The 141,819-nt window shown below is 39.8% G+C and overlaps 14 protein-coding genes, 1 long non-coding RNA gene, 1 other non-coding gene and 2 pseudogenes across 22 annotated transcripts in view; 6 read left to right on the plus strand and 12 right to left on the minus strand.

The window, feature by feature from the left end:
- Nucleotides 1-18,434: 18,434 nt before the first annotated feature.
- Nucleotides 18,435-21,122, minus strand: LOC104431159 (annotated as a pseudogene).
- Nucleotides 21,123-23,048: 1,926 nt separating this feature from the next.
- On the minus strand, nt 23,049-23,152 carry LOC120292358. Its single transcript, XR_005550154.1, has one exon. It is a non-coding gene; the product is annotated as a small nucleolar RNA R71 (small nucleolar RNA).
- An 11,430-nt stretch (nt 23,153-34,582) lies between these two features.
- LOC104446410 (endoglucanase 14) lies at nt 34,583-37,932 on the minus strand. Its single transcript, XM_010060266.2, has 6 exons — nt 37,708-37,932; nt 36,982-37,395; nt 35,897-35,983; nt 35,646-35,798; nt 35,141-35,422; nt 34,583-34,900 (listed from the first exon to the last, which is right to left on the minus strand). The coding sequence occupies exons 1-6, from the start codon at nt 37,930-37,932 to the stop codon at nt 34,583-34,585; spliced, it is 1,479 nt and encodes a 492-aa protein (XP_010058568.2).
- Nucleotides 37,933-39,781: 1,849 nt separating this feature from the next.
- Nucleotides 39,782-40,389, plus strand: LOC120291964 (annotated as a pseudogene).
- A 3,272-nt stretch (nt 40,390-43,661) lies between these two features.
- Nucleotides 43,662-46,118, minus strand: LOC104444511 (cytochrome c oxidase assembly protein COX19). Its single transcript, XM_010058187.3, has 4 exons — nt 45,939-46,118; nt 45,144-45,232; nt 44,921-45,018; nt 43,662-44,059 (listed from the first exon to the last, which is right to left on the minus strand). The coding sequence occupies exons 1-4, from the start codon at nt 45,946-45,948 to the stop codon at nt 44,011-44,013; spliced, it is 246 nt and encodes an 81-aa protein (XP_010056489.2). The 5' UTR covers nt 45,949-46,118; the 3' UTR covers nt 43,662-44,010.
- Nucleotides 46,119-51,388: 5,270 nt separating this feature from the next.
- LOC104446409 (endoglucanase 13) lies at nt 51,389-54,036 on the minus strand. Its single transcript, XM_010060265.3, is given in 7 exon segments — nt 51,389-51,504; nt 51,507-51,708; nt 51,923-52,207; nt 52,314-52,466; nt 52,680-52,766; nt 53,081-53,494; nt 53,821-54,036. Coding segments are annotated over 7 exon segments (1,473 nt in total).
- Nucleotides 54,037-57,378: 3,342 nt separating this feature from the next.
- LOC104444510 (phosphatidylinositol N-acetylglucosaminyltransferase subunit P) lies at nt 57,379-60,822 on the plus strand. 3 transcript variants are annotated; one of them, XM_010058186.3, is made up of 6 exons: nt 57,388-57,487; nt 57,548-57,613; nt 58,606-58,840; nt 59,582-59,654; nt 60,016-60,134; nt 60,485-60,822. In XM_010058186.3, the coding sequence occupies exons 3-6, from the start codon at nt 58,627-58,629 to the stop codon at nt 60,607-60,609; spliced, it is 531 nt and encodes a 176-aa protein (XP_010056488.2). In that variant the 5' UTR covers nt 57,388-57,487; nt 57,548-57,613; nt 58,606-58,626; the 3' UTR covers nt 60,610-60,822. The 3 variants fall into 3 exon arrangements, with proteins under 3 accessions (XP_010056487.2, XP_010056488.2, XP_010056485.2); XM_010058185.3 differs by lacking the exon at nt 57,548-57,613 and having other exon boundaries at nt 57,379-57,487; XM_010058183.3 differs by lacking the exons at nt 57,388-57,487; nt 57,548-57,613 and adding an exon at nt 57,630-57,904.
- Nucleotides 60,823-61,660: 838 nt separating this feature from the next.
- LOC104444509 (NAD-dependent malic enzyme 62 kDa isoform, mitochondrial) lies at nt 61,661-81,083 on the minus strand. The gene is made up of 19 exons (XM_010058182.3): nt 80,820-81,083; nt 80,007-80,103; nt 77,800-77,918; nt 74,913-75,080; nt 74,032-74,160; nt 73,175-73,235; nt 71,474-71,577; nt 71,290-71,373; nt 69,876-69,982; nt 68,038-68,149; nt 66,770-66,883; nt 66,256-66,321; nt 64,729-64,801; nt 64,549-64,635; nt 63,511-63,565; nt 63,270-63,341; nt 62,887-62,949; nt 62,651-62,765; nt 61,661-62,159 (listed from the first exon to the last, which is right to left on the minus strand). The coding sequence occupies exons 1-19, from the start codon at nt 81,009-81,011 to the stop codon at nt 62,085-62,087; spliced, it is 1,893 nt and encodes a 630-aa protein (XP_010056484.2). The 5' UTR covers nt 81,012-81,083; the 3' UTR covers nt 61,661-62,084.
- A 4,171-nt stretch (nt 81,084-85,254) lies between these two features.
- On the minus strand, nt 85,255-86,945 carry LOC104446396 (ankyrin repeat-containing protein BDA1). Its single transcript, XM_039309778.1, has 2 exons — nt 86,439-86,945; nt 85,255-86,142 (listed from the first exon to the last, which is right to left on the minus strand). Exons 1-2 carry the CDS (start codon nt 86,943-86,945, stop codon nt 85,255-85,257), a joined length of 1,395 nt encoding a protein of 464 aa, XP_039165712.1.
- A 5,208-nt stretch (nt 86,946-92,153) lies between these two features.
- On the minus strand, nt 92,154-94,630 carry LOC108959436. Its single transcript, XR_001986987.2, has 2 exons — nt 92,527-94,630; nt 92,154-92,447 (listed from the first exon to the last, which is right to left on the minus strand). It is a non-coding gene; the product is annotated as an uncharacterized LOC108959436 (long non-coding RNA).
- Nucleotides 94,631-96,519: 1,889 nt separating this feature from the next.
- LOC104444486 (probable rRNA-processing protein EBP2 homolog) lies at nt 96,520-98,085 on the minus strand. 2 transcript variants are annotated; one of them, XM_010058157.3, is made up of 2 exons: nt 97,926-98,085; nt 96,520-97,795 (listed from the first exon to the last, which is right to left on the minus strand). In XM_010058157.3, exon 2 carries the CDS (start codon nt 97,723-97,725, stop codon nt 96,853-96,855), a length of 873 nt encoding a protein of 290 aa, XP_010056459.2. In that variant the 5' UTR covers nt 97,726-97,795; nt 97,926-98,085; the 3' UTR covers nt 96,520-96,852. The 2 variants fall into 2 exon arrangements, with proteins under 2 accessions (XP_010056459.2, XP_018730705.2); XM_018875160.2 differs by having other exon boundaries at nt 96,520-97,817; nt 97,926-98,064.
- Nucleotides 98,086-101,054: 2,969 nt separating this feature from the next.
- Nucleotides 101,055-102,611, plus strand: LOC104444506. The gene has a single exon (XM_010058179.3). The coding sequence runs from the start codon at nt 101,376-101,378 to the stop codon at nt 102,384-102,386; it is 1,011 nt and encodes a 336-aa protein (XP_010056481.2). The 5' UTR covers nt 101,055-101,375; the 3' UTR covers nt 102,387-102,611.
- Nucleotides 102,612-110,522: 7,911 nt separating this feature from the next.
- LOC104444505 (probable purine permease 11) lies at nt 110,523-115,281 on the minus strand. 4 transcript variants are annotated; one of them, XM_010058174.3, is made up of 4 exons: nt 115,048-115,281; nt 113,638-113,938; nt 113,074-113,154; nt 110,523-111,894 (listed from the first exon to the last, which is right to left on the minus strand). In XM_010058174.3, exons 2-4 carry the CDS (start codon nt 113,660-113,662, stop codon nt 110,801-110,803), a joined length of 1,200 nt encoding a protein of 399 aa, XP_010056476.2. In that variant the 5' UTR covers nt 113,663-113,938; nt 115,048-115,281; the 3' UTR covers nt 110,523-110,800. The 4 variants fall into 4 exon arrangements, with proteins under 4 accessions (XP_010056476.2, XP_010056477.2, XP_018730471.2 ...); XM_010058175.3 differs by lacking the exon at nt 113,638-113,938 and having other exon boundaries at nt 115,048-115,279; XM_018874926.2 differs by lacking the exon at nt 113,638-113,938 and having other exon boundaries at nt 113,039-113,154; nt 115,048-115,277.
- Nucleotides 115,282-116,486: 1,205 nt separating this feature from the next.
- LOC104444504 (acyl carrier protein 1, mitochondrial) lies at nt 116,487-120,093 on the plus strand. Its single transcript, XM_010058172.3, has 2 exons — nt 116,487-116,794; nt 119,664-120,093. Exons 1-2 carry the CDS (start codon nt 116,573-116,575, stop codon nt 119,838-119,840), a joined length of 399 nt encoding a protein of 132 aa, XP_010056474.2. The 5' UTR covers nt 116,487-116,572; the 3' UTR covers nt 119,841-120,093.
- Nucleotides 120,094-122,299: 2,206 nt separating this feature from the next.
- Nucleotides 122,300-125,022, plus strand: LOC104444487. Its single transcript, XM_010058158.3, has 2 exons — nt 122,300-122,656; nt 124,610-125,022. The coding sequence occupies exons 1-2, from the start codon at nt 122,566-122,568 to the stop codon at nt 124,834-124,836; spliced, it is 318 nt and encodes a 105-aa protein (XP_010056460.2). The 5' UTR covers nt 122,300-122,565; the 3' UTR covers nt 124,837-125,022.
- A 2,494-nt stretch (nt 125,023-127,516) lies between these two features.
- On the minus strand, nt 127,517-129,150 carry LOC104444488 (E3 ubiquitin-protein ligase ATL4). Its single transcript, XM_010058159.3, has 2 exons — nt 128,951-129,150; nt 127,517-128,851 (listed from the first exon to the last, which is right to left on the minus strand). The coding sequence occupies exon 2, from the start codon at nt 128,849-128,851 to the stop codon at nt 127,787-127,789; it is 1,065 nt and encodes a 354-aa protein (XP_010056461.2). The 5' UTR covers nt 128,951-129,150; the 3' UTR covers nt 127,517-127,786.
- A 6,527-nt stretch (nt 129,151-135,677) lies between these two features.
- On the minus strand, nt 135,678-140,039 carry LOC104444500 (probable dolichyl pyrophosphate Glc1Man9GlcNAc2 alpha-1,3-glucosyltransferase). The gene is given in 6 exon segments (XM_010058168.3): nt 135,678-136,126; nt 136,129-136,194; nt 137,156-137,393; nt 137,763-137,969; nt 139,222-139,298; nt 139,301-140,039. Coding segments are annotated over 6 exon segments (1,572 nt in total). The 5' UTR covers nt 139,947-140,039; the 3' UTR covers nt 135,678-135,788.
- Nucleotides 140,040-141,413: 1,374 nt separating this feature from the next.
- The window catches only part of LOC104444499 (ATP synthase subunit delta', mitochondrial), a 4,397-nt gene continuing 3,991 nt past the window's right edge, over nt 141,414-141,819 (plus strand). The window contains exon 1 of the mRNA XM_010058167.3: nt 141,414-141,819. This exon is cut by the window's right edge and continues 16 nt beyond it. Within this exon, the coding sequence (XP_010056469.2) occupies nt 141,542-141,819 (278 nt within the window). The 5' untranslated portion in view covers nt 141,414-141,541.

The raw sequence follows: 141,819 nt of genomic DNA on the forward strand, positions 1-141,819 counted from the left end.
CTTAGATTCGTCCTCACGCAAGCTATGATCGGTCTTAGCAAGGAGAAGTCGAATTGAAGTTCCTAAGCCAAATTTATTAGAGGACTTTCGGAATCTCTGTGATACTCATGTGTATCGATTCATTAAGTGAAATGCTGTGCTTTAAGGGATTTTTGAGCGTTTTACATTTTCTTTTTTGTCTTGTTATTCTCTCTCGAATTTGGGTAAATAATATGTCAAAGTTAGAGAGAGCAAATTTGTTTGTACATGCGTAGAACCAGAGTCATCCATTTTTTAGATTGAATGCTATGCTCTTTTTTTTTTTATTCGAATCAGTATCGGTGGTGAATATCTTCAATCATAAGTCGAAATGATTCAAGAACCTTTGTAGTGACTAGCATGCACTACACAATTGGACTCTCTTGAGAAGTCACATATTTCGCCCTCAATGCAAACTTTGTCTATGAACATTTTGTATATTCCAACCTAACCCAACAGAACATTCCCAAGAAACCTAGACTCAGAACATTTCTTAGAAATAGTGAGTGAAAGTTATCACGTACATAGCCAATTTCATTGTGGGGAGCACATGAACTACTTTAATCACCAAAATACATTCTTACGAGCAAAAGAATAAAAACAAAACCCATTTATCGATGTCTTGATTCTCAAGTTAATCATCATGCCGATTTTTGTGCGCCTAAAGCGGCTGTTCTACCGGTAGTTCTAGGTGTCCCAAGATTCCATTGTCGGAGAAGGTGACTAGTGGCAAATAACTCTAATACAAACTTCCTGTCAAATAGATGAGTCCCTATGCGAGGATGTGAAATTGCATAATCAGAAAGCACGCACTTTGAAGTTTGCTAGTGGGGAGGTTGCAAAACTAAAGTACGCAATTTGCAGTTTTGCAATACTACAAAACTTCTCGGATATCTTTCCATTTTCTTCTTTTCCTAAATTGTTCAAATTTTGCTGCAGTGAGGAATCTGATGCAATTGTGAAAAAGGAGGTGATGCCAGTGAAGAAGTAGGCGTAAGATAGAAAAGAAAAACTGTTGGAGAAATCTTCTTGAAGTGTTTTGAAGTTGACAAAACGTTTATCGCCTAGTCCAAGGCCTGCACTCGCCGTTTAAAGTCCGAAGACCTCCGGACAGCCGGACTCAAGACTCAAAGTCTATCCTCATTGACATGATCTTCAATCCATTGTAGGGTGAAAGGTTATCCAAAACTGATGTTCCGTGAGGATTTAACCTATCAACCTGGAGAAGATCTCGTGGGTCGAGAAGACATAACGGAGTCCTTTGATTGATCGAAGATTGACTCGATAAATTGAAGATCCTGGTGATTGCCTAAATATTATTGGAAGGTTCTCGCTTATGGAAACCGAGATCCGATTGTATGGGCGAACAGATTGATGGGCTATCAACACGTTCCTTTAATAGCTTGGACAATCTTCCTAATTGATTCCCGTCCAACGGGTAGATTGGAGGAATTTTGGTAAGTGCCAACGGGTATGATGGCATAAAGGAGTATATAAGGAAGACCGTCTTAGTTGTTCAAGGTGTGCGCGATAGAAGAATTCCAAAGTCCAAGCTCCTTTTTGTTTAGACAAATCCTTTGAGCGAATACTTGTATACGAAAGAGAGAGTCTATATTTGTGAGAAATCTTGAGGAGGTGTGGTAGAACATCTACACCGTGGAATCAAGGCAAAGTCATGTGTAACCTCTCTCTTGTTCATAGTGGAATCCAGCCAGGCCGTCGCTGAAGAAGAGTGGACGTAGGCTTGATATAAGCCGAACCACTATAAACCGCGTGTTCAATTTTCTCTTCTCTCGGTCTTACTTTGATTATCATTTCTCCAACCGGCCTAGTATTGTGCAATTGATTGAGAAAAATTCTTTATATACCTATTCACCCCTCTAGGTACTCATACTAGCAATATCAATTGGTATCGTAGCCTCAGGTACTTACTTTATTTGAAGTGTTTTACTTCGTAGTAAAAGATCCATGGCTAGTATGCTAGCACTGGGCTGATGGAAGGGCAAAAGCAATACAGACCCACCCTACTTTGATGGAAAGGATTACAACATCCTGGAAGAACAAGATGAAAGCTTTCCTTCGATCAAAGGATCCTCTGGAATGGGACGTTGTAGAAAAAGGAATTACTCCTACCACGCACCGCCCCGAAAGAGGAAAAGAAACCGATGAAACCAAATGGAATGTCTCAGAAGAAATAATCAAGAGACAAACACTCGATGCAAAAGCAATTTACTCCTTATATTGTGCTTTATCACCAACTCGAATATAATAGAATATCTTCTTGTGGTACAAAAAAAAGAAGTTTGGGACGAAAGGATTGCATATCACCTATGAAAGAGACAGATCATTTTACGAAAATGGTCTGAAGGAAACAAGAATCAACATTCTTCTCGGTCAATACGAAGCCTTCGTAATGAAAACCAGATGAGAATCTATATCGAGTGAAGAAATGCATGTTTAGTCGTTTTATATCGAGATATTGTGAATGGTCTTGAAAATCAAGGTCAACCAACTTCGATCCCATGAAGGTAAACAAGCATTGAATCACATAAAGCGTGGACTCTCCCGGATTGGAATTACCAAAAGGTAAAGACTTCGATAAGAGAATCAACATTCTTCTCGACGCAAAGAATTATGCCACTATCTCGTCCCATGAAGGTAAAACAAGAGCTAATTGGAACTCTTCCACTATCCGTCTTATGAAGTGGAACATCAATGAAGATGAAGATCCAAAAGGTAAGAAATCCATTGCGTTAAAATCAAATGATGATTCCTGGATACAGATTCGAAGATGATGTGGACGATGAGGAGCTTGCTCTCATGATAAGAAGATTCGAAAACTGAATAGAAAAGGAAGAAGGTTCAACTCAAAGAAACAAAGCTTTCAAAGACAGCAGACCAAGTCCGTTGATGATGAGGAACCAAACAAAGACGTAGTTTGCTTTGAATGTAAGAAAAGGGACACATCGTAATAACTGTCCTCTTCTCAAGAAGAAGAGAGGAAAAGCTGAAAAATTTCGAAAAGCTCTCAAAGCCGAAACCTGGAGTGATATAGAGTGAAGAAAGTGATAATGAATATGCCAATTTATATCTCGATGGCACAATCGACTCACTGGATCGACTCGCATTGAATTTGAGGCAAGTAATTTTAAAATTCCTATCAAAGTTTCTAAATATATTGATGAATTATGTTTTAGTCTTAAGACTTCTCTCAAAAGAATTTCCGAACTGAAAAAGGAAAACTCAGCTCTAAAACAAAAGGAAAATGTTTTAGTAGAAAGAGTTAAAAGTCTAGACTTGACTGTTTCCAATCTTAAAGAAAATGAAGATAATCTTTCAAAAGAAAATGTCTTTTTTAAAAACAGACTTATCAAATATATCAAAGAAATTTTCAATAGGGTCTGAAAACTTAAGAAAATTCTTTTTTTTCAAAGACAAAGACCTTACTTCAATAAGTCCGGTCTAGGTATGTCGAAGAAACAATTCCTCTGATTGATTTTCCTAAAGTAAAAGAAAGAATTAAGAAAAGACTCTCGAGAGAGGTTTACAAAATCACTTCAAGAAAGTTTTTGTAAAATCGAGGTAGAAATGCTCTAAAATGTTCAAAATGCAACAGTCCGGATCACTTTGAAAAGAGTGTCCTATGATTTGGAAACCGTTAGAGAATATGGGCTAATACTTGCTTATGTTACTAACACCAAAGGACCCAAGAAAGTTTGGGTACTGAAAGAAAGCTTGAGACTTTTTTTTTAAATGCAAGTCACCGTCAAGAAAAAGGTAAAGTAGTATCTTGACAAAGGGATGCTCAAGACACATGATAGAGACTCAAATTGTTTTATAAAGATTGCTCAAGTAAATGGTGGAAAAGTTTCATTTGGAGGAAACAGCAAAAGGGAGTATTGTGAGATTTGGAACTGAAAATTGGAAATCTCACAATAAGTAATGTTTCCTTAGTGGAATGACTCAATTACAATCTTCTCAAAGATTAGTCAATTGTGTGATACTTGTTTCAAGATCTTCTTTCAAGAAGGAATATGTTCGAATCGCAAAGACTCTACTCATCCTTCATGGTCGAGACATAGAAACATTTATCTTCTGGATGTGAAACCAAATGAATCGCAATGTTTTATCTCAATTCAAGACGAAGCAAGCTTATGGCACAAAAGCTTGGTCATGTCAACATGAAGCAATTAGCCAAAATCTCATCAAAGTAGCTTGTCTGAGGACTACCCAAATTACCTTATCAAAAGACTGATCCATGCACTCCATGTATTCGGGAAAGGTAAGAAATTCATTTAAGCCAATAAATCATGTCTCTACTAATCATGTACTACAATTGCTGCATATGGATCTCTTCGGACCAACCAACACGAGTATTGGAGGTAAGAAATATTGCCTAGTAATTGTGGACGATTACCCTGCTTTACTTGGGTATATTTCCTTGCAAGTAAGTCTGAAACCTTCGTATTTTGAAAAGTTTGCTAAAAAGGTTCAAAATGAAAAAGGATGTGTTATCTCAAGTATAAGAACATCATGGAGGTGAATTTGAAAATCAAGATTTTACAAAATTTGGTGATGAATCAAGCTTCAATCATGTGTTCTCCTCCTCCATATACTCATCAGCAAAATGGAGTTGTGGAAAGAAAGAAATCGATCTCTTCAGAAATGGCTAGAACTCTTTAATTGAAAGCAAGATTTCTTCACGATTTTGGGCTGAAGTCGTTTCAACAAAGCTTTGTTATATCATAAATAGAGTCTTCTTAAGACCTATTCTAGAGAAAACCCTTATGAATTGTTCAAAGATAAGAAGCCTATTGTTTCATACTTTCATGTATTCGGTTGCAAATGTTTTATATTGAAAATGCAAAAGATCGAGTTGGTAAGTTTGAAAAAGATCGATGAAGGTATCTTCCTTGGATATTCTACATCAAGCAAAGCCTTCGAGTCTATAACAAGAAGAGCTAAGTCCAGGAGGAGTCAATGAATGTCAAATTTCATGACTCAACGCAAGATGAATCAAGTCGACTCATCAAGAAGATTCCGAACCCGCCCGACCTTCCAAAGCTTACAACTCAAGAAGCATCTCGACTCACTGAAAACCAGCTTCAGGATGTTCGTGAAGATCCAAACAAAGAAAGAGATCATCAACTTATTGAGATCAACGAGTAACTGAAGCATAAGTCCACTATCCCAAAGATCTTATAATCGGCGAAATGAATGAAGGAATTCGCACCAGATCCAAAAGGCGAGAAGAGTCTAGTGCTGTGGCTCGTTTCTGAAATTGAACCAAAAGCATAGGAGAAGCTTTATCCGATGAAAGCTGGATTGAAGCTATGCAAGAAGAGCTCGCATACCAAAGATTAATGATGTCCTCGGGAATTGACATCCAAACCAAAAGGTAAAACCTATTGGAGCTAAATGGGTGTTCAGAAACAAGATGAATGAGAAAGGAAAAGTCGTGCGAAACAAAGCAAGACTCGTGGGCCAAGGGATATACGCAAGAAGAAGGAATAGACTATGATGAGACTTACGCTCCCGTAGCAAGGTTAGAAGCTATTCGACTGCTACTTGCGTTTGCTTGTTATAAGAATTTCAAAGTTATTCCAAATGGACGTCAAAAGCGCCTTCCTAAATGGATTTATCCAAGAGGAAGTTTATGTGGAACAACCACCGTGGTTTGAAGACCCAAAGAAACCAAACTCGCCTTTAGACCGAAAAGGCTTTGTATGGTTTAAAGCAAGCACCTCGAGCTTGGTACGACGAGATTAAGTAAGTTTTTAATACAAAATGGTTTTGTCAAAGGTAAAGTAGATACGACTTTATTTATTAAAAAGGAGAACAAAAGTTTCTTACTTGTTCAAATATATGTGGATAACATTATTTTCGAATCTTCTAATGAAAATCTGTGCAAGAAATTTTCTAAGTCTATGTAGGATGAATTTGAAATGAGTATGATGGGAGAGTTAACATTCTTTCTTGGTCTTCAAATAAAACAATTGAAGGAAGGAACTTTTATTTATCAAGAAAAATATGTTAATGATCTTGTCAAAAGATTTGACTGAAAAGTGCAAAAAGACCGACATACCGATGTCAAGTTCTTTGAAGATGACAAAGATGAAGAAGGGAAGAAAGTTGATCAAAAGCTGTACAGAGCATCATTGGTTCACTTCTTTATCTTACTGCTTCTAGACCTGACATTTTGTTGAGTGTTTGCATCTCAGGCAAGGTTTCAATTAGATCCTAGAGAATCCCATCTCGGTGCTTTAAAACGCATCATTAAATACGTTGCTTCATCATCAAGCATCGGTCTTTGGTATCCTAAGAAGGAGACTTTAATCTTCCTGATATTCATACGCGATTTGGCCGGTTGCGAGTTGATAGAAAGAGCACTTCGGAACCGCGCCATTGTTGCTTGAAGCAGGACAGGTCTTGGTTTTCAAGGAAACAAAGCACCGTGTCTCTTTCAACAATAGAAGCGTAGTATGTAGCCCTGGAAACTGCTGCTCAAGTAAATTCTATGGATAAAACAACAACTAAGAGACTTTGAAATTGAAGACTCATGCACGGAGATTAATTGCGACAACACCAGCGCTATCAACCTCACCAAAAATCCAATTCTCCACTCAAGAGCAAAGCATATAGAGATTCGACATCACTTTATTAGAGACCATGTTCAAAATGGAGATGTTTCAATTCAATTTGTTGACTCAAAGAATCAACTCGGATATATTCACAAAGCCTTTGGAGAAAATCAATTTGAGTCTATACGCTCCCGACTCAACATTTTGAGGTATGAGGATATCAAAGTCTAAAGACTTTCGGACTCGAGACTTACAAGACTTTATCCGAAAGATAGTCTTAGTACGTCCGTCGGTACCGTAAGTCTTTCTCTCTCTGGAATCTCATCTTGAAAAGGTACGATCGTCAAACCGTGTTTAAATTGTTGCTATATTTAATTGACGTAAATATTGAATCGTTTCATTTTCAAAAGGGAAGTTATTTTTGAAATGGCTATTTTGTGGAAAAAGACAAAGCTTATTTTGAAAATGCATATTTTTATTTCCTTTATGACGGTTCATTTATCCCTCTTTTAACCGATCGTGAACTGTCGATTCCTCTTCACTTTTCTCTCAAAAACCTAGAAAGCATCAATCCTCCATTCCCGTTTGTCTTCTTCGTTTAATCTTCAAAAGTTGTCATCTTTCCTGAAAGTCAAGCGGAATCTTCCAAAACTGAAAGATGTCATCTTCAAGAAAGTCTTCGAGAATTGCAAGCGAGGACCACGGCGGATGAGTGAGGGGCCTACGCACTTCGATCTTACAAGATGAAGTGACTCCCAGAACAGCAAGCGAGCCCACAACATTCTCAACAGCCATTCTCCTCAATCTAGTCCTCAAGGCGTTGATCATCAACAACGGGAAGAAATCATCGAGATGCGAGACCGTAAGAGTTCAAAAGCCCGCTTATATTTACGCATTATATCGTGCCCTAAAAGGAATTCGCACTTTGAACTACATTGATGATTTTTTCTTAAAGACAAAGGACATGGGAATGAATATATCTTTCGAAAAAAAAATGGAAAGTTTGGGAATTGCTCGAAAAGGGGTGGCCGAGGAAACCCTTGCAAATATCCCAAGTGATCTCGTGATCAAAAATCTTGTAGATGGGAATGATGATGATAATTATACCAATCAATTCAACCGAAAATGGGTGTTACGGTTGATAATCAAGGAAAAATGGGAGATTTGTTCGGATCAAAGGAGCAAAAGGATCTCGTACTCGAAATTGCTGAAGCGTGGGGTAATAAACCCTAGAAGTGTAGATTTTGATTTTCTGGATCTTTGTGAATATGAACTTGAGGGAAAAGTTCAATTATCTTCAACTTGAAAAGTTATGCTCGACTCTACAGAGCCTATGCTTTGAATTAACCGCATATTTCTATTCAAATCTAAGCTTTTGGATGCGAATAGATTCTCGTTCAGCCGTTAAAGACCAAGATTATGTTGTGGATATGAATATGATGGCAGATGTGTTAGAAGTCGAAAGAGGAAGATATCAACCAATCAAAGTTTCCATTGCTCGGGCCACTTTTTGAACCGGTGAAGGACATGAGAACAGATGAAAAGATCACCTACTTAAGGATGGGTGCATTCAACATCTTGCTTCACAAGATTGTGATTAATTGCCTCCGACCGAAATCAACTTCCAAGACTCGATGTTTCAAGTTGGAGAGGCCAAGCCGATGTATGCCATTCTCTTTGGAAAAAGGTTTTCTCTCCCTCACACCGTGATGTTTCACATGTATAGAGCAATGATGAAGGACAGAGGTCAACTACCTTACCCAAGCCTTGTTACGAAGTTATTCGGACATCTGAATATTCAGCCTCCACAAATCTTTTGTGTTCGACCATGTGATCATATGGTGGTAGGGACTGAAAATGGTGACCAAAATGCGTCAAGGAACCGAAAGCAAGGAGTTGGAGAAATTCAAGGAGAAGACTCTGGGACAAATCTCATCAAATCTCTTCGCAGCTAAAAGAAAAGGGAAGGAGCCCATGGTTGCTCCATCCAAGAGAAGAAGAGCTCTCCTCGTTGAGGATGAAGATGATGAGGAAGACATCACCATCTCTGCATTGGCTTTGAAGAATTTAAGTCGTCCTGTTCCACAAAATCGGATCAAATGACGAAAGAAGCAGAGGAGAAGGAAGAAGAAGAAATAGAAGCTGAAAAAGAAACAGAGGAGGAAAGACCAAGAAGAAAGAAGAGAAGAAGAAGAACCCGAGGAACACTCTTTCTCCACCCATAAGCATGGAAACAGGGGGAGATCGGGGAAAGGAGGAAGTCTTCATGTCCCGATGCAAGTGAAGGAGTCGGCTCACTGCCAGGACCCGAGAGGATGTTTATGCATCTCGCCCGTAAGAAGGTCATGAAGTTTCATCGCCAAACCCGCGCGATTATGCTGATCTACCATCATCTCGCATTCACTCCATCGATCGAGCCGAAGGTACTCGACCGATAATGGAGCAGATTTTCGCAGAATCATGGATATTCTCTTGGAGATGCGAGGTCAAATTTATGCCTTGGGATGCGAAGTTCAAAGCTTGAAGAATGAAGGTCAAGCTTCTTCCTATTCATTGAATGATAAAATGCAAGCCCTCTCGCTATTCAGAATCAGGCCAATGCCAAGAGTGAGGAGATTGCACATCTAAAGGAAGACTTTAAAAGGCCGGAAGGCATCGTCGCTATGGAAGATTTCCAGCTTGTCCGCGTTCCTAAGCAATTTTAACTTCATCTCATCCTTTTTAATGATGACAAAAAGGGGAGAGATGCAAGATTTGATCAAAAACTTTTCATTCATTAAACTTTTAATTGTTTGTTGTTTGTGGTGGTTTGTGGTTTGAAACTGTTTGACTTTGTTTTGTGTCCGGATGAGAACCGAACTAGACTTGGACTTGACTCGCTTCTATTAACTAATATTGATATCTTATGGATGGCTTCATCATATACTCGGACTAACCTATTTTCTGTGGTTGCAGATTCTAGTGTTATTCTGTTAGCTATTTATCTCTATAAGATATGCATATGTGTTTGAGAAATGTTTTGTAGGTCAAAGATATCCAAATCTGCAGGAAAGTTTTGTCACTATCAAAAAGGGGGAGATTGTTGGAGAAATCTTCTGAAGTGTTTTGAAGTTGACAAAAACGTTTCTATCGCCTAGTCTGAAAGCTTGCATACTCCGCTTTAAAGTCCTAAGACCTCCGGGCAGCCGGACTCAAGACTCAAAGTTTATCCTCATTGGCCTTCCTAATCCGCTGTAGAAAGGTTATCCGAACTGGATGTTCCGTTGAGGATTTAACCTTATCAACTGAGAAGATCTCGTGGCTGGAGAAGACATAACGGAGTCCTTTGATTGATTGAAGATTGACTCGATAAATTGAAGATCCGGTGATTGCCTAAATATTATTGGAAGGTTCTCGCTTATGGAAACCGAGATCCCGATTGTATGGGCGAACAGATTGATGGGCTATCAACACGTTCCTTTAATAGCTTGGACAATCTTCCTAATTGATTCCGTCCAACGGGTAGATTGGAGGAATTCCTTTGGTAAGTGCCAACGGGTATGATGGCATAAAAGAGTATATAAGGAAGACTGTCTTAGTTGTTCAAGGTGTGCGCGATAGAAGAATTCCAAAGTCTGAAGCTCCTTTTGTTTAGACAAACTTTGAGCGAATACTTGTATACGAAAGAGAGAGTCTATATTTGTGAGAAATCTTGAGGAGGTGTGGTAGAACATCTACACCGTGGAATCAAGGCAAAGCTGTGTTGTAACATCTCTCTTGTTCATAGTGGAATCCAGCCAATAGGCTATCAAAGGTGAAGAAGAGTGGACGTAGGCTTGATATAAGCCGAACCACTATAAACCGCGTGTTCAATTTTTTTTCTCGCCTTACTTTGATTATCGTTTCCTCCAACCGTCTAGTATTGTGCAATTGATTGAGAAAAATTCTTATATACCTATTCACCCCCCTCTAGGTACTCATACTAGCAATATCAAAAACAAGGAAGAGTAAAAAGGAAAAAAAAAAAAATCCTTGGACTAAAATAACCCTAGCCGCAAATAAGATTTGGCTGCTTTTAAGTTAATGCCCTTATCTGAGATTAAAAAAAAATATCTTGAAGCCTTTATTTGAGATAATGTTCACTTTATGTCTTTTTAAAAAAAAATAATAATTTCACTTTGGGATCTTATTTGAAATTTTCTCTTAAAGCTTTATTTAGGAGAGAGGAGAGGGATATGAATTTGGAGTTGGTGGAACAAAATTTCAGTTTTCCTTCATTTTTCTCACAAAAAAGTTAAATCTTTGTAAATTTTCTACATCCACTTCTCATTTCTCACTTTACCTTCTCTCCCAAACAAGAGATAAATGTGGATACATACAAGCTTACTTAAGTTCTTTGTGAACAAAATCTAATGAATCAAAGATGGTCTGCCTCTTTTCTCACTGGGATAACATTGCGTGACGCATTAATCATGAAAATTCTAGTCATTTTTTATGTTCTTATATTCCAATTATATATGGGTGAATGTTACTATTCGTGTGTAAATTTCGAATTCATTTCCTTTAAAGGTTAAATTTCTAAATTTGACACTTATGACCTTGGCACAAAACTTATTTTCTACCTTTTCTATTTGGGAAAGTTCATTTGTTGTAATCAATCATATCATGCGTCACTTCTGAAAATCATCCTGATTGCATAAGTTTTATGTAACTTAGCTAGGTTCTCATTTTACAAAATTAAATTTCTATTCGTTTTATGAAAATGAATGATTTGAAAAATATAAATTTATGTTTAAATATTTTCATATACAATAAAAAAAATTTCGCTTATTCATATTTACAACGATACAAGCAATCATTTCTAGAAAAATATATTTTAAATAATTCATTTCTTACCAAACAAATGGAACTTAAGTGGTATGAAATTTATAACATATTAACTATTGGAAGCCGTAGGACGTCTAATAATGTGCAGCAGGTTTCAAGATGTGCAGCTTATCTGACCGTGTGTAGATTTCAAGAAAGTGAAAGTTGAATGGTCATTTAGACTTATCGAATTCAAGGTTCAATCTTTAGCCCTCGAAAGGAAGGACGAAACCCTAATGCCAAGAGTTTCATTATGGCTTTTTAGTGATATATCCGTCGTTCCCGAAGAAGGTGAAACTTGGGTTTTAATCGTCTCTTCCTATATTGGATATATTGAAAGCAGAACTGACTCCACAATATATCCAATCAATAGGACAAAATTAGGCACAAATCATATAGATCCTCTTCCTATATTGGATATATTGAAAGCAGAACGACTCCACAATATACCCAATCAATAGGAAAAAATTAGGCACAAATCATATTCATATAGATCCTCTACCGAAGAAATTTTGACTAAATGGCTACGATCGTGTCGATTTACGTGGACTGAGTTTATGCAATGTTTTTCCGATCGCTCCATGTCGTACCTAATTGTGCAGAAAAAGAAATCTAAATCTCCTTGGCCGCTCGCTTTGCTAGACGCCAAAATTGGACTAGGTGGGAGGAGATAATAGCGACAAAAAATAAAAGGAGGGATGGAGGGGATTGAACATCGACTAAAAGTTGAATGAAAATAAAGAGGATAACTTTTAGACGAAAATAAAGGGGATTGAACCTTGACTAAAAGTTGGACGAAAAAAATAAGACATTGACTAAAGACTTAAAAATCAGTACGTTTTATCATGATGCATTCCATTCAGTGAATGGCATTCACAAGGCTGGCGTCCTCGTACTAACTATGAAGACAAAGTCGATCTCGATGGCCAAACTTTATCCGCAAGCCTTAATTACTTCCAAATATAACTGAGCTGCGACTTCATTTATTTCATGGATAACAAACGGTTTAAAAAATGATTTCTTGAAATTTCTTGAAATGATTAGTTAATGAAAAATATTTTCATTATTAATAACAATTTTTATAGAAATATTTTTCGTAAATAATAAAAATATGTTTTGTTCATTCATTTTTGTAAGCTTTCTAAACAATTTGTTTTAGGAAAATATTTTTCGAATTAATCATTTCCTGCAAAATAAATAAGGCGTTAATTTTTTTACAAGGAATAATAAAAACACATAGGGGTGATCGGTTCCCGGTTCGGTCCGGTTCCACCCAAGAACCGGGAACCGGACCAGGAGGACCGGTTCCCACTTTTCTGGACCGTGGACCGGACCGGCTAGTCTTGGAACCAAGAACCGGACCAACCAACCGCTCTTGTCCGGTCCGGTCCGATTCCAATGAACCATCACTTGTTTCATTTTATAAACCTCAGAGGATTGCCCCCGAATCAATGAATCAATTGGCAATTAAAATTTGCACAACTTGTGGAGAAAGAGAAAATGTACCAATTTTGACGATGGAAAGGCATTTGAGTGTTGAGCAAAGCCGAAGGCAAGGTTGTGAGAGGGGAAGGTGTCGACGTCAAGGCTTAAGCAACTTGATCGAAGCTAGGCATGAGGCGAGGCTGCGACTACGGGAGGCTACGACTTCATCGCTACATGCTTCGCACGACCTATCGCCAGACCCATTTAGAGACTAAACAACCAAGCAAACTCCAATGAGACCACCACACCTATATCAAGTGAGATCATACAAAACAAACGCTACAAAAGACAAGAATCTAAAACCGACGAAAGTGAAGCCGAGAAACGCACCTATGTCACTCGGAGGCAAAAGTCACTCCAAAGAGCAGGAATGCACAGATCTCGAGCAAAGCATAAGAGGAAGAGAGCCAAGCGTAAATGCGCGAGATCTCGTGCGAAGCAAAGGAGGAAGTGAGCCAAGCGTCGAGCAAGCAAGGCATCAAGGAGAGGCACTCGCCAAGCATTAGAGCGAGCGAGGCGTCGGGGCGAGGAGCTCGAAGAAGGAAGAGAGCGAGTGTCCGAGCAAGCGCGGTATGAGGCGAGACCTCGTGGATAGGCGCTCGGAGGAGGAAGAGAGCCGAGCGTCGAGCGAGCGAGGAGTGAAGCGAGGCATCGGGGGCAAGGAGCTCGGAGGAGGGAGAGAGACGAGCATCCGAGGGAGCGAGGTGTGAGGCGAGACGTTGCGGCGAGGCACTCGGAGGAGGAAGAGAGCCGAGCGTCCGAGGAGCGAGGTGTGAGGCGAGACGTTGCGACGAAGCACTCGGAAGACGAGAGCCAAGCATCGGCACGACCGAGGCGTGAGGTGGCGAGGCGTCGAGCGAGCAAGAGGAGAGGGGTTACGGTTTTGAGAGGGAAAGGCAAAGTGAGAATTGCCGCCGAATTGGATTGCAAAATTTGGGAAAATGGAAGTTGATGTGATGGCTACTGTAGATTAGAGTAGAAACTAAATAAAAAGAAAGAGAGGGGTTAGGCTTACGAGAGGGAAAGGGAAAGTAAGAGTTGCAAAATTTGGAAAAGAAAATATGATGTGATGGTTACTGTAGATAGGTTCGAAACTAAAAAAGGGGGAGGAATTAGCTTAAGAGTTACGAGAGGAAAAATGAATATGGTGATGAGTACTGCAAATTAGTTTAGAAACTAAAAATAAATAAATATATATAAATGGTCGGTCCGGTCCGGGTCGGTCCGGTCGGTCCAGTTCCGACCCCAAAACCGGGAATCGAACCAACCGGTCACCGGTTCCATAAATAGGAACCTGAGACCGGATCGAGACCCTCTAGAACCGCCCGAAACCGACCGGTCCGGTCCGGTCCGGCCGTTCCCGGTTGGCGGTTTCCGTTGCACACCCCTAAAAACACACACCTTCTTCGCACGTATAACGCCCACGCTAATTTCGTGCTTCCAATCTCTCAAGATAAAAGCTTTTTTCTACATGGTGTTCATTTTCTTCATCTCATTCTCGAAGTTCAATTCCTTTTCTACTTCTTTTTCTATGATTCGTAAACTCCGCCCCGCTGGTCCGAGGCTAGTGTTGGGTTCAATTCTTTAATTCCTTTGTCTCCTTTTTTTTTTTTTTTTCTCGTAATTTTTTGAGGAAAAGAAAACGAGATTATATGGAAGAAAACCGAAGAGGGAAATTTTCCTATATTGGTAGACAGCATGAGAACTAAAGCGGTTGGTTCTGGGACTGCCAAGACCAAGTTTGGTTTTAATATCTACGAAGAAGTTGATCTTTTTTTTTGTTTTTTTGGGTGTTCGTGTGAAATATCAACTTCTTTTCTCAAATGTAAACGTTGCACAATTTCACTACAAAAAAGATATGTTAATCAAGTGGTTATATAATTTTTTTTAGGACAAAAAAAAGTGGATATGTTATTGTTTGCTCAATTTGATACTCATGTTTTGATTCTCGATGGTTGTAAATGCATCTTTTTATTTTCAGAAGAGGTTTTAGAACCTGTTTAAAGTCGGTTCAATCCGAGAATTGGACTGATTTTTGGATATAAAATTGATCTTGGAACTTGGAACCAAAGAGATTTTATGGCAGTTTTAGATTCACAGAATTGGGAACCAGACATAATTTTCTCGGAATTGACGTTGAACTGGTTGGCCCAGGCCAATTTGGTTTAGTATTTGAGTTAAATTATACCTGGTGCTCACCCCTAGTTAATTGTATTTAAGTATGAGTTTCTGCAACTTATTGGCCCAAACTTTAAAGTTTGGACCTTTGGTCACACCGATTAAGAAACCATCCTTTTTCCCAACAAACACTTGGGTTGTAACTTTGTGCCGCTTACGGTGTCAGCTCCCGCCCTCCCTCCTTCAAGGGGTCATTTATTTTAGCGTAAATAGCAACATCAAAATCAATTCCGCAACAAAATATCAACTCTCTATGACTAAGTCGAAGGGAAATGGCTTATGAAACATTGGTTAGCTTCCATGATATTTGATTATAATTAACCATTGAATGGCAAGAAAGATCATAGTGAAAATAGTATGCCCAAGCAAGACTGGCTAATACACCAATAAAAGGTGGTGTTAATGGTTGCGGGCTTGGCCATCTGATTGTTTGACCTTGCATCCTATACCCATCTTGCCCATCTGGGCCCTAAATCAGTGCTGCATCCAATACGCTTGAGTTCAATGTGTTCTTTTTTAAATACAAGTTGGAGCCTTAGCTGCACGAGACGGGCGTCAAGTTCTTCTTGATAGATATGATGGAGGCTCTCCTGTGGTGCATTTCATTCGGATTTTTTGACCTGTAGCCAACCATATAGCTCATTCGGGTTAGCTCCGAGGATATAGTTTGTCTTGAATTGGATCACCAACAAAAGAGAATGATAATTAAAATGATGTATGCTGAAAAAGAGATTAACTAAGTTACTAAACTATCATCCTTAAATGGTGCTATTTAGTATTTGATACACTGGAGCACTCACTCTTATGATACTCAATTGTTAAATTAGCCTATGAATTTACCTCAATCATACTAAAAAACACTGAACCGAAAAGCGATTTGCTCTTAGGAAATGTGTGATCATATGTACCTGTGATTAGGCAAGCATGATCAGGTCGGAGGACGACGTGATACTGTTGGGGCACTGGATTGAGGCATGATTGGGGGCAAGATAGTTGGCATACAATGTGACGACAATGCTAAGAAATACTGAGAGCGCTGAGTGATTTCGAATGTAGTTATAATCTTTATTGTATTGCTTAATTTAGAGCGAAATTTTTATTACTCTTTTGCTTGTGCAACATCTTCAAATGTCCAGAAGCACTCCCTTCTTAGCTTTGGCAAAACTTGCACTGCAACGAGTGCTAGTCCAGCTCGAAGTTGTGCTGCATTTTACATCGGTACTCCTAGCTTGTTTGCAGGCGGGCTAATATTAATCCATCACCTAGCATCATCAGTACTATAGTGTTGCAGTGCGGCCGCGTAGCGAAGCCCCAGCGTGTTGTAGTGTCGTGTCGCAGCCACGAGCATCCAAGCACCGCCTGCAACCCTAATGACGTTTCTGTTCTTTGTCCATTGCCGTCCAACCCCAACCTTGCTCTCTATAGGCCACCACAACAACCTCCAGTCTACTTATAGCAATCAAATACTCTCGTATTTTGCCCAAGTGAATCCCCGCCTTCCCTCATGAAGCACCTGCTCGGTGGTCTTGGGCCAAGTCACCCCAAAATCTAATTCAAAGAGAGAGACTTTCTCTCACATTTATAAATCGATTACCAGCCCATTTTCAAGGAATGCAAGACAACTTCACAACCTCCCCCTCACACATTGGGCTTGGGTCAAAACCGCAATAACCCATAACTCTCTCATGTAAGTGTTGAGTTCAAATTTGTAGGTAACCTAAGCTTTGATACTACTTTTGGAAGCTCTTCAGCCTCTCCCATCTCAAAACTAGTTGAAATTGTGAGATTTTCCCTCACATTTATAAACCAACCACTAACCTTTTTCATAATCGATGTGAGACAATTTCAGCAATTTTTCCCAAACACATCGGGTTTGAGTCAAAGCTGTATTAATCCATAACTCTCCTGTGTGACTATGGAGTTCAAAATAGCACCCCTGTTGCTTCACATCGCGTCGACGCAGACCTACGCTTGCGAAGATCCCGGCAGCCTCCTTGGCGACCAGCTCCTGCTGTTGCGTCCTCAGCGACACTGAGGCCAACGCCCTTCCTTGCGGCCAGCAACTCTCGCGTTCGTCAAGTCAACTCCGTGCCTCACCCTCGAGCCCGATGGAGCGGCCAATATCACGCCGTCATCGCTGCACAATTACCAGGTCGTTTCTTCTCCGATAAAACTCTAACATCCATCTCAATTTGTTCTGGATTCGTCCTTTAGTCTCCTCCTTGCTGCCTCTGATGAACTACGTATAAACTGCATGTGTCGTCTGCATGTCATAAAGGAAATAAAAGCCTTTCATGAATGTTTTTATCTTAGCATTATATATAAGTTTTGGAATTTTATGTCATGATCTTATATTAACAAAATAATAATAAAACAAAACTCGTACTTTAGATTTGTCATAATTAAGTCATCCAGACATTGCATCGTTTTTTTATGTTCAAATATGTTTTACACAAACTTCGTTGCCTTGGACGATAATGGTTTGTAGCTTTTGATCAGCTTAGCACAATAATATTTTTCTCCTTTTTGAGTAATTTATTTTGTCATGCTGATTATTAAGTGTTATCTTATTGATTGCGTATCTACATGCAACTATTTTTAAGATACAAAGAAAAGATATTGAAATTGATATAAGATTAATTTAGAATAATCAAAATTCCCGTATCCATGAACCTCTTGATTGGATTAATTAAAACCCAAAAGTTGCGATTAGTATTGGCTTGGACAAGTCTGCACGAAATCTTCAGGCTTTGTATTCCATTAACTTTTTTAACTAGTGGTTCACCATTGGGAAGATCACCACAAGTACCGGGGTCAAGTTAGTATTCTTGGAGGCCTTTAGTTGCTGATAAAAGAGAAAGGATCATTGGTCGTGCCATTTTACGTAATTTGACCGGCATCTTGATTGCAGATCGTCGACCAACTCACTGGCAATCTGCACGTGCTGCTGATGAGTTTGGGATCGTGTTGAGATATCATTTTTCTTTGTTCTCTCTTTTCTCTCGATGACCTGCACGTTCTAGAACCTTCTCAATTGTCCTTGAGCCCCCCTTCTTAAAGGAGGCCTTTTCTGCGGGCCTTACTTTCCTCAAAGGCTCACATCTGAACCGGGCCGAATTAATGGGCAAGAGGGCTCCGGTGGAGCTTTCGGATGAGTAGTCACGCGAAAATAGGCTCCAATTTTTGACTCGTGAGGACGTTTATCTGATTAAAAGAAAATCTTATTAACTATTATATTTATGTATACATACATATTTTGTTGCATCGTACTTTTATAAGGACGATGGCTTGAATTGGCGATAAAAATTCAGATGTCGACAAGTATGCTCAAGCGAGACTAGCTAATAGACCAACAAATGGTGCTGTGTTAATGGTTGCGGGCTCGGCCTGCTGATAGTTCATCCTTGCGTCCGCGTACCCGTCTTGCCGGTCTGGGCCATCCGACGATTGCTCCATGCAATACATTCGGGTCGGGGGCATCCTTGTTAAGCCACAAGCCGTATCCTTGGCTGCACGGGACGGGTGCCGAGCCATTCTTGATCAAGACGATGGAGGCCCCCCTGTGGTGCACATGGGTCGGATATCTTGACCCATAGGCAACCGTGTAGCTTATGTTATTTGGGTTCGCTCCGAGAATATAACCCGTCTTGAATTGGATCACCAATAAAAGGGAATGATGATTAAAATGATGTATGCTAAAAAAGAAATCAGTTAATTTACTGAACTCATAATACTACTCGAGCTCTCACTCGTAGGATACCTATTTGTTAGATTAGTCTATGAATGTTGCCAGAGTCATAATAGAAACACTAAACCAAAAGCCGATTCTCACTTAGGATATATGTGATCATATGTACCTGTGACCGCGCGAACGCGATCAATTCGGAGGGCTCCACCTGACCGCCGGGGCAACCGACTTTTTCTTGCGATTTTTCAATGTACTTGGCGTTCACCGCCGAGACAAAGGCAGCAGTCGAGGTGTACTAGAGATTGTTCCAGGGCTGGAACCGCAGCAGTCCACCAGGGGTCTTGTGGAAATTGCCGTCGCCTTTCTGGAGGCAATTGCATATAAACTGCTCTGCTTGCTTCTGGTATTGGGCTGCCGTTGCATAAAAGTCCCCGAATTTGTCCTCCATCAATAGCTGCAAATTTCATTTCGTGCATAAGATCAAAACATGGGCCCCGTTTCTTTTTGTCTTTTCTGAAATTTCCTTTAGGGCACATTGGATACGTAATTAACCATTTGGCAAAATGATGGAAACAAATATAGCTTGTGCATCCAAATTTAAGTTTGAGTCCTCCACATTGTACTTTGTTAACGAAAACAATCTGACATACAAGCTGTGATATACCTTGGCAAAGAGGATTTGGGCGCCAATGAACTTGTCGTCCCATGAGAACTGGGTCCTAACGCCGCCAGTGTCGATCTTGACTAGGGCAAGCAAGTACTGTCTTTCCCTGGTCGCACGGTAAAGCCATGCAGCTGCCCACCGTAGTTCATCCCGTGTCATACATGCTTGATAATACGATTTTAAACAGAACCAATCTCGAAATATATTAGCATATACTACATATTTTGAAAGATGTGTATTAAATTAATTGTTTATATATAACATATATAGGGACAAGTATTTGCTTAGTACCTCATATCCAGAGCTAAAATAGAACTTTTGTGCTCCAGGGATGCTGTTCTGATATTGACCACGATGAAGCGAAGCGAAATCATAGACCTGTGCATGCAATAATTTAACACAAAAAATAGCCGAAATAATTACATCAGTTAATTAATAATAATAACTTTTTGGTAGGTAACAAAGTTACAACCAAATCATCGTACAAGAATAGATCAATTTAGGAAGGAAGCAAACGTCCTTAGATTGTGTCCCAATGTTGTAAATTGAAGAGGGTCAAACATTGGACACATCTAATGTTCGAAACCGCAAAGTGAGAGTAAAATAGCCGGAGCCAATAAGCTAAAGGCTTGCATGCGACGCATGCACGATTCTTGGACCCTGTAATGAGGATACTAAGAAGACCTGTCTTGCATGAGTTAGAAGTTAAGCCGAGTCGTTAGAATCCGTTGGGGCGAAGGCAATGGAAGCTGCTGCGAATGCTGCCGCAGTTTCCCCGGTGAGATTGGCCCCCCGGGTGCTGCTCGTCGATCTTGTAGGCGGTGCGGGGGGTGGTCATGTCCTCGGGCCTTTGCTAGCACGCGTGGTCGGAGTCACCGTCGCCAACTTCGCCGTAGAGGACGTTGGGCTGAGGGTGGGCTTTCATCAGGTCATCTGTGCACCACTGTGTGGCGTCCAGCGCATTCAAGAGCTCATTCTTCTCTTGCAGCTTGTCCCTGAACTCCAGAACGCTCCACGAGAGCATCGAGATCGTGAAGGCCATCGGGAACCCGAACTTGACGTTGTCGCCGGCGTCATAGTATCCTCCCGTCAGATCGATCTATTCGTCAAAAAGAGAGATTAAATGCATCATGGATATAACCCTAAGAGGATATCAGATATTAGCACATAGCAAAAATCAGGTTCATTCGGAACATTCGAGTAACATGTGAAGAAGCAAGTAAAAAGATATATGCATGGAATTTACATTGAAAATTATTGGGAGATGCGTGCATGTTTTACATTCATGTTTTCGTGATTTTATATATACACCTAAATTGCGATGGCAATATTTTCTCCGAATGAAATTTCTATATGTAATAGTTTCTCATCTTTTTCAACATGTAAAAATTAAGAAAATAAACATAAATCAAATGCAGAAAAGTTGATAAAATATTCATACTCCGGCATCACCACCATCTTGAAGCCCAGAATCGCCACGCCATTGGACTCTCTGATTAGGAGGCAGTTTGCCTGACCTCTGAGCCTTAAAGTACAACAATGACTTGGTGAGGGCAGTCCCATAATCACTCAACCCTTCACTTTGAATCACAAATTCAGATGGCATAATCATGAAACTCAACGAAAAGATCAAGATAACATTCATGGTGCTTGGTTTAGCCATGATCTATCTCTCTCAAGAGCCCAATATGAGGAAGAAGAACACATGCTTGTTGAATATATATAGATGGAACTTCTCACATATCTACGGAAGGTTTATGACTATGACAAGAGAGTTATTTCACCTATTTTAGATAACAGATAATGCAATATATGTGAGAAAAGATTTAGATTTCCTTCTATGTATTCAAAATTTCTTTATTTATGCATCATAATGAGATACGGAGAAAATAAGAAAAAAAAAATGGCAAAAAGAAGGAAATGAAGATTCTTTGATTCAGGAAGTTAAATTAGAAATGTTGGAAGATAGATATCAAATCAGAGATTCTGCAATTTATTCCATGATCTTGTGTACCCCCCCCCAAAAAAGCAATTGTCTTATGTTAGTATTCTTAAATATTATGTCCTATGTCCTATAAATAAGAGAACATCGAGAGCTTCGAGAGACAAAAAGGTTTTTATTTTTTAGATTGGTTTTTATTGTTTAGGGATAATTTTTTCTCTTTTTAAATTTTGAAGATAAGACAAAAGTAATAACAAAATTTTTATTCTTTGATTCAAGGTGTTGGGTTTAATTTATATTTTCATCTTTTTCTATTATGTTCTAATTTTCTTTTGTTAGGGCTATGTCTAGTCTAATTATGATTATATGAATTTCATGATTTTTATATTTTGCAAGTGGTATCATTAATGTGAGGTATATACTATTATGCTTAATGCTTTTAAATGACCGGTTCTGATGTATATATTTGAGACTAAGAAGTGATAACATGTAATTACTCCCTATAATATATAACTATGAATTAAATGTGAATAAAGGTATATCATGTTATTTGTGCCGTTTTCAGTGATAAGGTGTCAATAAGATTTATTGTAAATCAAGAATATTTTATAGATTTTAATGCACTTATATTTATCTAAATTCATATAGAAATATGGTGGATTAATAAGTTGAGTAAGTTTGCTATATTTAGAGATAGGATAGTAGATGGAGTAGGAAATTCCGCTATCACATGTTTGATATAAATCTTGTGTACATAATAATCTAAAATTCATATATAGTGGTTATAATGAAATCAAATTCTCTAACATATTTATTTGAGTGATTTACTACATTTACTTCCTAATTTTTGCTTATAAGATTGTCAATTTTAAATTATTCTCAATTCTATTTTGATTTGTTAGATGAATTTTAGAATTAGTCCATTCTTAATATTTATTTGGTTTATTAGTCATCAATCTCTATGGGATGATATCTTTTCTTATCATTACATTACTTATTTAACACATTCATTCAAAATTTAGAATTTTACTAACAAGCTTTTGGCACTGTTATGGAGGATTGTTTGTTTGATACTAATTAATATTGACTTAGGATAATTTTATGCTTAATCTAACTTTCATGTTTTTCTCCACGGTGTAGATTGGTGTATGACACGTAGCCAACAAGGAAAAATTTATGAGTTTGATCTAGAAATCGAATTTACATTTAAAATGCAACTAAGAGAATAAGAAATCACACTAAGAAAATGGTGGAAGATGGCGAGAATGAAAATTCACGTAAACTCTTAAGAGATTATGTTGCACCAATAGTTCAAGGCACCACATCAAGCATCAAGAGATCTGCAATTCAAGCAAACAACTTTGAGATCCAACTATCACTCATTTAGATATTTCAACAATCAATGTAATTTAGTAGGCTAGCAAGCAATGACCCAAACGCTCACATCGATGCTTTTCCTGAAATCTGTGACACAATTAAATATAATAGATTTACAAATGATGTTATTAGATTAAGATTATTTCAATTCTCCCTTAGAGACAAAGCTAAGGGTTGTCTCTATTCTCTTCATGCAAGGTCGATCACAACATGGAATGGCATGGTTTAACAATTTCTTTGTAAGTTCTTTCCACCTGCAAAATCTGCAAAAATGTGTAACAATGTTACTAATTTTATATAGATGGATAATGAATCAATGTTTGAATAATGAGAAAGATTCAAGGAGTATCTTAAAGATGCCCACATCATAGATTACCCGTATGGATGTAGGTACAAACTTTTTGTAATGGGTCTAATACAAATCTTTGTTATTGATGCGATTGCATGAGGAACTCTAAAATAATATAACACTAAAAGAAGCCTACAATTTATTAGAGGAAATGGCATACAATAGTTATTAGTGGACTATTGAGTGGCTACCAATGTGAGTGAAGTTCATGAAGTACACACTTTTGCTGCAATTGCTGCAGAATTTGAAACACTCGATAAAAAAAACTAGATAACATGAGTGTTCCAGTTATGAAAATTCATATTTTGACATGTGATTTTGTGTTGGAGAATATGTTAGCATAAAGTGTTAGGTAGGTAATACTTTTACACAACCTAGTGAAAATGCTAACTTTGTTGGAAATTTTAATAGGCCATAAAATAATTCCTATTCCAACACATACAATTTGGGATGGTGCAATCATTCAAAATTTTCAGGGAATAATTGAAATGTGAAGAGACCACCATCGAGGTTCAAAGAACTTGAGAGACAAAGTCTAATCTAGAAGATATAATCTCTAAACTTGCTAACACTACTTAGAACTTCATCAAGAGCAAGGATGTGAGATTTTAGAACCAAGAGACTTCAATCAGAAATCTAGATATGCAAGTGCCTCGATTAACAAACATGATGTCGGGAAACAATACGGTTCTTTGCTTAGCAACATAGAGAAAAATCCCATTGAAAAGGTAGAAGCTATGACCCTGATAAATGGTAAATAAGTGGAGAAGAATATGCCAAACAAGAGATTTCCAGAGACAAAGAAGTTTTGACACTTGAGTGTCCACTCATGCTAAGTTTTGATACTTTGGGTGTCCAGCACATCTTAATTCTCATAACGATTATGACATTCACGCTATCCAAGAATTCTAAACATAGGATAAGATCATATTCATCAAGTGAAATTACCTCAAAAGAGAATTTGACTTTCCAATCACCAATGCGTAATTCCATGTTCCAAGCAATGCCAATGGCCAATACACCATCTGAGTTTACCGTCTTGAACCAATATTCAGTCAATTTTAGTCGAAATCCCAAACTCTTGACGGCTTCACTCGACAAGAACATGTGTGATGCACTCGTGTCAACCACGGCATAGAGTTTTGTATTACTAACCTTGACCTCCACAAATGACAAATTGTAATTGGAGACTTCTTGGGTAGAGCTTGAATCTTTGCAAAAATGAGAATCTTTAGGGTTCCGAGTCACATTTCCCTCTTTTCTTGCTTTTCTTCTTCCTCTTCCCCTATGGCGAGCAATGTCGTGAGTTTGGTCTTCTTTCTGCAATCTTGGTCAGATGGAGACCCTCACAAATGAAACATGGGGATCATAGTGGCTTTTTCTCCCTTTCTTTGTGAGAGTCACCTTGGCATTGATTCCACCTTTAATTATGTTGTTTGGAAGGCCTTCTCCCTATGATCTTTCCCTTCAATCTTTGCGACCACGGGTAACTTCATCTTCTTTATCTTTGTCATGGTGGTGATCTAATTTCCACCAATTTCCTTTGGACTTGGAAGATTCAGGTTTGGTCAAATTGGCAAGAGACATGATCACAGTGAGTACCTTTGATATACTTCGAACATCCCATCTTTTAAGCTCAAGTTGGCCCAAGACTTCAAACTATCTATGAACGTCCTAAGAGCTTCCTCCCCCTAGTAGGGAATTTGGAGTCTGGGTTCAATAAACTCCATGTACTTCCAAACATGTGCTTTTGTTCAAGGCAATAAAGTTTGCTACAAGCCTCTTGTTGTGCGAACTCGAGGAAAAATTATCTCAAAATGCTTTGAGAAAATCATCCCACGTGTTGATGGGATCGGCATCTTGCTTGATCTGCTCATACCTATTTTAACAACAAAACATTGCATTATCTGTTGGATACATATATATGTTACTTACCTTGATCATCTTGTTATGAAAATGCCAAAATGTTGTTCCATGCTCCAAATGAAATTGTCCACCACTTTAGTAGATTGGTTGCTTTTCAACTCCTTGGGATTTGACACATCCACCTTGTGTGCCATTTGAATGGGTATGGCAACATTTGTAATACTAGCCTTGCACAAGACTAGCTTGGTCTTGAGCTCTTGGACATCCAACTTAAAAGCTTTGGCCTCAGCTTTATGGGAGCTGTCCTCTTTGAGCCCTAAGACTTCTATCTTCAATGCCTTGATCATGTATTTGGCTTATGATTGAGATTAACAGGGTATGGGAGCACTTCGAGATTTTTTTATTTATTTAAAGTTGATGGTTTTATTTATTAATATGATGATGGGCTTAAGGCCCGTCCCCCCATGTTGGGCCTAAAAGCCCGGCCCGCAAGATTAGGGCCTATGGATGAAAAAGTGCGTTAAAGGGTTGTGTCTTTTGGATGAAATGTTACGTTGAGGGGTTGCGTCTCTTGGAGGAGACGCTTTGAGGGAAATGAATAAAAGGCACGTACCTTTTGGATGTACATAAGTGAAGACACTCTCTCTCCCTCCAAACAACGTACGTGAGTCTCTCTCTCCCTCAAAAAGAAAAAGAAGAAAACAAAAAAGAAGAATACGCTCTTTTCTCCCCCTAATAGCAACAACACGCTCCTTGATAGAACGAGATTAGAATTTCTTACTCGATCTTCGGCATTGGTGTTTAATCTGTGGCTAACAAGTTACGTTCGATTATGTGATGTGTCTTAGGATCGGTGATGCATGTGTTTATCTCGGGTTCGTCTTCTGCACAAGTTTAGGGGTTCGATTTAGTATAAAATCCGGTTTTTGGGAATTCGACAATCCCAACATTGGTATCAGAGCCCTAGTTCATGTTTTCCCGACCCCTTTCATGTTTATGAATGATTTTTTAATTGAATTTTCGTGAAAAATCAGCCGACACCAATAAGAGGCGAAAAAATCCCAACACCCGATTCTATTCGCCCCGTTTTTTAGTTTTCTGTAAGTCGAAATTTTTTTTCTAAAAGCATAGGATCGAAGCCCTCGTCGAGACGAGAAAAATGAGTGATGTCAGCCTACGCACACGCGCGGCACGTGCCGGTCGGTTTACTCGACCAGCCCGTTGACCGTTGACCCAAAAAAAGAGAGGAAAAGAATGTGTTTCTTTTTCCAATTAAGCCTATGTGGATTATATGTAATCCCTTATTTGTTCTGCATTTGTTGCAAGAACAATGCCTCCCCTTAGGTTGCACACACATGTTCGCGTGATTACCGATGAACAAAATGAAAGGCTTTCTAAGTTGATAGCTGAGCTGACTGATCATCGATGGGAAAGTGGTGACTTAATTGATCACATTCTTTAAGTCAATGGGAAAATTCAAAAGGTCATATGGAATGATCGTCCTATGCCACAGTCTGAGATGGTGCGATTTTTCATGAACACTCTTCTACTAGAATGGCAAGAAGTGTTGATCGCATATAGGATGTCAACAAAGCCGCTTCATATAGGAAAATTGTAATGAATTTTATAGATGATTATTACTGGATTGTTACAAGGGAAAAGATTAAGAAATTGAACAAAAGAGGATCTTTCCTAGTTCGTGTATTGACTTGGTGTTAGATGTATTGACTGGTCTTTATTTAGTGTGCTTTGTGGACATTTTATGTAATGTTTACTACATGATTGTTGTTGATGTAGCAACTGATATATAAGTTGTATTATGTGAAATCATTATTATTCTATTGTATGTCAAATATTATTTGATTTCTGTTATTGTTGATTGCTGTGGGTAGTTCATAGAAGTTTTTGTAGCTTTATAGAATTTATTTTGCATAAGACAATTATATTAATGATAGTTTTAAATTAGGATTTTTTGGAGGATGATTGGAAACATAGTGACTTTTTGATTCTGAAACTTTACTTGAAATTGTTCATTAATATGATGGGTTTGTGCAAAATGGATGCATAAATGATAGACATTAATAATTCGTGCATATATGTCTGATATGTTCAGATCAATTGCTTCAGCCACAAGGAGCATAGTTGCTGAACTGAACAAAGGTGAGAAGCTCAATGGTGATAACTATGAAATATGGCTCATGAAAATTCAATATGTGTTGGAAGAGCAAGAGACACTAGAAACTCTTAACCTGACCATGGTAGAACCTGAAGAAGGAAACACTACACATCACAAGAGAGATAAGGAAGCATTTGCTGCATGGAAAAGAAAGAACTCTCTTGCTCGCATTACGTTGCTGAGTAGCATGGAAAATGACGTCATGCGAGAGTTTAGGCGTTTTGAGAATGCCAAGGAAATGTGGGAAATATTGGCAGCAAGATTTGGTCATACTTCATGACAGGGACCGAGGTAGCTCACTATTAGGTTTGACTCTTATAAGAAGCCTCATGGTCAGACCATGAAACATCTTAGAAAGATGCCAAACATGATTAATGAGCTGAAAGATGCTGGCTATGTCCTAACTAATGAATAGCAAGTGCAAGCAGTGATTCGTTCCTTGCCTCAGAGTTGGGAGCATATGAAGGTGCACCTGACCCATAATGAAAATATCAAAACCTTTGAGGATGCAGTGCGTCATCTTGAGTTGAAAGAGGACCGCCTCTTGGTGGCTAAGCCGGAAGCTGAAATCTATCATGCTGGTTCTAGCTCACATGGAGCTTCAAGCTCCAAGCGCAAACGTTCTAACTGGTTTGATAAAGGGAAATGCAAGGAAGCAGGTCCTTCAAGGAAAAAACCTAAGTTTAACCAACATGAAAAAGAAAAGCGTCCTCAAATGAAGAAGCTTACAAGGGTAAAGTGTTACAATTGTGACAAGAAGGGTCATTATACTCGTGATTATCGTGAGCCAAAGAAGGTATACACCCCTTGTGTTTTTAAGAACTCTGTCTATGTATCAAATTCTGTATTCTTGACTGAGTCTAATCCTTTGTGGATTGTAGATTCATGAGCGACAAACCATGTAGCGAAGGATAGAAGATCCCTCGTGGAATTCCAACGAGTACAAACTGGAACTAAGTGGATCTATGTGGGAAACAACTCCAGAGCTGAAGTAAAAGGAATTGGCACCTGCCAACTGAATATGCATGGTGGACGCACTTTGTTTCTACATGATGTTTTGTATGCTCCGGAGATTCGTCGGAATTTAGTGTATGTTTTAGTGTTGGTCAAGCTAAGTTTTAATATGAACTTCCATAATAGAGGTGTGGATTTGTTTTTGGATACAAATTACTATGGTTATGGTTTTTTTCTGGATGGTTTCATTATATTAGATATTGACTATGTTAATGCAAATATTTGTTATTCCCTTCTCACATCTCCTAATTCATATGATAATGATGTGAATGTGTGACATGTTAGACTTGGTCATATTGGCCAATAACGTATGAATAGACTAGCCAAAGAGGGCTTGTTGGGCAACATTGAAAAAGTCGATTTGCCTATATGTGAGCATTGCCTAGTAGGGAAAACGACAAGGAAACCATTTGGAAAAAGGTAAAAGTGCTGAATTTCCTCTATACTTAATCCATTCTAACGTCTATAGTCCAATGAATGTGAGAGGAAGGCATGGAGCTGTTTATTTCATCACTTTTATAGATGATTATACTCGATTCGAATATGTCTATTTGATTTCTCATAAATCTAAAGCATTAAATTGTTTCAAAAAGTTTATAAACTTGGTAGAAAATTAGTTAGACAAGAAAATAAAAGTATGAAGATCCGATCGAGGTCGAAAATATTTATCTGATGAGTTCAGAAAATTATATGATGAAAAAGGAATAGAAAGACAGTTGTCTATTCCATATACTCCTCAACAAAATGGTGTTGCGGAAAGAAAAAACAGAACCCTACTGGAAATGGTTAGGTCCATGATGGCGCATGCTAACTTACCTATCATTTTTTGGAGTGATGCGTTGTTAACTGCTGCCTATAGACTTAACCGAGTGCTTTCCAAATCAGTTACTTCCACTCCATATAAGTTATGGACAGGTAGAAAACCGGACTTAAGTTTTCTTAAGCCGTTGGGTTGTGCTGCCTATACTCATGAACCATCTCACAAGTTTGGGAAATTGGGTCCTAGAGGAAAGAAGAGTATTTTCATAAGATACTCCGAACACTCGAAATGGTATGTGTTCATAGGTGAGCAGGAAAGTGAGAGTATAACTGAATTTGAATCACGGGATGCCACATTCTTAGAGAATGAATTTTCTAATAAGGGCGAAATAGGTGAAGATTACTCCCTATTTGAAACCTTGGATCAAGATAATGATTTAGTAGAGTTCGTCCAAGTAGGAGTAATATGAGAAGTGATGAATTGAACTCAACTCATTCTCAATTACAACCACATGATGAGACGACATTATCATTATCTAATCCCAGTGGAAGCATAATGGGGAATGATGTGCAAAGTATACAATCTCTCATATGGCGAACAAGTCGCAAAAGTATTCCCCGTCGACGTTTTGACATTGAAGGGGAAACTTTTATGATTGCTTCGCAAAATGTGGATGAGCCAAGAAATATTAATGAGGCTCTAAATTGCCCTAATAAGGAAAAATGAATTCATGCAATGGAAGAGGAGATTGAGTCAATGAAGTCAAACCAAGTTTGGGAACTGGTTGATCTTCCAAAGGGACGCAAAGCTATTAGGAACAAGTGGGTTCTCAAAATAAAGCGAAAAGCTGATGGCTCGATAGAAAGGCATAAGGCTCGTCTTGTGGCGAAATGGTATAACCAACATGAATGAATTGATTATGAAGAAACATTTTCTCCTGTAGTGAGATTTACCTCGATTCGCATTATTCTGGTAATAGTGGCTAGTATGAATCTTGAGTTACATCAAATGGATGTAAAGACTGCTTTCCTCAATGGAAAATTAGAGGAAGAAATATATATGAAACAACTTGCTGATTTCATAATGAAAGGCCAAGAAAAAATGTATGTCGACTTTTGAGGTCGATATATGGCCTTAAGTAGTCGTCAAAACAATGGTATATACATTTTCATAATGCCATAATGGCATATGATTTTACAATGATCATTATGTATATATCAAAAGATCCAAAAATCAATTTGTGATCATATCATTATATATTGATGATATACTAATTGCCGGAAGCAATGTGGAGTTTGTAAATACTGTGAAGAGTTGGTTATCTTCCAACTTTGATATGAAAGATATGGGTGAGGCTGCATACATTCTTGGAGTTAAGATTTCAAGAGATCGTTCGAAGATATCGTTATCTCTTTCGCAAGAAACATATATAAATAAAGTTCTTGAATGATTTTGTATGCAAGATTGTAAACCCATAGACACTCCTATTGCAAAAGATGAAGGATTGAGCCATAGACTGTGTCCAAGGACTCCACAAGAGAAGGAAAAAATGAAACACATTCCTTATGCTAGTGCTGTTGGGAGCTTGATGTACGCTATGATGTGTACAAGACGTATCTGAAGGGAACTGCTGATTACAAGCTGAATTACCAAGGAAATGATCTGCAACTTGAAGGCTATTCCGATGCTGATTGGGGAGGAGATTTAGATGAAAGAAAATCTACCTCTGGATTTGCTTTCTTATTGAACAATGGCGTCATATCATGGAGCAGTAAGAAACAAACGTGTATAGCCTTGTCCACGATGGAAGCTGAGTTCATGGCATTATCAGCAGCGGTACAAGAAGGAGTTTGGCTTAAGAGATTTTTGGATCATTTAGATGTTATTGAGAAAGCTACAAATCAATTATTGGTTAACTGTGATAACCAAGCAGCTATAGCGTACACCAAAGATCCAAAATATTATGGCAAGACCAAACATATAGATACAAAGTATAACTTTGTCAAAGATATGGTTGCACGAAAGAATGTGAACTTACAGTACATATCTACACGTAGAATGGTAGCAGATCCTATGACAAAGCCAATACCTAGAGATGTGTTTTGTGATAATGTAAAATCTCTAGGATTGCGTAGAGGCTGATGTACTGAATATTGTAATTTCCCTTAAGCGTTCACATTTAATGAACTTGTGTTTTTTTTTTTTCATTATTAATGCTTATGAATCCTTGTTTGATCTTTATGCATCTTAATGCTCAGTGCATTATATTAAGTTGAGAAAGTATGTCGGACAGATAAAAGATTAGCCCACTCACACAGGTAATCAACTCTATTTATTGTGTGATAAATAGAGATGGGACTGTTTTTAAGCTTATTATCTAGGTAATAATCAAAAGCTCAAACTTAAAATATATTTGTCGCCTTAACTGGGTGTTAAGATGATGACATAATATTTACTATGTCCGAAAGTAAAATAACCCACATATTTTTACTTTATCTGTCTATGATGCCAAATGTGAGTTTTGATGAATTTTGTAAATGAGTAGATACGTGAACTCAAGTTAGACATTGAGTATGTCTGAACTATCGTCTATACGGTATTGAAGGTGTAGACATACGCTCCATGGGAAAAAAGTTAATACCATAATACGTATTTCATATTACGTATGCATAAGACAACCAATAAGTGTGGCAAAAGTTTGATCTCAACTTTTATGCCATGTGAGACTCTTGAGGAAAAGAGTTCCTCAATTTTAGTGCTCTCATGACTTTTGTTTATTCTTAAGATTTCTATTTATTGTTTGCTATCTTAGGATGTTGCCAATGGTCATGAGTTGATTCGATCTAATGGGACATTTCTAGAAAAGCAAGCTGAACTGAAATTGAGAGTTTGAAGGAAAGAGTAAGATCGAATATGGAGAATCACATTCTTAGTTTTGTATTCACTAGTCGACCAATTATGACTGTCTTTGAAATAATCATAATTGTGAATACAATATATCATTGTTTAAAAGAGATCAAGAGAGATATAAATGTGATCGATCGATCTAGGGTACTGTATACTAAATCTACTCAAAGTGTGATGCCCATTATGAGCTGCTATATATTCCTAACAAATGTATGGCAACGAGCTCTCAAAGTATGCTAGTCGCATGGATTATTCACCGGTATGAATGTTGAAGAAAGGTAAAGAGGATCCTGTTCGGCCCACCATGTGCGAGTGGGAAATGATTGTTTTATTGATTAATATGATGATGGGCTTAAGGCCCGTCCGCTTATGTTGGGGCTAAAAGCCCGGCCCGCAAGATTATGGTTCATGAATGAAAGAGTGCATTAAGGGGTTGCGTCTTTGGATGAGATGTTACGTTGAGGGATTGCGTCCCTTAGAGGAGACACTTTGAGGGAAAGGAATAAAAGGCACGTACCTTTTGGATGTACGTAAGTGAAGACACTCTCTCTCCCTCCAAACAACGTACGTGAGTCTCTCTCTCCCTCAAAAAGAAAAAGAAGAAAACATAAAAGAAGAATACGCTCTTTTCTCCCCCTAATAGCAACGACACGTCCTTGATAGAACGGAATCAGAATTTCTTACTCGATCTTCAGCATTGGTGTTTAATCTGTGGCTAACAAGGTACGTTCGATTCTGTGATGTGTCTTAGGATCGGTGATGCATGTCTTTATCCCAGGCTCGTCTTCCGCACAAGTTTAGGGGTTCGATTTAGTGTCGAATCTGGTTTTTGGGAATTCGACAATCCCAACAAAAGTCCCCTTCAAGGGATGTTCTTGGCGTCAATTAAAAGGAAGATGGACAACAGTTATGCAAAGGGAGTAATCATTGAAGTACCAACATTAATCAAATCGAAAATTGAGAATGTTGTGGAACTAACAAATAACAAAGGACGAGTCATATATTGATCACAAATTGCATAACTCTCCTTTCTCCTTTTGTCATCTTCCATGACTAAAATCAAGAGGCCAATCAAAGTAAGTCACGGGCTGTCTATGCCTGCTCGCAAATGCGATGCGATGCCAAATTGCGTTCTTTATTTTTACATGCTGATGTCCCCACACTTTGCTCCCTTTTGTTGGTATATTATATTTTTTCGAGTTCTATACCTGACTTTATCCTTGATTATTTTACATTGGAAAGATCCCAAGATCTAAATGTAACCTCATATGTAACATTTTAACGTCACGCTTGGGACGAAATCTTTTGAGAAAAGCCAGAGAGATGGTAATCACATTGGCCAAAAGCACTGCGTTAAGAAATACCAAGTTTATTTTTTGTGGGAAAAGATGGAGGATTTGAGGCAGCTCTAACTCCCATAAAAGCCCTCGTCTTTCCATGTGGAGCTTTCGTACACGAATTTGCGTGTGGAGTTAAAAGGGCAAACGTGAAGTGCTCTAAAGTGTTCGTTTATTATAATTTGTATTGAAATATGAGAATATAATGAGGTGAGAAAAAAAAAAAAACTCTGCATAAATGCTGGGAATAATGATGTAGGAGAATTGCACCAATTTTCGTCTCTCTTCCTGTTCCCCCGAAGAAAAGTGAAATGAGTTCTCGGTTGCCTGGGCCGATCGATTTCAAAGTGGATCGATTTTGAGTTCGACCCTGTAACTCTCGGTTCTCAAATATTGAAATCGAAAAAGAAATCGGTGAGTTTTGGAATTGCCGGATCCTATTAGTTGTCCAATTTTATTCGAAAACTTAACTCTTATTGTGTAAAGAACCATATTATTTTTCTCGAGTGTAAAAGCTGCACAATTTTATTACAAATGATACGTTAACCAAGTGTTTATGTTATTGTTTTTACAGCAACAACAAAAATGTGGACATGTTATTGTTTGCTCAAGTTGATACCCATGTATTGGTTCTCAAAAGTTGTGAATGCACCTTATATTTCTAAAAGAAGCTTCAAAATTTATTTAGAGTCGGTTCAACACAAGGATTGAACTAATTGTTTTCAAGGTAAAACCTACCTTGGAACTCAAAACTGTTCCTACATGACTGATCAATTCAATCAAGCATTCGCCATCTATTTTCATTGTTCAACTCCTTGCCAACATGAAAAAATCAAAAGCTTTGCCCTCCCTCTCTATCTATCCAAGGGATGGAAGGGCAGAGGCATTTGGTGTCCCCTCCAATCAAAAATTGGGGCATTCCAATCACTAGTTAATATACTTTTCTCTCATGCGTTTCTTCGTTCATGGTTGTAGAGGTTCACGAAAGTGGGAACCAATCGGAAATAAACTTGAACCAATCGATCCAGACTGATTCGGTTTGGTATTTGAGTTGAACTAGACCCGGTGCTTACCTTTATTATTTTCATTTAAGTATGGGCTTATGCAATTTATTGCCCCAACTTTAGAGTTTGGTCCTTTGGTGCTTACCCCCAGTAATCTTAGTTATCACTTTGCGCAGCTCACAGAATATCAACTCACGCCCTCCCTTACTTCAACGGCCCATTTTGCTTAGTGTAAATGGCAACACTTAAATCAATCCCGTACAAAACATCAACTTTCGATGACTAATTCGATTGGAATTGACTCATCAAACATTTATTTGGCATGCATGATATTTAAATATAATTATACAATATACGGCAGGAAAGATCAGACTGAACCTAGTAATTATGCTCAAGCAAGCCTAGCTAAAACACCAACAAAAGGTGCTGTGTTGGCGGTTGCTGGCTCGGCCATCTGATAGTTCGACCTCGAGTCTGAGTACCCGTCTTGCTGGTCCGGGCCCCCGACGAGCGCTCCGTCCAATACGTTCGGGTTCGGGGCGTTCTTGTTAAACCACAAGTCAAATCCTTGGCTGCATGAGACAGGCGTCGGGTCCTTCTTGATCGAGACAATGGAGGCTCCCCTGTGGTGCACTTGGGTCGGATAGTTCGATCCATAGCCGACCATATAGCTCAGTTTATTCGGGTTCTCTCCGAGGATATAGTCCGCCTTGAATTGGATCGACAACAAAAAGGAATGATAATCAAAGCAAAGCATATGTTGTAAAAGAAATCAGCTAAATAAGTGAACTTATCGTCCTAAAATGGTGTTATCAAGTTTTTGATACCCTTGACCTCTCACACACATGATACTGGATTGGTAGTTAATCTAGGAATTCACCTTAATTGCACTAAAAAACACCGAACCAAAAAAGCGCTTCGCACTAAGGATATATGTGGTCATATGTACCTGTGACTGGGCAAGCTCGATCAGATCGGAGGAAGATGCAATACCGCCGGGGCACTGGATTGAGGCTTTCTTGGAGTCGAGGTAGTCAGCGTACACCGCGGCGATGAACGCGGCGGTGGAGGTGTACTGGAGGTTGTTCCAGGGTTGAAACCACAGCAGTCCACCAGGGGTCTTTTTGAAATTGCCGCTGCCTTTCTGGAGGCAATTGCATATGAATTGCTCTGCTTGGCTTTTGTATTGTGCCCATGGTCCTGAGTTCTCAACTTGGCCTTCCAACACTAGCTGTGCATTTCATTTCATGCATAAAATCAAACCGTAGGTCTTGTTTTTATTTTATTTTATTTTTGGAGATTTTCTTCAGAGCGGATCTGATGTTTAATCATCCATTGGCAAAATGTTGGGAATTAGAATAGTGACGAAGCAGCGTGCATCCAAAATATAAGTTCAAGGCCTACACAATGTACTTTGTTAATGGAACCAATCTGGCATACAAGATGAGATATACCTTCGCAACGAGCACTTGGGCGCCGACGTACTTGTCGTTCCACGAGAACTCAGTCCGACCGCCACCGGTGTCGCCCGAGCTACTGAGGTAATCGAGGTATTCTTTGTCCCCAGTTGCACGGTGAAGCCACGCAGCTGCCCACAGTAGTTCGTCCTGTGTCATCAGGTGATTACGGTAGTTTAGACATTTCACGCTTGATAATAGGATTGAATACACATTCTTACCGAATTCTATGTGATTTTAAGCAATACCTGATATCCAGAGCTGGAATAGAACTGCCCTGCTACAGAGATGCTACTCGTGTACACGCCAGGATGATTCCGAGCGAAATCAAAGAGCTGTCAAACGCAAAAATTAGTCGAAATAAACACATCAATTGATTAATTATAGTATCTTTTTGTTAGGTAAAAAAGTTACAACCAAATCATCGGACAACAATATATCAATTTAGGAAGGACGCAAAATTCGTAGGTAGGTTGTTTTCTTACCTTTACCAAAAAAATTCGTAGGTTGTATCCAATGTTACTGATTGAAGAAGGTCGACACATTTAGGTTGCGTTTGGTAGTCGGGATAAAATTCGGGATATGATATGATTTATCATATCCTACATTTGGTGTTCGCTTAGGACGGGATAAAGTTGGATATAAGAGGGATATAGACATAATAAAATTATCCCGTGGGGAAGGTGGGATAAAGGTGGATATGATTTGTAATATTCATAATAGGAAAGTTATTTTTCTTGAATAAAAACTTATTAAATTAACAAAATTGAAATTATATTTCAATATAAATAATATATTAATTCTAATTTAAGAAATAAAAAATAAATATTTATTTTTAATTAATCTTATTTTAATTTATATATTCAACTTTAATTCTATCTTATATTAAATATTCAATCTATAAATTAAATATTTATATTTATTATATATTTTAGGTATTTTTGTATAAAATAAATAATAATGAAAATAATATAAAAAAGAGGAAAAATAAAATAAAAATAAATTAAGTAATAATGTTACGAGAGATTTTCACTATCTCTGTTTATGAACATTTAGTTCATTTATAATTATATGCCGTTTATATATAATTAAAAAAAAAAATGTACATCTTAATATTATGATTCACCAAACAATGGACGGGATATAAAAAAAAATCCGAGGATTTCATATCATATCCTATCCAGTCCTATCCGATTAGAAATTCAGACGGCCAAACGTAGATATTCAAATCCATGAATTGATAATAAAAGAGGAAGCTAATTAGCTAAAGGCTTGCGTGCGACGCATGCATGATTCTTGCAAACTGGTCGTGTAACAATGAAACAAAGAAGACCTGTTTTGCATGAGTTAGAAGCTGAGATGAATATTCAGAATCCGTCTTGGCAAAGGCGATGGAAGCAGCCGCAAATGCAGCTGCAGTTTCCCCGGCGAGATCGGCCCCTGGGTTCTGGTCGTCGATCTTGTAGGCAGTGCGGGCGGTGGTCATGTCCTCGGGCCTCTGCCAGCACGAGTGGTCGGAGTTGCCCTCGCCGACCTCGCCGTAGAGGACGTTGGGCTGAGGGTGGGCTTTGATCAGGTAGTCCGTGCCCCATTTTACGGCAGCAAGCGCGTTCGAGAGCTCGTGCTTGGCTTTCAAATTGTCTTTGAACTCCACAACGCTCCACGAGAGCAACGAGATTGTGAAGGCCATCGGGAACCCGAACTTGACGTTGTCGCCGGCGTCGTAGTATCCTCCGGTCAGTTTGATCTATTAGCCAAAAAGAGAGATTAAATGTATTCCGGAAATAAGCCTAAAAGGAAATCAAATATTAACATTAACCAAAAATCAGATTACTTCAGAATACTCTTGTGACATGTAGCAAAAAGATTGGCACACGGGATTCTGCATGCAAAATCATAGCAAGATACGTTTTTTGCAATTTTGCGCATATGTCAAAATTGAAACGGCGCGAACGAAATTTCTATATGCAATAATTTCCTATCTTTCTTTCGCGACATGTGAAAATTAAGGGAATAAATATAGATAAAACTGCAGAAAAGTAAATAAAAAAATCCGTACTCCGGCATCGCTCCCATCTTCAAGCGCCGAATCGCCACGCCATTGGACTCTCTGATCACTTGGCAGTTTGCCTGATCGCTGAGCCTCGAAGTACAGCAACGACTTGGTGAGCGCAGTCCCATAATCACTTGAAGACCCTTCACTTTGAATCACTAATTCAGATGACAAAACCATGAAACTCAACGAAAAGACCAAGACAAGGTTCATGGAACTTAGTCTAGCCATGATAACTCTCTCAAGAAACAATGCGAGGAAGAACACGAGGTTGTTGAATATATATAGATGGAACTTATGACATAATCTACGGAAGGATCTGGTATATATGTATAAAACAGGTAAATATGCATATAGGGAAATACATATATGTCGATTAGTTTCCATAAGCTTCGAGCCATTTTTAGTGTGAAATCCCATATTGTTAATAGCTCGCATGTTTTTTTTTTTTTTGGTAAAGGTTAATGGCTTATATGGTTATATCCAAATCTGTGGAGATTCTTTCGAGGCTCTTTTCCCATCCTAAATATGGCTGCCAATGTGATATTATTCTTAAAAATACCATTAGGCTATGTTGGGAAGCTTTTGTAATTTCCAAACTAATGGATTGTCTTTTAATTTTACTCAAGGAAGAGCTACCCTTGCTCGCTGCAAATAACATTCTTTTCACCCTTGCACCGCTTCTTTCACAGGCATTATATTTCAATGTTTCCCCCATGTTTGTTCTCTTCTGAACTTGCTATCCGCTGTCCACTTGCATGAGTTTAAGCACTTTTTGTAACCTCAGCAAACATTCATCGTAAACCGAAGCAACGAAAGGATTGTTTGCACATTGTTCACTTCATTTCCCCTAGAATCTCCTAATGGCGGTGAATTTTTCGACATTGATATCCAATGCAAATCTAGGACATTATACTCAAAGAGTGAATATTATAGTTGATGTATACATTACATTTCATATTCGATTTGTTAAAAGAGACTTTGGTCCTTGCAACTATACATATAAGTAGGAAATAGTCTGAACACGGCATGATAAGACCAATCAATTCAATATTTTGAATTCTTAATGGCTAAATTTTTCATTTCAATCTGGAATTTTACTCATCTTTCGTTGTCTCATCTTTTGTCATGCAATTGCTATGGAAGCCAATATTCAAGAGAGCCCAAAGCGCTTAAAGGTATCTATTGATGATGACAATGAGAATGGAAATATAATAGACACAGAGGGGCTCAAGCATGGAGTCTAGAAGACGATTAAGTGGGATCAACCATCTTTCCATAACCGTTTGAAGACATTAGTGCGAGATTCGAATCTAGGAGACGATTAAGGTTTAGGAAATTAGATAATTGGGTCTTCTGGGTATGGAGAATATCGGATCTCTTGAATCTTGCCTATAATAGATAAACGGAAAACTAAGTTCCTGAGCATGCATCTAAGTAGCATCAACATCAATACGCGACATGACACAATACGCCAACATGTTATTTCTCAAAAGAATAGAAAATTTCGACAAGTTGGAAAACATTGAATATTAAATGTATATTTTTATATATACATAATAAATTATCATTTTTATGATTATTTTAATCAATTTAATTTGATTCAAATTCACAAATAATTATGTACTAAAAAAGAGCCTAAAATAAATTTTCAGTAAAAACATTAATCCACCCTTTGTTAATATTATTCATTGTTTTAATTTGATGAATTCAACTCCATTTCAATAATCCATAAAACTTAGAAAAAAAAAACAAGCAATCCACATTATGAACTTGCGTATCAGAGCATTTCGAAAGAGAAGACAAAAAATATATTGGGGAGCAGATTGTGTGTCACAAGAAGTAAGAGTCTAAAAAGAAGAAGATATTAGGTTTTTCTTCTTTCCCTCTTTATTATTTTTATTTTTTTACATATTTACATTTTAACTCCTCATTTATTGAAAACTTTTAAAATTGACCATGTGCATGTTAGAATCATGCGTCAAAATTCTAGACTTGTGTGTCGAAAAGTGTCGAGAGAGTTGATCAAGTATCGGATTTTCTTACACTTATTGACCGAATGTTGGAAAGAGTCGGGCAAATGTTGGAGTGTTTTCAGATAGTGTCAATGCTTCCAAGATTGGTGGTGGCTGCAATGTCAAAACTTGGTGTTGTCATTGCTCATAAAGGCAATTGGTGTGAGAGGGGGCAGTAGGAGCGGTGGCGGCAGTACTAGTTTTTGGTAACAAGGGAAGGAGCAGCGGCTTTAGTATCGCACTCACACGGCCATCTTCATCTGTAATTGGCAATCATCGCGGGCAGGGCATTTGGAGGGAATAGGGGATTGCGACCAGTACCTCCAGAAAAAAAGGTGTCTTCCCCTTGGACCGCACGCATGAATGCGACCAGGTATTGGTTTTGTGCCTTTTAAAGTATAGAGTCCCAGAATCAGCCGTCACCAGGAAAAATTTGATTGTGGCGTTCTTGGATTTTAGTACTTAGCTAATGATATTCTGGCTACCTTTTCGCTTCAGGAGAAGAAGGATTACCTTAATTGTCTCAAATCTTCGAGTCATCAATCTGAAAAATGTAGAAGATTCTCAAAGAAGTATTTGGAGTGTCGTACGGCAAAGTGAGTGACCCTAGTGGCTCTCATATAGATCAATTTTCTATTGTTGTAAATGCGTCATGGGCAAAGTAATAGGACTGTTTGCTGGGGATATCGTAGTTTGGACATGTTGCTTGTCCGTGGGGTTAGGAGGGAAAAATTAAACCAATTTGATAGACTGAATAGACATGGCGCTTCATTTACTTAAAGAGATGCAAAAATAGGGGGTTTTGTGGGTTTTTCTTTTCTTTTCTTTTTTTCACGCTACATAATGAACTCCTATCAAACAATTTCCTTTATTCAAAATTCCTATGTGAACGAGGCACTTTTGTCAATTTAATGTGGTTTGAACAATTCAATGTATCCATATGAATATGCGGATGAGAAAAAAGATTCATATGGTTGTCATGAGCTGCTCCATCTGTGGATTGAGCTAACTTTATTTTCCAATTTTGTGATAGAAAGAGAGTTTGAGGAAGGGATTATTGTGATGCTACTTGAATATCGTGCTGATTCATATGTGTTTTGGGTTTTGGAAGCCACTTGAAGTGCTTCAAGAATGAGTCAAATTGTCCAGACTAGTAGGCAAGTGTCTCCCCAGACGATGGCAGATGTTATTGCACGCAAGCTTTCTGATTAATTGCAGCAAAATTCAAGCATTCTGTGTGGTACGTTTTACTATTTATCGGTTGAGGATTCAAACATGAGCTGCATAATGACTGATTCGATATCTATTTCGGCTGCAAAAATAATCGTTCCACATGGAGTGCAACGATTACATAATTTGATTGCGTCTCCTCTACTTTCTGCCCTTGACAGTCTTAATCTTAGAGGGTTTGAGGACGATTTGTTCTAAACCCGTCCAAAAGTACAGTCTTCTCCGTCAATCTTTTTACAATGCTATTCCGTCAAATCCTTTTGACCAATTAAGGACGTTGTGTTCTAAACTCCTTTGATCTAGTCATGTTAAGCTCACCAGTGATGGCATGTGCACTCTCCCGGAGCTTGATGGCGACGCAAGACATGTCGGAACTTGGATTCGAAAAGGAACCCAAAGCCAAAGCTCCAGGAGCGAATGAATCTAAGAGGACCACATTCTTCAATTGCCGATAGAAGAGTCCAAGTTGCTGATAGAAAATTCTCCCTTTGTCCCTCCTCCGATCAATTCGGCCTAAGGGGGAAATCGACTCGAGGTGCTTGTGAACTCACCTATCAAGAGATCAAATGGAATGTGAACATTAGGTTCATGATAGCTTCAAAGTATATATATAAACAGGTTTAGATGCAATTAAGGAAAGATAGACCTAATAAAATAAAATGGATAAGTGTACTGAAAGTCTTAAAATTTATCATGAAAATGCAATTGAATCCTAAAATGTGCAATCAAGTCTTAAAACTTATCACGAAAGTACAATCAGATTCTAAAATTTATCACGAAAGTGCAATCACACCATAAAACTTTTAAAAAGTGCAATTAATGAAAGGACTTGATTAGATTAATTTGACATATTTTAGGACGTGATTACTCTTTTGAAAATTTTAGGACCCAATTGTATTTTCGTGACAAGTTTTAGGATTTAGTTGTATATTTTGAAAATTTTAAGACTTAATTGCACTCTTGTAACAAATTCTAGGACTTCCAACGCACCTATCCAAAAAGAAAAAAAAACACACACACACACACAAAGCTGTGACCTAGATAGTAAGTGAGTTTGCTCCTCTACTTTTGAGTCTTGTTGGGAACATTTCCCAAGTAAAATTTCGAATGCATTGAGCCGATATAAGAAAGTGTGCCTTCAAATTTGTTAAGTTGTAGATTTGTCAAAGAACGCAAACACTGGCCTAGACACCACTTGATCTCTGAGCTAGAACAATGAGATTAACTAAAGATAGACCCAATCAATTCGTGGACTCTACCGAGTATCCAGCCCATACATGATTTGCAATTATTAAGATTTCATATTAGATGTCGAATGGATTTGGGCAGGCCAGGAGAAAGAAAAGGATTTGCTTGACTAAACCTTAATGACAAGCATTTCTCCCCGTGCGCATGTTAGGAATAGGAAAATATTATCATGAAATTATCTTAAATCTGAGTGATTTTACATGTCAACATTTACGGATTTCAAAAGTTTCACGTGCTTGACATTGTATGAGTATCAAAACATGGGAATCTCAATATTCAAAGTACTTACAAAGGAGTTTTACCAAATTCGCCTACTTTTTTCTGATCTTCTCAAATCATTTCAAATCTATAGAGATTTGGAGGGATCGCAAGAGATAGCACGTATATTTATGTCTCTTTTCGACTTATGCCCGTTATGTTGTCTATAAAATAAGTTGTCTATTAAACGGAAAAGATAATGGTATCGTTATTAATTAGATTCATTTCCGATCTTTTCTCTTCTTCAACGATACGTGAAGTACCCGAAATTCTTGATTTCCTTTATTTACTTGTATAAGTATCTTAACAGCGATAAAAAATCAAATCGTTCCCTCTCCTTTCTTTTCTCTTGTGAGGTCATGTTTCTTTCCATTCCCTTCTAATCATGTCATCCCATGTCAAAGGGAGGCGAGATGTTCGAGTGACTTATAACTGGATTTGGGTCCATAACCATGGGTTTCAATGTGCAAAATCTTCCAGAGAAGCATGTATGCAGGAAGAAAGGCTCTGTAAGATCCAGTATAATAAGTATTTCCACCAGTGATAGGAGATGTAAGGATTAATAAGAGTAAATAAAAGAAGAAAGAATCGGAAGCTACTTATTAGTAGTGATGGAACGCCATAAATGAGATTTCAAGAGAAATAAACGCTTTAAGGATTCGATCAAATAATATTATTATGGTTCATGGCGATCTCATTGTTCCTGCCAGGTGGAGAGGACCAGAAGGCAGTTGTGAGAGCTAGACAAGAAGTCAGGGAAACACGTGAGAAACAAGAGGGCGTGGAGGTTGTCGAGAAGGTGGTCAACGAGCAAGCCGGAATTGGGATGCAGAGCTTTGACATAATGCAATGGCGATACCGAAGGTAGCCGAGCTGCACATTCAGAAGATCGATAGGAAAACGAATTCGAGGAATGAGAAAACGACCTTACCGACCCTACAAAGCTTTGCCTTTGCCTCATTCATGGTGCTTCAGAATGCAGATTTAGAAGTCTGGAAAGATGGCTTATCATGTTTGCAGATTGTTAATCATAAGAAATTATATGATGATCACGACGCAGTTTACGTTCCTGTTTTCATATGCTGGGGTTACGTAATTTGCTTAATGGTATTCAATGTCGCGGCTGTTAACTTTCATTGAGAAGAGAATTTTCCTGCATTAACGATTCAACACGGACACGTGTGGATGAAGATGAACATGAAAAAATAATTTAGTGCAAAAGGATTGACGTTTGGATTATTTTTGGGAACACAAATTCGGATTACTTGCAATGTAATGGTGATTCAACTTCTATTTAGACTATCTCAAAGAGTATACTCCATCATCCAAGAAAACTGTGGATGCTAGAATGCTTTTTGAAGGACACTCGGGCTCCTATTTGATCTGTTAATAGATGAGTCCACATGCACCTAGAGTTGCTTCTGACCTTAGGCAGATTTGGTCGGAGGAGGGAAAAAGGAAGAATTTTCTAGCAGTAACTAGGACCCTTATATCGGCAATTGAAGAATCACTTGTCAGTCCTCTTAGATTCATTCGCTCCTGGAGCTTCGGCTTCTGCTTAATTTCCAAATCCAAGTTCTGACATGTCTTGCCTTGCCATCAAGTTCCTGAAGAATGCAAATGCAATCGCTCATGAGCTCGATATGACTAGATCAAAGTTTAGAACACAACGTCCTTGAACAGTTAAAAGGATTTGACAGAATAGCATTGTAAAAAGATTTGACTGAGAGAAGTGTACTTTTGGACAGGTTCCCAACAAATCATCCCTCAAACCCTCTAAGATTAAGACTGTAAAGGGCAGAAAGTAGAGAGGAGATGCAATCAAATTTTATAATTGTTTCACTCCATGTGGAATGATTCTTTTTGCAGCCGAAATACATATCGAATTACTCATATTATGCAGCTCATCCTTGAGTCCTCAAGGTGCATAAGCACAACCAAGAAATAGTATAATCTACCACACAGAATGATTGAACTTTGCTGCAATCAATCAGAAAGCTTGAGTGCAATCACATCCTCTATCTTCTCGGGGAGACACTTGCCTACTAGTCTGGACAAGTTAACTTATTCTTGAAGCACTTCAAGTGACTTCCAAAATCTAAAACATGAATCAGCATACCATTTAAGCAGCATCACAATAATCCCTTCCTCAAACTCTCTTTCTATCACACAATTGGAAAATAAAGTAAGTTCAATCCAGATGGAGCAGCTCATGACAACCATATGAATCTGTTTTGTCGTCCGCCTTTTCATATGCATACATTGAGATTGTTCAAACTACATTAAATTAGAAATTTTGAAGAAGGATATTGTGTGATAGGAGATCATATGTTGTGTGAAAAAAAAAATCTACAAAACCCCCTATTTTTGCAGCTCTTTAAGTAAATGGAGCAGTCCTATTACTTTGCCCATGACGCACATACAAGAATAGAAAATTGATCTATCTGAGAGCCACTAGGGTCACTTACTTTGCCATACGACACTCCAAATACTTCTTTGAGAATCTTCTACATGTTTCAGATTGATGACTCGAAGATTTGAGACAATCAAGATAATCCTTCTTCTCCTGAAGCGAAAAGTTAGCCAGAATATCATTAGCTAAGTACTAAAATCCAAAAAGGCCACAATCAAAATTTTGCAGGGGACAGCTGATTCTGGGAATCTATACCATAAAAGGCACGAAACGAGTACCTGGTCGCATTCGTGCATGTGATCCAAGGGGAAGATACCTTTTTCTGGAGGTACCGGTCGCAATCCCCTATTCCCTCCAAATGCCCCACCTGCGATGATTGCCAATTACAGATGAAGATGGTCATGTAAGCGAGATACTAAAGCCGCTACTCCTAAACTTGTTACCAAAAACTAGTACTGCCGCCACCGCTCCTACTGCCCCCTTTAACACCATTCGCCTTGACGAGCAATGACACCACCAAGTTCTGAAATCGCAGCCGCCACCACTACTACTAGTTCCCAAAAGAGAATGGTCAATCTTAAATTGTGGGAAACACAAGTGTAGACCAGAACTACTTCACTAGCATATATGCCGAATACCCAGCTCAAAAATGTTATTGGAGAATGAAAAACTACTGATCTGTTACCTGTGCAATCTCTACAGTGGATGTTATGACTCCCTCAAACAAAGCATTGCTGCGCTTCTCAGTACCCTCATGTGTCACTATCGATATAATTTTCAGAGAAAAAAAAAAATACCATCATTTTGATCTGTTATTTTCTCATGCCAAGAGGAAATAACTTGAATATATGACACTCTATGGTCAAACCTGGGTCAAATTCAAGAACACCCATCCGCTAGAAGAAATCAAAACGCCGACTCCAGCCTTCGAGAACGAAAACCCTTTGAAAGATTGCTTTCGAAAAGATGGACGCGAGTTCTCATCACCCTCCTCCCTTCGCGGTCTCTCCCGACAGAATCGTTGAGCAAAACGGGGAATTGGAAAATAGAGAGAAGAAGAAGATGATGTTTACCAGCACTCATCACGAGCTGAAACGCAAATCGGGCATCCGTTGGAGACTCCGCAGATCAATTCCCTCCGCCCCCTCTCGACGCTTAATGGAGGCGCCGGCCAGGAACCGCCGAGAGAATCGTCTCTTCCATGGCCGTCATGCGAGAGCCGCCGTCGACCAGAGAGAGAGAGAGAGAGAGAGAGAGAGTTCAAAGCTGCGCTGTGCATGGTCCGTTTCCGAAATTTGGGCCTGGTTCGGGTCGGTTCCATGGGCCCGGTTCGGGTCGGGTCCATGGGCCCCAATACTTACACGTGTCGTCCACCCTCTATCTCCCTCTCTCTCATCTCTCTCCGGTTCACCCCTCCACCATCGGCCCCGCCGCGTGGCCGTGGCCGCGCTCACCGGGAGGCAGTCGCGCGGCCCGCTCCACGGCGGCGGCGCCACCAAACCAAGAGCAAGTTCCCATAATTTGGGCCATTCTGTAGTTCAACCGCAAGCTCAGCTCAATTTCACGATTCAATCTCTTAATTTTTTTCACATCACCTATTGTTGTGACCGAAGCCGATTGTCTACTTTTCAATTGACCTGAGTAATCCTATTCAGTACCGGAACTTCGGGTACTGTCGGGCAAACGAGTGACCTGGCAATGGGCTACATTGTGCTGGAGTGTACGCGTGTACCGTGACAATGGGTAATTTGCGGTCCTAGAACAACGACGCGTGAGGGCTGAAGTAGGTCCGCCTGAAAATCACTGCCGAAAAGATGCGATTAAGCTTGAATAGAATGTCTGGAGCTTGACAAGAAAGCCATGGGAGTCAATCTGTTGATAGAGCCAAGAAAGCGAGTACATTTAGTTGTTGATTTTAGTCAGGGTGTTTGGGCAGATGATTGGTGTGCTGATGGTTAGCAGGACAGAAGGAGAAAATATTATGTACCCTAATAGCATCACGTCATTTTTACTCTGAATCATTCAGAATGTGACACCTGTCCTCAAGCGGTCCATGTTGTTCTACTTCAAACCTTCAAACCGTCATCAGGAGGGAGTGTTGCCATCATCGGAGAATGAGCGTTATTTGGGAGAGTCGTTAGGTCAAAAAAGAGAGGCTAGAGTGAGAAGAGAGAGAGAGAGAAAGAAGCGCTGAGTTGAGGACTAGAAGATGGAGAGAAGAGAGAGCAAACATGGCGGGCCCCAAGGACAAGTGTCACACTCTGAATGATTTAAAGTAAAAATGACATGGTACTGTTAGAGTACATAATGTTTTCTCGGACGAAGAAGAACAGAAGACAGAGGTCGAAGTGGTCAGAACTTAGATCCAATTCGTTTCCTAGTTCTCATGTTGTTGTGAATGTGTCATGGGAAAAGATGTGATGCACTTTTGTCTCCCTTTCCCCTGGATTTCGCACATTTTCCTCTGTTTTTTTCTTCTTCTTTTTTTCTGAATTTGCTGCCTTCTATTCCTTCTTCTATATCTTTCGAACATATAAAACTATATCATGCCGATGTCATCAGTACTGAACTGGATGCAACCCATCAAAAGTTTGGGTACAGTTTAAAAACATTGGTGGCCGCTCACCTTATAGTACAATGACATTCAACATGTGTGATGGGGGGAAAAGTAGAAACGCCTTTTCAGTTCGCATTTCCGTCATTTTGCATTATAACGTGTTAGGGATTTATAATTAGCACTTCATATTAAGGCACTTTTTGCATTTCTGTTTCTTCTTGCACATGTCAGAGTTTACATGTCCATTTTATCATCTTTTTGTTGATACATATCCAGAGTATAGGCACTCTTTGTTGCATGAAGAATGAAACTGTAAAAGAAGACATGGAAGAACCTCATTCAGTTAGCAGTCCAAGTAGAATTCTCAGTCTATCGAAGAAGAAACAAGCAAGTTGTTTCCTTTCAGATTCAGATGATAAAGCTTATGGCTTTGGATTGTCTGGAGAACGTGGGGCCAAACTTCAAAGGTCTATGGATTTGTAGGATCTATCACGACCGGTGTGGCTACAGGTCCACCTCTCGTGCTTCACAAATACACTGCGGCGCTTTGGTTTTATTTCCATGTTGATCTATTAATATGCCAGCGTGATTAATTCTTTGGAACATGGATGAGTAGAATTTTATTTCGGGTTTCTTCGTGCGCTCTTTGGGTCATCCTCCACTAGTCTTTAGACTATAACGGCCTATTGCATTGCTTGGACCTCTCTTGAGCCTAGTGATTTAAAGATTTCTTTCAGCTTGTCATGGCTTGTTGTCCCCCCAATATTTGCTAGATCAATGAATTATCTTCCTATTTAATCAATGATGATATATGACTTGCTAGGTATGACAACGTGCATCAAATTTCTGTTGCTTTGAAATTCTTTAACAACCCTTTCCCTTCCTTATGTCGCCAAATATTACACTAGATAACCCTTAACCAGAGATCCACAATGAAAGCTAGAAAATTACTAGAAAATCAGTTGATGATTGGTGAGCAATTTAAGACGAACGAACATATCGAGAATAGTGAAAGTTTATTTACAAAGAGGCAACAATTATTGATTACCAACAAAAACCGAACTCGAATGATTGAGTAGGATAGTACAATGTTCGAAAATCACGTCATTTTTTTTCCATGGAAGAATTGACATTGGGGAATTCTTATTGAATCTCTAGAACTATAAGTTAGATGACAGAATTAACATAATCCCAAGGACTAAATATAGCCATCCTCCAATTCATTCCCTTCGTAACTTTTCAAATGTCCCCGTATCATGATTCTCCAATTCTATCTCCCCATCAAGCACAGTTTGTTTATTGATGAAGTTTGCAACCGTTTATAAATGATCTTTTCAAGCTGACGCTTCGGTCATCATATAACTAAGTATATATTTAAACTACGGACAGCTATTTCAAGTACCATATAATATAAAGAGTCAAATGAATGATCGATTGATTAAGCTACGCAAGAAGTGGAAGGAAGGACCAGGAGTATTAAATGGAGTCCCCGAAAATCATGTTTACTCCGAAGGGCAAAGTAGCACCTATAGCCCACTAGTAGAACCAGAAATGGAGTGCCCCATTTTACTATTTTCCTTTATCCATTTTTCCTCTTTTCTTGTATCTTTTATTTTATTTTTCTTTTACTCTCGTCATCTTCCTCTGGTGGACGAATCTGCCCTGAACTTCTCATAACCTCCATTAACGATCCCCATTAGATGAATTAAACCAAACTTGCTACGAGCCCGTTTGGTTCAGCTTTGGGGAAATGCTCTTGGGAGAATGCAAATACCTTTGAGGTAAAAGGGTTTTTCGAAATACTAGACTGTTTAGTAAATTATAACTGAAAAGTGCTTTAGGGAAATGTAAGACTGTTTGGTAAACATATATTTAAAAAGCTTTTTAGTGTGACCAAATTAAGTTTTTAGTTTTAGTATTTTTAAAATTGCAAAAAAAAAAAAAAACAATGACTATATAACCTTTTACATTTTCATATTGAAAGTAATGTAAAAGACATATATTAGTAAATTTATTTAAAAATTATATTAAAAAGAATTTGATTATAGATTAGATACAAAACTCAAAAAATTAAGTTTTTTTTTAGTATTTTTAAAATTGCAAAAAGAAACAATGAATATATAACCTTTTACATTTTCATGTTGAAAGTAATGTAAAATATATATATATTAGTAAATTTATTTAAAAATTATATTAAAAGAATTTGATTATAGATTAGATGCAAAGCTCAAAAAAATTAAGTTTTTTAGTTTTAGTATTTTTTAAATTGCAAAAAGAAACAATGATTATCTAACATTTTACATTTTCATGTTAAGAGTAATGTAAAATATATATATTAGTAAATTTATTTAAAAATTATATTAAAAGAATTTGATTATAAATTAGATGCAAAGCTCAACTTTTGGCCTAGGGTTCTTTTAAGTTTGTTTTCAACTTTGAATAATTTTTTTAATTATTGCAGTATTAATCATCTTCGTTAATTAATGATCATTCTAGTGTATTGATAAAAAATTGGGATATTAGTTGTCAAAAGATAAAAATGACAAAAAAAAAAAAAAAGGTGAACCCAACATTTGCAAACGGTTTTTATTATTATTTTTAAATAAAAATAAAATCCGATGAAACTCCGTCGCCGATCAACAAATTGAGGTGTGGGGGAAGATGATCGTTTAAAAACAAAAAAAAAAAAAAAAAAGAAGTCAACGGATGAACAAAGAGAGGTTGATTTGCATTTCCAAATATCAAAGCCCAAAGCAAGTCTCCCCGCTTTGGGCTTTCAAAGATTTCAAATACCGTATTTGGCTAAAGGGCCTACCACAAATGTTGTCTCTCACAGCCGCTGCTCACCTCCGGTCGCCGAACCAATTGTCGTTGCTGGACCGTCACCATCAACCGCTCCCAGCCCCCGAATCAATGTCAACATTCACTAATTATTACTCCATGGACCATCGTCGCTCGTTGCCAGACCACCATTGTTGCCACCGACCATCGGCCATCATCTTGACTCGTCGGCCACATCACAGATCATCGCCAGAACATATGACAACAATGAATAGTTGAGGCAAACTTTAGTAACCACGGTCCACCTCAACTGATAGCTATTGGCACCAAATCTATTCTTCTTAAATATTATCAGCACATGTGCTCAAATGAAACAAACACAGGAGTTATTTCACCAGGAAAACGTCTTAGAAACTTTTTGTTGAACAGATTATGGTGTCCATCACAAGAAGAGAGCTAAACACGGGAGTCATCCGGTTTCTTTTCTTCTTCTTCTTTTACGGGAAATTCCTTTTCTTTTTTTCCGGAATAAGTTACTAAATATCCCAAAACTTGTCATGAAATTGCAATTAATTCCTAAGACTTTCAAAAAGCAATTAAATCATAAAACTTGTCAAATAAATATAATCAAGTCATTCTGTAAATTCCATTCAACTTGACTAACGGAAATCATTGGCTTGACTCTTTCTAAATAATTTTCTCCTACTATGTGACATCAACATGGTAACATAGGAAGGACAAGACCACTTGTTCTGGTCCAAATCTAATTTTTAATCTAAATATTATTTGAACTTTCTTAAAGAAAAGAGACTAATTTTTTTTTTAATAAAAGGCAAAAGATTGCGAGGGCCTACGTCGCCGGAAAGAGCGGTGTCGTGCTCATCCTACAGCCTTCTCTAATGTCCTTACACCCTTCCTAACCCGTGTCTGTGTTCAGCCGCGAGAGATCAGTCTGGCCCAAAAAAAAGGGCCTCAAAGTAGGCCTTTTTATATGGGCCTTGCTTTCCTCAAAGGCCCATACATGGACACCTCACCGGGCCGAATTAATAAGCAAATGGGCTGTGGTAAAGCTTTGGATTAACGGTCATCCGACAATGGGCTCCATATTGTACTCATGAAAACATTTCAACTAATTAAAAAGAGATTTCATTAATTTTTTTTTATTTTTTTGGATTGGCGATATTGTTAGTTACCAAAATTAGCCAGTAATCCAACAAGAGGTGCTGTGTTAATGGTTGCAGGCTCAGCCATCTCAAAATTCGACCTTATGTCCAAGTAGTTGTCTTGCGCGTTCGGCCCCCAACGACTGCTCCATCCAACACATTCGGGTCGGAGGCATTCTTCTTATACCACACGTCATATCCTTGGCTGCACGAGACAGGCGTCGAGTCATTCTTGATCGAGACGATGGAGGCTCCCCTGTGGTGCACCTGGGTCGGATACTTTGACCCGTAGCCAACCATGTAGCTCATGCTATTTGGGTTCGCTCCAAGGATATAGTCCACCTCGAATCGGATCGCAAACAAAAGGTAATCATAATTAAAATGACATGTGTTGAAAGGAAAGAAGTTAAGCTAATTTAGTGAACTATGTGTCATCAAGTATTCGATACACTTGAATGCTCATTCATGCGATACTTAAATGTTAGATTAATCTATGAATTCATCTTCAGTCATATTGAAGGCAATTCGCACTTAAGATATGTGTGATCGAATGTACCTGTGACTGGGCGAACACGAGCAATTCGTCGGGCGCTTGGGTCCCACGATAGCAAGGGACCTCGACATAATCATGGCTGATGAGGTAGGTAGCGTACACCGCGGCGACGAACACAGCGTTCGAGGTGTAGTGGAGATTATTCCAGGGCTGAAACCACAGCAATCCACCAGGGGTCTTTTTGAAATTGGTGGTGGCTTGCTGGATGCAGCGGCACATGAACTCAACTGCGTTGCTCTTGTATTGTGCCCATGGCCCTGCGTCCTTAACTTGGCCTTCCAACACTAGCTGTGCATTTCATTTCATGCATGAAATCAAAACATAAGTGATAATGCAGTGTGCTGTCCAAATATAAGTGCAAGAACGACATGCAGTACTTTGTGATGCGGTATACCTTGGCAACGAGGACTTGGGCACCGACGTACTTGTCGTCCCACGAGAACTGGGTCCGAACGCCGCCGCTGTCGCCGGAGTTGCCGAGGTAATCGAGGTACACTTTGTTCCCGGTCGCACGATGAAGCCATGCAGCTGCCCACAGTAGCTCGTCCTATGTCATCATGTGATTACAGTAGTTTAGAGATTACAAGCTTGATAATACGATTAAATCCACATCTTTTTCCCAAATTCAATGTGAATTTAAACAGAATCGATCTCAAAATATACATGCATATAATATATATTTTGAAAGACGTGTATTGAATTGTATTGTCCACGCATGAATGCATACATCCATACATACATACAAGTATTTGTTTGGTACCTGATATCCAGAGCTAGAATAGAACTTCCCTGCTACGGGGATGCTATTTTGGTACTGGCCGGGGTGGCTCCGAGCGAAACCATAGAGCTGTGCATGCAATAATTTTACAGAAAAATTAGTCGATATAAATACATCAATGCATCAATAATAATAAAAATTTGTTTGGTAATAGAATCACAACCAATTCATCAGAAAAGAATAGATCGATTTAGGAAGGAAGCAACATTCTTAGATCGTGGCCAATGTTGTCAACTGAAGAAAGTGTAACAATCGACACATTTAATGTTCGAATCCACAAATTGAGAATAAAAGAGCGTGAGCCAATAAACTAAAGGCTTGCATGCGACCGCCTGCATGATTCTTGGAAACTGATTGTGGGACGATGAAACTGAGAAGAAGACCTGTTCTGCATGAGTTAGAAGCTGAGCCGAGTAATTAGAATCCGTCGGGGCAAAGGCGACCGAAGCCGCCGCGAATGCCGCCGCAGTTTCCCCGGCAAGATCGGCCCCCGGGTGCTGGTCGTCGATCTTGTAGACTGTTCGGGGGGTGGTCATGTCCTCAGGCCTCTGCCAGCACGAGTGGTCGGAGTCGCCGTCACCAACCTCGCCGTAGAGGACATCAGGCAGAGGGTGGGCTTTGATCAGGTAGTCCGTGCCCCACCTTATCGCGGCGAGCGCATTCGGGAGCTCATTTTTGGATTGCAGCTTGTCTTTGAACTCCACGACGCTCCACGAGAGCATCGAGATCGTGAAGGCCATTGGGAAACCGAACTTGACATTGTCGCCGGCGTCATAGTATCCTCCGGCCAGATCGATCTGTTCGTCAAAAAGAGATATTAAATGCGTTGCGCAAATAATCCTAGCATTCGGCAACAATCAGATTTATTTGAAATATTCTCGCATCATGTGAAGAAGCAAGCAAAAAGATGTACGCACAGATTTTGCATCCAAAACTGTAGCAAGATATGTGCATGTTTTACACTCAGAATTTTGCGATTATACTCGGGCGTCAAATTTGCGGCGGCAACATTTTCCCAGACGAAATTTCTATATGCAGTAATTTCTCGCCTTTTGGAATGTAAACATTAAGAAAATGAACATTAATGAAATGCAAAAAAGTAAATAAAAAAATAAAATCATACTCCAGCCTCGCCACCATCTTTAAGCGCAGAATCGCCACGCCATTGGACTCTCTGATTAGGAGGCAGTTTGCCCGACCGTTGAGCCTCGAAGTACAACAATGACTTGGTGAGCGCAGTCCCATAATCATGCCCTTGACTTTGAGCTAATTCGGATGACATAATCATGAAACTCAATAAAAATATCAAGACAAAGTTCATGGAGCTTAGTCTAGCCATGATCACTCTCTCAAGAAACAATACGAGGAAGAAGAACACATGTTTGTTGAATACATATAGATGGAACTTATGTTATGGGTGTATAAAATAGGCAAATATGCACATAGGGCAACATGTGAAAATTCTTTTAAGGCTCGCGCTGTCTCAATTCCAAATATGGAATGGTCGAAAAAAGAGAGTATGTACATCAATCAATTTCCATAAGTTTGGAGCCATTTGTAGTGCAACATCTCATTTGGTTAATCCATCTATGTTTAATTCCAAATATGTGGAAATTCTTTTGAAGCTCGTGTTGTCTCAATTCCAATATGAATGGATGAAAAAAAAAAAGTATGTATATCAATCAATTTCCATAAGTTTGGAGCCATTTCTAGTGCAACATCTCATTTGGTTAATCCATCTATGTTTAATTCCAAATATGTGGAAATTCCTTTAATTATACAGTCTCCATTTCAAATATGAAATGAACAAAAACAGTATGTAAATCAATTAATTTCCATAAGTTTGGAACTATTCTAGTGCAACATCCCAATTAGCTAAACCCTATGGTTGCATGTGGCAATCAAGATATGGTTGCATTTGGTAGTCAAGATAAAATTCAAAATATGATAAAATTTATCTTATTAATATTTGTTGCCAACTCAATATAAGAAACAATCGAATATAAGAAAAATATAGATCAGATAAAATTATCTCTTGGGAAAGAGGGGATAAAAGTAAATGAGATTTCTAATATCCATACTAGAAAAGGTATTTTGCTCAAGTAATAAATTTCTTCAATTAACAAAATTAAAATTATATTTCAATATAACATTTGAATTCTAATATAAGAAATTCAAAATAATAAAAATATCATTTTGTATTTAATCTTATTTTCATTTATATGTTCGAATTTAATTTTATCTTATAATATAAATTCAATATATAATTGATTGCATATTCTAGTATTTTAGGTATATTAGTATAGTTTACTATTTAATAAATTTTATTAAAGAATGATGAAAGTGGAAAAAAGAAATTAGAAAATAATTCTAAAAAGGAAAATTAAATTAAAATAAGCAAATAAAAATAAAGTAGGCAAGAGTGGTGCTAGAAATTTTTACATTCTTTGTTTGTGAACTTTTACGTTTATTTATATTAATATATCTTTTATACCAAATAATGTACATGATATAATATGAATATATCTAACTTTATTAATATAATTTACTAAACAACCGATAGAATACAAGAAAAATCCTTGAATTTCTTATCATATCTAGTATTATCCTACTTAGAAATCCAAACAATCAAACGTAGTCTATATGTTTAATTCCAAATTTGTGGAAATTCGTTTGAGGCTTGCATTGTCTCCATTCCAAATATGGATTGGACGAAAAACATATGTATAATCAATAAATTTCCGATTTATCAATGCTTGGAACAGACACTGAGTTCGTTGTTTACATATTGATTTACAAGATATTTTGATAACTCAACAAAATATCTATTTTGGAGACCACATAAGTGAGACATTTGTCCCTCTTTAATATATACCATATTTCTTCATTTTCCATCAATAGTTTTAACCTATATGCTCTTAGTGACATTGAACTTAGTCTAGTCTTAATATCATGCATTAAATCATCTACTTCAACTTTAGTCAATTAATGTCCTTGATGACTCATTCATTGTACTTGACTAAGAAGTTTTCTCTCAAAATATCTCATTTTTAGTTACTCTAATTAGGTCACTTCTAAGCCCACTTGTATCCTTTGTAGTAAAGCACAATTCCTCTCTTTACACCTAGCATTTTAACCAAGGTCATGGTCTTGTGTGTGTGTGTGTGTGTGTGTGTGTGTGTGTGTGTGTGGGGGGGGGGGGGGGGGTGGCTGGCTCTCCAAAGCCCATACCATACCTCGCGTGACGTTGGGATATTTTTAAGAATTTTGCAAAAATGAGTCACCACTAGCCTATTAGGGTCGATTAGAAAGCAAGTGAGATTTGAGAGTGTATCTCAATTCTACACAATCAAAGAATTTAAAGTTGGAGACTTGATTATATTAATTAATCAATTAGTACCATTTTGGTACCTATTCTTGTTCATTTTAGGAATAAGGGGGGAGGAGAAACAATGGGTGATGGAGGGGAAAGAAGAAACGAGGGGGATTGGGAGTTGTTGGCGTTGGGGTGAGGAGGGAGAGAGAAACAACAAGCTGAGGTGACTGATGGGGGGGGGGGGGAGGTAGAGAGAAATGATGACAAGTGGGGAGGGGAGGGGAGGGAACGAGGGAAAATTCAGAGGAGTGGCGTGAGGTGGGAGAGAAAATCTAGGGAGATGATAGCACAGCAATCTGAAAAGCTCAATGCACTGTAAAAGTGAGGCGTGTTCTCAACACAACCTCCATCCCACAGTATACTGCAAGAGACGAGAGGAAAACCTCTTTGTCTTCTTTTTATTGAGAACAAACGTGGAGGCCAGGATCGGGAAGTTCTTGATGCGCTCCAAGAGAGAATCTCTCTCTCCTTCCTCTTACTAAAGTGGGTCCACTTGTCTCCTTAAATTCTATCTTGAATTCAAGAAATAGCATTGAAGCCTCTCTCTCAACTTGTCTTTCATCGTCACTCTCTCACCATCCATGGCAAAACGACAAAACTGCACATGAAAGGAAATAGGGCAAGCCGCCATTCCGATGTGCTCCTTCGGGGGTAGAGAGGAACGAGGGAGGGAAATAAATTTTGGGGAACAAGGGTTTAGGAAAAAAAAAAGGAAAATAATTTTTGGATGACAATGTTATATTTGTTAAAAAAATAAATAAATAAGCTAAAAGTAATTTTCAACAATGAAAATATTAAAAGTTAAATAATGATAAGTTTTAATTATTATAGAAGATCATAAACTTTTTTTAAATAAGTTAATTATAATTTTTTGCTAGTCATTAGTTTAATCTATAATTTTTGTTAAAGCTAGCAAATTCATTGTAAGGTCTTTTTTTATTATTTATTTATTTGTGAATTTGAATCAAATTAATTAAAAATAAAAATATTCATTTAATATATAATATATTCTAACGTGTCGGAATTTTATTTTTGAAAATGATTCAGGCGTGACGTAGAAATGTGTCGTGTCGTGTCGTATCGCGTGTCCGTGCTACTTAGTCGACGACTACATAGAGAAGAACGAGAGAGTTCAAAGTTGCGCCGAGCGCAGGTGTGAGGCCAACGGGCCGGGCTGGCCTGGGGAGGTCACGTCCCATTTCTGGCGGGCCAAATTCTGGGCCTAGTTCGGGTCAGGTCCATGGGCCTTAATGGGCCCGCTCCTCACCTTTCCCAAGTCGGAAATTTAACGGCTGTCACGTCTCGTCATCTCTCTTTCTCTCTCTCCGCGATCTGCTCCTCCACGCGACGGCGACGCTCACCGGCAGGCAGTCGCGAGGTCCGCTCGACGGCGGCGCCACCCAACCACGAGCAGGTTCCCCTTCACTCTCTCTCTCTCTCTCATCATGATGCCAGAATTCGAGCCATTTTGCAGCTCTACTGTAAGCTCGGATCGGGGAGTTCCGATCGCGAACTGGGTCATTGCCAGCGTGATTCCACGGTTCGATTCCTTAATTTCTTCGCTCCCATGTCGTCGCGACTGAAGCTTCTTGTTTTCCTACTTCTCGGGTAACCTGGGTAATCCTAGTTGATCAGCGTTTCGGCCGGAAGGCGAAGTCAGTACTGAAACTTCCCTTACTATTAGGCAAACGAGTGACCCTGAAGGAGAAAAGTGCATGTTTGCGGGTATTGTGAAAAGGGTAATTTGCGACACTAGAACAGCGACGCGTGAGTGCTGGAGTAGGCCCGTGCGAAAATTACTTCCGAAAAAGATGTCCTTTTTACGATGCGGGTAAGGCTTGAATGGAGTATCTGGACCTCGACAAGAATGCTGTTGGAGTCGATTTGTTGATAGACAGTCGAGAAATCGAGTACATTTAGTTGTTGATGCTAGCTAAAGTGTTTGGGTGGATAGTCGGTGCACCGAGGGTTAGCAGCATGGAAGATGGAGAATGTCAAAGTGGTCGGAATGTAGATTCAATTCATTTCCTAGTTCTGTTGTCATTGTGAATCTGTCTAAGGAAACGATGCGATACGCCTTTGTCTCTTTTTCCTCTGAGTTCTCCGCATTTTCCTCTCTTTTTCTTCTCTGAATTTGCTGCCTTATATACAGCTTTTGTTTTTATACTTTTCAAACATCAAAAAACTAAAACATGCTGATGGCATCAGCACTGAACCGTTGGTGGCACCCATCAAAAAGCTTTTGGTCTTCAGGACAGTTTGAAAAACATCTGCGGCTCATTTTATACTAGAATTTTGATGGCATTCAACATATGTAGCAAGGGGAAAAGGTAGAAATGCCTTTTTCAGTTCCCATTTCCTTTATTTTGCATTATCTCATGTCGAAGGATTTATAATGAGTGCTTTAAATCGAGACCAGTCTCTTTTTTTAGTGAGTTTCGGTTTCCTCATTGACAAAATTTTCCCAAGTTCACCCGATCTTATGACAGAGTTTACATCCATTTTAGCATGTTTTTATTCTTACTTGGCCAGAGTATCGGCACTCTTCGATGCATGAAGAACGAAACTCTGAAAGAAGCCATGGAAGAACCTCATTCAGTTAGCAGTCCAAGGAGAATTCTCAGTCTATCAAAGAAGAAACGAGCAAGCGTTTCCTTTTCAGATCCAGATGATAAAGCTTCTGGCTTTGGATTGTCCGGAGAACATGGTCCCAAACCTTCAGAGGTCTATGGCTTTGTAGGATCTATCACAACTGTTGTGGCTACAGGTCCTCCACTCATGCTTCACAAATATACCATGGCACTTTGGTTTTATTTTCATGTTAATCTATGAGTATGTGAATGTGATCAATTCTTTGGAACACAGAGGAGTAGGTTATTTCATGTTGCTTTTGTGCTCATTGGGGCATCCTCCACTAGTCTTAAGATTTTTGGATTTAAGGATGTCATCAATCATCATCTGGTCGATCCAGTAAATTTTCCATTTAAATACTTTTGGCTTTTAAAAGAACAGTTCTTAAGAATTCCTCAATTTGCAAACAGAGGACTCATGAATTTAACATATGGACATTTTTGCTGGATAATTTTGGTGATTCTTTTGGGTGAATACTTGCATGGAACATCAATTTGCCTATGACAGACCTGGTAGTATTATTATATAGTTTGGCTTCACACAACAACATGAAGGCAAATTTGAGAAGTGGTTGTGGCTAATCTGTTTGATAGGTTGACAAAGGTACTTATAGATGCCTGTGACATGTTTGTCAAGATTATAGGATGTGATCTAGACTGGTTTTGTAATATGGGATTGACTATTGAAATACTGAGAATTCCTTACGAAAAGTCCCAGAAAATTCCAATTCTGACTGCTAGAATTAGTACTGTAATTTTTTAGAGTGGTCTTTTCCATATTAATTTGAGACACGAGATGCCTCTCTGAATGGATTAGAAGAATTTGTTATGAGAAATTCCACCCTTACTTGGAGAGCTCCATAATTTATCTCGTGCAGTTATTTTCTTTACATGGGCATATGTTCCTGAGCATTGGCTACATGCTGTTGGGATCTATTACTATCCTAGCAGGTAAGTAAGCCAATCCTTGTGCCTAGTTTATATTTCTTGAACTTCATTGTTTCTTGAATGTGAGATGAGGTTCTCCACATGAGTTATTTGGCAAGACTGGTGTTCAGCACAATTTCAATTCCTATTTCTACGAATGCGATGAAGGTTGACCTATTTCAACCAGTAATTATGTTTGAATGTACAAATAAAGGGAAAACAGTGAGCATAGTTTTTCTTTTTAATTCAAATACATGATAGTTTGGAATATCTTTGGGTAATTTGAGCAAATCTGTGCTTGTGTTAGTGTTCTTTAACAACTTCATGTGGATGGTTCAAGTGATATGCTTTCCCCTTTAGATCTCACTGCATTGGCCCCTTGCAGATATTGGGCTCTGGCTGTGCCAACTTATATTGTCGTGACAGTTGCATTGGCTTTGGCATTTTATATTGGCCTCAACTTCCTCTCAACCCCTCCTCCAACATCCTTAAATACACTCTTTGGTAAGCCTTGCATTGTCCTTTTGGCTGTTTTTGGTTCCACCAGATGTTTCTGGACTGAAGTCGCTTCCTCTAGAGAATGCTATCAGCCTATCACTGACTCAATTAGAATTAGTAGAGACCAGAATATGTAACGGTGTATCTGGTGACTTTGTGATGTGATGATGGTATAAACATCTGGTTTTTCCTTAAACGGTTCCACCAAATCCGCACTTTGCATAGCTGAAATGTTTTCTCCTGCCTTTTAAAACTGGGTTTAAAAAGAATATGGAATGTGTTATCGATCCCTTCATAGAGTACATATGAGAAAGATCAAGCAGTGTATGCTAATGTTTTTGCTCCCGTTTTTGCAGATGAATTTACTAGAGATCCATCAATATTCGGTCCTTTGGGAGAGGGAGACGAATTGCCCATAGAACCCCTATCTGATATTCCCATCAACGAAATTAATAGACTAATGTTTGATGATGTAAATTGACTACTAGCATGACTCTGCCTAGGGTGTAATGCTGTTTGTTCATTTTGCTTGTCAGAACAGAGCAGTCAAATCAAGAGAATGGAAGATCATTGTGAACCAATGGTAGTATTATTTGGAAAGATCAAGCATATAGCTTGGGCAATATCTGACGGTTTTGTACTGCCACGAACGGCAGAGATCATCTTACCATAACGGCATATTGCATTGCTTAGACCTCGCTTGAGCCTAGTGATTTATTGATTCTTTTAGTTTATTATTGCTTGTTATCCCACCAACATTGCGATCAATGAATTCTCCTCCCACTCAATCAATGATAATATATAATCTGCTAGGTATGACAATATGCATCAAATTGCTGTTGCTCTGACCCTTGGAATCAACCTCTTCCCTTCCTTGCGTTGCGGAATGTCTCATTTTCAATGTTCGACGAGGTAACCCTTGACTTGAGATCCACGTGGAAGGCTAGAAAACTACTGGGAAAGTGATCGATAATTGATGAACTATCTAAGGCGAACTAACATGTCATGGCTAGTGAGAATTTATTTACGAAGAGGTATACAATTGTCAATTACCATTATATAACGAACTCAAAACGGCTAAATAGAATATGTCTGAAAATCACGTTACTTTTTCCCATGGAAGAATTGACAATGCGAAAGTTCTACTTGAGTCTCTAGAACTAAAAGTTAGACTACAGAATGAACATAAGCAAAAGGACTGAATATGGATACACTACCCAATTCCCTCCATGACTTTTCAAATAGCCTCGATTCGTGGTTCTCCAGTTCACTCTCTCCCTCGATCGCAGCTAGTTTATTGATGACGGTCTGACTGTTCATTAATTTCAGGCCATCGCTTCTGTCGCTGTATAACTAAGTATACAAGTAGAGAGAGCAAATGAATGACCGATTGACCTCCGCAAAGGTGGTAGGGAGGAACAGAAGTAATAAAGGGAGTGCCCGCAAATCATGTTAATCTGTGGGAGTAAAAAGTATCAGCAGCACATAAGTAATGCTTGGTTGTATGCCAAGGAGTTGGAACAAATTAAGAGGGAACGTCTCCAGTAAACGCAAGATAGCGATGGAGATGACTAGCTTGGAAAGAAGGAAGCATTCCACATACTTCTCCATCTGGACATATAATTTGTTGAAGCAGCATCAACATATCTTCTCATATTAATTTCACGTGGTCTATGCTTTAACTCACTTCTCTACAATTAAGTGCATACACAGTTACAATTTCAACGCACCAACAGGATATTATTACTATCATGGAATGGCGAGACTTGGCTGGGGGTAATCAGCCAAACAGCAAGACATTTGAATTGGTACTATTGATACTTAGCAAGGTGATCCTTAGAGTTGACCTGCCCTGCGACTCGTTCACCCCGATGCCAAAAAAAATGTACTACACACTTCACAGCATGTCGGTCATCAGCTTTGATTGTATGTCTTTATGTGTGAGAAGGATACGAATCAATTATCCTTAAAGACCAAACATGGGTAGTCTGGGCTCCACATGTTGTTCTGCACAAACTCTGCAATTTCCTCCTGCGGATAGAAAATGTTTCATTGCGTGAGAACGTAAAAATGCCCCAAAAGAAATTCAATAGTAGGCAATAACGATAAAAGCTGAAGAAGAGTGATAATATCGTTCTAGGACTGCTAAGCACTAGGGTTTTGGGACAGGAAAGGGGCACCCCAGTGCTTTCTATTTTGATCTTTCTTTTTAGCAGGAAACTACCACCAGCAAACCCTAGGTACCTTTTCTACCTCGCAAGAATCAATACCAAGTGATCTCATCTCAGGACACTTAACAGTCATTCAAACTCAAATCATCTAACTCTACATATCACACTTCTTCTAGATTCTTGCTACAAATAAAATCCATACACACAGTACATTAAATGCTTGGTAACACAAACTGTCAGCACAAGGCAAATTAGCTGCAAACACTGTAGATGAATCTTTTGACAACAGATACTCAGCAATATGAAGTATGTAAATCCATTTTCATAATAAGGTATGGAAAGAGATCATGCCTGACTGAGTTTTTTAAGTTCTCGTGCATCCATGCCACGGTATCCTTCTGCTAGATCTTCTTCTATAGCTTCCTTTAACACGGCAGTGGCGACATCTTTTGTTATATCTCTAATGCTGCATTCAGAGTCAAATAAGAAGAGACAGAAAGTGTTAATGAAGCATTCTCATAGATTCTCAACATGGAGTACTAGTTAAGCATCAAGAAGGAAGTATCCAGATAAGAAATCATGACAACCTAGATATTGATGGATATATCACCCCTCCAAGGACCTCCTCTTCAGTCATGTAAGCGGCCAAGCTGCAATTACATTGGAAACACCATAAAAAAGCAAAAGAAAAATAAAAGATCAGCTTTTCCAACATCCAAGTCATATTATTAAATATTCCTTAATTAATAAATATGAAAGAGAATTTCTTGTTTCCAAAAGAATGCACTCAGGGTGCAGAGGGTGGGGCTTCGTCCTATCTTTTCCCAAGACCATCATGACCAGACATAATGTAGCTTCTCTTAGGTCTTAAGCAAACATCCGTTGATATCTACACTAATAAGTCAATGGAAAGATGCCCTGATATATTTTTTGGCTGCTGAACCTATTATAGGGAAAGTATGGGATATACCATTCTGCAGCAGCCTGTAGCATGCCATCAGAGACAATCCTTGATCCAGAGAGAACTGTGCCAAGCCCAATGCTGCATATATGGCAAATAGATAGAGTAAGAAAACAGTGTGTCAACATAACAAATAGTAAGCCAAAAGAAGGAAGGAAAATAAAAACTGAAAAATAATATACACCATCAGAAAAATTTTCAAACCCAAGGAGTCAGAATTTCTTGAAGAGATCATGACTGAAAAGCTTACCCCGGAAAAAGATACATGTTATTTCCCTGGTTACAGTGCCCAATGTGACCATTGCCTGGGTAAACAGAAGTAATCTGAAAGATCAATTGAACAAGATTCTAATACAAACTGTAAATCCAGGTTACATATGCATCTTGCATTCTAAAAACTGAAATGAAGGAGCATTCGGAGAACTCAGGCAGCAAATTAAACTCAGGGAGTTGGCCTCATGATCCAGGAACAAACTTGTAGATATGATTAGGCACATAAGGCAAGTTTGATCCTCGCACCACCAAGTGTAGACAATTTCATGTTTAGGCCACTCACCCAACAGTCAAGTCTATGTCTGACCTGGCCCATTATTTTAATTGCAGGTATTCCAAGAACCCAAGTTTATTCAGAGTTCCACGCCATAAAGAAGACGAAGCAGCCAGAAGCAAGCAAGCAAATTGTAACATCATAGGAAAGCAAAACATAAAACAATTTGAGATTTCCCGTATATCAATTCGGCCAAAATGTGGATCACAAATGCTTGCCTTTTTAGTTTCTTCTCCCAAAACATTTCTTCCCTTTCTTTAACTATTCCCGAGAATACCTCCTTGAGTAAGAAAGTTCTAATGTGCTCAACTTTGTATATATATGAGTTGTAGCCAAATTCAAAAGTGTGAAGCATGTGGCAGAAACCCATAAGGATTCATGTCAAATTCATTGAAAACCATTAGCAGAAACTATGAATATTGCAACAGCTCATACTCAGTAAATATTATTCTACATGAAAGAATACCAGAGAAGCATGATGAAACATGTATGTCTCCGTGATGAAGCAACCCCCCCCCCAAAAAAAAAAATAAATAAATAAAAAAGAAAGAAATCCTCCTTCCAAGGAATAAAAAATGGGAACCATCTGACATTACCTAAAAGAAAAACAGGAAAAAGCTTCTATCCATAAAACATGGTGCGAATTAGAGGCAGGTCTGTGGAAAATTTGATGTAGAGAAAGCATGAAATAGAGTGCTAGAAGTAAATATAAATGATAAATCAGTATCATTTAGTACCCACCGAGATCTACATCTTTGAAGGGACTTCCACTTGCAAATATAACATTCTCCCCAATGATAGAGAATGCTTCTTCAGGAGTACACTCGGCTAAGAGAAAGAGAGAGGAATTAAAGTCTTGAAAAGCAATGGTGGCACAACTTTATCATGCAAGAGAATATGGAAACACAGAAAAATCCATACCATTTTTGGTAGGGTTTGACATAGCAAAAACAGCTGGTCTTGTGGATGTTGACCCTTTCATAGCCTCTAATACCTGATGAAAGGTCAATGCATCATGACATTGATGTCATTTAAAATATAAAGCAATTCAATATCTTAACTCCTGTAATAGAATTCTTTGAAAAATAGGCAGTTGCCTAACAGCAGCTTGACAACATTAAAATTGCTGAGTGACCTTCTTTTATAGACAAATGATTTTCCTCATATTTTTGCACCACATACAATGGTGCAACACAATAGCAGTATGGTTCCTCCACCATAGAGGGCCATGGGTTAAAACCATGTCAACAAGCAAACTCCAGTGAAAGGAAAGATTGTGTAAACCAAATATGTCCAAGGACAGTGTTTTCTAGTGATCGCTGTGAGGAGAACGATCCGACATTCCCTCAATAAAAAATAAAATAAAATAAAATAAAGTGCGGGGACAACAGTGTTGATGGTACTGATTCAACAAGATATCAAACTTCACACGCAAACTGATTTTTTGTTTTGATTATATCCATGTGAACTTGTAGACGAGATACTTTGGTCATATATCCAGAATAGACTTAAAAGCCAGAAAGAAGCAACGTGTATCAGGCCAATTTCCACTCCTGAAAGATAACCAATGTTTTGGATAGTTGATTTGAATCTTGTATAAGAAATAAAGGTCAGCCTTAAAATGCTGATAAACTGAATCTAAGAGACTGTCCATTCAAATTCTAGAGTGGTCAAATGAACCTTTTAGGTACTGAGAAATCATATGATGCACTAATTTATTTTTCATCTTCAACTAAAATGCTACAGACAGCTCCAGCATCACAAGAAAGACCGTGCATCTGGTTAGATGTACTTTTACAAGTTCACCCATGTGAAAGACATCCTGACTTCTTTATACACGGTCCATCAAGAAGACTACAATCTTCTTGGCCATTCTCTTTGAAAAATGAAGAAGACAACTTGATACAGCCAAATTTATCTGATAGAAGTGTTAGAAACTCAGTCAACAATCTCTAATTTTGTTGAATATTATATCCCAACATTGTACCAACAGAAGCAGAATTTAGCATGAGCAGCAGGTTAATCAAGTCATTGATGGTATAAATTTTTACGTGACCTTTTTAGCTCAAAGTATCATCATTTTCTTTTAATTAATAAAGTTCTAGCCTACCGATTCTAGAGAGTATTTTCATCTGCTGGAAGAGAAAAACCCACATGTTTGCAATGGCAGGCCTAGAATTTTAGGTCCAGGGATTGTATTTGAAATTTTCACACAATAAGAAAAACAGATACACAAACTAAACTTCAAGGGAACACCCAGTGACTATGAGGTATGGGCCCACCATAATTGCACCCCACCACCTTGCAGTCAGCCAGTGCATGTTTGTAAAAACTAACAGCTTCTTCATTGGTTTAAAAGTTTTTATCTTAGGATGTTCTAGTCGAACTGCCCTAGGTACCAAACACATAAACTTAGGAAACTAATCTATAAGGCAAAAAGTTACATACCTCTTTCGAGAAAAGGCCCCCAACTGCAGATAATCCAAGTAGCACATCGGGCTTGACTTCTCGCACCTGGCAAGATCATGAGAAGAACAGTCGCCATAATCAAAGTCAATTGTCCGAAGATAGATATTTTCATGAAGGGAAAATCCCTATGTATGAAAATCAGATTTGCAATCTTTATGATGAAAATCTTCAGCAATGTTAAAGGACAACGTTGACATAGAACTTTGGCAGGAAGTAGGAAATCTCCAACAGGAAAGCAGAATTGGCCCTAAAAGATACAACAAGGGTGGTCATGCTCAATACCCTCCATTGCTCAATCGCAATCATTTTCCAGGCATGTTGAAGCTAGGAAGAAGTACCAGAACAAAAGGATATTTTCAACAAATGATAAAGGACAAAGGACGAACTTTTGAATGGAGAAAAATCTGACATCATTGTGAGGATATAAATAGCAGATAAACTCAACACAGCCTATCATGCTTGTTGCACAATTATACAGAGTAATGATACAAACCACTTCTACAAGGGATGCGCCTTCCTTCAAACCTTGACGATGAGCTTCTTTAACCTTTCTTGCAAATGGCCGAGCCTCTGGATCAATATCATCACGATCCTCCGTGATTAGACCCTACATGCACATAGAAGAGAAAAGTCATAAATGTATCTTACCCTGAAATGTGGAATGAGAAAGTCAAATCGAAGAAAAAGATGCATTAACTAATAATGCTATAACAACTACCACAGAAGCAGTCATTCTGCCATGACTAATTCATGGATATAAAAAGACTACAAAAACCAGAAGTAAAGAGACCAAAAGTTGAGAAAGTAAATACACAACAGAAAAATTCTTAGATCAGCAAAGATATGTCTAGTCAGATTAAATAGGTCAACATTTCTCCGGTTAGAAAATTAAGCAGGCATTCTTCAGTCTTGTTATCTAGAGCAAGAACATCCGTGTGAGCTTACACTTCACAACTTTATGATGTATACTAAAAAAGAAGCCATGGACAAGAGAAGGGGGAACTTAGCAGGGCCAGTTTCCAGGCACAGCAAAAAGCCTAGACACTTTATAAGTAAACTGAAAATTTTGATCCATATTGTTAATACTAAATGATGTGAGTACATGCTTCACTTTCAACGTTCACATACCAGGTTAGAAAATGGTGAGAAAGCTCCTTAAATTTCTCAATTTACAAGGTACCATCAGCAATAACATGTACTTCACAATTCAGTCTACAATGCAACTAAATTTTAAGACAACACCTTAAGAGGTTTCGTAGCCATTAGGGTAAATAGATTCCATTCTCCATGATCAAATGCTCCTATGATGAATGGACAACAGGATTAAACTAAGCGCATATAAAGCACATATGCATGGCATTGATGCCTAATACAGTCCATTTCTCAGAGGCTATTCTTTTGATCTTGCAACAGGATCTTGATAAGGATAAATGCAATGCACACACCTATTTATCCCTTTTCACAGTTTCTTGCAATTTGATCTTCACTAAACCAAAAGATTTTTCTACAGAAAGTGTAAATAACTATAAAAAATTTATTTCTCCCCACATAATAGAATGACTATCGCAGAAGTAATCTATCATATGCTAAATAGTGCGCAGACTCTGCCAAACGAGACCCGTCAAACTATCATTTACTTGTTGCCGTAGAATTCTAGGCCCCTTTTTTTCATTTGTCAATTTCTACATCAAGAAATGCAACTGTAGCCTTGTCCAGAACTATCAAACTCCAAAAATTACAAAAATAAATGCCACTGCTAACCTTGGCATCAACCACCCAAAATTGACTACTTGCACTGGCAAAAGCAGTTTCAGTATTTCCCAACATCCTTGCCATGGTTTTTCTAGCAGCATTAAGAACACCTATTCCAGCGCTGCACCAGCATGAAGATTTGATAACTTGTGTTAAACATGCAGCAAATGAGTCCTTTTTAATAATCCATATATGTATATATCTTGAAGAAGCGTTTGTATTCACATTGAGCAATGATCTGCCCACAATGACCATGAATACAAAAAGATAACTGCCTAAAAAGGGTTTGCAGCTAAATGAGTGCAAAAGATTTTATGTCACCAGAAAGGTTGGCAAATTATTTAGCTCTTGAAAAAGAATCATGTCCAGAATGTAACTAAAATGTTCAACATAGTACCTATGCAAAAGGAAAATAGTACCAGAATCCTACAATTTAACACTCTCCTTAAGCTTTTCTTTAATGGGATAAGTGCATTTGATGTCCAAAAACTTACATGTGAAGTGCAATGAATTGCTAAAACTTTCAAATAATTTATTACTAATTTGAAAGAGGGTGAGGGGTTGCATAACAGCGGCAGCCATCCAGACACTGGCATAGGTCCATTGGAAGAACATGGCTCTGGGCTCAGCAGCAGTTTATCATTGCTCAACCCCTCTACCTGTCCGTCTGTTTTCTCCCTTCCTCTTTCTCTCAAAGCTTTTCAATTAGGAACTTTCAAAATATTGAAATGCCAGTGAGACTAATTCCAAGAGAACATGGATTTCCCATCTCTCTCTCTCTCTCTCTCTCTCTCTCTCTCTCTCTCTCTCTCTCTACACTAATTACAGTTATCTGAAAAACGTCATCTTTTTTTCTGTCAAATCTGTTATTAGCCAGTCCTGGGAATGGGTTACCAAAGGATTTTCTGGGTGCATACTTAACGTTTAAGATACTCAAGAAGTAAAAGACATCAGCAAAATAGATTCACAAGAGTAGTGAACCCCTTCAATAGAAGAGAATATGAGGAGATGATTCAAGTGAAATCTGGTCCTTTTTCTTAGCTTTTCACCTGAAAGAGAGAGCAATAAGACTCCCAATTTTACAAACTTGATAACAAAAGAGCATTGAATACTAAAACAAGAAACATGTCCTCAAAACTAGACCACAGCATAGTGAAAATAAAAAAAAAAATTCACATCAGGTTTTTTGGTCATCTAAAAACTAATGGACCAAATGGAGATACTTGATTCCACAATTTATGCAAGCTTTAGGACTTAATGCACTTGGGGAATCAGTTTTAGGACTTATGATGCACCTGTCCCTTTCTTAAATTCGATTGTATATCCCAGGGTTGCTGAGTGCTTTGAAAGCCATTCATTGGAAGTCCATATACTAACGTAAGCTTGTAAATTGGCTGCTGGCCCCAGTAATTATAGCCACTTCACCATTAATACACTAGAAAACTCGCTTCTGCACAAAGCTACAGAAGTTACTAGCCCCTACTGGATTTTCCAAGCGTCAAGACGAAGGTAAGTTTTTTTCATCAAAAAGGTGATGGAAAAGAAAACTTCAGAATTTTAGCAGTTTGCAGAATGGCGATATAAACTGCCACTGAAATACACAGGACAATGTCAACAAGAGCCCTCATGGCACTTACAGAGCAACATTTCATGAACCACGAAAATGTATTCCAAATGCCTTAGTTTCTTGTTATTCAAGACATTACTGAACTTATGAGTGATACTTTGAAAAAGAAAATTATGAGTGAATGCTCAACAGAACCCAAATATATACTGTTGCATCCAAGGTCAGACAGACCTTATGAGTGAATGCTATTTACAAAACTCAGAAAAGGGGTGAGACTGACCTTCCAGCACCAGCAACAACAATTTTCATTTTTGGAAAGTCAATCATTGGCTTTCCTTGAGCTCTAACTGCTCCTAAAAGACCAGCAAGTGCAACTCCTGCTGTTCCCTGCCATTACATTTTTCTTGAGACTATAAGCAAGGGTGGAAGTGGGTCCCAACAGCAAAGCAGAACAAATGCCCAGGTACAAGAATCAATGCATATTTTCTCTAACTTTGTATAGGAGCAGGTTGCAAATGTGAATCACAATAATTGGGAATAGGTACAAAGAAAATGTCAAATAGAAATTCATTGAGTCTACATTTTACTGTACTTGAACTGAACCTATTGGCCTGTCAACCGAAGTTTTTCATAGGACAAAGTACTGGTGCTTTTCTTAAGGTTTTACCTAACTGAGCTTGTTTCTCATGACAGAGGTCATATTTCCTTATTTCCTTTCTCTAAGCACTACCTTAAAACCCACAGACATCACCTGACCTGCAACTCCATTTCAATAATATCTTGCAACCGTTTAATGCTTCAAAGTGAAATTTTCTCTGGAAAACAGAGCTCGTCAAATTTAATCCAGGGACGAACTTACTGGAGTCTAATAGACTATGCAATCAATCGCAACCTTTTGTGTAGTGTAAGAATTAGTATCTCGATTCCCAGAAACAAATCATTATAAAGATTAGCATCTCATTCACAGAACCAAATCATTCTTAACTGAAACATCGGCCTTTCTTGTGGTTAACTCATTGGCTTAAAGCATGTGACCAATATGATAAGTTACACTCTTTGACCTGCTTGATATCAGTGCATGAACTTCCCAAGCTTTCTTGAGTCCCTTCCTCTTTAAACTCGCGCTTCACAAAATTATGAGAACCAGTATCTCTTTCTCAAAAATAAGACTGTCCCATACAGACCAGAAAATGCATTGTGCAACAAAACTTGATAGAGTGGGAGCACTGCCAAAGTACAAAAACTTTTTAATTGTTAAGTACCGTATATTTCACGAGAAGGAAGGGAAAGATCAGGAAAAATGATCAGAAACTATTCCCCAACTCCAAAATTGTGCCATCTTTAGATAGACATCGAATTTGTGCTCTCTAAATCCTTCTGGAAGCTCCTCACCAATCGGTGGTATAAAGGATAATTAATTAAAATTCAACTGAAGTAAAAAGTCTCCACCAAGCACAAGGAATAGTAAAAAGAGGAACCAGAGTAAATGCTTGTCCGCACAAGCTTTTGCAGACCATGCACAAGCTTGAATCAGCCTCCACATTGCCCAGCGCTATTTTAATTTGGAGTTTGTGATATAATGAGCACATATATTAACAGAAATGGATTGCAATCCAATATTCAATATCCATTTTGAAATATGGAGCAAGGTGATGTGAGCACCACGACTATACAGATAAGGAGTGGTGAATTACCTGGACATCATCGTTGAACATTCTGTAGGAGTTTCGGTAGCGCTGCAATAACTTGAAAGCCCACTTGCTTTGAAAATCTTCAAACTACATGGAGAGTTATTTCTTCAGAAAGAAATTATAATGAGGCTGTTTCTTTCACTAGCTATAATATGTTTGGATAAGTACGGATAAGTACAGATAGTACCTGCACAACCACATTGGGCCAGCGAGTAAACACTGCTTCCATAAATTCATCAATTACCGCGATATATTCATCACCATCAAGACGATGCTGTTGGAGTCCCAAGTCTATTTTGATAAAACAAAAGTGTCCACGTTGGTTCTTCACATGAAAACTGAACCAAATGTACATGTACTTGAATACAGAAGCAGAAATCCAAAATGGGGTGACAAATAGCATTTGACACAAAAACAATTGAAGATAATATTAAATAAGACGAAGTGGCTATACACCATGTGACCATGCATATGGACAGACTTGGAAACCTCATACAAAATGCATACAAGTTTTTTTCTTGGCCAATTAAATGTATCAATTTGCTCAACTTGTTTTTAGCAAGCTTCAGAATTTGTAACACAAAAAAAAAAACAAAAAAAAAAAAAACAAAACAAAAAAAACAAAACAAAAAAAACAAAACAAAACAAAACAAAAAAAAAACAAAAAAAAAAAAAACAAAAAGTACAAAAAAAAAAAAATTAGAAATCAAATTCTAGTAAGCTTCAAAAAGAAAAGAGCGCATAGTTTCAGAAAAAATGCACCTTCAGCCAGAGCTTCAGCAACAACCATTACAATACATGGAGCCTCCTAGATAGGTCAATATTGACTATCATGCATAATTTCCTGAAAACTATCTTCTTAGCAAAAACCATGACCATAGCTCATAAAAATGCATTGCATGATTTAATGCTTTTGGAGGAATTAAGTGTCCAAGTACAGTTAATAATTAAAATTCAAGGCTGAAATGCAAGGGTCTTCGATTTTTTTTTCTTTTTCCTTTTGTGGTCAGAGAAATTGGATGCCTTTGGGACTCACGTTGTAACATGCATTCTATATGCACCTTATAGCAAAGACTGAGATGGTCTCTTTGCTCCTAATTTTTTGTACAAGGGACTTCCCCTCGAAAGCTGTTTTGGGTAGGGGCAAAACCCACCTCAGTACCCTTTATTTATAGAATTTTGTTTAACCTTGAAAAGTTTAAAAATAAAAATAAAAAAAGAAGGCAGCTTAGAGAAAATTTGCTGCAAGAACTTATTTTCATCGTCTCATATCTACTTGCTTCATCCTGATATATGTTGTCATTCTTCAAAAGTGCAACCACAGCAGTAAAATAAATATTAACTCAGAAACTAAAAGCAGCATATCTTACCAAAAGATTAAACAAGCCAATGTCAGCTTTTCTCTCAAATTACTAGGAAAACAAGTCTGAATCATAGTTACCCAAGAAAATAGATGCTGCAGACAAATTATGCTCACTCGCTGTCTCAACAACAGCATTAGAATTCACATGGGAGCTCTCTTCATCTCAACAGTAAAAAGTGAGTTTGCTCAATCTAAAATCTTTTATTACATTGAATGCTTATCTAGCAAAGGAGCCTCACGCCACTTATTTATCTACATGAAATATGATAGGGACACAACCGCGCATGCAATCGATCTCCCACACTAACAAAGCATGACAATAAAACATGAAAGCATAATCAAACTCAAGGAATGACAAGACAGTGAATAATTTAGGATTAGTCTAGTGGAGCAGCTGTATATTCTCGTTTGGAAAGAGATAAGATTTTTGTTTAGCACTTGCAACATCTTGCAGTGTGAATTAATAATATTTTAATTTATCAATGATATTCTGTAAAGATCCAGTGAAGTGACAACAGAACTTACAGATTGAATCTTCAAGAAGCTTTTCATTATTAGTTCCAACATCAATCATTACAGGAAGTACCTGCAGTCAGAAAAGAATGTCTTCAAGCATGGAATTTCCACCAAGTTTATCATGTAAAGCAGTCAGTTAAAATGTTAACTGAGAATGACAAGGTGATGAAAAGTAAATCTTGAAAACTACATTAGAGTAAAAAGATGGCGATTTGAGACTCATCAGCAACTGAGCAAGTACTAGCATATATTATCAGAAGTACTACTTTAACAACAAGAATTATGATTAGTATAACAAGATGGATACGAGAATTGAGAAGAATTTATGCCAACAGGATTATCAAGCTCTCCAAATGAATGCCATGACTTTGACTGGAGTCATCAATTTTTGATTCCTTGAAAGAATACCTAAATTAACTCATACATCTCACATTCTAAGAGAGAACATTTGCATCACACTAACAAGAGGGTCATTAATCTTTTCTCAAGAAAAATCAGAGTTAAGAGAGATTCTCTAAGGATGAACATTGGATCTCGAAGATCCAATGCTCTGCAGAAAGGACCTTTTTAGCACTTGTAGTAGTGATATTACCCTATTCAACCTGATAAAATCAAGAGTCTCAAAAACCTAACAATGATATTTTGAAGGACGACCCAATATTATGCTCCACAAAGGACCTGAAGCAGTGATATTTCCCTATTTAACCTCATAAAAACCAAGAGTCTCAAAAGCCTAACCAGAATATTTTTTTAAGGATGAAAAGTCTTTCCAAATTCCAGATTTTTCTCTTTGGTTAGGTGAATAGTGCTAATTTATTGTCAGACATAATATTTTTTATCTTGGCATGGAAGCAATATGCACGTACCCTTTGAGGGTTTATTCCAGCAGCAGCAACATACAGATCTAGCTTCCCTATTGCAATTCCAATTCCCTGAACTCCAAGATCTCCAAGACCCAATATTCTGCTCCCATCGGTGACAACAATCATGTCAACCTGCATAAAGGACCTTTTTAGCACTCACACTGGTGACGTTACCCCTATTTGACCTGATAAGAGACAAGCGGCTTAAAAAACTAACATGAAAGAAAACTAAATACTGATCTATGCCACCAAATTACAGCATGAAGGGAGGGGAAAAAAAGGCTTTATGTACATCTGAGATTCATTTTTAACTTCATTCTTCGATTCTTGATCACAAGAAAAACCGACAAAGGTCAACAAATTTTGCAAAAACATCCTAGAAGTGATACAGGGATTGATCAAGTGGAGGTCCAGCTCTAATACCAATGCAGCTACTCACTCGAATCCATGTGGACCTACAAATAAGAGAAGGAAATACCATGTGGTAGTGGGACCTGGGGTGTCCTAATAAAATTTCTATCTTCTCATGATTATTTCTCAGTCCCAAGGTCTCTTCTATACAGCTTATGAAGAGGAAGAGAGAGAGAAGAGAAAGAAAAGAGAGGGGGGGGGACAGAGCACATGTGTAAAAAATACATTCAGGAAAAGTATAGTAGATCATATTATAACTTTAATAAACCTACTTGTGCAGATTACTCCATGATAGAGTAAATTCCATATGGCAACAGCAAGAGAACCATAAAACGAATAGGGCAAAGAAAAGGTGACACTCTTCAAAGAGATGGGCTGAGACATGACTATGAGCAACTGATCGCAAGGCACATTGACTTATAAAATTGAATAACAAGAATATTCAGAGAGAATGATTAGAAAATGCCACAGACCTGCTCAGCTGGCCAGTTATACACCATCGACATCATTTCACCACGATCCGCAGCACTGAAGTACATTCCCCTTGGTCGTCTAAACAAGCCACCATAATTTTGGCACACAAGACCAACAGTGGGTGTATACACGATAGGTGCATATTCCTTAATATTTGCAATTAAAACCTGTTTGAAGGGTATGTTGCAAGATCATCAGTCTAAGTGCAGCTTCACATGAGCATCTTCACCCATGATAAGTGACAAAATAGCTTGAATGGAGTATTTCATAAGAGAATGATATAATTTAAAGTACTAGACCAAGTTAGACCAGGACCATTATACTGGATGCTCTAATCCAAAGCAGTGAGATGCATAGAAAACTTATTTGCGGTGGAGTACCTTGACAAGAAGTCAAGAAACTGTGCTAACGACACCAGGCCTTTTCATGAAGGCATAGAAATCAACTATAAAGAGGGTGCTCGTTTGAAACTCTTGTTTGACAGAAGAGATCAATTAACACCAGTTGTCAATTCATTGAATGTTCTTAACCCCAGAATTAATTTAAGATCCAGTTAAGCCATGAATGGACGCCAAACATACACAATCGCATTAATTTGCCATACTTGCAATGATCTGTACAGTGGAGCTTGTCCCTACTATCAGTTCCAGCTCTTCAAGCAGAAAGGAAAGAACAATGTGCATCAACTAATTACAGAAAGTTCCAGTAAAAATTTTCAGCAGCTTTATACACAATTAAAACCAGGTTTTCCATGCTCCACATCAATTACCTCAGTCGTTTTTTCCGCAGTAGGGTGTAGGAAATCTCCAATCTATTTATTGGTATGCCATTGCAAAGCACAATCTCATTTTCAACAATGCAGGACAATCATTAATTACAATGATTCAAACAATGCCAAAGAGCCAGGTCATGAGAGATGCTACCTTTTGAACACCCTACGTGATTAAATGTGTTATTGTCTAAGTGCTATAATACTGCACAATTTCCTCCATTTGATTTCAGTAAATCAATAACTTCCAATGGGTTTCAGATCTAAAAAACTCAAATCTTATCGAACCGTTTGTCACGCTCAAGGTCAACAGAATGAATGGAGGGGACAAAAGGAAAGTAGCTTAATACATGTAAGAAGTGATAGAAAGTGCACAGTTGAAAGTGCCGAACACAGTCTTAGATAAATGGAAAGAGCCCTAAGCTTTTAAAGGAATAAGATAGACCTTGAACTGAGAACCTGATATTCTCAGCACTGTAATGTGATAGCAGATATATGGTCCATAAAAATAAAAAATAAATAAAATAAAATTCATATCATTACCTAAATACATACTCTGAAAATCTTTATGGAGTCCATCTATATGGTGCAAGAGAATACTTGCTACCACCAGTATATTACTAAAAAAGGCAAAACTGACTAATTTAAAGATTCAACTGGCTAAATCAGCAGATAATGATATTTTGGCCAACAACATGCAAGTGAATACATTTGTCTTCACACCACCATATGAAGAATGTATCATCTTAGATATTGTTGTCTACATGGACACCATTTCCAAACAGAACAAATTGGTCACAGTGCTCAACTTGATTGATCCCTTAAGGCTTAGACAAAGAGTATCAACAATTTCCTGGAACATAGACAATGCTTACACAATGATAAGAGAGAATTTTCTCATGAATGGATGTTAGCCAGCATTTTGATGACTACCTGAATGCTTAAATTATCTTTGCTCAATGGTGGGAAGAAAGACCACAAACAAGGTATATCTAGAAACAGTCTCTAGCATTATAACCAAAATCTATTACACATTCAACTGTAGCAAATAGATCATTTCAACCATTAACAGGCCAAATTCCAGATAGAAACCTTATCCAGATGATAGATCCATAAGCCATGTTACTAGATGCGAAAACCAAGTTGAAGACGTGGACAAAGACTTAAAAGCTAAAGGCATGTCTGGATAGATAGCTTTTTACTTTTAGCTTTTTGCTTAATCTAAATCTTGCGACACACACAATTAAACTTTTCTAATCCTAAACACTTCAAACTTTCATAATATAAAGTATTGACACGTACATTTCACATATATCATTTTCATAATTTTTCTGATTTTGGATAGTATTTTATATGTTGCCAGGAAAGAAATATAACAATGTTCACCTACGACAAGTACTATTGCTAATTTGCTTTTCATTAGCAAAGTCCATGGAAGGGAAATTTGGCAGAAAGTTACAGTTCTAATCAAGAAAAATGAATTTGGCCAAATGTTGAATCAAGAATAATGAAGGCTCACTTTAATACCTTGGTCACTTGAGCACTGCACCATAATCTCAATAATGTATGATTCAGGTTGGATGCAATACCTTGGACAATGCCATGATAAAGACTACCAATATCTATGGTTAAATAACTCTTTTTGGAGGCTAAAGAGCGCCAATCAAGTTATACTCTACATACCAGATGGGCCTTCAATCTAACAGGGTCAAGATCCAAAGTGAGACAAAAAGGCTTAAGCTCAGTGATCTATAAGGAACAGCTTAGTTCGTGCTTAAGATTTCACAATGTCTTTTCAGATCCTTATTGTACAAACCCAGTAACATAAAAGCACTAAACTTCATCACAGTGACCTCTCCAATAATTAATGTACAATGACCCAGTAACTCCACAATACAAAGTCATGATCAGATTTGACTTTCCTTCCCACACAATGCCTGGCATAGTTGGCTATTCCACCTTCATCTACCACTAACCATCTAAACATTTAGTGAAATAGCAGGTGCAATATCTACTAGGCAGGAAGAAGGCAAAATTATGTCATATTAAACTTCAATTGCTAGTAAAATATGCAACATCAACACAAGTGCACATAGACAATCCAGTTATTAAATCACCTTATAGTACATTGTCTCATTTCTGTCGTGCAGTCTGTTAAGAATGCGCCATTTTGCCAGAGCATTTGGATCTGACGGTCCATCTCTTGCTTGCTCTTCAAGCCTCTTCAAATCGGCCACTGTTGACATACAGTTCTCAGTTAATGTGGCACTATAATATAAGCAAACCAATGTGCTGGAAAAATGTAACATCCAGTTACAGTTAGGAACTTAAGCTATATGTTAGGTGGTTTACATGGTTATTCATCCATCTTATCAACCCAGCTACATTAATGGGGATGCCAAACTAATGAAGAGCCTCTCCAATACCCAACTCCCATTTTCCATAACTCAAGCTATGGAATTTTCACCAAGATACTGGACTTGTAAGGTAGGATTATTACATAGCACTTAGAACGTCCAAGGAGTTCAAGTTTATGTTCACCACTTTTAATAACAGGAAATGAATGAATAGCCATCTCAATGTACCGCCATGGAATACAAGCAATGTTGTCAAACAATGTATCAGAGAATTTAATCCACCCAACAACCAATTTCTAAAGATAGCAGACATTTTCTAGCTTTGCAATCTCTATGACACTGCAAATGTCTCTTAGACAAGCCCACAAGCAAAGTAAAATATACATAGCCATCATGCCTGAAACCCAAGCTGTACAGCCAAAATATTTTGCCACTTTTGTGCCATCCACATTTCAAACCGTTGAACTCTCATCATTCCACTCAAACAATTCTCTATGCTTGAAGCGCTGGTAGAACCAACTTGAGAATATACAGTCTGGATTTCGGGGGAAGAGTAATCCAGTCAGAAATATTAATATTACGGAGAAAAATCATCAGCGCACATTCAAGATTATAATCAATGCTCAGATATGGCTGATTTTCATTATCCTCCAATCAATAATATCTTCATTTTTAAGTAGTCAATAAAGTTTCCTTTCTCGAGAATTCAATAAGAACATGTAATGCAACTGCTTTCCACAAGGAGATTCCAGTATTAACAAAATTAATAGTTATTAAAGCAAACTTCATGTCTTTCATGAAGTCAAAAGGCCAAGAACTCAGTGCTGAAGTGGAACTCTTGTGCTTTAATAGTGGATAGTGAATGAAGTAAAATCTAAAAAAATGTTCCCGAAAACTCTTCATTTCGTTTTCTCAGACAAACAGGTAATCTTCCCATGTGGATATTTTATCCACAACAGGAGCTGCTTGGAGAAAATAGCCTTAGTAAATCTTTTGTGAAGTCAGCAAACCAAGAACACAGTGTTGAAGTGGACTTCTTGTGCTTTTATAGTGGATGGCGAATGAAGCAGAATCTAAAAGGATGTGCACAAAAGCTCTTTTATTAGAGTTTCTCAGACAAATAGGTGATTCCAAATAAGTTCCACGAAACAGCTGCTAGGAGCAAACAGCCTTGTTGGGAAGCTATATGCATTGTTTCACATATAGAGGTGCCTAGCCACTCCATTCCTTAAGCATCGCCTTCATGTACATGCAATGTAATATAACACCCATCTAAAGTGAACATCTTAAGCTTCCATATAGACGGTTACTTTGCCTTTGAGGATCATTACACCTGAGAAGATTCCTCAATTGCATAAGCATTAATAACCCTGAACTCTGGAGGTGAGCAGCAAGCTTTTTACATGATCCATTTGTAGTATAACAGATTTTGAGATCAGATAAATAAGCCCTATCTTAAAATGTAGGAAAAACCACAAGAAACTACAGATTGATTGTATATTCCCCTAGAGAACAGATTACTTCGATCCTAGTAGCATCGGAAGCTAAAATTAACCACAATCCCAACTAATTGCACTAACAACAAGGAGAAGCATTCAGTAAGGTGCTCGAAATCATAATCAAGTAGAATATGTTCCAATAGCCTTGTTATACTTTTGTATCATGTACATTCTACAGATAATCTTGATAAAACTGACAGGAAGCTAATATGTAATGTAGCTTTCATTAGGTCAGATACAACAGTGCCCATCAGGCATAATTCATTAGATCATCAGATTCTACTGAAGATGGCCTTCTCATTTAACTTGCATAATTTAGTGTGAAAAACCCATCAGAAAACTTAAATATCAAAGTAACTTGAGAAATGAAAATATGGTTCTACAAGAATAGGTACAGCGACAAATGTTTACAAAACTATATGAGTCAAAGCAGTTTTCTGAAAGGGAAGCCTAAGTGAAAGAACATACTAAAGCGATCAATTTGCTGCTCGGAAGACATGACATTGGGAGGGAGAAGACCCCGAAGATCAAGACGGTCTCGTTCTGTCATAGAGAATGCTGTTCCCTAGAAATGCAAAAGGGGTCAGTCACATACACATCGAAATACCAACTCTAATAACTGAATCAACCTAAGATCCTAAATGACAAAAATTTAATCCTTCCAAAGATTTATTATCTACAAACAGAAAATTTGCGTAATTGCCACTCCAGCCGACCATCTGATCAACAGTGCCACAGTATATCGGTGTGTCGGTTTACTCAAAAACAGAAAACGACTAGAACTTTTAACCCTTGGACGGTAAACCTTAAAATCGTAAGAGAATGAAATCCTCATCCAAATGAAAATTCGAGTTACCACAGCTCCCTCCCAGACCATCCAGCTAACAAATCCGTGTTCAGTTGCTGAATTCCAGCAGTCGCCCACACCATGCTCCTTCCCAATGGAAAAAGAGATCCAACCTCACTAGAAAACCTTACACGATCCTAAAACCAACCAAACGAAGGAAAAAAAAAAGGCCATGAGAAAGGGCCAAAAACGAAGTGATCGGCCGAACATTCCTTCACGAACGAGGACAGTAGCCGGAGCAACTTCGGCGAAAACAAACGGACAGAACATTAAGACGCCGCCCACACTACATTCCGAGGCGACACCGAGCTCCCTCCACACAATCCGCCTTCGCTACCGACGACTCCCCCCCGGCGCGACCGTCTCGGGCCGCAGGCGCTCTCAGGCACCGGAAGCCGAACGAACGAACTCAACTCGACGAGGAGATTGATTACCTTGTTGAACCAGGGATCGTGGAGGATGTCGAGGCTGCGCTTGTGCACCATGGTGGGGCGGTGCCCCTCGGTCGTGGTGAAGCATCGCCTGGCGGCCGGCGGCTGCAGCGGCGGCGGCGGCGGAGGAGGGGGCGTGGCGGGCCGGCGGCGGAGCAGCAGCAGCCGCCCGATCTGGCCCGACGGGTTCGGCATCGCGCGGGGCCGAGAGAAGAGACGGGGAGAGATCGGGAGCGATCGGGAGGGGATCGGGAGAGATCGAGAGAGTTCAGCTCAGCAGGAGAGAAGGAGTGAAGTGGGGACGGAGCGAGAAGGAAAGGTCGTCCGTGATTGGTGGTGGCCTGGCGTGGTGGGTCCCCCTTTGCTTTTCCTTCGGGGTCAAAGTCAGACTTTTCGGGGGCGGTGGATAAACCGGTGGTGTGTGCTTGCGTGGTCCCAGTGGGGAAATTCGGGAGGGGATATTTGCTGCTCCTTTTGACGTTGCATCTCTTTCCCACTTTTTTCACTCGGGAGCGGGGGGGCATGTTCCCGTGCGGGCCGGACCCGACCTGTCTCGATCGGATCGGATCGGGCTGGGATCGTCGACCATTTGTGATTACACATCAGGATGGTTCAATTCAATAGAACCAGTGTGTGCATGCACAAAAAGAAAAAAGTGACAAATTTTAAGATATTAACCTTTAGTACCACTAGATGAGATAGTGTATAGCTCAAGTTTCACTAACTTTTTTGAAGAAATAATTTTAAAAAGTATATGGAATCGATCCGATCTAATCAATCTATAAATATTTTGCTCATGGAAGTTTGTGAGGTTGATATATATATATATATATATATTTGCAAAATATTATTGATTTAGGTATATTTTATGGTTGCAAAATACTCAAACGTGAGAATGATTGTAACTCTACGATATGTAATTTATTAGTTAGTTTTATGCAACTAACTTTTTCATGAAACAGATACTGTTACTCGAATCGAATCACGCAAAACTCTTGGGCTCTTTATTATTTTTCATTGAATTCTTTAGTAATCTGATTTCTCATGTTTGACTTCAATAGTAAGATTCATTATCTTTCGCATTTTTTTGTGGTAAGATCTAACAAAAGGAGTATGTATTAAAAAAAAAAGAAAAAAAGACCTGCATTGAATTCGTGCGCATGGGTTTTTGGCCAATGGGTCGTTCATCCGGTCATTAAATGGCTTTTAATCCATCAGAAATTAAGAAGTGAGAAAAATTTCAAAAAACTCTTGAAGTGGAGCATTTTTCTCAAAGTACCTCTTGATTGGTGTATGTCTCAAAGTCGCCCATGAAATTTTTTTTTTTTCAAAAATACGATTACTATTGATTTACTTAAAGTTGCCCGTGAAATTGACCACGTGAAATTTCAGCTCAATTAGACACTTAACCATAATTTTTCCATCTCAATTTTCTTTCGTTCTTTATGTCTTCTTGTTTGTTTCTTGCAAACTCCATTAATAGAGGTGCTAGAGCTCAAATCGGATTCACACAATCTTGGTGTGGAGTCGCGCGACCCCCGATCATGACCCGAAATTTGAGGTTGCAGTTGGGTCTATAGAGTTTTGAGGATGGTTGAATGAAGATGGTGACCGTTAAAAATGCCTTCTTGAAGATTGAAAAGTTGGAACAAGAAATAAGGGTCTCAGACGAGTTCACAGGAGATTTTTTTTTTACAACTGCAAACCATTGCAAAGGGGTTGCTGCAGGTCGTGGTGCGGCGTTGAAGGTCTCAGTGGCGATGGGCGAGGCCCCGTGAAGTTGTGGTGGAGAGAGGCCATGTAAAGAAGATTATGAACATCGATGAGGAGAAGCGTGAGCTTGATAATCAATTCAGGTCCCAATGTGTGAAAAAGTTCAACTCAAAAGCCTAAACTAATAGGTATTATGAACATCGATGAGGAGAAGCATGAGCTTGACAATCAATCTAGGTCTCAATATGTGAAAAAGTTTGACTCAAAGGCCTAAACTAATATGTAGAGGAGATATGTATATAAAATAGCATAAAACTCATAGATGAATGTGGTGAGATACTTCTTTACCAAAAAAAAAAAAATGTGGTGAGATACTTTCAATACTCTCTCTCTCTCTCTCGATCTGGTATGTGGGGCCATACATATGAAATAAATTAAAGCATGACTTGACTCTAACGCCATATTAAGAATATGCAAAAGAAATAATTGCGTTATATCTACATGTTCAATAAGGCTATAGAAGATGACTCACTTAACAAGATATTACAATATTGATTTACGATCAATTAGAATCGATTAATGATATGAATAATCAAATGAGATATATGCACAATCCTGAGAATTAAGGGAGATTTGTAAAATCAAGAGAGATATACAGAATTTCCTAGTTATCGTAAGTAAAACAAGGAACGAGGGATCACGATACAAAAGGTCATCCATGCTGTAGTTCCTTCTCTTTCATCATTAAGAGCTTGCATTTGTGCATCCACCTTATTATTGTAGGAACAAGGGAACCCATTGGAGAGATGGAATAGATGTGGTTAAGTGAAGCTGAACTCACTTAGGTTGTCGATAAGCAAAATAGAAATATAATTTGACATCGTGGCTTTTGACCTTTTATTGTTATGGCTCATCATCCTGTGTCATTTGAAATTAAGGTGTCAACTGGTGAGATTGAATAGGAGCTAAGATAGAAGGCAAATCAAAGAATTTAAGATGAAAATCGTTGATACAGATTTGAGCTCTAGCAGCTCCACCTCCATTAATGGAGGTTGCAAGGAACACAAAAGAGAAAGAAAATAAGGAAATATAAAAAATATTTTTTTCTATAAAAGAAATATTGAATTGAGCGGAAAAGAGACATGCACGCGTGAAATTGACATGCAAACTTTTAATGGCAATATTGGATAAATACTTTAGGGAGCTAAGATTCAAGTACGGAGTAAGAATTGATGATTTTTTCATGAGAGAGAGTTCGGGCCAAAATAAAGATTCCATTTAAAGTTTGTGTATTTTAAAGAAATTGGACATTTTTTTTTGGTAGCGTATACCCGTGTTTCTCATTGGCAAACCTCATATATCATAGAGGCAATGTCTTTTCTCTTCAGTTAACTCTTTTCGGTGGAAATATAGTCAATGTGCAGGCCAATTGCCTCTGTGACTTTTTCAAATGGTTGCCCTATGTGGCTGTCACTAATCTCCACTTTTCTTATCTAATTTTCATATGAAAGATAATTATTCTATTCTATCCATGCCCCAAATCCCATCGAGATGCTAGCAGTTATAAAATCTCTCCTCACGAAATGTGTTGCAATTAAACACCACAAGCCGTTCAAAGATTTGTTCACAATCAGAGTTGAGCTCATAATTTAGGGGAAGACAACCAGCCTCTTTATCTCTAAACCAAACACCTTAGTGCTAGATTGGGTTTGTTAACTTTGAAACTCCTTGCATGTGGAAATTGGATGAAAGTTAATTTTGTACTCCTAAAATTGTGGAATGGACAGCACTTATGAAAGCACCTTTCTCTATGGTTGACGGAGCTCAGAACTAAGTACCATCTTATTGTGAGGAGAAAAAATAAGATAAGTTCATCCGCAATCATGACGTGAGACTCGTTTTATATTATATTATCGAGACAGATTGTCTATTTCTTTCAACGTTTGAAAAGCTCGTAGATTTACTGAGTGTTCTTTTTTATAAGTTTATTAGTTTACCTATTTTAAAGCCCCAATTCACTTAAAAAGCACCAACTTTTAATTGGATCTCAATTCTGTTTCCAACTTTTTTTAATTTTATAAAAAAATCATCAATATTCATGTTTTTTATCGAAAATATAGCCCCATGTTAACTCTCCATCCAACGTTGCTGCTAAAGTTTAATGTGCCAATTCTATATGCACTTCGTCATTGATGATTTGCAATTTCAGCTCAATTAGATATTTTTAATAAAAAAAAAAAAAACCTATGTTCTTTCTAGTTCCTTATGTTCTATTTCTTCTTCTTCTTCCTTCTTTGCCACCTCCATTATGTTCTTTTTTTCTATTTCCTTGCTTGATCTCCATTAATTCTTCCACCTGCTCTAGCAGAAAATTAATTCTCAACCTCACAAAGATGTATTACATCATGGCCAATCCATCTGAAGCAGCAAAGACCAAATGAGTACATAGAACAGAACTCGCGAAGCGCGTCTCAAAATCTCAACCATTATTCATGAAGTTACAAATGTCATAAACTCACAACACAATTTATTAGGAAGATATATTACAGTGGATCACTTGCAGACATCACACACTCAACTACAGAGAATCAGGGACATCAATCTAATACCTGACCTCATCAAACAAACTCCAATTATATACTGCTAAAGGCTCGCATGTCTTAGCTCAACCTCAAGGAAAGAGAAACACCACCATCATTGACAACCAAGACTTTGGTCCTAGTTACTATTGGGCAAACGGCCCAAGAATCGAAAGAGCGGTTCCAAGAAAATTTCTAAAATTTTCACCAGCCCCTTCTGTATCAGTAGAAGAAAAATCTGCTATCATAAGAGGCAACGAGTGCAGGACAGTGGTTTTCACACTAGCACCACTCGTTGATATGATCAGCAGGGATAACGTGAAGCAAAAGTAAGTTAGAACCATTGCGATCATAGATAGCATAATCAACCCGAAGATGTACCGTTCTTGGTTCTCTTCTTCTTGGACCATTTGGATATTTTTGTCTTGTCGTTTCTTTTTGTCTTGGATCATTTTGGTGAGGTAAATGATTATCTGGATCGACACCAAGAATCCAAATGTGTTGCCTCCCAGGAAAATGGTGTACACCAGTCTCGAGCCATCAGGTATGTTCTCCTTTATCTCCAGTGCAGGGGCAGAGGCAGGGGCAGTACTGTCGTTGGATCCCCTGGAAGTATTGTCGATCTTGATAAGTTCCACAATGCTTGGAGGCTGAAGCACGGATTGGTAGGTCGCGTTGGCGATGAGCCCTGCAACGACCAGCAGGGCCTCAATCTTGCCCCACCTCTCTCCATCATCTTTGTTCGAATTCTTAATTGTCAAACGTGATGATGGCTGAGGAGCATTTGAGACTGGTTCCCCATCTGATTGATGACCGTTACCTGCCTCGATATCGTCGTCGTCCCCCGAGACTGGTCTTGAAGCTCCGTGTTTGGCTCCTGCTCGTGTGAGAATTTCTGTGATCTCTCTATCTTGTGCTCCCCTTTGCGAGGGAGTAGTTGAGACATCTAGTGGCGTCAAGCCACTCTCGTTCGGGGCGTTCACCTCCACGACCTCGCACTCCAGAGCATGCCCACGAAGCAGGAAGTCGACCACCTGCAACTCTTTCTCATCTTTGTTTATCCTCATTGATTTTTAGACATTAAGATACTACAGAATTTAGTTATTTTTTGTATAGACAAAATATCTTATATTCCCATGATGATCAAATAAATTCCTTTGCATGGAAGATTTTCGCATATGCTAGGATACCAAATTAACACCCTCAGTGAAGTGATGTAGAAGAAAAAGTGCGATAAAATAAGGGAACCACAAGACTTTGCCTCGAAATTTTTGCTGGCAGCAGCGAGATGCAAGGCAGTGTTGCCTTGGTGGTCTTTCCAATTGATCACCTGCTCCTTCTTGTGCTGCTTCAGATGCTCCACCAACCGAACGAGCACTTTAAACCGGTTGTTCTTCACAGCGAGGTGAAGCGCGGTCTCCTCTCGAGCGGTTTTCTCTTCAACAGACTCGGGTGAAGTGGATAGCAGTATCTCCATGACATCAACCTCCCCGTTGATGATGGCATAATGCAAAGGGATTCTTCTCTCCCAACCCTTCACGGAGCACAGGTGTGTACCAACTTTCAAGAGCTCCTCCGCAATCTCAACGTCACCGCGAGCTGCTGTGATGTGCAGCGGGCTGAACCCATCCCGGTCCACTTTTTCGGCAAACTTTGGCATATGCTTCAGGAGCTCTCGGACGACCTCCAAATGGCCGCCCAAACAAGCGACGTGCAGCAGCGTGTGACCGGCTTCTTTGAGAGCCATCTCCTCGAGGATGAGCTCGTTGCTGCCGATCAAGTCTGTCAGCTCATGGATATTGCCCTCTCGAGCTGCTTCCAGCACCCTTCGCTCCATTTGATCGGAACTAATAATGGCCTCTCTCGCTTCTCTTCTCGGATATCTCTCCCTCTGGACTTGGAGAAAATATATAGCAAGCGCCGCGTAACAATACTTATTCAGTGGTTCGTAAGCGTCATCTCCTCCGCCTACCTGGCATAGATTTATGTGGGTCCACTAATGAATGACACGTGTCATCACCTGAAGCTGGAATAAAAAAAAATACTTTCTCTCTCCTCTAGGGCTAGTTGTCTCAGTTGCAGGCGGCAGTAGGCTGAGCGGCCATTAATGGCTCCTCTGTCTCTCTCTGTTGCCCAGGTCTTTTTTCACGTTTGAGCATGGAGCTCTTCATCTTCCTTCCCGGTCCTCACTCACCTCAAGCCCTCACGCCCTCGCCCTCTTGCTCTTGCGCTCTTTCTTCCACTTCGAGTTCGTTCGTCGCCATCGTCGCCTTTCGGGCTTTGACGATAGAAACCGCGAGTCCACTTCGGTTTCGATTTTGGGTCAGGCACGTCCTCAGCAATGCGGAAGAAATTTGCAGTTACTGGGTCGCGAGTCCTCTCGGCCCTCACACGCAGCTCGCTTCGTTTGTCGCCATCGTCGCCTTTCTGGTTCCGGCGATATAATCTGCGAGTGGGTCGGTTTCATTTTCGGGCTCGGCCGCGTTGGCACCGAAGCGGAAGGAGTTTTCAAGTGCTGGGTCCTGAGCCCTCTTCGCCTTCGCACGCCGCTCGCTTCGCTTGTCGGGGTCGTTGCTTTTCTGGCTCGGGCAATAGAAACCGCGAGTGGGTCATTCTTGATTTTGAAGCCAAAGCAGAAGAAGCTTGCGACTGCTGGGTCTCGAGCCTCTCCGCCTTCACAGGTCGCTCGCGTGTCTTCACTAGACAGATTAGCGTATCCCCTTGTCATCGCTAGCGGATTCTCTCCCACAAAAGGTAAGAATCGCCATGCTACTCCTGTTCACTTAAGGATGAAACCAGTGAAGTGTCGTGTCCCAAAATATGTGATGTTTGTGATGTTTATGTGTAGTTAGCGTGATTTATTGTCTAAATTTTGAGCCTAAACAATCTAGTTGAGTCGCCCACCATCCATTCGACGAGATGCCTGAACTAGGTCCACTTTCTTCAATTCTGGGTTTACTCTGTTTTGGCTTTTTCCTGCGGCGGTCGACGAAGTTTGGTTCGGTGATAGTCCAACGAGTGACTAGGTGTTGTTCAGTGGAGATGAAGATCGGCCAACATTGACTGGCATTGCCAAAGATGAAGTCCAACGCCTTTGGTCAGAGTTTCGATTAAACTCCTTGCCTTAATAAGATAATAACATAGATATGATCGACAATAAGAGTTTTTTTTTTTTTTTTTGTAGCTAGGAGGTTTGTTGGTTGTGTGACCTGCTAATAAGGTTTTTTCTTTCAATATTTTGCAACTAAGTGGATCTATTAAATAAACTAAAAAGGTTGTTGCTAGTTCTGTTACAAAGCTTGTTGCTTATCTGTTACATTTATTTGTTATTCCAAAACTGTTGGTTGGATTACTTTTGTTGATTAAATTTAATCTAATTTTGAGTATACGATGATCTTTCTAACAGGAAAACTATCTATGGCTTTTCATTTTGTTTTCAAGAGTTCAGTCCTGTCATAATTCTTTTGTCTTAGCATACCAAAATTTAAGTTTGCTTTATTGGGGTTTCTCTTCAAAAAGTCTACACTTTACTATTGGCTATCATGAATTAATGGGCTCAGAAGTGCCGCTGATGAAACCATTTCTAGTATTGAAGAAAGTAAAACTCGCGGATGCAGAGCAAAGCTCTAATATTGAGTTAGCCGATTCATCAAAGGTTGAGCTAGGAGTTGTTGGCATTATTAGGCATAAGATATTGTTCAAGACTAGGCCAAAGGTCATTTCCCGTAAGCACTTCTATGCTGCTACTTTTATTAATGACAATTGAGAGTATAATTGATTATTGGAAATGGAAGCTTGATTATTTTTTCAAAGTGATTGTTGCTGAAGATTGTGAAATATTGAAGGAGATCGGCATGCAGAACAATTTAAAGTGACAATTTTTGTACACAATGATTTACTTAGAAATGTATTATGATTGCTTGATTGTTTTGAAGAACCTGTGATCTCAATGTGACTTTTAGATTGTATTCCGATCGTTTAGGACTGCACCTCCATTTCTATGATGATAAATTTAAACTTTGCATCTTTTGCAGGTCAATCATCTATTGGATTTGATATTCCACAATTTATACAACCACTAGGAAGTGTTTCTTTTATAGTTTGTCAGGTGAGCATTTCACCATCATGATATGTGGAACGAAATTATAATTCTTGGTGAAGAATTTAAGCTTTGCCTTTATTTGTTGATTTATGGCTGAAATTGGTTTCCTTTTTCCCCACTCTATCAGCAATGTTATTGATGCCCTTGATAAGTTGAGGTTCTTGAGTGTTACTAAGCCTGCTCTTCTTGGAGATATCGGTGATTTGGAGATAAGAATTAAACCAAATCCTGACAATGGTACCATCATGATAACGTAAGTCTATTATGGCTTATAGATGAATATGGTTTTATTTTAAAATAATTGAGGAATTCATAGGATATGGATGATGATGTTTGATATTTCAGAGATAATGGTATTAGAATGACAAAGGAGGAGCTCATTGACCGGGTATTCTCAAGGTGTGAATAAGCGATTCTCCTCTCTGTACATATTGTAAATGCTTTAACTCGTATGTTGTACCTCAACTTTTTTTTTTCTACTTCAGTTTTAGAAAGAGAGAGGTTCTCTCGCATAGCTAGGTGCGATTCTTATTTACTTAAAAAGAGTTGAATTCTTAGTTCTTCTCTTTTTGCATGATGGGAGCAGCTCCCCACAGTTTATATTTGATCTGTGCTCAACTTTGCCCATTAGAGAGCATATTTGTAACAACTATTTGTTGGATTTCTTCACTAGGCAGATTAAGGTTTGTCCTTGCCCAATTTGGACAAGCGATCACAACCGGATTCTTTCCTACACAAGATAAGAATCCTTAATTTACTCTTGTTCACTTTAGGAAGTTTGTGCCATTTTTGTGGATCAACAGATGTGAACTAAACTCTCCGTGAAACCAGAATTATGAATCACTAGACACCGAGTCCAATTCGTGGTTCACGGGATCGTACGGCTATATTGCTCTAGGTATTTTCAAATTGCTACTTCCTAGGTCTTTGTCGTTTCGTTCCAATCTAAATGTTTATTATTCCTAATATATGGAAAAATAGTATGGGTTCTTTTTACTTGTTGCTTTGCTTTCTCTCAAAGTATGTATATTCCTTGAAAGCAGCTAAGAAAAGTGATGTTTACAGAATGGAGCTTGTCAGCGAGAAAATGCCAACAAATGCATCTTTTAGTTTAGATATTGACATGGTCAAATGGGTGGAGACTCATATTGAGATGCAAGGTTTGGCTTGGGAAGAGTTGATAGACCCTGCGTTGAGCTTACTCTTGGCTAGGGAAGAAAATGCAGCTTTTCAAGTGCTTGAAATTGTATTGCAGTACACAAAAACTGCTCCACAAGTGAGGCCATCATCCTGGCAGGCATGCGATCTCCTTTTCCATGTATTTAACAATAGGATGATGGATAACCTTGTCTGTACTTCCTGATGGTTGGATGAGCAGAAATCTTGCTATAGTGATGTATGTGATTATGTCCACCAAGATTCAGTTAGGTATTATGTGCCTATGTGGTCTGCATAAACTGCCTTGTTTTTTTTTTCATAACCCAGATTTCTGCTGTCTAATTGCAGTCATGTTTGTTTGCCGTAAGATTGCCTCAAATATGAAAGTCGTTTTTGAGTATGAAGTTTGGTGTCATCCATGTTTGCAAAAGTTCTCTCAGAGAATAATTGGTATGATAGCTCCTAAAGAAAATATTTACGCCTTACGGCTCAGTTGCCAAAGATTGAAATTTGTTGTTCTTATAGCAATTTGGGTGCACTGTGGAGAGTCTCCTCCAAGGAAATTAACAGATACTCATTGATTGATTGGCAACAAGCATTTACATTGTAGTCCTTGAGTATGACTCGGAAATACAAAGCCGGAGCACTGCAGAATTTGTTTGGAAAATTTCAAATATGACTCATTTTTGGCCTCTTGACTACCAATGTATCTCTGCTTTTGGAAGTGGCAAATATATACTCGAAACACCGAGTATCCCTGTGTTCCTATTTACGAAAACATCACGTTTTTTCAAAAGTATTGCTCTTTAGATTCTAAGTTCTCACTTAAAACATTCAAAATCAACCAAATCACTCAAACCCTAAATAAGATTGTAAATTGCATGCCCAAGGACAACTTGATATTTCCCATATGGCATTTTTATTAGTGCATGAAGGGTATGTGTAAGAATAAAGGGGTGTGAGTGGTCATTGGGTTAGAAGTAAAATATATTCGGTTCTTTCATAATATTATCCAAGTAAAATTTAGAGACTTCTCCAAGCTCCATGCCTCTGCAGAGAGCAAGTACATCCTACGAGTACATGAAAATCTAGATATGCAATGTGACGCCCGAAAGTTATCAAGTAGCCATATATTCTTGGCACGAACAAGAATTCGTCATACATGATGGAGAGAAACTTCCATGAGCTAAAAGCAAGAACAATGGTCGAGCAAAAATCTAGAACTAGAGCTATAAGCCACAATATGTGATGGCATAAAAGGCTGCCACCATATCTCATGGTCTTTTGGAATTGTTCAATAGTTGCAATGATTGTAACATTCCAGCATATTGAATGCCCTAAAAGACTGTAATTTCCTTATTTGGTGTGGACACCACCTCTCTGAAAAATGGTGTGATCGTTTGGGCATAGCTTAGGCTTTTATATTCTTTCTTGGGGGGATCAGTTGAGATTTCACCACTAGTTGGCCTGCAAGACACCATCAACTTGTCATTGCACAGAGAAAAGTTAAGTGTTGAAGTCTACGAGAATTAAATGAGAAAGAACTATTCTATAATTAAATGATGTCCACAAACGAGTAGACAGACAAGCATCCAAATGCTGCTACAGGATACAAACAAGCCTTAGGACGAGAAACTTTTCACTTTATCATTTTCTTGCCACATACTCAAGTAATCCATGCCTTGGACAATCTTGGAAAAGTTAGCCATTTCAGTATCCCGAAGATCCAAACAGATGGATGTACAACATATGTCTCTTCAATGAATTGCAAGACAAGGATTAGTATGACCAAAACTCCAAACCTTGTAAATAAAATTAGAGGTAGAAGAATCCTGTTTGTGCGTACATTAGGCAATTATCCAAGAAAAAACTCACCCATAAAGAGAAAACAAGTGAATAAGACAATTTAATGACAAAAGAAACAGTAAAATTAGAAAGGCAAGTGTGCACTTACAATACACTAAGAATCTTGATGGTATCATAGAACAACCACTACAGAGTTACAACGGGTCCAACGAGTATAATTCTAATGGGAAGGCTCCTCGTAAACAGATTCGCAACCTTGATATTCCTGATTGCCTGTGGCAAAATTGGAACTTACAAATCAGATCAAACTTTTCTGAGACAGCAGGGTAAATAACTGCTTGCAAACATATACCGGCATGAGACTGTCAGCTTTTTTGTTGTTGATGGAAGCAACAATATTGTTGGCAGGATTTGATACGAAGCTACCAACATATCCAGCAACATATCCAGCTAAGCATGTTACCCCGAGTTGTTAAACTTTTGAGCAATCCTCCTTTCTTCTTCTAATAACACGATAAAGGAAATCCACTGAATGCTCAAATGTCGAGAACATCACCATTGAAACTGCCTAGGGACAAAATTAAGAGAGGATCAATATGCAATAATACCAGGTTTCTTGCACCAATGGTTCAACAACTTGGTGTGAGTTTCCATACTTTATTGTGAACATAATATGGACAATAAACGTTCAGAAGTAAAAGATGCAAGCATAACATGAGGACAAACCAACCACCTATAGACCAGCTCTCCCACCTAACAAAGTTGGGGATTAAGTTTTTAATGTCACTTAGAAAGAGAATGGTCTGCTCTCCCATAGAACAGCTTCCGTTCATCGAAGCATCTTTTACATGCAATATTCAATATGAGAAAGCTGACCAACTCTGTAGCCCGAGAATGAATGAAAAGATTACACAGAAGATTTCAACCAAAGCAGTAGAAGCCCTCTGTAAAATCTGAAAGCAAGAAAAGCATTGGACTGTCCCTTCTACCTCTAACACAAGTAAACAATACTAAGGCCACAGAAAATTACCCTAGAAGGCCCTTTTGATGCATATACTTTAGGGAAGCCATCAACCAAGCCTTTTGAAAAGTGGGATTGTGCTTGAACCCGGATTTTAACAGCTTCAAAAGGGCAAAGTGCCACATTTGCAAATGCTTCCACAGAAGCACTGCCGAGAAAAAAAATCAAGCTCCTATTGCTGCCAATCAAGGCATTGGAATAAACCCGTTTGAAGTACTCATAGAGACTGAATCTACACCCACCTTGAGCACCATATCTAAAGAACTTGGTAGCCCAACCTCTCCAAAGGGCAGAAGGGCATTGCTTACTCAATAGAGTAGTGAAACATGAATAAATGATGTTATACTTGATTGGATTCACCTATAAGATAACAAGGATTCACATATAAAAAGCTTCCAAGTGAAACAAGTCTTTGCAGAAATATTAAATACATGCCAAAGAAGGACAATCATGAATAAAGCCACACCACGGAACCATCCAATTCTAGTTGAAAATTGGACTTTCCACATTCAGTCGGATTTGGCCATATTAGTAGTTTCACAATCAAACGGCCACCAGAAAAATATGTAAACGAGTCATATAAGGAATCTTGTAAACTCATCCAGTTATAGTTCAATCACTGCGGGAACACATATCAAGAGTCCACAAAAGCACCACATCTTTTATTCAATCTATCAAGTCTATGTCATGAATAAAACTAGTACCGAAGTAGAAAACGATTTGGGGTATTACCTCTGATACGCTGATGGTGAAACCAATCGAGTGACTCAATTTATTCACTGAGCTCAACTAAAGAAGAGAACATGTTCCTCCAATGCATAGAATTTACGCTACAATATTGAACAAGAAGAATGCCAACAAAAGCAGAACATCCATTTCACTATGACCCAACAAATATAAATAAAGCTGGAGCTAAAAAAAAAAAAAAATGAGAGAAAGGGAGGAAGTGGAGGCCGTGGACGTGTAGCCCGATTTACATGTGCATCGAAGAAGTGCCCATCTTCATCTGCGCCGATAGGTCGAGGGGTGTTTCTGAATTTTCCCTGGATTTCTTGAATGATAGAGTCAAGGTCAGAGCCTCGTGTAATGGCTTGCTCGGTTGCTCAGCTTCAATGGGTGTGTGAAGTTTCCTAGTCTTTTTGTACCTGGATTGGAAAAGAACCAGAGAACAGCTGTACACACGAGCAAGACCAGAGGTAGCGAGCTTGTTGCGCGTTTTCTCCTTCCTCATCATTTCCGACGCTGGATCATACGCGGGCAGCCCCAACACACTCTTGTTGATGTTCCGACTGTTGGAAATGGCAAGATGCTGCAGAGAAGGTATCTGCGTTTTCTCTTTCTAGACTCGAGGAAGGAGAAGGCAAAAAAGCGCTTGAAAACAGCATTAGTTAATGCTTCTGCTGAGTCTCTTTTCAACCACAGCAGCAGAGCAGAGAAAAAATAAAATCCTCTGATTTTTTGTACTTCCCTATTTTCCAGCTGCTCTAAATCCAAGGAAATGTGTCGACCTGTTAGTGGAGCCACCTAGACTTGCGCGTGCCAACCTATCAGACCTGTTAGAGAATATTCCGTGCGGGCTGGACCCAACCTATCTCGGATCGGCCTGGAGTCGTCGATCATTTGTGATTACACATTAGGATGATTGGTTCATGGTTCAATTCAATAGAACCGGTGTGTGCATGCGCAATAAGAAAAAGTGACAAATTTTAAGATATTAATCTTTAGAACCACTAGATGAGATAGTGTATAACTCACATTTCATTAATTTTTTTGAAGAAATAATTTTATAAAGTATATGGAGTCGATCCGATTTAATCAATCTTATTCAGTCTAGTTCTCCCTTGAAATCGAGAACCGAACCTCCCGAACACCAATTCCACTTTTAGGAGCTAGGAACCAGATCGAACCAGCCCAGTCCAAGCAGCTCTTGATTCGAGCAGTCCATTTTGTATACTCCTAATTGCACATCATCAATAGATTATGCTCCAAAAAGCACTCTCTGTTTCATATTGGCCCTACAACAATAGACTGTAAAACTTCCTTTTATCAGAAAAAAAAAAAAAAAAATGAAAAAAGAAAGACTTTTTAAAGTGTTCAACGTAAATGTCGTTTTATCATGATGACGAATTTATGGCTATTTGATAATCTTGAAATGAGCCCATGACGTAGATATAAAGATAGAAGTTTACCGTACTTACAGTAAAAAATGTGAAAGGATAACGTTAATAGCCGTCAACATAGTGAAAGTCAACCAAGCCTGATATAAAGATAGAAATTGACCGTACTTAGAGTAAAAAATGTGAAAGGATAACGTTAATAGCCATCAACATAGTGAAAGTCAACCAAGCCTGAGCAGACACATGACCAAGATAACACTGACAAAGATAACACTGCCAAGATAACACCACAAACGGATCGGAAAATGTTATCTGACACATTGGTGTAAAGGTTGTGCCTTTTTTTGGTATGTTCGAACGATCATGTTAAAATTTGTCACCACGGTGAAAAATTGTGCATTTCTTTGGTTCTTGTTCGAACGATTATTTTGAAGATCAAAGGTTGCTAGTAAAAGACTCTAGTTTTTTCATCCTGATGAGGCAAATTGATCTTTGACCAATTGCATTGGTAACAACTCTAATCACCAATATCCATACTTAAAACAACTCCCTTTTGGAGACCAAAGAGCAGCCAAACCAGCTTTACTACCCTGCATTCCATACATATGATTTCCCATCTGATGAGAATCTAGATCCAAAGTGAGACAGCAAGGTTCACAGCTTCATCATCCAGAGGGGCAAAAACTCCGCTTGAGATCTTAATGTACATTTCAGATATCCAATAATGCCCAGCCAGTCAGATGAATAACCCAGTATCTGTATGCAATGCAAAAGCATAAGATTGCTTTTCTAGTAAAGAAGACAATGACGAGCTCCCCTGTCGAACTGACCTTAGAATTGGCTATCGGGTAAACTAATGAGAGAACATCAAGGAATGATGCAAGGAAGTAGGTGGAAGTGGTCAGCAGGTCACATTTTGCCTGGTAAAACAGAATCTTTCCACCTGTAGGAGGTACTACAACAACCATGAAAAGATGATCGGAGTACGGTTGTGTCTAAAAGCCGTGGCCCCTCATGCCCCTGACAGGCATTTGCTGCATCCCCACAATAAGCAACACATCGATCCATCATCGAAGGCTCAAACCAGGGGCAAATGCAAAGGAGTTCCGATAGGAGTCTGCAGCTAATTTGTGATGTGAGCACACACAGAATTTGTTATGCAGGTTACTTATCAGAGACAACATCCAGCAACCTTGGCAAAATGACATCAGCAAGTTGCCTGTACACATAAGGCTAAAACAACTGCGGTCGAGCAGAGCCAAAGAACACAACACTTCAATGAGGCTAACCACGAGAAAAGTGGACAAAAATGAGCAAAAACAGTATTGACTTGCATATAGGAGGCTATGTTTAACATAATCAAAATCAAATAAGCAAAAGTGAAACCAAACTTCATATGCTGCATTAGCAGCTAAAGTACGAGCGCGCTACTGTCATATATGCTCCACAAGCTATCACAAAGCATCATCCCCCTACCACAAAATTGTCTTGCATATACTTCCGTAATGAAGCCCTAGAATGGAATGATACCGGAACACAATCACCTCTTCCTTTTCTTATTTCCGGAGGCATTACTTTGTTTGATGCCTCTCAAGTCATTGGTAGTCTCGGCGGTGTTTTGCTTCTTCACGCCTTTCCTCCCCCCAAACCCGAATTTGGAGTCCCGCGTTTCCCTCTTCTTCATCTTCTTGTCCATTCCCTTCCTTCCCTTGCCAACACCTTGCCTCGATTTCCCTCCGGATCGATCCCCTGGAGTCACACCAGGCCTCTTCTTCCCGGACTTCACGAAAGGCTTCCCGTCCTCGAAATCCAAGGGCAGATCGCCGTCCTTATCGTTTTCTGGGAATCCACTCTTCTGCCTCTGCTTCCTCCACTTCTTCACAGTCTCTATCTCATCCTTCTTCTGCTTAGCTCTCTCTTTCTGCTTCTGAGCCTGAACCTCCTTCGCCAGCTTCTTAGACTCCCTCGCCTTCTTCCTCTCCTCCGCCTCCTCGATGTTCCTCTTCTCGGCCAAAAGCCGGCTCTTCACCTTCTCCATGTGAGAATCGGTCTTCACCATCTCCGCATAATAGTCCGACGGCCTGAGAAAGGGGAGCCCCATCGACTCGAACTTCCCGAAGGCTTCCCTCGTCCCCTCGAGCGCCTGCGTATAGAAAGCGAGCTCCCGCGCGAGGTCGTCGTTCACGTCGACCTCTTTCTCCTGCTGGCTGTAGACGTCGACGGTGAGCCTCTGTATCCAGGGCACACCCTGCGGCCAGCTCATGTCTCCGAGCTTATCCATGATGCCGTCCCGGTCGTACACGGCGTTCGCCTTGGCCTCGGGCAACTTCACGTCTTCATCTCCGTCTTCTTCGTCTTCTTCTTCGTCCGATTCCAACTCGGAATCGACGGCTTCGTCCCCAAGATCGTTCATTTCATCCTCCGGCACATCGTCCTCATCGAACGCGGCGGTCCTCTCCGATTCACGGCCATCCGACACGACTCTATGAAGAAAGACAAACGCAACTACGCTCGATCAGAACGCGTGGTCAGAAAACTCACTCACCAATTCTTTTGCCAGCGGTTTCCCCATGCTACGGACAAGCAAGCAAGCAGAAGGGGGACGAGACTCACCTCTGTTTCGCCGGCAATGGGAGCGGCGGCGGCGGCGGCGGCGGCGGCGAGAGAGTGCGAATCTGCCGACGAGCTTCGAGGAGAGAATGAGAGACGGATGGAAAGAGCGAAGGTCGGTTGGGGTTTAGGGTTTTCAGTTTTCACTTTCTCGCTTCAGATTTTAGAACCAGACTATTATTTTTGTTTTTCCATCGTGTATTTGGAAAAATAAGACAAATAATCCCTTTAACTTTTCTTCGATATCCAATATAGTTCATAAATCTCTAATATATTTAACGCGATCTCTAAATTTTTAATTTTTTTGATATGGTCCGTGAACTTTTATACATGTTCAGTTTAAAATCTAAACTAGATGATTAAAGAATTGAATTTGAGTATAATAATTTAGGAATCTTAATAACAAATTAATAGTTTAAATATCACATTGAATATATTAAAATTTTCAGGATCAAATTGCATGTTAAGATGAAACTCATGGGCTATTTGTATAATTGTATCTATATATTTTGTTGGGCTTTTACCCAAGAAAATAACAAATAAAAATTGCCAATTTTAAAGCACTTTCTGTCTAGCGGTACACATAATTAGTGCATTAACGATAAAAATATTTCTTTATTAGCTTTGGCTAACAATTAGCTTAAAAGTAGCTATCCAACAACAATGCATTCAAAATGACAAAATATCTCTGGTAAGTTTCATAAGTTTCTTAGAAGAGGTTCATCGCGAAAGTTTAAAAATAATTTTCTCACTTTCTCACTGAGATCTAAAACATCGCGCAAATTATTAATTGTAAAAAAGTATGTATAAATATGCAGTCGATACTTAAATATTTTAAGAATTTTGGGGGTTTAAGCAAAGTGTTTGCCAAGCGAAAAATTGTAGAAAATAATGAGTCAAAAGGAAAATTACTTAAAATAAATAAATCAAATGCTTTTGTTTGTATTTAAGTATCACAGAAAAAGGTACAATCTAAAAATACATAGACGATGTCTATGATGATGAGTGCATTATTTTTCTATTAATAGTGTTTTTAGGTGTGAAAAACTCATTACCAATCTATTCTAAATATCATTGAAAAAATTAAATATTAAATTAATAGTGCTTTCTTTTTTAATTGAACATATATTGAAAACCCTTTTGGAAGTCCTTGATACCTAGAAAATAAAAAAGAGAGGAAAATAAAATAAAAATATAGACAAGAGCGTTGCTAAAGATTTTTACCTCTTTTGTTTGTAAACAATATATATTTTATTATGTAAATATACCCGACTTTATTATTACAATCATCATACAATAAATATAAGATATAGCGAAATCCTCTAGATTTCATATCTTATCACATACAATCATATCTTGGTCAGAAATCTTGAACAAGCAAATGTAGTTTAAGTAGTCCAACAAACCCCCATCAACCCATAGTGTGAAACTACACTTAGTATATACTATCACCAATTCAAGTATAAGCATATCTTGGTATTCATAATCAAAATATACATGAACTTTGAACTTTAAACGACAATTTAAAGAGGGACAAACGGCTCGACTATATGGTTTCCAAAGTAGCTATATTACTAAGTTATTAAAATATCTAGTAAAACAATATTTAAACAAGGAAATCAGTGTGCATTCTAAACTTCAGTGGATCATAAAATATTTTGGATCTACTAAAATAATTAGTGAAAGATGTCAAACATTAAGAAAACCATAACTTAGTAAATTCAAAATTTGGAAATAAATGAATATGAAATTCAAAGCATTTCAGTCCCTTTCTACAACTAATATGACCACAATTCCTTTATCATCACTTGGCACCATCAATATACATGTCAACATCTATTAATTTAATCTTAACATATCGAACTTTAAGCAACAACAATCATGGAATATCATCCTAAATTTTATTATCGAAAGTCAAAGTATCCATATGTCACAATGGATCTAGATGACGACATCGCCTGAAGTCGGGTGCTATCACCAATCACCAACGATCTCCACCCGATTGTTTGATCAAGCTCAGCCTCCACCACATTGACCTTGCGATTGCTTGAGCATGACACTTCAAGTTTGCCTTCTGACCTCATGGTGAGGTTGCACCCAAGCATCGCAACTTGATTCAATAGGCCGGTCCCTAAGGATGACTGGTCTACAATCCGGTTTCAACATTGCCGATTCATTTTCTTGCTCACAACATGTCATGTGGCGATTATTTAAAGCAACTTTAAATTTTTGACTTTTCCTTTATGCTTTCAGTATTCAGAGCTGACCCATATTTAGTATCGAACATTTGGAAATATTCCTAAGAAACGTAGATGTGATCATATTTAAAGTCCTTTTAATCTTCATAAATGCTGTAGATTGATGTCCTGAGCGAGTAAATAACTAAAAGTAAGATCTCGATTGAGCAAAAAAAAGAAAGAAACGAGGAGAAAATGCAAAAGTAGGGAAAACCCAAATGGAAAGAACGCTCATTTTAGGTAAGAAATCTACCTGACCAAAAAAGAAAAAGGTGAGAAATCTTATCCTGTTAATCCGCTGGGTCATGCTAATCATCCTCAAAACCCACAAAACCGAGAGAGAAAGTCAACGCCAAGAAGTCACATCGTCAACTTACCCCCAAAAAAAACAAAACAAATAAATAGAAAAGTCATCACTCAACCTAAGATCGCTATCATTCAAATTTATTACAAAGCAAACCATTGGCTAAATGCTCCCCTATATCAATTCAAATTTTACTCTCATGACAAAAAGAAAATATTCAAATTTTACTCAACAAACTAGAGGAATATTACTAAAAAGGTGACCCGATGCATCCTCATGAAAATTAATCTCAACCTAAATCCCACGAACGAGCCGGCCACTAACTTGTTATCGATGAGGAATTCGCCACATGCATGGTGACATATACCGACAAACTCAAAAACAAAATAGTTTCAACAGTATTGAATGGATACATCGAGGGCTTATGACAGTGTGTACCTCCCGGTTCGGATACGTGTGACCCCGAAACGGGAGGAAGGGGGCATGCACCGGTCATCCTAAATGTCACGATCAAAATTCAGACATATCTCGCTAAATCTAAATAATGGGAATGCACGCATATGTGGCAATGCATTAAATAATTCACCAAGTAAATAACCATATCCCGCTTAATCTCTTCCATCTTCATTCATTCTCTCTCTCTCTCTCTCTCTATACAAATTAAATCGAGAGAAGGTACCACCAATTCCTCCCCAACACGCAGAGCAGAAGCAAGCACAAGGCACATCAAAATATCTCTCTCTACTCTCTCTCTCTACTCTCTCTCTCTAGAAACCTTCGTTTCTTAATTTCGTCGGAGGAGGAAGAAGCTCGCGCAGTGGTTCTACGCACAGACATGGCCAAGCGAGGAAGCTTCTAGAAGCAGCGGCGACCCGCCACGCCGGCGAGGAGGAGGGAGATCGACCGGAAGGAATGAAGTGTAGGAAGCACCCCTTCGACCAGAGCAGCGCCGTCGGCGTCTGCGCCCCCTGCCTCCGGGAGCGCCTCGCCGCCCTCATCGCCGCCCAGGCCGAGGCCGAGGCCGAGGCCCACGCCCCCGCCGCCGCCGATCGCCGGAAGCCCGACCCGCAGCCGCCGCCGCCGCAGCACCTGGTGTTCCCCCGCTCCGTGTCGCCCTACATCAGCCGCCGGAAGTCCGACGCCGTCGGCGGCCACGGCCACGGCCACGGCCAACCCCACCACCACCACCTCTTCTACAGGACTCCGCAAGTGGGCCCGGCCTACAAGTACAGCGACGCGGCGGGAGGGTTCGTCGCGAGCGAGAGCGAGCCGCGGGGGAAGAAGAAGAAGCGGGGCAAGTTCTCCCTGTTCGCCGGCCTGTTCGGCAAGTCCAGATCGGAGAGGTTCGATCCCGAATCGGACGCCCGTCTCTATTGCGATTGGGACGCCAGCCTGTCCCGCCTCCACCGCGACTCCAGCCGCGCGACGCCGCCCTCGTCGTCGTGGCTCTCGTTCCTCAGCCGCCGCGGGAAGTGCCGGCCGCGGGGATGCGCCGCCGCCGCCGAGGACAGCGTCTCCGCCTTCGAGTCCCGGCGGCCCCGCCCGGCGCGGGACCGCGGGATGTCGCCGGAGCGAGGGGAGGAGTCCGACGACGAGGACCGATCGCCGCCGCCGCCGCTCGGGAGCGGGTACGCGTCGGAGTCGTCCCACGGGCGGCCGCGGGGGACCACGCCGGTCCGGCCGCGGACGGGGGCGCACTCGAGGACCGTCTCCGGGCTGAGCTTCTGCCTGAGCCCCCTGGTGCGGCCGAGCCCCGCGCGGCAGTGGAGCCACCTGAAGTGCGGGTTCCAGCCGGACGCGCGCTACGCCGGCGACATCATCAGGGTCCTCCCGGGGCACCCGCACCTGTCGGCGGCGGCGTCGTACCGCGGCAACCGGTCCCGGAAGCTCGCGGACTTCGGGCGGGTCAACCCGAACAGCTAGGCACGCCGTCGGCCGCCGTTGACCCCCGACGGTGGGGGTGATTTCCTGACCCCGAGTTTTTTACAGCGTTTTTTTTAACCTGCCCGGTTTTTTTTTTTACCTTTCAACACGACGCGCGAAGGAAGAAAAGCGAATGGCATTCTTGGGAATTTGCTTTTTCCCTCGCATGTACAGTAAATTTCCTAGTTATCGTTGTGTGATGATTTCCCAACCCCCCCCACCTTTTTTTTTTTTTCTTTTTTTTTTTTTTGGGGCTTTCTTTACGATTACGTGTACGAGGTATCGACAAATTAATAGATTTTTACCCATTTCTTTTCTCGTGCGCATCTATATAATTTTTCTATAATTTATATGTTCATGTTCCTGTTCCGGTCCTGGTGAATTCTTTAGTGCATTCGATTGCGGGAACGTGGTGGTGGTGGTCGTCGCATCGATTCTACAATTTCGTTGACATCTTTTACTCTCGGCCAGGATCGTACGAAACCCCTCGAGGGACACTTGTCAAAAAGGGAAATGGACACGCGTCAGGTGATCTCGGATTCACCTGACACGTTAAGTTTTACTTTCTAAAAGCAAATTTTAGAGGATTGTTTTTATTTTTCAATTTCTAAAAGCATATTTTTAGAAATATGATTTATCAAGACCAAAATTTCTTTTTCCCTTTTCTGAAAATTATTTAGCGAGAGCTCCGACATCCGGCGTGAAATTTCGTTGGTCTTTTCGGGGCTGAATATTTCCGAAATTTCGTGGTGGGAAGAGCGCGACGCGTTCAACGTTTGAGGAGTCAAGCGGCGACGACGACGCTGCTCCCCTCTCTTCCCACTTTAATGGAGGGTTGGGCGACGGTGGTTGACGGGCGCTCTTTCGACCGGACCGCCGCGGCGGCGGCGGCGGTGGCGGGGATGGGCGGTGGCCGGGGGCCCGCCGAATTTAAGGTGAGGCTGTGCAAGGTGTGGGGGCGGGGGGAGGAGAAGTCAATGCGCTCCCATCGTGTTGAATGCTTTTGAGTTAGGAGGAGGAGGGGACATCGATTCATAATGATGGCCCCCTCCGATGACTAGGGACTTTCACCATTTATTGTCGCCGTGCTCCCGCGTGTCACGCACACGTCACGCTTCGCTCACCCGGGGGGACGTCTTAGGTTGTCTTGGTTAGATTCGTACGTGTAGTTTTAGTGCGCTCGTCGACTGAGGTTTCCATTCGTGCCTTGTGTTTAGCCACTGCCGGTTCAATAAGTAGGGATTAGAGGTGAGGATGATTGAAGGGTAAAGTTGGAAAACTAAGAATCGGATCGGTGGAAATCAGTGAACGAATTTTTGTATTTTTTGCTTTGTATCTTCTTGATGTCCAATAATGAATGCGTTAATCGAAAGCACTAATACAATACTTATGATCGATATTTTTTGCATGTTTAAATATGAGTTGTGATTAACGAATCTTAACATATTGTGATTATTAAAGAGAATAATTTACTGTAATCATTTAATTAAAAGTACATGTGAAATATTAGTAAATCCTGGAATTTATAACAGCGTATGTTCCAAATCGTTGGATTTTATATGGTAAGTTTTGAATTCAAAAATTATGGTATTTGTTTCAACAAATAGATTTCAAATTTTAAGTAAAATCTGAATGAAAACCGAGACTGCTCACCCTTGAAAAGTATTTTGGGTCGGCTTGTACGAATCTTGATTCATCTTGAACCCGTCAAACACGAAGATCACATGCAGAGTTAACCGTAGGGCTCGTACCATCACGCTGACTTTTACGAATGCACGCGATCTACGAGGCTACGGTCGATGCTCTTCGGTCCTTTTTGTAAGCCCCTTTTCTTTCTTTTCGGGGAGGACGATGTTTAAGGAAAAGGAGGGAGTCTTGTAGATTAGGAAAAGATGTTGGTGTTTTTGAGAAGGGGAGGGTTTGATGTTTCCCAGGCATCGGGGAAAATTGGGATCTGGAGTTGAAGCCTCGCGTTGATCCTGCTGCATCTTTTTCTTCCCTCATTCCATCGCTGTCTGCTTTGACCGGAGCCTTTTTCCAAAGGGGCGTCGATGCGCTGGATCTTTGAAAAAAGATTGGGATCCTAGCAGTGATGGTGAATACTTTATTATGGTCTCCTTACATCACTTCCATGTTTGATGCATCTTTTTCCTTTTCTCTTCTTTGGGATTGTTTAAGAAAGTTCTGAACCGGTTGATTCGTAAATTAATTGGTGACTTTAGATGTGTTGATCATTCTCGTGTCATGTTGCGTGTCAAATGAATATGCGCCCGTCGCAGGACGGCGAAAAGTCATCGGGACCCTTGCATCTTAGGAAGGAATTAGTATGTCGAGGAAGTCGTCACCATCTTACAGTTTTCACGCGTCTTTCTCAATGAGTTGGAGACACGTCTATCCTACCCGTGTCATTGGATTTTAGAAAATGTCTTCGAATGTATCGAATTCTATTGTGGTCCCTCTTAGCTCATGGAGTACTTGCGGTTCGGTCGTCATCTTGCCTTCATGGAGCACTAGAATTGCCACTACCCGATTGCCAATCAGGGTCGGTGAGACCTTGACGGAGCTCTTGCAAGGGGGCGACCGAGCCTCGCTTGGACCAAAGGATCATCGAGTGCGACATGGATAGGGACAAGGGAGAGATGGTCATCACACCACTCCTTTTTCCTCGCTTTATAGTTTTCTTGCAACCTAGGTCATTGCCATAGATGGCTAAGGCAACCCCAATGAGAAGTTGGTCATCGAATTTTACCATGTTTGCTTCGACTCCATCACGCCTCGCAGCTATAACCTAAGATCTCTAGGAGACATGACATAACACCGTTTATGAACTCAAAAGCAATAGAGTACCACCATTGAGATATCGTTCATGCCATTGATTTTAAAAAGAGTGGATAATTATAATCATCAAATTAAAGAACGGGCGAGATCGTTCGCGTGGAATTTTCTTTTACGTCAGTAGCGTACGCTCCTATTTTTTCAAATCATTTGTTATTGTTTCTTTTTTCTCAAGATTCCTCCGTTTGCAAGCATGGACTGTCTCGTTCTGTCTTGTCTTGTTGCGGTGCGGTCGTATGGAATGATGAAATTTGTCGTCGATACATGATCTTGCAATCATCATTCATCATGCTCCCCCGCCGAGGGTCAACTTCGCCGGTTCAGATTTTCGCTTCACCAGCTGAAGTTGTATATGAATTATGCGAGGAAGGGGATAAGAATGAAAGGGTGTATTTTATTTTATTTTTTTGATGAAAAAAATCATTAAGAATTTGTTAAGTAATGCTGCAACTAAGGCGGAATTGAAGTCCTAACCGTACATGTTACATTGCAGGCGTACTAAACAAAGTTGTCTTGTGGGATTTTGAAATGATTAAGGTCGCTGTGCATTGTCTTATAGCATGGAGACTAGAGAGTTCTTGTGGAGTCTAATTAGACAAAGAACTTTGACCCTCTTGCATGATTTTATGATTGCACCCCTTAGTCATCGTTGGAGTATTTAAATTCTAAGCCACGTTTTACTTTTTATCGCTCGAGCTTCCAGACGATTGGTGGTGATCCCACGTAAAGTTGCACGGGCTATGGGATCTTTCGTAGTTTTTGACAATTGCTTCGCCTTTAGTTGGGTTCACGACAAAAATTAAGGGTGAGCAAAGACAGAATGATTGAATTAAGAATCGCTCGGATGGGACTGGACCAACCATTTCTAGATGGCTCTCGGAGGCTTCAGTCCAGTTCCCAATTTCATAGAATTAGAACTAGTGATTTTTGGTCTGGTCCCTAATTTTAGGGGGAAATCAAACCGCCCAAACAAAACTGATGATTTATTTTGTTAGCCCAAATGAAACCGATGATTTATTTTGTTATCTTTTTATTTCTCACACAAATTTCTTTCCTTTCCCTTCTCGCATGTCCTTCTCTCTTCTCTCCTCGCCCCCTCTCATCTCTCACCTCACGGGTCGTCTTTCCTCTCTCTTTTCTCTCATGCCCTAGTTCCATTGGACCACATGGGAACTAAACTGGACCATACCGATCACCTTAGGGAAAATTACGTGATTGATCCTAAACTTATTATACGAATGTCGGTGCAATCCTAAACTTTTCTATTTTTCCAGTTTAGTCCTGCACATTTGTGCGAAGTTCCCATTCAGTCATTCTTACTAATTTATGCCAAAAACCATTAATGTGACGGCCTAGTCTTCCTTCGTTGTCTAAATGCACACCACCTCATTAGCAATTTCCTCGAAAAATTGACTTGAATGTTTATAACTAAATTGGTAAAATCGATTAAGTTTATGACCGTATTGGCCTTCATATAATAAATATAGAACTGATCGGATAATTTTTCCATCTTTCAATCCATTTCTTTTTTGTTCAACTACCCACCATTTTCTTTCATTGACTTTCTAGGGCCAATAACTTCTAATGGGCGTAAAACAATTAATTTTGGGTGGCTAATCCCGCGAATTACATGAAACCCACCGAATTAATTTAATTTTAATTTTACGGTTAGAAAGAGAGGACCACACATTCTCATGCGAAATCAATAAGCACAGCGACAGCATTCGCCCCCGCCATCACCACATGGCCTCATTCAGTGGGTCGTTGAACTATTCTATATTTCCATTCCCCTGTCGGTGGTGGCGAATCGCGGCGCCGCCCCATCTCGCGGCGGAGCAAATGGCGGCGCCACCCACAATTAAAAAGGTTGGTGGTGGGTGGTTAAGAGGAGGGAGTTTTAATGCCGGGGGAACCGAATTTTATTTTTTCTTATTTTTTCTCTTTGGTGGGTATATAATGCAAGGAATAAAATAATTCAATGTGGCAGCATGCACCATATTTATGAAAAGATTTAAGTGGGTAGGTGCGTGATTTTAAGTGCACGATGTCGGAATTCCTCGCTTTTGTAGCCACATTGAAGAACCGGTCTTGACTTTGTCACAGGAAATTTGAGGACTGGATTGTAAATTGCACATTTCACAATAATTGAAGGAGTTGCGGTGATTTCCTCCTATCCATCTAGGAGTTTAGTGATTAAGGATAAATGTACCTGAAATCCTAAAATTTATTACGAAAGTATAACTGAATTATACAATTTTCAAAAGATGTAATTAAGTCATAAAATTTGTTAAGTTAATGCAATCAAATCATTATATTAATTCCATCCAATCTTTGATAAAACGGAAAATATCAATAAATTTTAGGATTTAACTACATTTTTTGAAGATTTTAAGATTTAATTGCACTTCGTTGATCCTTATCAACTATTAGTATCGTTTTCCCTTTTTCATACAACTAATTCAAGTAAAATATGATGTTGGTTCGTCTCTAGACCATCTAATAGTCACCAAATACGGGCAGGATGCCGACTTAATAAAATTTCATTCATTTTAATTTATATTTCAATTTCTGGCGCAATGATTTTCTATCCTCTTCTTTTTTTTTAATGGCTTTTTTTTTTTGCTTTTTCCTAATAAAGGGAATATGACGAGGCGCGCACCGTGCAAAGTGCAACCCGCACTTGCCGAGCTACAAAAAAGCTACATGCAACCCCGCTTTTGGAAGGTGAACGGAAAAGCTTGACTTTCGTTTCCTGTCTTTTTCTCCTATTTTTGTGGGCCCGGATCCCCCCCACATGTTTGGTCGAGACAGGTTCACCCATCTTTTGATTTTTTTTTTAATTTTTCACCCATCATCTTTTCATTTACCGCCCCACCTTTCATTTCGCTACTTGACTCGTGAGCACGCTTGCAATGATTTTAATAGAGAAAAAGAGGGAAGGGGAGATGAGATTGAATGCTTGAATGCTTGGAACGGAAGTTAAAAAAAAGGGGGCGTGTCACGTCTTTTGATTTGGTCTTTCGGCCATGTGCCGGATTGGGCTTTATGTTCGCGGATGGATTGATTGTTACCCTATTTTACGACATGAGGAAGTAATGTCGAATGTCATGGGATCGATCATGGTGTGGTGCGATATCAGTCGTGCGACTTTAGTGGGACTCGATACGAATCTCGTCTTTTTTCGATGTCGGATCGACATGATCGATCGGATCGAAATTCTACTTGGCCAATGGTAGAGGCTTGCGAGAGTGGCAAGCGCTTGCAAGCCCTCCTTTGCGGCCAGTGAGGACTTTATGGCCCTCAACTAGTAGCCAACAGCCTCACTGTCATGTATAAAAAAGGGAAAGAAGATAGTATAAAAAAAATCAATAAAAAACTCGAAATCTTTTCTTAAAAAAAAAAAATCACGTCTATATATGTATTTTGATGACCTGGGAACCACCGTGCAGCTAGCGACGTAAACCCGGGGCAATGCTAGCGCAGGGACTCACCTTCCACGGCGCCGCACTTAAGTTGCCCAATTGCGCATGCGGTGACTTGAACCTCCCCCTAATCGGAAAATGGGGGAACGCCCGAACCAACGTGTCCACAGCGGGGTGGGTATCATGTCAATGTTTTTCGCATCAAGTAAGATAGCTGCATTGACTGGGCCACTATGTTAGTAATATTCGGTTAAAATTAGCCGAAAAGACTAAATTGATAATTTGTGAAAATGTGTGACTAGTTTAACAAATATTTTAAAATTTAGGATTGAATTGACAAGTTATTAAAATGTTTAGGGTTAAACTGACAAAATTGAAATATTTATGATTGAATTGATAAAATTAAAATATTTAGAACTGAATTAGATGTGGTACAATAAGTTTAAAACCTTCAAACCTAATTCTGAAAGTCACGTCTGCCTTAAACCAAAAAGATGGACATCACATTTCCCATGAGCACTCATGGCTGAACAGATGAATAACAGTTGCAAAAGAGAATGAAAAATCCCATCAAGTATACGTCTTAGACTGGCAAGCTTATGCAGAAAGCAACAGCAGCTGCTTGAACATTGGTCCCCAAAAAACCATCTTGGTGACAACATTCACTAGCGAACCAAAAGTAGCCACTAACTCCTATCAATAATGATGACCACTCGAAACCTTTTGACCAATAATCGAAGCAATCCGACGCTTAGCGTGATGACACGTGAATAACTTGTCCAAAAATACCATGTTATTATTAGGCGGCATCAAGGGCTAGCTTTCGAGTTTGGTTAAAGATAGGCCATCCAAATTAGTCGAAAGGAATTAAATTCTTGTGCCAAAATGATGGTATCGGGCGTAAATCGAATCACGAGGTTGCTCACAATTTCCATGCTCCTTATCCTCCCTTCATCAAATGATCTGCAGCTTTTCCAAGAGTCTTGGCTTCGTCCAACTTCAGTTTGAGTATGGCATTATGTGCTTATCACTTCACTTTTGAATGGAGATAGATCTTGTTAAACTAAGGCGTTGGAGACTCCAAAATCACGTGTTTTAGTTTTCTTAAGACATGGGATGGAATTGAACAGCTAGAAAGCTTTTAGATACTCTTGAAGTGCCATGGGAACATTACTTCTACGTCAATGGAACGCGATCGACTTCTATGCCATTTAGAGTTTAGTATTCTCTTGCGATCCGATTTCGAAATCTCTATTGTTGCAAGAATAGTCTGATACTTCGGAAGAGGTCGACGATCATCCGATGCAGCTCCCTTGTATCTTGAATTGCCTCTACACATTCGCATACACAAACAGCGTGGTAATCAAATGATGAAATGACACAGAATCCACACCCTAAATTACGCTTTTTATAGCAGGAGCCCACATCAGAACTTCTGCAGAAGCAAAAACATAATGAAGTAAGAACGGACCATAGGCGATCTTGAGATAAGATCGTTCTTCAGTCCTCCAACCATCATTTTTGCGCGCAATTAGAGTAAAAAGAACTACATGAATATAAGGGGTCTTCCCTTGGAATAACCTGAACAGATACAGAGACTAAAAGCTTCATCAGAATGACAACCATCTCTTTTGCAACCTATATGAGCATATATATGCTTCTGCTTCCAGAAGAGAGGTAAAACATTCCGACAGCCACTTCATTTCATTATAAAAGGCAGCAATTTCAACTAGATCCTCCACAACGAAATGAGTGTAGATATAAATGGTTTGCACAAGAGGTTCTCTTGATAAGTGAATCGTGAGCTTGTGAGCTCTGTGTTCTTTAATATCAATCGTCCCATCTAGTGAAAGTCATAATCTAATGACGCCAACCCATGTCGATGGCAACAAATTGTTTTCATTTCTTGTAAGGTCGCTTGATATAATACAACCAGGCAATCTTGCTGAGAGGAAAAAGAGCCCACTGTGAAGTGCAGAAACTAGCTAAATTACAGGACAAAAGCTCATAATGAATTTCAAGATGACTGCAGATAATTTTTTCTGCAGACAAAATGCTTGAACCTAAGAAGGTTGCTAACCACAATTGACAACTAGTAATGAGGATCCATCCTAATACTTGAAGAGTTATTTACCAAATCAATCAACAGGAAACCAATCAGCAGACAGAATCACTACGAGTTTCGTCCCCAGCACCCTGCATTCTCCTTGCTTTGGAATCATCAAGATAGTTTTGATATATGTAGGATGCGAAACCCCAAAGAGCCAGAAGCATGGCAATCACCTTGACCCCATTCATCTTGTCATGAAAAACTATCACTGAAGCAATCGGAGTAACGGCCAAACCAACAGTACTGATGACATTGGAAAACAGAGAAGATACAATGAATATCAATCCCACGACACCCACTGAGCAGACCTGCCAACACACGGCTGTGAAAACCACAGTTAGCACATAAGATGCTCTTCCCTGTCCAAAACTCCCCATCTCTTCATGCAGGGTCTTCCATTCGCCACTTGCAAATAGACCCAAAACAGAAACACAAGTAGCAACAAGGGCTGTATATATTTGCATCTCCAAAACTACAGAGAACGTTTCCTTCTTAAGGACCTTCTGGAAAGAGAGTTGCATGAGGGAAAGCAAAAGAGAGTAGATTGCAGAAGCTCCAAGGGTGCAAAAAAAGCCAAGGATGTACTTCCCCTTAGAAACTCCAGATAATCCGTCCGAATCATCATTGACAGCAATGAGGGCAGCAGATAAGGAAAGAACGACCACAGAGTTCAGAATGAGCGCAGTAAACCTCTGAGAGTTCAAATAAAATGAGAAAACTGCATTAAATGCCAACTGGGAAGCACAGATAAGGGAATACGTAGAGGCGGAGAGGTATAATAGGCCTGTGGAGTATAACCAGTTATCTCCAGCTATGAGCACTCCTAGGAATAAGTAGACCGAGGCAAGAATTTTGAAAGAAGGTGTACTAGAAGAAGCTGAAGCCTCCTGCGATGATGGTATAAGGAATAATGGAATGAATAAGATTGGAAAAGCAGCCGTCTGAACAAGTGTCGACAACCATTTACTATTTCCACCCTGGTCATAATAAAATCTTCCGAGAAGAACAGCAGAAGCTTGTCCTGCTACGAGGAAGAAAATATTAACAGCGACTAAAAGCCACCACCGCCAGCGTTCAAGCTTCAATAAATGTAGGTCATTAGCGAGTGGTCCATCATTGCTCATGATCGGTTCCTCGTGATCTGACAACAAACAATCACATGCATTAGATACACTAGTCAGGAAATGACACGAATGTCTTACTTGATGCAGTACTCATTGGGTAAAAATATTGTTTGCCTTCTCCGGATAAATAAAGATTGAACATACAGGAGATCCAGATGTAGTCCTCATCACTACCATATCTCACTAGTTATCCAGAAAAACAAAATTTAGAATCACATAATCCCCAAGACAAAAAAGATTTTGCACAACCAGAAATCTGTGATACTTGAATGATGCATTTGCATTTTTGCAGCAGCCTATGATAATGTACACTATATAGTTCATAAAATATTGAGTAAACTAAAATTGTAAAAGGAAGTCAATCAACAATATTTGGGGACCAGTTTAATGGAAAACACCCAAAAGCCCATAGAACTTTCAAGAGGAAAGTCCAAGCAACTAGATGAAACTGTATTCTTGAAATCGATTCATACTCTGAAGGAAATGACTGCCCATAGTTCATGAATCTTGAATATAGAAGCTGATCCCACAATACCATTTCATGTATTTTGGATCACATTGACAAAATTTCCCCATAGTTTACAAGATCAGAGAGACTTGTTGATGGTGTTTTGAGGATTGGCATAGAAACTAAGATTATGGAGGCTTTTATATGGCAATCCAATTTTTGCGAACATGATATATGCAAGAGGCGAAAAGATGAAAGATTCACCACAAAAATGTATAAATGACCTTAGGGAAATTGCTAATATCAAAAAGTGTGGTGAAGACTCTGAAGATGTCCACAGAAACGTCAGTAAAATATGAATAGTCAACATGCATTCAAGCCCAATAGATTTATGGCAAAGGAAAATTCAGTTTTAAAAAATATTTATGCACTCATACATATTCCCTTGATTTTTTTACAAAAATGAATATTTGAAATCACAAGATTTGTGAAGAGCACATAGAACACTAATTTCCAGTTCCCAAAATCAATTCTCTTTCATTTTTCAGAAACTGATAATTGACCATATATGAGCTAATTTTCATCTGCATGACAAAAAGAGCTGCCATGCCCTCTGATTCTGTAATTCACATGTACATCAACTTTATAAATCTATTAGTAGAAATGAGAAGCTTAAAGAGACTTCGGGATAGTTAGTGACAGTATGCCTTTACACGATATTAGACTTCAGTGTATTTGCACTTGGTACCTCCAACTTTACAATATTCTCCAGCAGTTTCTTCCGCTGTTGAAAATGCTTTCTGCATACTTGCAGAAATTTCCATCAATTCTGTAAGGATAAAAAAAAGAAGAAGGTCCTTAATACTGAAAGTTCACAGTTCAAACGGCTTTTAATGGGTGTAAATTTCTATTGTTCTCTCATTCTTTAGACTCAGGACCAATAGTCAAACAGAATCAAAATTGTTTTAAAAAGTTACATAATCACAAGCAAATATGCTAAAGTAGAAAGCGGTGCACAATGAACTTGGGCTCAATAAATTTACACAAACTAGCTTCAACCAACACTCAATAGTACTGTTTACAAAAATTATTTTGCTCTACAATCTGGTAACGTACTAGGAGACCATAACCTCTGGAGGACTATTAACAATATATTTCACTGCTTTAGCTTATCAAATCTGCCTGAAGAATCCTGATGAAAGGGCCTAGGACCAAATCCCACAAGACTTTTTATTTCCGGAAAGTGTATTCTCAGCACTGCCTTCTACAAAGTGCTAAACACATATTCTTTCATTATCATAATAAGCTTAACCTGTTCTCCCCGATGTTGAGACCATGATCTCCCAAAAAAACCCTACTCTGCCTCTCACATCAAACCTTAGCAGAGACCAAATTCCTGGTTTCAATGAGTTTTGACCGTCAAGAGTTTGTTGCAAGTTTCACCACGAGATAGCTCTCATGGTTAATTCCATTATTCATTCTTGCAGCAAGCCTATTGCCTGAATATGTATTCAGGAACATGCCCAATCGTGTTTGAAAGGCTTTATTAAAGCTTTAGGTTGAGACTTTTGCTCTGCATCACCCTCTTTTCTGTTTGGGAAGGTAGGAGGGCTCTACATTGTTTGAAAGAGAAAAGTGTGAGCTTCACAGAGAGAAGCAATAATAGATTTAAGCTAGTGCATGAAAATGTAGACCTATCCTTCCTACCGCTACTTGTAAAGTCAATTAAAAAAGAAAGATCCCCCATGAATGGAAACTCCCAAATAACAACTTTCATGATTTCTAACTCCACAGACATGATTTTTCACAGCCCAAAGTTCCCTCGAACAATCTTACTCCAGAAATTCTCAAATTAAGATTGCACTTGCAATATCTCATGCATGTGATCATAATCCCATAAAGCTCAAAAACCACACTGCTTTAATTCACTTCATTAGTCTCACAACAGAGAATGGCTCTTTTCCGGCAAACTAGTAGGCATAGCAATAGTTTCCAAGACGAGCGCAATTTCCCTCAACAGTGATTTGGATCGTATACTACACTTAAGCTCACTATTAAGGAAGCTATGCAGACACTTTTGGCTGCATGTGCGAGATTTGACAGAATAACCAAAAGCCTAGTTATCCGAACAAGACTATATTATGGATGAGCAGCAAGAAAGGGTTGACATCTCGAATATAAAACCATGGTCTTCTGCTCATATGGTGTTTCAAAGACAAGCCAAAACAAGTATCAGCAACTGTTAACGAGGAGAGCAAATCTCCACATCATCAGCTTGAGAAAATGTCTTCTTTAACATGCGTTTTGGTCACTATCAGAAGAAACAACGCCACGTTCCTCGAAACAAACCCATTTGAAGGACAAATTCCCTCGAAAAAGTTCCTTCTACATGTAAAACTAGAAAAGAAAAACGGGGTAATCCTCTAAAACACTTCCTTTCAACCACAACATCAACGTAACTAAGGTTCGTTCTCGCTCCGAAAAACGATCCTGCGCACCTATTTCATCCACGGGACACCAAATCACATCGGACAAACGAAAACCCGGATCGAATTCGGCCAACCGGATTCCAAAAACCCAGTAAACGAACGGCGCGTTCTCATTGAAAGCGCTAAAGCAAAAGTCAGAAGCGCCGCGACCGTTGATTCCCTACGTTTCGGCCACCACCAGGCGGAAGCAAGAAGCAGAGAAACGCGAGAGGGAACGAAGACGACGCTCTTACCTGCCGCAGGAGCAGCGGGGCTTGGCGACGAACACCGAGGCTGCCGGCTGACGGATGGCGGCGGCGGCGGCGGCGGCGGGCGTTATAGCATCGGTCGACGACGACCGAATATCGAGGCCCGGGTGATGTCGGGGGAGGCTTATGATTTCCTTAAACGTGGCCTCGCCATTTTATTACCTTCTCATTGGTCGCAGGTTCTCTGGAAAATTGCAATCCACGCCTTCGACTTTGGGAGAATTGCGCTCGACGCCACCGAACTTTGGAAATCTTGCATTGTTGTTCGGTAATTTAAGAAGTTCGAAATTAGCTAGACGACAGCTGGAAGATTTCTCGGGATTTTACTCCAAATAATGAAAATCAAGGTTGAGAAAATTTTAATGTTTTGGGGTCAAGATGTTTATGATTATGTTCATCGTGCGATATTCCACCTTTATTTTTTTTTGTGTATGCATGATTGTCACATCACACACAATATATATATATATATATATATATATATATATATATAGATGATGTTGATTTGACGCGTGAATCATAATTAATTTCCTCATATTTTATTCGTTTCTCATTATACCTATCTCAATCAATAAGATGTCAACTTAAGCGTTAAAAAAGTTTGCTCCTATCTTTGTAAAGATCGCTTCAAAAGGTGAATTAGTCAAAGTATGTAAAAGCTGATTGGGACACCACTTTACTATTTGAAATTATATTTTTAATACAACTAGTGATGATATCTATTTCAACGTAAGTAAAATAATTATCGCATTACAAAGATTATAGATTTTATTTAATAAATTTATCTATTGTAAAGAGTTGAAGCATAAGCTAAGAAAACATTTATGCATATACTCACCATGTGCCACTTCCCTTTGCGCGATAATATCTTATTTTGATTTAAATAGTTGCTGATATAGATAGTTTGACTTTTGATAATAGAATTATCCCTTTAGTAGATATATTTATCATGCGAATAGTGCAAGTGAAAGTACACGTATAGTTTGAAATCTATATAATTTAATTAGATGAAAAAACCCTAAATAAATGATTTAATTTAATTAAAATAAAATCGGTCATAGAAAATATGTAAAGACATATTTTATTAATATAAGGCCTAATACTATAAAAAATCTCAAATTTGTACACACATATCACATAAAAACTCCAATTGCGGATAACTCAAGAATAACTATGTCTATATCGAATAACTCGTCTATATCATGCTACATTTAAATTAATAGTTCATAAACTATGTCTATATCGAATAACTCAAGAATTCAGAGGTCACATTGCGGATCGAGTCATGATTTAAGGATCATTCTATATTATTTTCTCAAAGCTAAAAATTATCATAATGTCCGCATTATGCAATTCCCTGAAAAGAAAAGAAAGAATAAATCATTTTTCGATTTCGATTTCAATTGTTTCATCTCCTCCAGCCGCTGCATCCACTTATTACAGTCTTACACTTTACCTCCTCCTCCTTCCGCTGCCGTCACAGTAGAGAGAGAGAGAGAGAGAGAGAGAAATGGCGATGAGAGCCGCGATCCTCCGCCACATCCGCCTCCCGGCGAGGGCCCAAACCCTAGCCGCCGCCGCCGCCGCCGCCGCCCCGAGATCGTGGGACCAGAGCCCCCTCGGAGGCTCCCGGGCCATGTCCTCGCACGGCGACGACCACCTCGCCAAGGAGGAGGTTGCCGAGAGGGTCCTCTCCGTCGTGAAGAGCTTCCCCAAAGTCGATCCCGCCACGGTCAGCTCTCGCCTCTCGCCTCTCGCGTTCTCTCCGAATAGGCTCGATTTCTCCCGTAGGCGGCGATTAGGGTGGGGTTGGCGTTCGATTGTTCCGTCGGCTCGCTTTCGCTGTTCGAGTCAGTGGAGCTGTTTTGACGTTTAGAGGTTGGCTAATTCGCGCTGCCTTTCTGATGCGTGAGATGCGGCGGGCGAATACTGTGAAGTAATTCGTTTTTTGGTTCTCTCAGTCTCGATGAGGCTGAGGTTCAAATGCTGTAGCGGCGGGTAGTCGCGTTTCCTTGCCTTGGAGGAGATGCGATTTTCATTCTCGTTGCCGTCTCGGTAGATGACTAGAATGTATTGGCGAATATGGAAAATCTGCCGTGTTTTTGGTTTGCTTTTTGTGTGAATTGTAGGTGAGGACGTCATTTCGTTCATTCGAATTACCTTTTGAGATGTATTACTCTGGGAGAAAGAAAAGTTTTCACCCGAAATTTCGAGAAGTAATTTCCCGTGAAAGCAGTTTGGAGGAAAGAATAAATTTTTATTGACAAGCTTTCTAATGTGGGAACTGTTTCCACAAAATAGGTTTCGTCCTCCGTCTCTTTGGAAAGTGCGGGGTAGCGTCTGAAATGAAAGTTCAGGACAATGGCATCATGCAGCAGAGCGCTTCGAGAGGAATTTTCAATGCTCTTATACCTAATATTTTCCTTCTCTTGGGGGTGTTTAGAAGGAGGGAGAATTGGGGGAGGGTTGGTATCGTGAACTGCAGACTGTTCTGTGAGACATTGGCAGGGTATTGTGCTCTATGAGAAGCTATGGCTAGTTGCACTGCATTAACATCTGTCTAATTTGTTACTGTTTTGGAATGGATTGGCATTGTAGGTATTATAAGTTTAATGAAGAGGATATTCTTTATCTGGTATCTTGGTATGTGTTCACATTGCTGTAGAGTCTTTGTATTCTCTTTTCTTACGTTTGCTTTCACAAAGGTTGATATGCTTTTTGTTCCTAGAGGAATACCTGTTATAATACAATAAAGAGGCAATAGGCAATGATGAGTTCTCAGTATCTTTTGCATGTTGAGCAAACTTTTTATTTTTATTTTTATTTTTTTTCCGGACGTACATCTTGAGTGTATTCTATCACGAATGTCCTTAGGATCTTTCCTTCCTCCTTACTTGGGAAATTCAAGCTCCAGCAAGAAGCTGACGAGAGAATCATTGTTTTCAGTTTGACACTGTCTCTGGTTCACTTTTGAGGGAGAATACTTGAGTTGAAATTCTACTTCTACCCAAAAGACATTAATTTGCAGTCAACTAAAATTGTTTGTAGTAACAGCCAAGCCTCTTCCCACATAGTGTGAGCTCTTGCAACTATGATATCTATGGCAACCCCAGAATGTTGATCATTGGACCTGGTTTCTTGCATACAGTTATCTTGCTTCACTTCTTCAAAGACTCTCCTTGTCTCCAATGCAAACTCAACCAAACGATTCTTTTGGCCAATGATAAGCATTCTTGGCAATTGCCTGCAGTGCTGAACTTTATTGCAAATATGGTAGTGAAGTGCCCCTTATTAGTACCCCATGTCTTAGGTCACCAAACAGAAATAGACATATATGTGGTGATTATGTTTATAGCATCTTCAATCCAATTTTAAGCATACTTGGTGCTTTTGGCTAATATTTTGTGATCTGAAGTTAGCTTTTGTCAGTGTTTGTGCCTTCAAACTAAAGAGGGGCTGAGTCTGTCCCCTTCCAATACTTGTACAGCTATCCTCCTTCCTTATGGTGCTGTTTTTCTCATCCATTATAACAGTTGTGTGCTGGATCTCTGCATTAAAGACCAGCAGCATAAGTTGCTTCTTCGTTTTGATGCTTTTATCATAGTCCCAGAGGTCTTGTCACGTTGGACATGAATAACTCAGCCTTGATTATATCGCCTGTCCAGCAATCGAAAAGATCACCTGTTTTTCCTGTTCCTTGGCGATGGCATTTTCTTAATAATTGCCCTGCTTTTTTATATAAGATCTGTCAGTAAAGTCAAATATATTTTCATACTTACACACAGTATACAAGAGAAACTACAGAAAGAACTAAAATGAGGAAGAGGAAAGAACCTATATATCAAATGTATAACATTTTTGGACTGGATGTCCTTTAAAATACATCAATACAGATGGATGCTTATGGGAATTTCTAATAAGGCCAGTTCTGATTGATAATCCTTTGTATTTCCAAGGACAATATGTGTATGTTGTACTCAAATGATGTTGGAGTTCCACTGAAAAATGCAAAGATCAGCTTTTTGCCATCAGATTCTGAAGTACGTCTAGTTAATTTCTGAAAAGGGTTTACACATGGAATTTAAAGAGCCTTTGATTGATTCGGTTGCAATCGGCTTTCTAATTTCTTTTGTCATAACTCTATTTTTGGTGAATCTTAGCTGATTCTCATCTTTCAATTGTCACATACGACTGCTGAGGTTGTGTATTCATTATCTATCTCTTTCTTTTCCCCTCCTTATTTCTTTATGTTCATGTGAGTGCTTGGTCAGTTTCTTTATTGTCACTATATTTGCTTCCTAATATATCTTACTAATTGATGGTGGAGTTTGAGCACACTACTAAGGTGAAGTTACTCATTTTTATCCTCTTATTAAAGAGGTCCTGTGCTTGATTGCTATCTTCCCCTTCTCCATACAAGACTGTTGTTTTGGGGCACCAAAAGGGTGCTGAAGCGTAAATGGAAAATCATGTACAAGAAAAGAAGTGTTGGCTGTATGTAGACCATCTAGCTCTTCCAATCTCATGTGATGATTAAATGAAAGAATGACTTTGCAAATTGGCAAGGATTTCATAAGACGGGTTTCTCTCTGTTTTTGCAGGTGACTCCTGATGTTCATTTCCAAAATGATTTGGGCCTAGATAGCTTGGACAACGTAGAGATTGTAATGGCACTGGAAGAAGAATTTAAGCTCGAAATCCCAGATTTGGAAGCTGATAAAATTGACTCCTGTCATCTTGCTATTGAGTACATCTACAACCATCCTATGGCTGGTTAATTCGAGCTCATGCATCTTTTGACTATCCTGTATTGTGTGGACAATGAGCTGCTCAGCCTCCTCTTCGGTTGCTTTGTCTTGAGCGTGAAGCAGAGGATGGAAAATAATCTCAACTTTTGTGATAAAAGATAATCCACCAAGAAACTAAAATCCTCTTCTTGCCTTTGTGCAAATTTTCAATCTTTCACTGGACATTGATGATGATGAATAACTTAATCATTTGTCTTCAATAGCAATTTTGGATTGGTTTTCATTTTCCTTTTAACCAATTGCATGCGAATGCCCTTGCATGATAAAAGCAAACTTTAGATTTTCTATTTCTGTTATTTGCACAGGTTTACCATCAGCTAAGGGTAACTGCTAGATTGGTATGGTTAACACCACCTACTGCAGAGCCCATTTTGCACTGCATTCTTATTTCTATGTCTATTCTTGGATTCTTTGACCTGGCTGTGAAACTAACCAACTACAGTTGGAAGGATAGAAACTAAAAAGATAAGATTTAAATGGCTTTGCATGTGTTTTATTGTTTGGGTTCTCTTTTCTGTTTGTTCGTGTGTTTTATTAATGGTGTTTTCATTTTAGATTGTGCCCAAGTGCTGCGTTGTCATGTTCTTTCATAAAGTAGGGTTGTGTGCTTATGAAGTTATGAGGAACCACCATCTTAAACCACTTAAAAAGATGTTGTAAGAGTAGATTTGGGACTCTTTCAAGTATGATGCTGCCTAAGGTTCAAGTATTGAAGCTGCTCATCATGTCTCCCGAGATGAGCTGCATCAAGCCTTGGACCTTCGGCATCTACTGTTACGATACCATTGAGTTGACATGATGCTTGCTATTGAGATGTTCACTCTTCTGCGTCGAAAAGTTTAGGATGACTGAATCCTCCTTGGGTTAGCTCTTTCATTTTGGCTAGAACGAACCACTGCCTCGGGATTCTGTATACGAAAACCAAGAATGCATTATGTACGGTTGGTGAACTCAATATGGTTTTATTATTAGCATTAGTGTTCCATTGTCATATCACTCTCGAGCAACAAAGGTTGAGGCGATAAGCACACCATCATCTTCAGTTAGATATAAAGTCATCACTCCAGGTTGGTAAAATCGTTGCAGAAAATTGCAAGAGGAACACATGTAGATAGAGGGTGGGGAATGATGCGACATGGACTGCTTTTGACCTTTTCACTTGGATCTCCATACTTAGAATTTCGTTGAGTTACTCTTAACTTTGCTGGTGTTTTATTATTATGTTACACTTTGGCTACATTTTCGACCGTAATGAGAATATGTATGCTTAATTAGCCGAGTATTCTCTTTTGATGGTTTTTACCTTTAGAGAGAGATGAGTTGCCAACATTCGGGGACTGTTTGACTGTCATCGGTACACCGGTCATGGATAATCAAGGGTGGCTGTCTCCACGTTCATAGTTAATGTGCTGTCTGTTTGGGCTGTATTCCAACCGGGAACCACATTTTGTCGGAAGAAATCTCAACCCACAAATCGAATGCACAAAGTGGCAAACCGAAACGATGGCCCTTGATGATGGCTTCAGATCGCCAATGCCATGCACATATGGCAAATAGAAGCTCGACAAGATGGGAAGAGATGCTCTCTCTTCGGAATCTTTTTCCTTCGTTTCTTCACTAGGGATTCTCAACCACATGATTCTGAAATACTAATGTACGGATGCGTTTATTGTCCTATTTTCGATGAGCACCGTTCCATGTTGAATTATACATATACATTCAATCCATGGGCGACATATATTCCAGTAGTTCTAGTTTTTTAGCTCATTTCCATACGATGATTCTACAATTTCCAAATATTTTTCACCCAAATTTTCAGTATTCCCATTATCCCTACTTTACCAAACAAAACAAAACTAATAATTTATAAGATAACTGATATTGAAAGGACGAAAGAGCCGTGATTATAACTTGTTTCCACAAGAAAAAAAAAAAACCCGAGTTTTTGTCTAAATTATCTTCATCGGCTATTCCTTCCCATTTAAAATGCCACCTTGACAATTCAACAATAGCTAATCACTGCATAAGGCACCACGATGAGAAAAGAAAAATCTTGACGACGAGTGCTCCAAGATTTGTTTGCAGCTACTATACCGAATCAATTTCCTACTTTCATTCCGTTAATCGCTCTACTACACGCTCACTGACAAAAGAAAAAGTTTTCATTTTCAAAATATCGGCCGTAACGCTTCTCGGCCGATAAGGACGTGGCATCGCCCCTCCGACATCGGATTACTTCCGCAGTCAAAAATGAATGTTTTCTGGCCTTTGTCGTCGCGTGGGGCCCTCCACCCCGACCACTTTCAAACCTCGGAATTCGCTCCAATTTCCTCTCCATTCGGACAAAATGAAGAGAGAGATCGAAAAAGCGTCCCGCATTTTTCTTCCCCTCCTCTTTAACGGCTAGCCGGGACCACACCTTTCCCCTCCACTTTTCGCGTACTCTGCAACCAAGAAAGAAGCCTCAATCATTCACCCATGTCCTGTAACGCAACGCCAGTCCAATGTACACAGAACCCTGATAAAGAATCCGAATTGGGATCGGACCCACTTTCGCGTTTCCTCTTCTCGAGCTCTAGGGTTCCCTCTGCATCATCCCCACTTCACTCCGCTCCCATCCCCTTTTCTTGAAGTGAAGGGGGGCCGTTCTTGGCGTTTTTCCGGTTGGTCGGACGAGTTTTTCTGGGGGCGGAGGATGGCGATGACGCCCGGTCGCCGTGCGGGGGTGTGGGTCGCGCTCTGTCATTCGCTGCTCGCCGCGGCTCTGGTCTGCTCCAAGAATCACGGTGAGGTTCTTCCCCCTTTGTTGCTTTCCCGAGTTTTAATGGCTTCTGTCGTCGTGGCGTTGTTTCGACTTTGGTGCTCGATGAATTGCTTCCGTTGCTTTGGAGTGGTGTGATTGTGAAGAGGATGTGAGTGGTTGTGCGCAGTTTTGGGGAATAAGACGGTGGATAAATGGGCTTTAATGAACTAGCGCTCTCGGTTATACACCGATTTAATGAGGGTCGGCGACGGAGCTCAGCTCTTGGGAGGAAGTAAAAAGGGTAGTATCTCGATAGTGTTATCTATGCGGCATAACCGAAGTAATTGGTTTTTCCACGATAAAAGTGGGGACCTGGTTTGTTGATTGCTGCGGAATCATTGATTCCTTCGTTTTTGCCATATGAGGAAATACAGTATTAGTATGTCCACTGTTGCACAATATGCAAATGGAGAGTGAAAATATGCTTTTTGTCGTGGAAAAATGGTACTGCTTACAACCGAAAATAAACAGTGAGGATGCTTCGACGAGTAGCCTTCTTTGGTGGCTGAGAGAAGCTTCGCATTTGGGGAGTTGCTGGCTGCAAGTCAGGGCCCTTTCTAGGACTACAACTGACCTTTTGATAAGTTAATCTTATGGAAACTGGTGTAAAGAATGTAGCTTGAATGGGAAGAGTGAACATAATCGAGTAGAGTGTCCTTGATGTTTTGTCTTTGTGTAGATGAATGCGCCATCTCCAAAAAGACGGAGTTGTTTTAATTGGCTTACATGGTCCACTTCTTCTCTTCACTGGTGAAGAGATTCATTCTCATAAACAATGACCTACGAAGTTTACCACCATGGATGGACAAGCTACTTTGTAACTCTATAGCAGATCTATATCCCAAGTTGCACCAGATGCAGCTTCTGAGATCAGTTGAAAGTGGCTTCAGGGGTCATCGATCTCTATTCATCCCAGAAGCAAAAAAGCCGTGATTATTTAGCACGTCGATTAATTGTTCTTCTTCTCTGCTTACAGATAAGAGAACATGATCCTTAGATGTTAGGCTACCCAAGTTGACAAGGATTTTAGTTGTCCTCCGCAGGTGACCCTTGAGGCTTGCCTCTATTTTAAAGAAGTGAAGCCTCCTGAATCTCGTTTCCCCCTAAGCACTTGGTCATTGGAACCATTTCCCATTTGCTTTCTGCTATTTTCTCGACATTGGCCATTTGGCAAAGAATTAAGTAGAGGAATGCGCTATTTGACCAGAAGCTGCCGAGGTTTATGAGCATGGGGAGTAGGTCAGGACATACGTACCTGAACGAGGAGTGGGGATTGATGATAGGATACATAGTTGATGTCTGACCAGAGCATTGCTAAAACTGCATCTGTAGTGTTTCAGATGGACATAGTTAGATTAGATCGCACGCTCATTCTCAAATTAGTTGTTAGATAGAGTTAATCATAGGGGATGGTTAAAATTGCTCATCTCTAGCACGTCTAGCTTTGAGAAAAGTAAGAACAGCATTTCATAACTCTGTGACACTCTAAATGCATGACCCAGTTTGAAAGCATATCTTCTTCTGTAAGTAGTCAAGACTTCCTTCTATCTGCTTCTTCACACATATGTAAGATCGTGTAATTCCAATCATTTCCTGAAAATCTGGAAGCCATTGGCATTTGTGAGTGACTTTTATAGACAACATATGCAACTATTGATTGAATCGGATGATGTCGTGTACTTTATAGTAGTACAAAAGAAGGGAAAGAGCTATTCGGTTTCTTGATTTTGTTCAGGATTTTACCAAACGAAAAACAAAAGCTACATGAGATTTGAAGTTGGGTGATTGTGCAGGCGATACCGAAACTCCATATGTCGCTCTAGCAAAATGAACGACTGCACTGGAAGATAGACAGTGAACTTTATATTATCAGGCCTGTGCAATTAAGGCCTACTTATACATCTTCCTCATTTATCTAACGGTGGAGACATGGCAGGAAACCCAGCGAATGATCTCGTGGACATGATCAACAAGAACAGGACAGCCCTCAAGCTTCCAGCGCTGAACGACAGCCCTGGTATAGGGTGCATGGCTTTGCAATACATCGAGCTATGCAAGGGAAACTGCACTAACAATGTTCCACACTGCAATGTAACGGAAGACGACTTCACCGAGATTTTTGCTCCAATTGCGGCGTTGAGCTACCGACATTTGGTACCTTAACTGGCCAAATTATGGGTTGTCATTCCAAGTACCTCGAGCCATCGCTGGCCTTCTCACAGGTTCTTGTGAAAGACAATACGAGTCTCCCTCTCCTGAGAAACAAGTCGCACACTGAGGTCGGAGTTGGCTTAGTCAGGGCTCATAAGGGCCCCTCCTTCTGGTGCGTCTTGTTCAGCAGCGACCATGCGAATTCCACATTTGTTCTCGAAGATCGAGGCATCGGGATCCAACAAAAGAAGGGTTGCTTCAGCGGGAGTAGCAATCCCTGCAGTGGTGGTCCGAAGAGAACTGCAACCCTCATGAGCACTTTAGCGTTGGCACTCTACTGTTTATGCATTCTTTTGTTTCATATGTGATGCTAATGCCCTGTATTCTCTACTTACAGACAGCAGTGTGGAAATACTTAAGAAGAGAATGCACGAATTTTGTTATCGAAGGGACAAAAATAGATCCTGTACTCCAATGTTGCTTGATGTAGAAATGTGGACAGAGAAAGGGGCACGCGACAGACTCCAGATCCTGTCCTTGAGAATTTGCAGTTGTCTAGCCACATGCATTGTAGCCAAACATGACCATAATATCTCGATACAGCATTTATGCTTTCGAATCGATTGCTTAAGAATTAGCTGCAGTGTCGTCCTTAACCAAAACTGATTTCATTCCGAGTTCTCCGAGACTTTTTGTCTAGTTTTAGGGGCTTCATCTTCGTCCCGATCATTTCGAGGAACTCATCAAAGTCGAGAGCAAAAGCCACGAATTCACATGGTCGCGAGCGGGCTTACAGGAAGCGCCTGCATTGGCGGCCCACCATCACCAGTCCAGGACGAACCGAGCGTAAGGTCTCAAGTTCGTGCCATCGATTTTCCTTTTACATTTTTCGAACTTTTTCCACTTGGCGTTGAATTGGCGAGGAGGAAGCTTGTGAAATCTTGACCCTTCATGCGGATCTTTGTCCGCTCTTTCCAGTGTTTGACGTGCCACGGAAATGAAATTAGGAATGTTTTAACTTGTGGAATTAGGGATTGTGTTGTTATTTGATACATTGCGGTTAGTAACATTGACAAATTGATTTAAGATATGGGAAGAGAGGGATTCAAATCCTTGGTAAACAAAAGCCTACGTAGCAGTTCCAATGTTATTCCTTGAACCATTTGGCCACCTCTCCTATATAATGCAATTGTTGGATGAAATTAAGTGGACGTCCAAACCGACCGACGTTGAAGAATCGGGAGATGAGTTTGTGGTCAAGGGTGAAATGCCATTGGAGCCATCCAGTTCTCCATGAAATACGTTGAGGTGCAGTACTTAATCGAAAACTAGGGGCCAAGCACTGTTTCGGCGTGGGCCGCGAGAGCAGTACCAAATCGAGACAAACTCGAATACTATATATGACCTCTAAATAATAGGAGTCAAGGTCGGCTGGTGAGCTGATAAGAAAGGTCAAACCGGGCGTGTGCCGAGATGGAGGGACGGGCACCTGCGTTCGAACTCCCGTGCCAAGAACCAAGGACCGAAATCCATTAAACTGGCAAGACATGCGCCGTACGCACCAGGGCACTTCGAATGACGATAAAACAAGTGCTTTTTCGATTCCGGTCTGCGACTAAATTAAACCGTCCGTTCCGCATGTTTTGGGACGGGCTATTTTGGACTACTATTCGACCTCGGGTTCAAGCTCTGAAACCAACAGCACGGCGAGATCCTGTTCTTTTTTTAACATTCGTTCCTTCCTTCTTTCGGATATTAAAAGCAAAAGAAGGAGAGAAAGAAAGGACCCGAAGCAAACAAAATCACGGGGGATCAACCCCGTGACTTCTGCTGCTCTCTTTAGTTCGGACTGTACAGTGAAAAACCTTAACCCCACCCCAGCCCCCCCTGCAACAAAGTCGAAAACTTACCCAACAAGATACACAGTATCCTTCCTCCCTCGACTCGAGCAGATCGAACCCATCGGGACGGCACGACCCGACACGGGTGGCGAACAGCTGCCGGCATGGCACGAACATTTCGGGACCCGGGTTTCATGCCGACATCGCATCGATTAAGACGGGAGATTAGATCAAACTAATTTAATTAGACTTGCAATTTGAGAGGATAAGGTTTTCGCTCAACTAGATCAAAAGGACCGTGGGTCGTCACCAATTTTTCGGTGGGCGCACTACTCGATTTAGTAGTTTATCAAATATTTAACGAAGCATTCTGGGCAAGCGAGGGACAGGTGTCCCGTACGCCCCTCCCTAGCCAATTCGGTTCCGTTTCGTTCAACAAATCGAACAAAAAAAAATACTTAAATTAAACGAAATCTCCCCCTGCCCCCAACGAGCACGGCAATCAATTCCAATTCCAATTCCTTCTATATTCGCCATGTAATGTCGCGCAATATAGAGAAACCCACCCCCAGATTCGCCTAAAAATAGAATTTATGAAAGAGGGCAGGGACCAAATTGCAGAACACGTTAATGAATCCGGACGAAATCGTAATTACGGAATTAAATGTGGGGGGTCGTGCGGGCTTTAAGTGGTTGGTGACCTATTTAATGGCCACCCCCTGCCGTTCCCATTAAACACGACATGACCCCTCGCTGAGGGTATTCTGGTAATTCCATGCGACGGTAAAATGGCGCCACGTCATGTAATAATTCCCAATCCGATCTCAGCCGTCCAAGCTCTACAGCAAAAGTGGGATCTCGGCCCTTCGTGGGGGAAAATTTTTATAACGTGGGGGGAAAAAACAGAGGGGATTATATTGACAAGAAAAAGAAAATTAAAAATTAAAAAAAAGAATTTCCGGGGCAGCTCGTGAGTCACGAGGCCCGCCCCCGCCTGGCTCAGTTTCTGCTATCGCCGCTCCCGGATTTTGCTATGCGCGCTCCCAGTGAAGCGGGAATAGTGAGTAGTGGAGATAGCAATTGTGGGAGAGTTTTTTGTGTTGCTTCTTGTGTCTTACCGATTATACCCCTGAGGCCCACCGGAAGAGCTCGCTGATTTCTTCTCCGACGCGGCTGGCCTCCAGGTCCCAGTCGCTGACGAAGCCGGCGGCGGAGGCGTCGCTCCGGCGGCTGCTGCCCGAGAAGAACCTCCTCGAGCTCCGGAAGGACGCGGTCCGCGACGAGAGCGTGGCCGAGAGCCGATCCATGTAATCCCCGAGCCAGCTCCTCCCCGAGGCGACGTCCGCGGCGAGGCTCGCGTCCATCGCGATCGCCGCCGCCAGATGAGCCGCGCCGTCGTCCTTGTCCGAGACGCTCCTCCGGTGCCGATCCCCGGCGACCGCGACCTCCGAGTCCGCGTCCACGACGTAGTCGAAGGAGCCGATGGAGTAGGACCGCCGCGCCTCGGCTTCGCCTCCGTCGACGGAGGACCGGCGCCGGCTCACGGAGCCGATCTCGAGCCTGAAGCTCCTCCTCCCTCCTCCTCCTCCGCCGACGTCGCCGCCCGCGTGGATCCTCGCCGACGATTGGAGCAGGGCCTCGAGGTCGGCCTCGCAGGCGTGGACGTTAGATCGGCAGAGCGGGCACGTCCGGTTCGCCTGGAGCCACGTGTCGATGCACTCGGCGTGGAAGGCGTGGCAGCACAGGGGGAGCAGCCGGAGCAGGTCGTGGGGCTTGAACTTGCAGAGGCAGACGGCGCAGTCCCCGTCGGCCGCCGATGAGGAGCGGCGGGTGACGGACGAGAAGGAGAAGAGAGGAAGCGAGTCGATGAACGACTCATCATGGACGACGGCGGCGCCGTCCTGAGGAGGAGGCGCGGAGGCGCGGAGAGGAGGCGAGGAGGAGGAGGAGGAGGAGGAGGTGGAGAGGTGGCGGTGGAGGAGGCAGCGAGGGAGGGGGAGGCGGTGGAGGTGGCGGAAGAGGAGGCAGAGGCAGGTGGTGACGATGATGGCGACGGAGAGCACCATGAGGGTGATGATGATGCTGGGACTGAGGTTGGACAGCGACGGCGAGGAAGACGACGACGACGACGAGGACGGCGGCAAGCGCGTCTCCGCGCTGGGGAAGAACGGCGGCGCGTCGTACATCTTTTAGAAATAGAGAGAGAGAGAGGAGGTCAGTCGGTTATGCGCAAAGATAGAATGCGGAAACAATGACCGAACGGCGAGAGGGATATATCTACGTACATCGGACGACGGCGCGGCCAACGGATCACGGCGGCGACGGCGGCGAAGGCGGCGGCGACGGATGCCGACGAGGGAATTCCGAGGGAGTTTGCAATGAATGGCGCCGGGGTAGAGAGAGAGAGAGAGAGAGTAAATGCAGCTAAGCGAACTCGAAGCGTGTCTGAGTCGCGCAGAGAGAGAGAGACATGAAAAATGAAGCGGGGAGGATGACCTGGCCGACGCTAACGTGCGCGCGGAGCCGGCTAACGTGCGCCGAGGGGGGCGCACGTGGCAACGCCCCCCTCGCTCTCCTCCTCGTTCTCGCCAAAACGAGAGAGAGAGAGAGAGAGGAGAGAGAGAGGAAATCATCGTCGTCGTCCGATGTTGTGTTCTTTTTTACTTACTTTCTTCGTGACTTGAGAGGTAAGTTGTTCTCGCTGTCGAGCCCGATAAAGGAAGGGGGCGCAAAACGGCACGCACGAAAACGGACAAAAAGGAAAATTCCGTATGCTCCGAGGTCGTCCGTTCGTCGCCGTCTTTCGCTTTTTTCCTCTCGTTTTCGATCCTCCAAACTCTCGGACCAAAACCCGCACGACACTCCCGAACGGTATTATGCCCACTTTCGACTTGAAAATGTTATGAATTGTCGGTATAGAAATGAAATTGACACGGATGGAAAACTCTTGTCTACTAGGGGAACGAATACAGTTGCCGAAATTGAAACTGTATGTGTCTCGACACCCCGAATCTATATGTGCAATGTTTTTTTTTTTTTTTTTTTTTGGGAGTGGCGAGTACGATATGAGTGTCCCGAATTTATATACGAGTGTCGATCCGTGTCTTTTAACGTTTCTGCTAAATTCCCTTTTATGATGGTGTCGAGCTAGATCGGGCAACGATATTGGCTCGGAATGTGTTTTGGAAGGAATAGGAAAAAGGGAGGAAAAGAAGAAAGGAAAAAAGAACAAAAAGAAAAAGAAAATGCCCCCAGGCTGGCCCGCGAAGATCCTAGCCCCGCCGACGACTTAGGGATGGGTTTTGATATCAAATTACCTTATTAGAAATAATTTCCACTTTGAGAGCTCTTTCAAAAAAAAAAAAAAAGAGGAACGATACTGCTTTGGGACCCTATTCGAAACCTTATTCGATCCGGGTGACATCTCCATCGCTCTCCGGATACATCGTCAGCCTAGGAAGCTTGAGGTTTGGCGGGCTTTTCCTAGGTTCGTTGCCAGAAATTATTTGCCAAATCCAATGTCACATGCCTCCACGTTGTGTTGTGTGCTGGGATGGTGAAACTTCAGCTGCTCACTTTTCGATCTTAGGACATTGATTCAACCGCGCATAATGATGTTCGGGAGAAAAGGACATTGGCCCGCAGCCTCGTAGCGTATACCCTACATCATTAGTCCTATAAGGCGGCAATAAAGCAGGTTTGTATTATTTCGTACCGTCCTACAAAGGCCGACGAAAGATCGATAGCGAGGTACCCATGACTTGAACCTTTTTTAAGACCGTGAGCGAATAATTTCTATCTTTTATTTTCTTTCTTTCTTCGATTTACTCATTTCGGTCTTGAATTTTCTTTTTTCCGGGGTCCATCGGGGTCCTTGGACGAATCCTCCTTTTTCATTTTTTTTTATAATGTTCATATTAGTCATTGGATGGATATGAGGACAAAGAATCAATGCAATGGATCATGTGATTAGAATTTGGAGAGGGATTGAAGAGATGGTTGGATGGCAAGGAGAGGTAGAGGCTAGGCGACGCGGTGTCGTGGTCACCCAACCACTAGGTAAGGGTCCCATTGGCGTCCAAAGATCCGATCTTTGGACGCAATCTCTCTCTCCATGACACTGAAGTGAAGGCAGTGCCTAACTTTTAAGATAAGAACCTATGACTTGAACAAATATATCGCTTGGGACCCAATTGGACAAAAAAAAAAGGTTCAATGCTTAAACCAAATAATTTGGCAAAGTTGAGGAATATTGGTGTCCCTTTTCAACCATAAAACTCTTCAAATTGTAAAAAATAATCGATCTGAATTATATTTGTAAATTGTCATCGTGCCATTCCATGATGAATTTCTTAATTTATATACAGCAAGAGCAAAGTGGCAATGAAAGATTCGTGCAAGAATGAGCCTTGTAAAATGATATATTATTGAAGAGATTATGGCACGTAGAGTGATATATTGTACTCGACTATAACTTTATCTTATATTGTCATTTTGCCAAATATCAAAGTTTTCATTGATTAGATATCCAACCTTGGACCATCTCATCGTACTACAAGAACTCGAGCTCTTTCAATTATTGACTGCGCATTCAATCGCGAAAAGGGGCTATACTTTGATTTCCCTTTCATTCCTTAATTGTAGGAACTTCTGATGGATGGGTTACAAATTTCGACATTATCCATATGTAATCATAAAGTCCATGTTTGTAGTTTGCTAATCAAACAATCAAGGAAGTTTTACTAAGGAATAGCAGACAATATGACTTATAAGGAAAAACCATTATGAGTCGTTTACTCTTAATTATGACGTTTTATGCATTTTTTTTAATTTGTTATTATTATTTTTTTCAGAAAATAACTACACATCTTTTTTCACAACCACTATTACATAATGCTGACCCAAAAAAAACCAAAAATCCAGTACAGTCGCGCCAATACCTCGTTGTCGTCGCCGCCGCTCGCCGCCGTAGCCTCCGAGCCTCTCGCTGTCGTCGAGGTCCCGCAGCCTCTCCCGCCCTTTGTCGAAGGCAATGATGGTAAAAAATTGGATGGTGATGGGGAACTCTAAATGATAGGTGTGTTTTAACCGTTCCACAAAAAAATCAATAATTTGGAAATTACTTTTTACAAATGATTGCTTATACGAATGAACTAACGGATATTATTTTCATCATCAATGAAAATGTTTATACGTATATTGTTATGGCAATATTTTATGTTGATTAATTTTTCTAAGCGATATAAATTTTTTTAGAACGATGTGCTCCATATAATCAACTTTTCCTAAAACAAACATGTCCTAAGTTGTAACTTTGTATGCATATAGGTCTAGGAGTGTGCATGGTCCGGGCGGGCGGTTCCCGACCTAGAATTGGGAACCGCCCACTAAGGACCGGTTCAAAAATTGGAACCGGAATCCATCCATTTGTTATATGGATCCACCCGGAACCGGACCGCGGTCCGATCCGGTTCCGGGTGGATCCATGGAACCGATTTTGACGCGAAATAATTTTAGTTTTCAACATAGAACGGTCGGGTCTATGAGTTGGGAAGGAGGGGAGGAGGTCTATGGTCGGGTTTTCAACATAGAACGGTCGCGAAACAATTTTCTGCGACTGTGGCGGGTGGCGGCCGATGTGAGGGGCAAATAGCAACGGCGGAGGAGCAACGGCAGTGGCGTCGACACTTGGGGAGAAATCGAAATGGCGATAGGATTAGGAGGAATTGAGGAAGAGACAAAGAGAGAGAGAACGAAGACAAAGAGAGTGAGGAGATGAGACCTAATCTAGGGTTTCTTTTAGTAATTTTTTTTTAATATTAAAAAGGTTCCGGTCCGATCCGGTGGGGACGGATCCGCCCATGGAACCGGGAACCGGATCGGTACTCACCGGTTCCGAAAAACTTGGAACTGGGAACTGGACCGGTTCCCTCAAGAACCGCCGGTTCCGGGCGGTTCCGATCCGGTTCCAGGTGGTCCGGGCGGTTCCTGGATATTTTGCACGCCCCTATATAGATTTGCATACTAGAATTGAAGTGTTCTGTAAATTTAACATACGAATGAAGAACTCATTGATTCTAATAAAGAAGGGTTCCCATACACCACACCAATAATAATAATAATAATAATAATAATAATAATAATAATAATAATAATAATAATAATAATTGATTTTCTAACGAATTTTTTTTTTTGAGTAATCGATTGTGCATGCGCACAGACACACACACACATATATATATATATATATATTGTAACATAAAATTGAAATCAGAAGATACAAGTCCTATAGTATACTCTTCTTTCCTACATATGACCAAACATGTATTGGATTCAACAGATTCCAGGCTTTTATCATTAAAATTATTATTTTTCACCTTAAACTTGAAGATTTGAAACAATCATATGGACACTCCTATCAAGATTGAAACTAAAAAGAAATGTGTGTGTGTGTGTGTACACACACTTGGTGAAAAGAATGTGCCCAAGAATGTAATATGAAAAATTGGATGATCATGTAATTATGCCCGGAATAATTGAATCAGGATTGGCAAATAATGCAATAGTTTTATAATGCTAGGCCGCTTAGACTTAGAGACATGTGAATAAACAAAAAATTTGTGGAAATAACACGGTCAAAGCCACCTCCCTAAGGCTTCTAAAAGTCAAACTTTTTCAAAAAGAGACATGATATGCATAGCTGATAGCTGTACTTGCTGTATCATGAGGATAATGTTATTATTTTATGGTCAGAGAGAATGATTTCCTGTTCCATATAATGTTTTTTTTAATTTTCCATCTGTATGTAATTACTAAAATGACCGGCATATTGCAAAGCAAGGAAAAGCCATATCGTTAATTGAAATTTTAAATAGAGACAGAGGATGCACGACAACTTCATTATCTTTACTTTATAAATCTGAAACATGCGTATCATCGCATGATCACATGATTTCCAGCACTCGGGGTTGCACGTATGATACATTATTACACGTTGACTTCAACCCTCTTTTGATTTTTGGCATCTTAGGGTTTATATTTGTTATCAAAGAGATTATCACACAAAAAGAGGATATACTCCGACAAGATGTATCAAATTTCATATGCTGTCTTTGTGCGATTGGATAAAGGTAAATAAGATTTTCGGGATTGTATTGATGAGTATTTTAAGAGTGTTTGATGAGAATATGGTAATGTGGAAATAATTGGTTATGATGTACATTGACGAAGAGATTATAAAAGAAGAAGAATAAAAACACACTTCAGAAAGATACATTGAATTTTGATGTGGTATCTTCACATGATTGGATAAAAGGTAAAAAAGATTTTCGGCGTTATATTCTTGAAGCGGTTGTTAAGAAATCAAAGAAAGGAAAATTCAATTTTCCGAATACTAGCTTTTTCTATTGATGCGTGTAATCATTGCCTTAAGATTTCAAGTATTATCCTTATTAAACATACATAACAAGTGTCTCTAGACAACCCTTTACATGGTGATCATCGAGAAGGAAAATCATGTTCAGACCAAAATCGTTTGTGGTATTAGGGTTTCGGCGGTCCTCGAAAGTTTTGTGCCCATAAGCCATTGGATCATCCAAGAGGCTCTAGCAAGTTGATATTGGAAAGGTTATCTAGATTTTTGGCGTAGACTATATGTAAGGTATTGCACATTTTATGCTATTAGTTTAGAATACAGTCTAAAGGACCTGGCCATGTTACCAAAATGGTCATTGAAATTGAATAAAAATTTGATGATTCGAGGACCATATATAAAACAAATGAAGTTCATGTTGAAAAATAAGATAAAAAGGGCACTTTTTTTTTTTTTTTTTTTAAACAAGAAAAGGCAAAGTTAGAATATACTACTGTAAATCTTTTGAAGGGAGTCAGAGAGAGGGCTTCTGGGGATTAAATGCACGGTACAAAGGAACAGGTGAAGGTATAATTGCTTCCTCTGTCCAATGAAGACAACATTTGCAGACTGTCTTTGCACAAAATGTCATGAATGAGAGAGAGAGAGAGAGAGAGAGAGAGAGAGAGAGATGATATCAGGTGGATTGCAAGTTGAAAATGGCGCAGGGCTCTCTCTCACAGCAGAGTCCTCTTTTGCTTCCCTTTTACTCCTGGCGTGCTCCTGCAATGTGCAACCTGCGTGCGCGCATCCTTCGTTGGTGAACGTGTCTGTTCATGTCCCTCGATAAAGAATGCGTTCTTGGGTTTGAGTGTGCACCGGCTTTTTGACATATCTTCCTTTGTTTTTCTGTTCCATCATGTCTTCTCTCTTTCGGTTTGAAGCATGAGAAGTAGAAGGGACAGAAGCAGGCCATGTCCCATGTTTCAGAAATCCCGTGTCAGAAACTATCACGGATTCCTATAGTTTCGGATTAGGTTAATCCCAGTCACCGGGTTTTTCCTTTACACGTACCCAAAAGAGGAGGTTTACATCGCACTCCTATGCTTAGCTAGCATTTGGTCTCATCATGCTTTGCTCCTAATTAAGTTCTTCTTTGGGAAGGAAGCAATCTGCGAAGAGATAATCCAGCTCTTTTGTACGAGTCGACTGGAAAATATGCACTCCAAAATTAGAGAATTCAAGTTAATTGCACGAGTCATGCTCTTCGAGACTGCGATGTTTTTCCGAAGCCTGTCCTTGGGACTGGATTTACCAATTCTTCAACTGCACACTCAGGCATAGTGATGTCTTGCTTGCTAACTTGTTCGATTTATCTCATATTCATTGTCGAACATACAGCTGATTGGTATCTCCTTAACTGAATTTAAAAAAACAAGACAAATGAAAAAAATAGGCACTCTTTAGATTAGCCAATTCTCGAATAATTTTCTTAGAAAAAATAACATCCTGTCATGTTCACTAACAAGCAACTTCATAGAGAAGTCACTGAACTTTCTAAGTTCTAACAGATAAGGAAACCACAAATCAAAGCGGCGGTTGGCAAATTCATCCCTTGCAGGAGTAGCAAGCTTCTAATGCAGTCCAATGCATTAAGAATGTGGCAAAACGACTTTTCCATACTCATTCAATTGGGAGTTGCACTATAAGATCAATACAACAAAGAGTTCCTCAAGATAAGAGAAACACAAAATTTTGAAGAATTCATGCTATCAACTAGAACCTCTCACAATCGATCTCAGTTGCCAAATCCATGAGTACATGATGCCGAATGCACAATATATGGATATCATCATCAGGGGCACAAAAGGAAGCTTATTGCCAAGAATGTAAGGATGCAAGAACTGACCCCATAACTCGACAAGTAAAATACCAAACAAATAACACTTTGTGATCCAACCAATAGTAAACCCTCCTTTCTTGGCCAGACCCGAGCTCCTCTTCTCTCCAGATTCATCTCCTGTTCTTGACTCAGAAGCAGTTGCTTTCGCTCTTGCACTCCCATCGAACAGTGCAGAGAAGCTTAGGAACATTGCCATGCAATGCAAAGCAGCAGCAACACTTTTATGGGATACTCTTGGGCTTCATAGAGAAGTGGGAAGAGTGAATAGCAACATACTGCACGGCAAAGACACAAGAATGTTAGAACAGGGCATTTGAGAGGTTTGGCTAATTAATAAAAGACATTAGATATGTCTATCCTTTGTCGACATCAAGAAGTACTTAGTTTTTTCACAAGTGAGGCAGAATCAGGAATTTGGACATGGAAGGGCTTGCAAACTCGAAAACAGTAGAACATCTCAACCGGATGGTACTTGTCATGACTAATGGAAATTATTCAGTGGAACGCTTGAATAACACTGCACAAGCATGATTAATGTGAAATGACATAATAACAGTATTGACCAATTTAGGTTAACTATCCACATTGTCTAAGCTTCTAGCTACCAAAAAATTTGAGGGAAATAAGTAGAAATATGTATCACAGTACATGGATTTACTGTCCAACAGTCTGGTTCATGTTCTAACAAATTTGCTTGGGATGATACAGATAATATCCAGCTTTGAATCCACAAAATATGCACATTAAAAAGTATGTATATTTATGTATAAATGTACTATCAAGTATTATGCACAATCTAAGGATGCTAAAGAGACTATTGTGGATGATAGCCAGGAACTTATGACAATGCTCCTCAATTTCAAATGTTCTTTTATTCTTCTATTAACTTTCCTCTCCTTCAAGAGAATATGAAACCAATTGGCCAGAATGTGGATTAGCACACCAGACATACTTGGCTCCATAATCTATAGTTGATTGAATTTGCACCATGCATTTGGGCAATAAGACAGCCAAAGGGAAGATCTTGGCAAAATCTTGAATCTTTTTCCCTCACAAACACAAACACAAACACATAGATTGAAAGCTGAAATTTAACTCATCAAACCAAATAAGGCTATAATAGCAACAACAACAAGCAAACTAGCAATGAGTGTAGTACCAAAAGAGAACATACAAGATTGGACATAAGCTGAATAACTTGATTAGGCAATGCCAAAAATATCCTGAAGAGCATACCTATTGATAACCAGAAATAATGCTTTGCATCTCCCAGACTTTGTACTGCAGTGAGTGCTAGAGGGATGACAAAATGGAGAGATGCTTTTTCATGAACATGCCACCCAAACAGGAATCCGCTTGTGTAGGCATATGCTATCCATCTTGCAGCGTCCTTTGGTTGGGGATTTCTCCAGGCCTTGATAAGACAAGGAGATAAGGCCAGCAGGACCATGATAAAGGTTATCAAGGGGGTGACCTGTAGTCAACACATTTATGCAACATCAGATTGCAATGCTACAGAAAAATTACAGGACGTCCAAAAACTTAAAAGATCAATGACTCCAGTCCCCAGAATGTGTGCTAAATGCATCATAATTTTCTCAAAATTGCATTTCCCAAGCATAAAATTGTGTGATACATGGAATAAAGAACATGACAGTTGGTCAACTCAATGCCAGAATATGATTTTACAGAGAAATTAATAAATCAGTTGAACTGCTTAACACATCAGTGGGAAATTACAAATCAACAAAGCGACTCAACAAACTACTCATTTAACATACATGAGGTTTTGGATTGGCAGAGCTTATAAGTACCAGATCAATTGCAATGTTAAAGAAATTACCTGTGGAAGTACTGCAAAAGGCGATGAATTTCCCACGAGTCCACCAGTAAATGACGCTGCAGGTGTTTGAATGTCAAAGCCCAATCTTCTTAGCACAAAAGACAGTACCTTGTCCAATACAATGTAGAAAACCCAAAAATTTGGCGCCCAGTAAGCATGACAAAGCCCCCTGCCAAATGGAAACATACGGCGAATGACTTGTTGCATCTGCACAGATAGAGTCCAATACTTATGCACTAATCAACTGCATCAACAAACACAAGCACGACATCAATTGTCAAATACATAAGACACCCATAAAGACAGCAGGTGGAAAGCCCATCTATTGGGTAAAAGCTTTCTAGAGTCTCCAAGAAGGGTTGAATTTGGAAAGCTTTAGGAAGACATGACAGAACCTGTCTTAATCAGTTTAAAAATCAGGTAATGCAGGCCACACGAACGTAGCATCTGCTCAAGAGATCATTGCAGAGTTAAAGTTGATACAGAAGAGGAGGCTCCTTCATTGACTAGATAAACAACTGTATCCTAACTGTTCTAAGAACATTTTTAACAGTCATAAAAGTAAGCTTTAAGTCTGCACAAGCAAGCTTCGGTTACCACAGAGTCCACAATGTAATTTAGCATAGTCTAAACCATAAGCAAGTTTTGCATGAGTAAGCTTTCAAGCTTTCCATATGGATTTTGGAGCAACTACACTTGTAACATCAGGGACTGGGAAATGCAGCTGGATTGACAACCAGACATAGCTGTACCCACAGATGGAAGAGGAAACAAAAAGCTCTGTTTTACCAGGTATTACAAATCTCAACACAACTAGATCTTGTCACCTTGACTTCTAAGAGTATAGTTGAAAGGGCACAATAAGTACTAAACTCAAGCCCCCATAGACATTAACAAGTCTAAAAAGAAGGATAGGTACCCTACAATTAGGGCTCAAACCAAAGATTGCCACGTTCCTGTGTTGCTATCGAATTTTCTAAATAAAACTGCAGTTGCTGCTAAAATAGTGACGAGTTTGTGGATAAGTTTCTCCATTTTATTATATCAATATGCACACTCATACTCAAGAAAAATCCACTTTCCACCATCAAAAAGGGTAAAGGTATGCACTTTCATGACCAGAACACCAATTGAAAGCCAATGAACACTCGAAACAGGGAAAAAAAAGACGAAAAAAAAGAGGCCTTTCATCCAAAAATTCCTTAAAGAACCTGTCCTTCCCACTAAATGAATAGCCCACAGATGCAACATCACCCAAAACCCATCACCTCTAATTAATAATGTTGCACCAATTTTACCATTCTAATAAATGAAGAAAGCATCTAAAAATTCTGATACTTAGCTAGTGATCTCTGTGATTCCACATTGCACAAGAAGTTGCCTCAAATAAACAACAGAAATGCAAGAGGCATTGCAAAACGACAACTTCAGCACTTTGGAAAACAGAGCAGGCACTAACCTGGCCGTGATAAATGAACGGACCATACGCCGCCGCAAAGATCGCCACGACCACCGCCCCCAGGGCCGAAAGCCGACCAATCCTCTCGCGAAGCCGCCTCGGAAGCAACGCCTCAGCAGGTACACAAAGTAGACCGGCGCAGCCACGGCGAACAAATGCTTAAAGCACAACAAGATCGCGAACAAACACCCGCCCGCCAAGTCCTTCCCTTCACTCAAGCACGAAATCGACAGCAGCAGGATCCCCAGCAAGAACCCATTATACTGAAAATGCACGTGGTCCACGATCAGCAGCATGGGCGACCAGATCACCAGGACCCAGATCAGCCTGCCCTTACCCGGCTTGCAATTCCTGGTCAGGCGGTGCGCCGCGTAGACGAGGCAGCAGTCGGCGGCGACCACGGAGAGCCGCTGGAAGAGGACGGCGGAGGCGGCGCCGTAGCCGAGGCCGCGGTGGAGGTGGACGATGACGGGGTCGACGGCGCGTGCGGGGAAGGAGAGGAGGAGCTCGAGGAAGGCGAAGAAGGGAGGGTAGTCGAGGGTCCAGGGGCTGGTCTCGTCGGAGTACCAGCGGGCGACGGGGAGGGAGTGGGTCAGGGCGAGCCAGTGGCGGTGGACCTCGAAGTCGGTGCTCCGGTAGGAGGGGACCAGGAGGAGCTTGACGCAGGCGGCGGCGGCCGCGTGCCACAGGAGCTCGGAGGCCGGCGGCGGCGGCGGCGGCGTCATGGGGGCGGTGAGGTTGGGGATCGCCGGCGAGGGTCTAGGTCGAGTCTGGTGGGCAGGAGGAGCTGCGCATCGTACGGTGGTTGGGAAAATGGACAAAAGAAAGCTTGGATTTTTATTTGAATTTTTATTAAAAAGTGTCTATACTTGGATTTTATTTTATGTTATAAATTATAAACTCTTTGATGCGAATTTAACTAAAATTTTGAGTAGATAATATCTGTATTTATAAGTTATAACCCACTAATAAGAGATGTGAAAAAATATGGCCATGATCCCTTAAGAAAATATTGTAATTTTTTTAATGCACTGACTTGTTATATACATAATTAATAATTTGAAAATTCACTAGATATATTTGACATGCATTTTAAAAAACTTTTGCTCGTAATAATCTCAATTTAACAATCAAAAGAAGGTTTAAATTCCTGTGTAAATGAAGGAGATATTCCTAGTGGACGCTTATTTCGTACCAAAAAATTAAGGGTGAAATTGAGAGAAGTTATAAAAAAATACAGGCTTTGCTCGATGATGATTGCTTGGGTCAGTAGTGACTCACTCAATTCTTTATCTATTTAAAGTTTGAGTTATTCAAATATTGTGTCAAGTCAAGAGCTCATTAACCTATGCAATTAACTTATATAACATGTTTAACTACGTTATATGATGAATTATAAATTTCAAATTGATTTGCCCTAATTTGATTATCTACAAATTATTTATAAATCTAAGAAAAATGACACGTGAAGATATAAGATTTTACCATTAAAAAAAAAAAAAAGGGTACATGATCAATTTTCAACTCTTTCCAAGTTTTTGATTTTTTTTTATCTTATAAGAAAATTTACATTAAAAGATCTTCTTTCAAAATAAAAGAAAAAGGATAACAATAGTGTTAATACTTGCTTATCAAAAGTGATCTTGCTCGAGTGATATCAGATCTGCATGTGTCCAAAATAAGCAAATACTAACACATTTCCAGACAAATAGGACATGGCACATTTTTTGGATCGGAAAAATAGGATATGGCACACGAAAATAAGCTTTATTTATCTACTATCTTTTTTTTTTTTTTTACAAGACGGTCACTAAAAGATTATTTCTATAAAAATAATATAATTACATAAATGATTCCTAAACTTTAACCTAGCATACACTATAATTTTTGAATTTTTAACTTATTCAATTTGATACTTAAACTTTTAATCTAATATATAATGTGTTTTTCAAATTTTTAATTTGTGACATTCAATTTAGTTTCTAATTATATGAAAATATTAAATATCATTACCTCATTAGTTCAAGTTCAGAGATGATATTAAATATTTATATATAACTTAAGAATTAAATCAAATACATCATTAAAATTTATATATATATTATTAAATAAATTAAAAGTTTAGAGTTTTTTTTTTCATCGAATAAAATATTAGGGCCATTTAAACAAGAAAATACCGAGTCGAAGGACAGTCAACCTCCGGTAAGAACGCCCAGAAATCACTGCGACCTCAGTCTCTCTCTCTCTCTCTCTCATCGCATTTTCTTCATCTCCTCCGACCTCGCGACCGCCGAGCGAAACCCCCCCACCTCGATCCGCCATGTTCCGCCACGCCGCCAAGAATCTGCTCCGCCACCGCCCCGTCCCCACCACCTCCGCCGCCGGCGCCGCGGCGGCGAGGGCCCCGTCCCGCACCTTCTCCGCGGACGCCCCGGCGGCGCAGACGGCCGACGCGGGGTTCGTGGAGGCGTGGAAGAAGGTGGTCCCCAACATCGACCCTCCCAAGACCCCTCTCTCCTTCATGGAGCCGCGGCCCGCCACGCCGGCGTCGATCCCCTCCAAGCTCACCGTCAATTTCGTCCTCCCCTACGCCTCGGA

Source organism: Eucalyptus grandis, chromosome 3, assembly GCF_016545825.1.
Source record: "Eucalyptus grandis isolate ANBG69807.140 chromosome 3, ASM1654582v1, whole genome shotgun sequence".
NCBI classification, from domain to species: domain Eukaryota; kingdom Viridiplantae; phylum Streptophyta; class Magnoliopsida; order Myrtales; family Myrtaceae; genus Eucalyptus; species Eucalyptus grandis.

Bases quoted from the DNA above. Each gene is read 5' to 3' on its own strand.
- LOC104446410 (XM_010060266.2), bottom strand. From the start codon at position 37,932: ATGGCTAGACTAAGTTCCATGAACCTTGTCTTGGTCTTTTCGTTGAGT. The intron at 35,984-36,981 runs GTCTTCTTTGTT...TGCGTTTGACAG, and splicing joins TTCTAACTCATGCAAAACAG to CTCTTTGATTTCGCTCGGAA. The intron at 34,901-35,140 runs GTACATATGACC...ATCCAATTCAAG, and splicing joins TCGAGCTTGCCCAGTCACAG to GCGGACTATATCCTCGGAGA.
- LOC104444511 (XM_010058187.3), bottom strand. The intron at 45,019-45,143 runs GTACTCGTTTCG...TTTTCGCTTCAG, and splicing joins ACATGCACGAATGCGACCAG to GAGAAGAAGGATTATCTTGA. The intron at 44,060-44,920 runs GTAAGTGACCCT...TGCATTCTTCAG, and splicing joins TTGGAGTGTCGTATGGCAAA to GAACTTGATGGCAAGGCAAG.
- LOC104444510 (XM_010058183.3), top strand. The intron at 59,655-60,015 runs GTAAGTAAGCCA...GGCCCCTTGCAG, and splicing joins ATCTATTACTATCCTAGCAG to ATATTGGGCTCTGGCTGTGC. The intron at 60,135-60,484 runs GTAAGCCTTGCA...CCGTTTTTGCAG, and splicing joins ATCCTTAAATACACTCTTTG to ATGAATTTACTAGAGATCCA.
- LOC104444509 (XM_010058182.3), bottom strand. From the start codon at position 81,011: ATGCCGAACCCGTCGGGCCAGATCGGGCGGCTGCTGCTGCTCCGCCGC. The intron at 73,236-74,031 runs GTACGTGCATAT...TTCTGACTGCAG, and splicing joins CTGGAATAAACCCTCAAAGG to GTACTTCCTGTAATGATTGA. The intron at 69,983-71,289 runs GTAATTCACCAC...ATGTAATGGCAG, and splicing joins TGTTCAACGATGATGTCCAG to GGAACAGCAGGAGTTGCACT.
- LOC104446396 (XM_039309778.1), bottom strand. From the start codon at position 86,945: ATGGAGCGAAGGGTGCTGGAAGCAGCTCGAGAGGGCAATATCCATGAG. The intron at 86,143-86,438 runs GTGATCAATTGG...AAAGAGTTGCAG, and splicing joins AGCAGCACAAGAAGGAGCAG to GTGGTCGACTTCCTGCTTCG.
- LOC104444486 (XM_010058157.3), bottom strand. From the start codon at position 97,725: ATGAACGATCTTGGGGACGAAGCCGTCGATTCCGAGTTGGAATCGGAC.
- LOC104444506 (XM_010058179.3), top strand. From the start codon at position 101,376: ATGAAGTGTAGGAAGCACCCCTTCGACCAGAGCAGCGCCGTCGGCGTC.
- LOC104444505 (XM_010058174.3), bottom strand. From the start codon at position 113,662: ATGGTCTCAACATCGGGGAGAACAG. The intron at 113,155-113,637 runs GTTAAGCTTATT...TTATCCTTACAG, and splicing joins CTCAACATCGGGGAGAACAG to AATTGATGGAAATTTCTGCA. The intron at 111,895-113,073 runs GTACCAAGTGCA...GTTTGTTGTCAG, and splicing joins AGAATATTGTAAAGTTGGAG to ATCACGAGGAACCGATCATG.
- LOC104444504 (XM_010058172.3), top strand. From the start codon at position 116,573: ATGGCGATGAGAGCCGCGATCCTCCGCCACATCCGCCTCCCGGCGAGG. The intron at 116,795-119,663 runs GTCAGCTCTCGC...CTGTTTTTGCAG, and splicing joins CCAAAGTCGATCCCGCCACG to GTGACTCCTGATGTTCATTT.
- LOC104444487 (XM_010058158.3), top strand. From the start codon at position 122,566: ATGGCGATGACGCCCGGTCGCCGTGCGGGGGTGTGGGTCGCGCTCTGT. The intron at 122,657-124,609 runs GTGAGGTTCTTC...GAGACATGGCAG, and splicing joins GGTCTGCTCCAAGAATCACG to GAAACCCAGCGAATGATCTC.
- LOC104444488 (XM_010058159.3), bottom strand. From the start codon at position 128,851: ATGTACGACGCGCCGCCGTTCTTCCCCAGCGCGGAGACGCGCTTGCCG.